The 142,418-nt window shown below is 53.2% G+C and overlaps 1 protein-coding gene across 1 annotated transcript; it reads right to left on the bottom strand.

Annotated features, from left to right (window-relative positions):
* Positions 1–30,651: 30,651 nt before the first annotated feature.
* On the bottom strand, positions 30,652–99,246 carry CDH22 (cadherin 22). The gene is made up of 11 exons (XM_036245158.1): positions 98,645–99,246; positions 89,292–89,586; positions 76,109–76,228; positions 67,153–67,320; positions 63,525–63,718; positions 60,249–60,502; positions 51,447–51,583; positions 40,763–40,884; positions 40,528–40,645; positions 34,255–34,506; positions 30,652–31,589 (listed from the first exon to the last, which is right to left on the bottom strand). The coding sequence occupies exons 1-11, from the start codon at positions 98,885–98,887 to the stop codon at positions 31,039–31,041; spliced, it is 2,454 nt and encodes an 817-aa protein (XP_036101051.1). The 5' UTR covers positions 98,888–99,246; the 3' UTR covers positions 30,652–31,038.
* Positions 99,247–142,418: the final 43,172 nt, after the last annotated feature.

The raw sequence follows: 142,418 nt of genomic DNA, 5'->3' as shown, positions 1-142,418 counted from the left end.
GTCAGAGAGACCTTGAAGAGGTGGAACTTGGGATGAACAGAAAGCAAGAGGGAAATGCAGGGGCTGGCTCTCAGGCTTGAAGGGTTCAGCAAGGGTTCAGGTGACCTCCTGACAATCACATCGCTCACCAGGACCGGTCCTCCTCCCTTCCCCCTGCTGCTCCTGCCCAGTCTCTCCTCCACCAGCTCATTACATGGACCAAGGGAGATCAGGCTCAGACCCAGCCATCAGCACGCAACTGGATCAGGTTAGAACTCAGTAACACGGAGGTGTTTTAAAACACGATTTCTCCAACCTCTTTCTTCTTCTCCAACACCGTTTCCTCTCGGCTCAAAGCCACACTTTCTAGTTGGCATCCTCATCACCGGCTGCTTCTCTCCAGTCTCCTGTCTGGGTTTTCCTCTGCATCTGGTCCTCCAAAGCTCATGCGCCATCGGGTTCTGCTGGGGGCCCCTTCTTGGCTGGGACTCTATCCAGTCCCGTGGCCTTAAACACTACTAGAGATTCCACGGCGTCTCTGCAGACTCAGAGAAATTCCCAGTTGCCTTCTTGACAGCCAGCAGCGCCCCTTACCTAAAAGTCCAAAGTGGAGCCCGAGTCACCCTAGACCTCCACCTTCCCTCTTGCCTGCCATTTCAATAGATGGTGACACATGTAAAAATTACCCCTGATTCCTCTCTCTTCCTTGCCTGCCCCATCCAGTCTATCAGTCGTACCTGTCAATCTGCCTGCAGAACATTCTGCAACAGCCACTTCTCTCCATGGCTTCTTACCTGGCCGAGCAGCATCCCGTCAGGTGTGTGTTGCAGTAACCTCGGCACTGGCCTTGCTGCTCTCACCTGCACCCTCACAGAGCAGCTGGAGGCTTGAAAAACATTAATCAGATTATGTCACTCCACTGCTTAAAAGTCTCAAAGGGTGTTACGCTGCGCTTACGACAAATCCGAGCCCTTTGCTCTGGCTTACAAGGTCCTGTGTGACTGGGTCTCTTTTTGTCTGTTCCTCCACGTCACCCTATACTACTGTTCCCCTTGCCCACTCTGTTCTGGTCACACGCGGCTCAGTTCTACCCTATTCTCTCTGTTCAGAATCCTCTCCCTCTTGATCTTTGCGTGCTCAGTACTTTCTCTTTCTTTAGCTGTTCACTTGAGGGTCACCTCCCTGACCATCCTATAGAAAAGTCACCCCCAGACATGACCGCACCTGCCTCTTCTAGTTCTTAGAGTATTTATTAACTTGATAAATTGTATTTATTTTTACGATCACCTTTGATTTATGACAGGTGTCACTGTTTTTTCCATTTTAGATAGTGATATAAAGTTTTCTTTTAAGAATAAAGCAAGGACTCTAGTACACTGCTGGTGGAAATGCAGACTGGTGCAGCCACTATGGAAATCAATATGGTGTTTCCTCAAAAAATTAATAATTGAACTGCCATTTGATCCAGTGATTCCACTTCTAGGAATATACCCTAAGAAGCCCGAAACACCAATCAAAAAGAATATATGTACCCCTATGTTTATAGCAGCACTATTTAAAATTGCCAACATCTGGAAACAGCCCAAGTGTCCATAAACAGATGAGTGGATAAAAAAGCTGTGGTACATGTACACAATGGAGTACTATGCTGCTGTAAGAAAGAAAGATCTCTTATCCTTTGAGACGACCTGGAGGGACCTGGACAGTATTATGCTAAGCGAAATAAACCAGTCAGAGAAAGACAAGTATCACATGCTCTCACTTATTTGTGGAATATAATGAACAGAATAAGGTGATGAACAAAATAGACCCAGAGACATAGAAGTAGGGTACAGACTGACAAACCTCAGAAGAGGGGGTGGGGGAGGAGGGAAGAGATAAACCAAAGAACTTACGCATATATGCATAACCAATGCACATAGACAACAATGCTGGAGGTGGTGGTGGGGGGTTGGGAATAGGAGGAGGGTGTCAATGGGGGAAAAAGGAGAAACATCTGTAACAAAAGTAAGTTAATTAAAAAAAAAAGAATAAAGCAAAAAAGATCTGATTAGAGACTTGTATCCAGAATATATAAAGAACTCTTACAACTCAACAATAAAAAGATGACACAAAAAATGGGTGAATGATTTGAATATACATTTCTCCAAAGAAGATATACAAATGGCCAATAAGCACATGAAAAGATGCTCACCATTGTTAGTCATTAGGGAAATGCAAATCAAAACCACAGTGAGATACCACTGAAATGACAAAGACAGACACTAACAAGTATTAGCAAGGATGTGGAGGGAATACTAAGACTACTGGTGGGATTGTAAAATGGTGCAGCCCCTTTGGAAATAGTTTGGCCATTCCCTAAAAAGTTAAACGTGAGGTTACCAGATGAACCAGCAATGCTACCAGATGAACCAGCAATTCTCGTGTATACCCACGAGAAAAAAATACATCTATACAAAAACTTGTACATGAATGTTGATGGCAGCATTATTCAAAATAATGAAGAATGTGGAAACTCCATCAACTGATGAATAGATGAACAAACTGTGGAATAGTTATACAATGGAATATTATTCAGCAATATAAAAGAATGAAGTACTGATACATGCTGCAACACGGATGAATATTAAAACCAGTATGCTAACTGAAAAAAAAAAAAAAAACAGTTACAAAAGGCCACATATTGTGATTCCATTTATATAAAATGTCTAGAACTGAGAAATCCACAGAAACAGAAAATAGGCTAGTGGTTGCCAGGGAATGGGGGGAGGGGGCATGAGAAGTGATTGGTAATGGGTACAGGATTTCTTTTGGGGTGATGAAAATGTCCTAAAATTAGAACATTAGTTATGCTAATTACACAACTCTGAATATGCTAAAAACCACTGAATTGTACACTGTAAAAGGGTGAATTTTACACTACATGAATTACATATCTCAACAAAGCTATTATTAAAAAATAAAGTGAAAAAGTGATCATTTAAAGAAAAAAAACTAAAGTAGTAGAGAGCTATATGGATCTCTGGCAAAATGATGGAAGAAGAAAGTGAATGATTGAAGTTGGCCAATAGGCTTCTAAGTGTCACGTCTAAATGTCCTAGTTTAACATCCAAGGCTAACCCCAGCTTCGTGCCTGCTCTTCTCCTTAACTCAGCCACACTGGGCTGCTCCCCATATCTGAAACACTCAGGAATCTTTCAAGCTCCCTTGTCTTTACAAATCTTGACCCTTGACTGGGATGCCCTTTCTCCTCTTCTCTATCCTCTTGAATTCCGTTCAGTCAATATTGGTGGGATTGAGAGGTGACGAGGCATGTTCCAGGCACTGTGCCTGGTGCTGGTGATACAGTGCAGACCTGGTCCGGGCCCTGGGCTGGCTCCCAGACAGGCTGAGGGAGACAGATGAATACCTGGCAACCACCAAGCTGGAGGAAGATTCTAGAATGCAGGGAGTGCTGGGGCTATAGGAATGCAGCAGAAAAACGTAACACAGCTTGTGAGATCCAGAGGGGACCTAAGGCGATGTTTCAGCTGAGGAGTTAACCAGATGAAGAATAGGGGACGAGTGTGGCCGGCAGAGGGAAGTCTGGGTGAGAGCCTCAGACAGTGCACGGCAGGATGGAGGAGTCATCAGAAGGTGGATGCGGCTGGAAGGTGGCCTGGGAGGTGGGGAGTGGTGAGAAATGATCTGACAGAGGGAGTCAGGTTTGATGATCAGGGCCCTTGTAGCCCATGCCAAAGGACTCCGGACTTTTCCAGAGCTCAATTAGACCCCACACTACACAATGTTATGGTCATTTTTCCTCAAACCGCTGATCACCCCTGTCATTATACATCCATCTATTTATTGTCTCTCCTCTACTTAGAAAGGACGTGGAATTTGTGCTGTTCACTGCTGTGTCCCCACAGCCAGAGCAGTGCCCGGCTCACTAGACACTCAATAAATACTTATCGAATGCGTGAATTTACGTGCCTGTCTCCTCTGCTTAACTGAGTCATTTGAAGTCAGGACACATTTATCATTGTGTCATCGGGGCCTAGCACAGAGCTTGGCATACACATGCTGCTTAATAAATATTTAAAGAATAAGCAAATGAATGAATGAATATCGCCCCCAATGGGCTACAAATTCTTGAAGGGCAGGCACTGCCCGATTTATGTCCCCAGTGCCCAGCACATTGCCCAGCAGAGAGCAGACAGTCAATAAAGGTTTTTTGTATTAAACAAGAGTCTCCTCTGGATGGAGGCTCCTGGCAGGCCTATGGTGGAAGCTGAAGCAAGCACATCTTCCATGATACTGGCTCCCAGGCAGGCAGGAAGGGGCAATGCCCTGCTGGCAAAGGGTCTCAGGACCTGGACTACCTACAGGATCTGTCTGGGCGGCTGGCAAGCTAGAAGCACCAAGGAGGGCTTTCTAGGTGTTAGAAACCCTGCTCGTGTTCATTGTTTCCCCAGCCCCACCCCCTCTGGCGAATGGCAGGCAGCTCCACCAATAAGAAATGGATACAGCTGGAGGTGGTGGTAGGGTAGGACAGATGGTGGGAGACAAGGAAACCCCCATGTTCTCCTCCATCTGTTACATTTAATTGACTTCCCGCAGAAAGAAAAAAAAAATAAACCAGTTGCATGGATGAAATTGCTAATTAAAAGGCCCTCTGATTAGATAGACAAATATTTACCAATTATGCATAACCCTGTCTGTCCCTCTTCTGTCTGCACACTCCCCCATCAGCTCCATGACACCCAGCTGGTGGCTCTTCCACCAATCGCTCCCCTGGGACTCAAACTGGCTCCGGGTGGAAGGTGGTAGGAGACAGGCAAACACTGGCAAATAGTCGTTCAACAAACATTCACAACGCCTCTTGCAAGTTCAGGCCCAGTGCCAGGCCCCAGGGAGCCGGAGCAGGATTTCCATGGACAGTTCTTCAGGGTGTGTGCTGCATAAAGGCACATCCCGGGGGGGGGGGGGGCTCCAGTTGCCAAGCTGGGACCCCTGGTGCCAGAGAAGGAGGATTTCTCTTTTCTTCGCACAATGGCCCAGTAGCTTGCCAAGCCATGTTCCTGGGATTGTGCCCACACAGAATGGGCTCGTGACGGCTCCACGGAGATGAATGTAATTTGGTTCCTCATCCAAAGGCTCTTGGCATAGTGGCGGAGAAAAATATGCCTACAAGGAGTAAATAGTTACTTAGCAAACATTTATTGAGCACCTCGTGTTTGCCAAGCACTGTGCTGGGGAGAGAAAGAGGAGTAAAATACATGTCCTGCCCTCCAGCAGCGTAGACTACTTGGAAGAGATAGATATACCTGTCTGGGTCTGCCCTTCCTATTTTCCTTTCCTTCCTTCATTCCAAATAATCTTTTATAATATCTGGGAGGAAAGAGTAATAGCTCTGGACTCACAGTGTCTGCTTTCAAGTGATTCTATCACTTCTTGGCTGTGTGTCCTTGGACAAGTATTGTTACCTCTCTGTAGATTGGAGATAATAATGGCAATAGCCTCTCAGGGTTATTATAATGCTTACACGACTTGGTGTATGTAACCCATGTCTGACTCACAGTACATGCTCAATAAAGGTTAGCTATGGTTATTGTTTTTAGTACCTATTGTATGCCACGCCCTGTCTTTTGGGAACACAGAGCAGTACCAGTCCAGGTTTCTCTTCCTGTAGTACACACAGGATGGAACACAGAGAAACCCATTCACACCCATAGGCTCACATATACCCAGGCTGTGCTGAAAGAAAGTTGTGGTGGCAGGTGTGGTTTTAGAATGAATGATTCTTGTCTTAGAAGTCAGATAAGTTAGGTTGCCTTCAGCCCAGGAGGGGGAAATGAAACAATTGCCTGGTAAGGTAGTGAGCTCTCCATTACTAGAGGTATGCCAGAGTGTGAGGTTGCCATAGATGGGATCCTAGCAATGGGACGAAGCAGGTCAATGCCACTGGGCAGGCATTGGTTTGGGGTGTGACAGCCAGCCCCCCTCCTGGGACAGTGGGACCAGTTTCCCAGGATCAGCTGGGCAGACCTGTATAAAACTGGCAAAGGGACAGCCAGGCTTCCTGCCATGTCTGACCATTCCCTGCGGCAAGGCACCGAATGGAAGGACTGTAGGTGGAGGCAAAAAAGTGGCAGCCTCCAGCCTCCAGCCTCCAGCCTCTTCAGTTCTGAAAGGATGACTTGGGTACCCACTCTACTTGTGTGACCACTAACCATTTACTCTCCCTCTCAGTTTCCCCACCTGTAAAATGGAAGAGACTGGACCAGATACTGTCAGTGCCCAGCCCTTGTTCCCTTTTTCCTTTTCCCAAATTACAGACAATGCACTGAGCACTCACCACACGCCAAGCACTGGGCTAAGCTGTTGTATGTAGCATCTCATTTAAATCTCACACCAGCCCAGGAGGCAGGCACTGTTATTGTCGTGTCCACTTTACAGATGAGGAAACTGAGGCCCCCAGAAGCAAAGTAAGTTGTCCGAGTTCACCCTGCATGGAAATGACAGAGCTAGGTCTCAAATCCAGGCCCGGTCGACACTGGAACCTAGGATGCCAATCACCCTTCCCTCCTGCAGACCAGTCCAGCCAGGCTCTCCAGGGTGGCCCGCAGCCTGTGCCGCATCCCTAGGACCCCCCCTCCCCGTCCCCCTTCTGGGCTCATACCACGGAAGCCCTATGCACAGCCTTCTTCTCTAGAGGGATATATATTATCAAAATTTGATAAGACAACTTAATTTCACTCTGTGTCTGTTACAGGCGATAAAACCAGGAGACTTTTATGACCCAGTGTTCTCGGCAAGATTGTCAGGGACTTATTATACAAGGTCTAACTGGATTTCTCTCTGCAGATGGCTGCAAGCCACGGGCTGGAACGCAATTCGGCAACACATTTGGGGGAGTAAATGCAAAATGCTTGTTCCAGAGACTTAGATAAGGCAGCAGGCGCCCCCAGGAATCCCATCTGCCTTTCCTGGGCCCTGAAGGGTGATTCAGGGGATTTGCTCTGTTGGAGGAGAAGGTGATGATGGATTCTCTCTCCCTCACCCCTTGATCCTCCTCACCCCAGGGAAGGACTGTGGAGGTGGCTGAGACTTGGCTTCAAAGAGCAGTTCCTGGAGAGTCAACAATTCAGGGCGGGGTGGGGGGCTGATGGGAGGTGAAGGGGGATACCACAGATATGAGGATTGTGCGCACGGAAAGAGGTGAAGAATGAACAAAAGGATGGAGCACGGGTGGGTCTTTGCTTGCTGCCCAGGGATGCCCTCCAAGACTCCTTCCTCCCTGCTCTGAGATGCCCGGCTCCATCTTAAACATACCTCCTGGGCTGGTGCAGACCCTCACACACAGGTCTAAACAGACCGCACCCCTCAGATGCAGTGTTCACATACTTGGGCTCACAGATACCCTAAGGCCTTGGGGTTTGCTATTACCATACCCCAAATCCAGAGCTTACCTTGAATTCTGATCTCCCAGGCTTGGGCTCAGAGCCTTAGGGTTCAGCCTAGTCTTGATAATATCAAATGTGAATCCGCAGACCCCCAAACCTAGAGCTTTACCACCAGGGTCAGCCCCAAGTTGAATTTACCCTCTAGTACCGACAGGCCCCAAACGTGGGCTTCTGCACAAATTTGGCACAAACCCAGATTCAGTAATCTCCCCAAATGAGACTCCAATCCCTAGCTTGGGGACCCCTAGCCTTGGGCTACCACCCTCTGATGCAGGCATCCCACCAAACGCGCTCATACGGAGCCTTGGAGGTCCCTGCGGGCTCTGGCTCTCCCGGGCCCAGCCAGGTGCAGGGATGCTGCCTCGCTGGCAGCGCCTGGGAAGTCTCAGGTTGGCCCTTTTCACCAGGCCGGGGAGGCAGCCGAGATGTTCTCATCTGTCATTGGCCCCTCTGATGCCTCATGTATCTCCCTGTCAGTGGACTCAGGACTCCACCAAGGGACGTCTTGTCTCATCTTTTCAGCCTCCCTGCCTCTTGCTCCCCTCCCTGGGTCCTCATCCTACCTGGGTCCTTCACCTCCCAGTGTTTGGAGGGAGAAGCGTAACACTCACTGAGCATCCTCTGTGTGCCAGGGCCTGGCGTGACTGTGGTCTCATCGAAACCTCACCACAATCTTTCAAGCTAGGTTTTTATTATTACCTATTCGGCAGGAAGGGAAATAGAGGCCCAGAGAGGTGAAGTCACTTGTCCAAAGGCACACAGCCCTGAAGGGTAGGAGCTTTGTCTCTTGGAGGATCTTGCCCTAGGACTTGGAGGAGAACTTGGGAGTGTTCTCAGGCTTTGGGGCTGGGCAAGGGGCCATTGCCTGTGTGGGAGACTTGGGGGTGGTGGCGGCTGTTGTCATGGGGCCTCAGGTTGGACTGTTTCCACACTGGCGAAACAGTATTTGCAGTAGACAGGAGAGTGAGGGCGAGGCACGGGAGTAGAGGACACTGCAGTGAGATCAGGGGTACCAGTTACCAGGGTCAGTCACTGTTGGGGGGTGGGGGCAGGAGCTGGCTTTTGCCAGGAGACAGTGATAAATGGGCTGGGTTCCAGCGGCGGGGTATGGAATGGCAAACTGAGTCCCAGTTCCTGTGTGGGGGTCAGAAATGACGGCCACCCTGGAAAAGCCAGGAGGGTGGACTACCCCATCCTGAGTGAAGGACAGGAAATCCGTAGGGTCTCTGGGATACCAACAGCTTCAGGCTGGCCCTGCGGGATGCGGCAGGCAGGCTGGAGCTCGAATGTGTCCCCATCCTTAACTCCGCAGGTTCCTGTGGGGGTCTCGGCCGAACAAGAGCCTGGCTGCTGGGGAGCCCGTGCTTGCTCGAACCAGGCTCTACCAGCTGTTGGACCTCAGGCACATCATTTCACCTCTTGGAGCCTCGGTTACAGGTGAACAGATACAATCATGCTGACCTTCGGCGTGAGGGTTGAGGGTACACAGGAGGCAAACGGAGCTTTTATTATAAAGGGGTTACCATGCACACACTCTGACAAGCAGGCCCTGAAAATTGCCTCCAAGGGGCTTAGAGTTGGAACCCAGATCCCTCAGCTGAGAGTAATTTTATTTATTTTTTGAAAAAAGAGAAACAAATAATATCATCCTCAAAGGATTTTTCCTCTTGGCTGTAAAAAAAAAAAATCTAATATTTTCATTTCCATTTTCCCTTTTAAGCTAATTTGTGGAAAATTAAAAAGGGGGAACTCACAGAGGCTGGCATGTTAATTGGATCTTGTCTGGCATCCTCCCTAGGATTCCCTGATTAGCATCCTCCATTAAATCTTTCGTGTTTCCTTCAGCCAGGTTTCTGCCCTTGGCCTTAGGGCCCGGGTGGCTTCCCGGGCAGAAGAGGGGGCTTCAGGCTGGTGCCTCAGCTGCCCCGGAGGCTTTGGGGTCAGAGTGGGCCAGGTGGGGGTTTCAGCTCTGCTCCGGGTGGGTGATCTGTGCACAGCACCCTGCTGGCTCCACCCAGGTTCGCATCTGGTAATGGGGTTCACCTGCATGGCATCACTGGGCACATACGAATGACAAATACATGCTGTTTCCTTCTTCAGGCTGCCTCCAGAATGAAAGGACTTGCACAGAGTGGGAAGAAGGCCACCGCAGGCTGCCTGCGTGCCCTGAGGGCGGAGCTTTCTGCTGCCTCCATCAACCCTCCGGCCTCTGGTTAAAAAGACAGTTCACTGTTTTTCCACTTTCAGGCATTTGGGGAATAATGATGACAATGATTCTTCTTGAGTGCCTACTTCCTGTCAGACCTATTACCTGCAGAATCTTATTTTGTCCTCTGGACCACCCAGGGAGGAAGGGACTGTTATTACCTTCCCATTTTATGGAGGAAGAAACGGAGGCCGGGCAAGGTTAAGTTGTCACACAGCTGATTTAAGTGGCAGAGCCAGAATTAGAATTCAGGAGGTCTGGACCTCAAGTCCCCTCAGCTCAGCCTCAGTTTCCCAGTTTTGGACTAAAGTGTGTTTCATCCAGCCCTGGGTACACGGTGTGTCCCTCTGGGGCTCAGATCCCGGCCCCCTGGCAGCCAGCCTCCTCCAGTCGATGAGAGAGACCCCCAGGGCACTGCACTGTCCCATCCCGCAGGCTCAGACCTGAGATGGGGCTCCCTTCTCTGGCCCATAGGGGGCTGCAATCAGTGCTAATCAGCACTGGCTAATTACTAAGCCCCTGGGAGGTGAGCGTGGCTGAGCTAGGAGGGTTCCACCCTGCTTGTTTGGTGAGGCATAATCCTTCCTTTCTGAGTCTGGGTTTCCCTGGCTACACACAGGCGTGGGTGAAGGCAGAAGGTCAACTCTGAAATGCAAGAGAGAAAGCCTCGCAGCCAGCCCGCCTCAAAGAAAGCTAGGGCGATCTCGGAGCTCCTGAGCAGGGGCGTGGGCTCAGCCCAGCTGTCTGGTTTAAAACCTGGCCCTGCTCGGAGCTGCTGGGGTCAGTTCTCACTTTTCCCATCCATTAAATGGGGATAAGGTTGAAGTCCTGACATCCCTTAAAAATGACGGTTTCAAGGATTCGCTATGGTACTTGGAATAGCCCCTGACATATTGTAAGTGCTCAATAAATGGCCTCAGCAGTTAGGGAGCATTTTGTTTGCATTATCTCTGAATTCTCAGGACAATTTGGTGCGGGAGGGGTTGCAGATGAGGACACAGGCCCAGAGAGGAGGCATCCCTTGCTCTGCAAAGCCGGCATGCATTCATCCTGGGCATTTACTGAGCACTGACCATGCTCCGAGCCCACTGCTGAGACAGATAGCTCCTACCCTTCTGGGGCTCATGCTCCAGCAACAGGAATTCCTGCCCCTCTGGCTCTCCCCGGGAGGGGCCCCTCCCCACACCCTTGTAGTCACCGGGAGAAAAGAAGGGGGCTCCCAACTAATGGATATCCTTGGGGTTTGGGTGCCTAATGATCCCTCTTTTGCTCATAAACATCTCATGTAAATTTCTTTTATAATTACACTAAAAGCTATTTAACTATCTAATTTCATTTCTTTGCGAAAATAAATCGCGAACGTGGCCCTAGGTACCGGCATAAATACTTCAGGCAGAACCGTCGGGATTGCTGCCGGCGCGGGCCAGACTGGCCACAATATACACTTCATAGGTGCACAGCGATTGGGCCTGTGTCCCCCTCGGAAGAGGCGAGGATTCTGCTGACTCAGCTGGAGGAGAGGCGATGGGGCCACAGTGGTAATGTGGGGAGGGCGGGGCTGAGGGAAAATATGCTGGGTGGTTAATTATCCTTTTCTGTACATCCATAACTTTTTATTAAACAAGTATGCAAATATTGCCTAACCTGCTGCCTTTGCCTGGGTCTACCCTGGGGATGTTAATCTTCAGATGGGCCTGTGGGCAGGAGACCTGCTGGCAAGATGGGCCAGGGCTGGGCCAGCCTCTCCTCTCTCCCCCCTTTATTTACTGTGGCTCCCCTGGTCCCCTGGGCCTAGTGTCATGAGTCTGATTCGCTTAACTCAAGGTCAGTGGATTGTGTCCTCTTCATCAGCGTCCTATCTCTCTTCCCCACTGCCAGGGCTCAGCATCAGGCACCACCCTTTCTTGTTCTGGCTTCTGTCTACTTCTTCAGCCTCATTTCCTATCCTTCTCCCTCTTGGCTTCTATGCCTCAGCTCTACTGGCCTCCAACCAAGCCTGCTCCACCTCAGGACCTTTGCACTGGCTGTTTCGTGGCTTGGAATGCCGTGTTCCCTTGGCCAGTTCTTTCTCGTCATTCAGGTTTCAGGTCAATGTGGCTAATGTGGTCACTTGTGCTCTAATGCAACTCTGCTTAATTATATTTTTTCATAGCACCGATCACTTTGATAATTTTCTTTTGCATTTATTACTTTTATAAGTTTATTTCTTTTTCCCACTAGAATGTGACTTCCAAGAGAGAACAGCTTTGTGTTATTTCTTGCTGTATCTCCAGTGCCTAGAACAGCACACGTAGTTGACCCTTGCTACATATACACAACCTGAATGAATTAAAAAAAAAGGAAGGGCCTCCTTACTCCTCCCCTTGTCCCTGGTCACCCTCTTCTATTTTCCACACTGTTCAGGACAGTCTTTTAGAAACCCAGATCTTACTGTGGGCAACCTTCCATGGCTCCATAGTCCTCTGGAATAATATGTACGTTTCTTTACCTGTCCTTTGAAGACCTGGCCTCTGTTTACCTCTCTATCCACCCAGCGCTCTTCCTCCCAGGCACACTGGCCTTCACACAGAGCACCAGTCTTCCATGTGAGTCTTGGCACAGATCGTTCTAGCTACCAAATTCTCTTCCATACCCCTCTTTGCTTGGCCAACTCCACTTTGTCGTTTGCTTCTCAGATCAGGCATCACCTCCTCCAGGAAGGCCTCCTGCTTCATCTGCTTTACCTTGCTCTGTCGCTGCACCTTTCACCTCACTCTTTTACCTTTTTGCCCTCTCTGAATGGAGAGATTCAAAAGGGCAGAGATGGTGGTTAATGTCTCATCACTCAGGCAACAATCATGGAGCTGGGATATCAACCAGATTCTGGATTAAGAACATGGACTCTGGAGCCAACCTTTCTGCCTTTATACTCCAGCTCCACTATCTACTGGCTGAGCCAGAGACCCACAAAGATGGCCCACTGAGATGATGGCATCTGGTACTCCTGCCTTGGTGTAGTACCTTCCTCTGAGTGTGGGCCGGACCCAGTGACTGGCTTCTAATAAGTACAATACAGCAGAAGAGTGGGTTGTAACAGGACGAAGGCTTCCGTCACGGGCACCCCCTCTCACCTGCTCTCTATGAGGGAAGCTGGCTGTCGTTGTGACCTGCTCACCTGGAAGGAATGAGCCCTCCAGCTAGAGCAGTGAGGAGCTGAGGCACCCAGCTGAGCTGAGCCTGGATTCCTGACCTACAGAAACCTGAGATAATGTTCATTGTTTTAAGCTGCTAGATTTGGGGCTAATTTGCTACACAGCAGTAGAAAATGAAATACTGGGTGATCACGGGCAAGTGATCTGACCTTTCTGTGCCTCAGTTTCTCTATCTGTAAAATGGGGATACCAATTGCACCCATCTCGTAGGGTTGTTGCGGGGATAAATTAGTTAGTACTTAGAACAGTGCCTGGCATATAGTAAGTGCCGGGGAAGCGTAGCTATTACCATATTCTCAGCACTTTGGGGGTGCTTAACAAGCGTCGAACAGCAGTAAACATGGTAGGGATAATAGTTACTGCTTATTGCTCTCTGGGTATGAAGTTTCAGCTTCTCAGGATGGCACTCAAGGCCCTTGTGATCACTCCGACTCCTCCCGGCGTCAGGGCTGCGGAGCTGGCCACTGTGTCCAGCCCACCACGTCTCATTCCATTCTTATAACATCCCTGTGAGGTAAGGACTGTTTTTAAAAATGTAGAGACCTGGGTTCAGAGAGGTTAAGTAACTTGCCCAAGAGCACACAGCCAGAACTAAATTAACATCTAGGATTTGAATCCAGGAGTGTCTGGCACCTGGTTGAGTTTATTTGCATGTCCTCAGGGCCTCTATAGACCTGGCATGAAGTGGGAAGTGGGTACGTGGTCACTGCCTGCCCGCCTGGATGAACACCCTTCCATTTGTCAGGTGAAAAACAACAACAAAAAAACTCACCTCTGCCAAGAGACTTCAGAGAGCAATGCTTAACACAGAGGACTAAGTCACAAATGGGGGTCCGGGGCGTCGGCCAGTGACCCTGCTGCGTGGCTCGCTTTGGGAGAGGAGGCGGCTGCGGGGGCCGGCAGGGAGAGCTGCCCATTAGCCCTAATGAGCAACCCGTCTGGAAAAGAGCTTGGGCTGAAATTCAGATGCTGTCAGTGGGTCCCAGCTGGGTCGTAGAAGAGTGGCAGCTGCAACATTTCCAGAGCCTGAGCTTGAAACACACATCTGGGAGGCCTCTGTCTCATTCCAGCTGGAGCCAGGGGCGCCGGGAGGCAACCAGACCACCTCCCAGCGAGGCAGTGATCCCCGAGACCCCCTCATACATCAGGGCACTCAGAAGGCTCTCATTCTTTAGTGAACTCATGGGTCCTCCCACAATCCTGGGAGATGACCTCTCTCTCCACTTTGCAGAGGAAGAAACAGGCTCCTTGAGAGTTTTAATGGCGTACCCAAGGACCTGGGTTCAAGTCTGGAGGGTGGGTAGGAGCAGGAGGTCCAGAAAGATCCTGATTAGAGCTTGGGTTGGGGGAGACACTAGGAGGACAGGGGACAATACCTGGGCTCCAAGTCGCCATCTCCATCCTCTCCTCCCACCCCCTGGGTGAACAGAGGTCCCAGGGGCCCCACTCTGGGGGAAGAGACAAGTTATGTAAACTAGTAGCGATGGGCTGGGTTGGGGCAGAAGAGCAGGAAAACCAAGAGTCAGGAAGGATCCAACCTGCCTCCAAACCTCCACTTCTTTTAGGTTGGTAAGAAGACATAGGGATTTAAAATCAAACTAAAAAGAAAATCACAAAAACCCTAAAGCTGCCTTCCGAGAAATCAGTGGTGGTGATTTGCGCAGCAGGTGTGCTGTGGGGCAAGTCCTGGCAGACAGCGGGCAGGGCTGCCTGGCAGGAGGCAGGCCAGGAGGTGCCCTGGACCAGGGGTGCCCTGCCCTGGGTTGTCAGTGTTGTTCTTCATAATAATAACGGGTCCCGTGTCGAGGGCTTATTCTGTAATATATACTTGCTGAGTGCTTTTAGAGATTAACTTTCTAATCTTTGCCATTAACCTTAGAGGGATGGACATAGATCAGTCCTTGTTTTATAGCTGAAGAAACAGGTGCAGAGGGTGAGGACCCTCGACCCGGATGCGGAGTGAGATGGCAAAGTCCGGGTCTGTTCGCCTCCTGAAACTTGTGTGTCTGGTTCCACCAGACTGAAATTGGGGTGGGGGGAGCTCAGGGGCCCTTCCAGCTTGGAGGGAGTCCACGATTTCCACCTCAAAGACCGACTTAGATTTTTTTCTATGAGTATATTTGAAAGAGGCGGGGAGAACTGTATGGGAGAGCATAATTGCCAATGATATATCAGATAAGGGGTTAATTTCTAATACTTATAGAGTGCTCATACAACTCCACAAAAGGAAGACAAAGAATCCAATTAAAAAATAGGCAGAGGAACTAAATAGACACCTCTCCAAACAGGACATACAAATGGCTAAGAAACATATGAAGAAATGCTCAACATCACTAATCATCAGAGAGATGCAAATTAAAACAACAATGAGGTATCACCCCACACCTGTCAGAATGGCCACCATCAACAAATCATCAAACAACAAGTGCTGGCGAGGGTGTGGAGAAAAGGGGACTCTAGTACACTGCTGGTGGGAATGCAGACTGGTGCAGCCACTATGGAAAACAATATGGTGTTACCTCAAAAAATTAAAAATTGAACTTCCATTTGACCCAGTGATTCCACTTCTAGGAATATACCCTAAGAAGCCTGAAACACCAATCAGAAAGAATATATGTACCCCCATGTTCATAGCAGCACTATTTACAATAGCTAAGATCTGGAAACAGCCCAAGTGTCCATCAGTAGACGAATGGATAAAAAAGCAGTGGTACATATACACAATGGAGTACTATGCAGCTGTAAGAAAGAAAGATCTCTTATCCTTTGAGACTACATGGAGGGACCTGGAAAGTATCATCCTAAGTGAAACAAGCCAAACAGAGAAAGACAAGTTTCATATGATCTCACTTATTTGTGGAATATAATGAACATAACAGTCTGAGGAATGGGGTAGTCCCAGAGACATGGAAGTGGGGTACAGACTGACAATCCCCAGAAGAGGGGGTGGTGGGGGAGAGGGGGAGAGGTAAACCACAGAACTTATATGCATGTATGCATGAACAATGGACATGGACAACAATCTGGGGAAAGGGTGGGGAGGGGGAGGGAGGGAGGAATCAGTGGGGGGAAAAGGGGAAACATCTGTAACAAAAATTAATTAATGAAAAAAAGCATCTGTGAAAAACTTCTGCTATTATTATGGAAGCAGTGGGCAATATTCAAATGGAGGCAACTCAACCATTTAAATAAATGGGTTTTTAATCATTAAAAAAAAAAAAAGAAAGAGGCGGGGAGAGAGCAGGTGGATTATGGCCGCCTGGGAGGCACTGGGTGTGGGTCACATTCTGGAGGGGAGGCTGGGGCCTCACAGAGGACCAACACCTGACCCATCTCAGACTCACTGGAAATTTCCCTTGATCCTTGAGGCCTCTTTTATTCTTTTTGACCTAGACCAGGAGCGGGGAAGCTCACATCTCTGGGCCAGCCCTGCCTGTTTTTGTCAATTAACTTCTATTGGAACACAGCCATGCCCACTCACTTACAAAGCCAAAAACACTTCACAGAAAAAGTTTGCTGACCCTTATTCTAGATAATAGAATCATCCCCTTTTAGATCTCAGAATTCTGTATTATCAGAGCTGAGAGCATCCGTAGAGGATATTCTGTCTGACAGAGGCACAGAGAGGGGAAGAGACTTGCCCAAAGACACACAGCAAAGGTGAAAGAATCAAAGCGAGAGTCATCAGCTCTTGCATTGGACGGATGCAGTGGCCAGGCAGGGCAACTCTAGGAAACTGAGAGTTAGCATCAAGCCTGGTACTTCCAAACTTGAGGTTTGCTTGGCCCGGAGGACCCATAAACAGCACTAAATAACACCGAACTGTCACTTGGTTAGAAAGGTGTCTCCTACTCAGTTCTCTTTCATTCTTCAGAGTATGTGAAAGAGAAAGGATGGATTTGGTGCCAGTGAGTCTAACATCTCTCTCCTACTTAGCAATCTGCCTTTGAAATAAAGCGCGTGAGACGGGGCTGAAGCCTTCAGAGACAGCATTATCAGAACGCGCGTTAATACCATTGTTTTACTTGAGTGTGTTTCTTTTTACATCTCCATCTATGTCCTGCGTTGCTGTTTTTCCACTTAATGTGCTGATGTAAGTTTTGCTTTCAAAATAAAATTAAGTATAAAGGGGGGTTATTGGAAGAAAAACATTCGATAAAAAATAGTTCAGGTGGTACTTGGATATGGCAGAAATCATGACTATGGTATTTGAATGGCTGAAACTGGGGAAACACTGATTGATTCAAGAATATTCTTAGCACTGAAGCTCCAAGGTTCTGTAATTTAAGAGCTGAATCATCTCAAAACAAGGGTAGGGCTGCCATGTGTGGTGGTGCAGGCGGTCACTGCACAAGGTCTCCTGGTTCTCACCTGCATGAAGGTGTCTCTTTTTCTAACTCACGTGAAGGTGTGCTATGGGCTGGCAGGCTCCCCAACCAAGTCCCATCGCCTCTTCCTTCTGACTTGAGATATAAATCCCATGGGGATGGGACATCTTGGAGACAGCCAGGTGACTGGCAGAGGTCAGAGGTCAGATGCTGCCGAGATGGAGCTTACTCCCTGTTGCCATGTGGTCATCCCTGCCCCCAGTGAGGCTGTTTCCATCTTAAGCCGTAGCATAGCAATGCTGAACTTGATGTGTTTTTTTTACTATGTTGTTATTGATTTTTTTTAAGAGAGAGAGGAAGAGAGAGATGTGAGAGAGAAACATCAATCAGCTGCCTCCTGCCCGCCCCCTAATGGGGATCAAGCCCGCAACCCAGGCATGTGCCCTAACTGGGAATCGAACCAGGACCTCTCAGTCCATGAGACAGCGCTCAATCCACTGAGCCACATTGGCCAGGCTGAACTTGATGGTTTTGAGTGACCTGGGTTTGGAGGCTGCCAACTGCCACCCACAGGAGCCAGGCCCTGGAGTCAGATTGGCCTGGGTTCGGGTGCTGATTCTGCCACATTCTCGCAATGAGACTTTAGGCAACTTTCCTCACCTCTCTGAGCCTCGGTTTCCTCAACCATGGAACAGGGCTCTTTTGTGACTGGACCTGACTCCGAGGGTTGTCCTGAGGGTGAAGATCAGGGGCTCAGGGGAGTGAGTAGCACGCAGTGGGTGTGGAGTACATGGCAGGTAGACCGAGCATTCCCAATCCTGGGTGGCCCTCTGGGAGGTATTGGGTGGTCAGCTCTGCCAGAGGGCATGGCTGGGTCTACACAAAGCTGGTGTCTACAGAGGCGGGGCTGGCACCCACAGCCCGTGCACTCCTACCTTGGCCTAACTGTCCACCCCACTGCTAGGCTGAGTTGATGGCAACTGGCTGCCTAAACAGAAGGCAGCTACTGACATCTTTATGGGCAGATCACAGGTAATGAGCTTTCTGTCCAGGACCTGAGGACATTCTAGAAAATTGTATTTGGGTTGGAAAGTGAAAGGGAGAAAGTAGGGCCAGGATGAGAGGGCTCTCCCTACCTCTGCCCACCTTCATCCATGGCTCCATCCCTACAAAGGAGAGAATCAGGTGAAGCCATCAGGCCCACATAGGGGCCCAGAACTACTAGGGTGGGGGGGCAGACAAGCTTCTCTTCTTTCTCAGGATTACATTGCGGAGGTTGATTGCCTGGAATTACAGAAGGCATTAACTGTGCTCCCAAGATCATCCTTTCTTCCTTCCATATATTCATCATGCATTTATGCATCCACCATCCATTCATCCACTTATCCACCATCCACTTATCCACCATCCTTTTTTGTTCAGATAGAGTGGGAAGAAGAGAGAGAGAGAGAGAGAGACATCGACGTGAAAGGGACCCATCGATTGGCTGCCACCTGCACGACCAACCAGGGCTGGGGACAAACTGCAACCGAGGTACGGGCCCTTAGTGGGAACCGAACCCGGGTCTCTCTGGACCGCAGGCCAATGCTCTAACTGCTGAGCCAAACCAACCAGGGCTTATCCACCATCCTTTTATTACCATTCATTCATCCACCATCCATCCACCATCCAACCACCATTCATCTACTATCCATTTATCCACCATCCTTTTATCACCATTCATTCATCCACTATCCATCCACCCACTCACTCATCCATCCAACGATGGTTATAGAGCACTCTCCTTGGCCAGGCACTGAGTAAGCTCCTGAGGATAGGGTGGTAGGCTGGTGTGTCCTTCCCAAGAACATTCACTCACTTATTCATCTATTCAAAGGTGTTTACTGAGCTCCTAGTATGTACCAGGCACCGTGGCTAGAGGATATACAGTGATGACCAAAAAGGACAGTCCCTGTGCTCAAGGGGCACCTATCAGGATGCCAAGCCAGGGCTTTGGGCTGTCCTCCCCAGACACCGATGGTACTCCTGAGAATATAGGTGATGAACATTGGTGGTGCCCCCAAACTCATCATTGATGAGCATTGCTGGTGTCCTGAGGGTATTGGTGCTAAGCACTGATGTGCTTCCAAGGATATTGGTAATGACCGTTGATGGTGTTCCCAGGGCATAAAGGGTGGGCACTGGTGCTGAGTAGCAGTGCTGCTCTCAATGACACCAGTGATGGGCACTGGGAGGGACTATTATTTGCTTCTGCTGAAGCAGGTCACCCTCCCCATTCAGTCTCCCTTTCCCCAGTCAGTTAAAGCTCCTGCAGGCAGACAGACCTCAGGATGACCCTGCAGCCAGAACGTGATGTGATGATGGCTGGTTCACTGACCCCCCCTCTAGCAGGGCTGGCTCCCCAGCTGGAGGCCAATTGATTCCCTTGCCCAGGATTCTCTCTGTGGCTAGGCGTCATTTTCCACACAAAAAAACCCTCTTTCTTACAATTACTGAGAATTACTTATGAAGAGAGAGAGAGAGAGAGAGAGAGAGGGAGAGAGAGAGAAAGAATGTGTGTATTGATTGCCACTCCCGAGAAGCTCAGGAATCATTTAGAGTAGATTAACCTAACTTTCTTTTGCTTTTTGGGAAGTTGGACTCCAAGTTATTTAAGGAGATTAATCAGCTCATCAGAGAACCAGGCAGTCTTTCTACCTCTTTTCTTTTTGGACTAGCTGGGACCATATCATTTCCACCCCACCTTCAAAATATCGGTTTCCCTGTTATTTCCACCATTACTGCCCAGTCGTTAAGGAGGGTCCTTTTCGGGGCTCCTCTTTGGAGATTGGGTGGGCACATCTCTGGCTGCCATTAGTTTACCCGGATGGCCCTGGCCGGTTTGGCTCAGCGGTTAGAGTGTTGACCTGTGGTCCAGAGAGACCCGGGTTCGGTTCCTGCTAAGGGCATGTACCTCGGTTGCAGTTTGTCCACAGCCCTGGTTGGGTCATGCGGGTGGCAGCCACTCGATGTGTTCCGGTCACGTCGATGTTTCTCTCTCTCTCTCTCTTTCTCTCTCTCTCTCTTCCTCTCTCTCCCTCCTGCTCTATCTGAATGAAAAAATGTCCTCGGGTGAGGATTAAAAAAAAAAAAGTTTACCCAGATGGCTTTGTTGCCCAGATCCCAGTCTGGGCACAACCTCAGAGGGGGCCGGGCCACCCGGAGCGAGTCTCCCTCATCCAAGCCCTGGTGCTCTGCAGCTGTCACATAGAAGGGTCCAAGCACTCCAGCCACTGAAAGGAGGTGGCTTCCAGGGGCGTTTCTGCGAGGCTTGCACATTGATGCTGCAGATGTCTACCCATCCACTCTGAGTTCCCAGGTGCAGCTCAGGCCCCCCCCCCCTCCCTCCAGGAAGCTGTCCCGGACTGTGCCATCATTCTGGGAACACTGGTTCTGCTGAGAGAGGGGGCAGGGGGGAGGCAAGAGGAGACGGAGGAAGCCAGAGAGCAGAAGGGGAGGGGAAGGGAAAAGGCAACGAGAGGCTGGGGAGGATTCAGCACTGCCTGACTCCACGACACAGCTAACAAGTTCACCATGTGCAGGTGGGAAAAGGACAGGTTCTGGAGCCAGACAGACTTGGGTTCAAATCTCAGCTCCAGCCTTTCCTGGCTGTGTGGCCTTGGGCGAATCACTTCACCTCTCTGAGCTTCAGATCCCTCATCATTCAAATGGAGGCGATAACCATTCCTCCCTCACAAGGTGGCTTTGACTGCAGATAAGGTCACGTATGCAACGTGCTCAGAACAAGGCCTGGCGCTTAGGTGGTGTGAGAGCAGGTAGCTATGGCCAGGTCCCAGACTTGATGGAGGGACTTCCAGCAGACCCTCCGTGAAGAGTTGCTGTGTGGTCTGGATTCGTCTGTCCCTGTCTCCTGTCCCCAGGTAGATGCATACGGCAGCTAGTGCCCCGGGTTCTCTGGGAGGACAGGCCGAGAGGCCCAAGGGCTCAGCTCCAGGGGGCTGGGCTGGGCAGCAGCTCCTTTTCAGAACATTGCAGGCCCTCGCTGCCCTCTCTGCCATTTCTCTCCTCTTCCAGGAAAAAGTTTGAAGTTGAATGGGTCCCGAGGTGGAATATTTTCCAAATGTCAGTGCAGTCTGTGGTACATTACAGCTAAATGCGATCATCTTGGTGCCAGGCTCTGAATGTCAGCGCACCGGCTACAAACAGCAGGGTGACAGGTGGGGCCTCGCACCCCCCTTCCTGGCAAATCACCCTGGCGGGGCGGGAACCGGGCCATCTCTGGGTTCAGTGGGCCAGGACCATGGGCCTCTGTGGGGGCACACATGGGGCAGTGAGGGGTCCTGTGTGTTGTGTGTGTGCAGGGAGGTGCACACCTGCCCTCGTCTTTCTGTGCCCTTACACCTCTTCATTGTTACTGTGTGCTGGTGTGCATGTGCTCAGACACACTGGGAGTGTGTTCGCTGAGCACAGGTCGAGATCTGTGTGTGGCTGTGTGTATGTGCCCTCCATCTCCGGGTGTCGCCGTGCGTCTGTGTGTCCACACACATTAGAACTCCTGGAATGATGTACACGCATTCGCATTAACCGACCGTGAGATTGTGTGTACTGTGTAGACACGGACCCATCTATCTCACCGTGCCTTTTGTCTCTGTGTGTCCCCTGTCTTCCTGTGCCTCTGTGTGCAATTGCGTGGCCTTCTGTGTCTATGTGATTGTGTGTGTATATGCAACCCAGGACTTCAGTGTGTGTGTATGTCTAAGTTTGTAAATCCCAGCTCAACCACAGAAGTAGAAGGGGAAACCGGCGTGGGAAGGGGAATTCTGCTTCGCTGCCCTTCTGGTGGGGGGATTTTTGATGGCTGCCTGTTCTTTGGAGCCTGGGATTGGCTGGGCGGGATGGAGATTAAATTGCCTCCAATTACCAGGGAGTGAATGGAGAGCTGCGTGGCCAGAGGGATGGTGTGTGCCTGCCAGGATCTGCCAAGCACAGCGCGATCACAAAGTCCTGCATCTGCAGATGGCCCGTGTGCTGGTCTGTGTGTGTGCATGTGAACGTCTGTGCCTGTGTGTTACGTGGCTTTGCGTGTGGGTATGAGGGCCCGTGACAGTGCACATGAGCAGCTCTGTGTCTTGTGTGATTGTGGGATTCTAGATGTGTCTCTGTGTGTCCACTGATGTGGCTGTTGTTGTGCCTGTGTGGGTGTGCTAGCAGGCCTCTGTGTGTCTGGGGAGTGTGTGTGTGAGCTGTATATGCATGTCTATAATGCATGTTTCCATGGCTGTGAGCATGTGCACACATGTGTACGCATGTGTCTTTGTGTGTGAGGATTCTGCAGGGGTGTCCTTGTGTGTGTGCCTTCAGGTATATGGGTGGGTCGCTGGGGTTTTCTCTGAATAGAGAGTGTGCGTGTGTGTCTATGGTTAACTGTGAGGGTCTGATTGAATCAGTGGGTATGAAGGAGAAGGAAGGGAGGAAACTGCCTGTCCTCACCCCGTCCCAGCTGGTGACCAGGGTCCCCAGGCTTCCTCCCTCAGAATGTGTGGGCTTCCACTCCAGGGTGGAGGACTCACACAGCCCCAGTAAAGGAGGCCGGCGAGGGCTCCGAGGTGACAGCTGGTGCCGGGACTGAAACAGGATGCTACGGGCTGAACGGGTCCTCCTGAAACTCACGGTGAAGCCCTGACCCGCAGTACTTCCGGATGGGACCTCATCTGGAAATAGCGTCACTGCAGATGTAGTTAGTTAAGAGGAGGGCATGCTGGAGTTGGGTGGGCCCCTAATCCAATATGGCAGGTGTCCTTCTAGAAAGGGGAAGTTTGGACAGAGAGACAGACACACGGAGGGAAGACGATGTGAAGAGACACGGGGAGAAGATGGCCATCGACAAGCCAGGGAGAGAGGCCTGGAACGGATCCTTCCCTCATAGCCTCCGAGGGAACCAACCCTGCCGACACCTGGGTTTCAGACTTCTGGCCTCCAGGGCTGTGAGATAAGACATTTCTGTTGTTTAACCTGTGTTACGGCACCCAGCAAACCGGCGCAGGGGATGGGGAGCCTTCTATCCCCTTCTGCTCCCAGGAGACCCGCTTCAAGGACAGCTGGCGTGTATTCAGCAGGCTGCCCTCTGCCCGGTGCACCCACGTGGCTCCCTCCAACTCAGAGCCCTCTGCCCTCCACACCTCTGTCTGTCAGCCAATCCTCTGGGCTAGACAACCCCACCTTCGCCCCCTTTTGAATCCCTCTCCTGTCCCTGAATCGTAACTTCCTCCAAACTCTCCAGGCAAGGCTTTAGCATGAGAGAGACACATTGATTGGTTGCCTCCCGAGCGATCCTGACCAGGGCCAGGGACCGAACCGCACCTGGAGTACATGCCCTTGGTGGGAATCAAACCCGAGGCTCTTCGGTCTGTGGGCTGACGCTCTAACTGCTGAGCCCGACCGGCCAGGGCGAGCCTGACAGCCTTTGACATGCTCTATTTGCCATCCCCATATCCAGTCAATTGTTGACTCCTGCTGGGTCTTTCTCTTAAATATTTCTCAGATCCACTGTTGCTGACCCAGTTTAAGCCTGAACATCGCTCTCTCTCTCTTGAGATTCCTGCATCAGTTCCTTATATCAGCTTAGAATTAGGCTTGACTGCTTGAGTCAGAAAGCCAAAATAACAGTGATTTCAATAGCTGAAAGTTTATTTCTCTCTCATGTAAACCAAATGTGGATGTAGGTAGTTCAGGGCTGGTATGGTGGCTCCATGAGATTGAAAGGAACCAAATCTCTTTCTAGTTCACTGTTTGACCATCCATATGGTACAGCCTTTGTCCTCATGGTCTAAGGTGGCTGCCTGAGCTCCAGCCATCTCAGCTGTGTTCAACCCAGAGAAAGGAGCAGGAAAAGAGGCAAAAGGCATGGGTCAACAGACTTTTTTTTTTATTTTTTTTTTTATTTTTTTTGTTTTTTTTTAATCCTCACCCGAGGACATTTTTCCATTTTTTGCACAGATAGAGTGGGAGGGAGAGAGAGGAAGAGAGAGAGAGGGAAACATCGATGTGAAAGGGACACATCGAGTGGCTGCCAGCCACACGACCAACCAGGGCCGGGGACAAACTGCAACCGAGGTACATGCCCTTAGCGGGAACTGAACCCGGGTCTCTCCGGACCGCAGGCGGACGCTCTAACCGCTGAGCCAAACCGGCCAGGGCATGGGTCAACAGACTTTTAAGGAGGTGTCCTAGAAGCCGCCTCCTGACAATTCTGCTTAGATTGTATTGGCTGGAACTCAGTCCAGGTAATATGTAGTTGTGAGAGCAGTTGGAAAATGTGGTCCTCGTAACAGATGGCATGCACCCTGCTAAAACACGGGGGTTCTCTGATTAAAAAACACGGTGAAAATATGAACTCCTTATCTCTTTACTGGTCTCTCTCTCTCCTCTCACTCTCTCATCTACCTGGACACAGCAACCAGGGAGATCTTTCTAAAATGCAAGTCCATACATACAGTTGCCAGAGATGACAAATAAAACTCCAGGATTCCCAGTTAAATGTGACTTTCAGATAAATAATGGCTATGTGTTTTAGTGTAAGTATGTCTCAGTAATATTTAGGAGATACTAATGCTACAACAATTATTCGTTATTTATCTGAAATTCAGATTTAACTGGGTGCCCTGTATTTTATCTGTCAGCCTTACCCATACACCTTTCATAGTTCCTCATTTTCTTGGGAAAAGGTCCAAGTTCATTGGAAGGGCTTACTGGGCTGTTGACAACCTGTCTTCCAAGTGACCTGTCCAGGCTGTGTTTCCTGGACAAGCTCCGCACTGCTACTTCGTCCCTGAGCCTTGAAGCCTTTGCTTAACTTGTGTTAGCAGCCTGGACTGCCCTTGTCTATCTGGAAGTCCCCACGCATCCAGGAGGGACCATGGCCTCTGTATTCTTGAGACATGACAGAGGCGAGAGATTATTTAATGAATGAAATGACAAATTCAAGGCTGCATAGCCAACAAGGGGCCACCTAGACTCCCGACTCTCTCCCCTGTGCTCTCGGCACCCTGGCTGGCTCACGGGGACCCAGCCCTGGATCCCTCTCCCCGGCCTTCATTCTCCACAGCCCCCATCTGAGCATGGCGCCCCCAGCACACAGGGGGTTAAGCCGGCCTTGGAGTGGGGAGCTGGAGCCCATGGAGTCCTCCCTGACAATAAAGCTAATGAATCTTCCCTGCCGTTTTCTCTTGCACAATAACATTTAATCATCATTTGCACAGCAAATGAGAAGTTTGCAGCAGATGCAATTCTGCGTGAGTGGCGAATTCTGCGTGTGGGCACTGTTCCTGTTGTCCCCAGCACACCTGACAATCTGGGGCTTGGGCAGGCTGCACCCCGGGTGTGTGTGTCCCCACGTGCCAGCGCTCTGACCCCGCACACGTGTGGGAGACGAGCTTCAGGGCATGTGTCTGTTTGCGTGCATGCTTTGTGTGGCGGCGGGCGAAGGAGCGCGTGGACGGAAGTGCTTGGTGCCAAGGACCTGTGGTGTGGAAGTGGAGTACACAGACAGGCAGATGCACGGGGGTGTATGTCATTGCATGTGTGTGAGTGTGGTGTAGATCTGAGCGCTTGTTGGAGATGCCTGTTTGTTTAGATCCTTATATGTCATCATGTATGTTATGTACAGGCAGACTCACATGTGCTCACATGTGCAAACACATCTATGGGCACCACACACTTGAAACTAGAGTTTGTAACTGACTGTTCCTGAGGCTACACATGCTTTCCTGTGCATGCGTGAGTGCGCGTATACAGAGCTGAGTTCATGCATACAAGCACATCTGAGGGGATACACACATATGTACTGTGTGCCTGCAACTCACATATGTTCAAAAGTGCATGCCTGAATGGGATGTGGTGGCTCATGGAAATGTATCAGTGGAGGCACATGTACATACCTGTAAGAGAACACATCAACAAAACGCATGTATATGCTTTGTGTACAAATGTGAGTGTACACGTGAGAGCCTGCCTCCTTGGTGTGCAGGCGTGTGAGCACACTTGCAGACCTGCGGGGATAAGCTTGGGGTGCATGGCTGTGAGCATGCCTGTGTCTGTGCTGTGCACGAGGCCGGAACGTGTCTCAGGGGACACGTGTGCGTGCATCATGAGTACGTGGGCGTGCTGTGCACCCCTGTGCACGCACTGAAGCGTGAACCCTCTGCCTCACAGTAAGGGCTGACAGGGTTACATTTTCCAAAGGCTCAGCGACCAGGGACTGAGCTGGCCTGAGAGCGCTTGCTGGCAGGAGGTAAGTGGTGCTGCTGGCTCGTGACCCGGGGGGCGGGCAGCAGTGCTGGCTGATGTAGACAGGCAGGCGCGTGGCTGTCCCCTCGGATGGCAGCCGGCTCTCTCAGCTGCCTAAAGCCGGACGAGGGGGGTTAGTTCTTGACCTGTGTGCTTGGCGCTGACTTCCCACTTCCCTGGTGGGTGCCCACAGCCACGTGCACACACATGCACGTGGGTACACAGCAGACACGCAGACCTAGGCTTGGACTGTGCCTGGGTCCCACCTCCACCTTGCTCCTCAGCTCTGCCATCTGTCTGGAGTGCCCCCCTTCTCCCCGACTGCTTCTCTCCCCTCCCCACACTTGCCCAGCAACTCCGCTCAGAACCCAAGTCGTCCTGGTCCTGGGCGGACTCCTGTGGGGTGTGTGGACAATGGTCCTGGCCTTTGAGCAAGTCCTCATCTGTGAGCACTGGGTCCCTCGTGTGCAAAATAGGGCAAGTGATTTTCCTGCTTCAGAATAAACAAGGCAACTTATGTAAACCGCTAAACACGGGAAATATTAAGTCCCCCCTCCATGGTTTTGCCCGTAGGAGTGAGAATTATGTGCAGAACTCAGAGCAGCGCCTGGCATGCGGCAAGCCCTCTGTTGGATGTGTCCCCGTCATCACCATTATTACCATCATCTCATTGTCATTAATATTGCTGGTCCTAAACTTTTGGCCAATTATACACGGATTCTTGCTCATGACCCCCGATCTTTTATCCTGTGATGCTGACAGTGATGGAAAGTTTTTTCTTTTTGTCATCCCAGATGCCTTGTAAGCAGGGCAGACATGGTCACCGGGAGGCTCTGTGTTCTCTGAGCTCCTTGGCAGAGTTGGGTGTGCCCAGTCGGAGCCTGGAGCATGGGGCGGGGTGCCCTCTGCATAGCACAGGGAGAGGATTTGGAGCTTGGGGAATTTGATGGGTACCAACTAGACAGATGGCCAAGGCTGTGTCCTCCATACGACCCTTCTCTGTGATCCCAAACCATCAGAAAAGTGTACAAAGCTCACAAAATTCATGGCGTCCGTGGACACCGTGTGGAACCCAGAGAAGGGGCTGGACTCACCGGATTTCCCTGCGGGCTTGGTGAGGGTGCAGTGGAGACGGCAAATGCAGGCTGCACGCAGAGGGGGCTGAGGAAGCATTGCCTTTCCCCACACGCCCACCCTGGAGAAGCAGAAACCATGGAGAGCCTTGAGGAAGCCCACAGGCTGTGGGATGGCAGTGAGGGGAGGAACATGCTCTCCCAGGGCACAGACAGCGACAGGGACACACCAGGCCATGTGCTCACTGCCTGCTGTGTGCCAGACACTGTGTGTGCAGCTGGTGGCATAGGTTCTGGGGGCCAGAGCCCCCGGTTAAGTCTCGGCATCTCCACTTGTAAGCTGTTTGATGTTGCACAAGTTACTTAAGCTCTTTGTGCCTCGGTTTCCTCACCTTGGGTTGTTGAGGGGTTAAGTGAGTAATTACGTGAGGTGCTGAGAGCAGAGCCTGGCACGTGGGAAATGCCCAGTGTCAGTGGTTATCACCGCATTTTATCCTCACTGCAGCCCTTTGGAGGCGTCCTGAATGTGTGCACTTCGTGGGTAAGAAAATGAAGACACAGGAGGGTCCAGAGTCACTTGTCTAAAGTCACACAGCTGGCAAACGGTAGAGCCAGAGGCTCAGAAGATGAATCTGGATGAAACATGTTCTTTTTTTCTGGCCAGACCTTGAACTCAGTGTGGCCCTGAGAAAGTCACTCCCCACGAGTGGGATGTGGACAAGATGTTCAAGTGCCCTGTGACTCCATGTTTACATGTCCTTCTGGACACCTCACCGGGCTGTACCCTCCTACTTGGCAGGGTCAGATCTGTCAAGGAACCAGCACATGTGGAAGGAACAGACTTGGAATCAGGGGTCCTGTGTTGTCCCAGCCCTGTCTCGTGGGTGCCAGTCACTTTACTCCTCCAGGTCTCCATTTCCCCCTCCACAATGGGGATGTCATAACCAACCTCTGAGTTGTTGTTGGGGTTCTGTACGTGAGAGTGGCACACATGGGTGGGAGAGGGGATCGCATAGTGCCCTACCAGCCCCTAAGTTACCATACCCACTTGTAGCATGAGCTACAGGAACTATGGACTAAGGGTCCTACATGGGATGAGGGTCCCAATATCCCCTGACTTGAGCCTCCCACACACACCTCATGCCCCTACCATTAGCCACCCTCTGTGGACTTTAGGAGACATGTTCAACTTGAGCAAAGCATCAAGGTTTTCTTGGCCTGGCCTTCAAGTTCTTTTTCCAACCTCCCTCCAACGGGCCCTCCTGCCTCGCATCTCACCATCCCTCCACCCAGTGATCCAGCCCCTGGGATCGCACGCTGCTCCTGAAGCCACCACATGCTGCTGGCCTCTCACCTGTCCCCAGGCTATGTCAACACTCTTCTCTCTGCTCGGCTTGCTGAGCCACCTCATACTCATTCTTCAAGATCCAGTTGGAGTCACCTCCTCTGGGAAGCACTCCAGGAATTAATCTTTCTTCAGTATTTCCAGGACCTTGTTCTGTTAATTCTGCAACAACTCTTACCAAATGCATTATTACTGGTTACTTCTGTCCCCCTGCCTCCTCACTCTGCCCAACTGGGCTTTGAGTTACTGGAAGGCAGGAATGACTTATGACCTGTGCAACTTGGGTGGGTTGCTACTCTCTGAGCCAGTTTCCTCACCTGTGAACTGTGGCTGATAATATTGAACTTAGCTGAAATAATACAGGTAAGATACTCAGGACAGGATGACCATCTCTGGATCTATCACAGTAGACCCAGGTAAATGTGGAGGGAATGAATGAATGCTCCCTGGGAGGGTAAAAAAAATAAGGTTAACGAGCACTTATTGATCACATTCAATGTGTGAAGAAGGCATTGAGATTAAAGCTTAACATTCATGATCTCCATTAAGCCTTTTAACAATCCCTTAAGGGAGGGGCTGTCATCAGCCCTGTTTTACACATGAGGAAACTGAGGCTTCAGCTGTTGAGGACCTTGATGAAGGATGCCCAGGTAGCAGGTGCTGGAATTCACAGCAGAACAATGTGGAATGAATAAAGAACTCGGGAGTGCGGTGGGATAATTAATTGGATAATAACTCGGGAGTGCGGTGGGAAGACAAATAATCTATATCTTATAGTTAAATGGTTTTAGAGCTGTAGGCTTAGAGATGACTTAACCCCTGGGGAGCTTAACTTGGGGTCCATGAATGTGGAGACTGTTGGGTCCCAGGACCAGACAGGTAAGGTCTCCACTGCACTCATTCCGATCATTTTTCATCTTTCATCTTTCACCAATCCTCCCACCTCATCCAAGTCCTGGAGACACCCAGCTTGTCCTCTCTTGGCATCCCTTCCGGGTGTCCTATCCTAGCGTTGTCTGAGACTCCGGAAGGCTCCGAAGTCCCTGGGAACGTCCCTCTTCCCCGCCCAGCGCAGGAGCAGGACAGGCAGTTGAGACCATTTCCTCCTTCCTCGGAGATGTTGGGGAAAGGGGGAGGACAAAGGAGAGAGCTCATACCTGGGCGGCAGACATGCTGGGCTTCTAATAATGACAAAGACAGTAATAGTATCAAAGGCTAACATTTATTGAACACCTATTATGTGCCAGGTACTATCCAAACCCCTTATTTTTGAATCCTTTTTATCCTCACAACTTTTCCAGGTGGTTCTGTTATTAGCCTCATTTGACAGATGAGGAAACCCAAGTCCAGAGGAGTGAGATTACTTGCCCAAGGCCAGGCAGCTGGCAAGTACCAGAGGCTCCACCATTCTCTGACTGGGTGTCTTTGGACAGGTCACTGCCACTTCTCTGGGTGGCTTTCTCCATCTACCTTCAGGGTCCCACCTCGTGGTTTCTAAAATTGAGTGTACAGCAGCCGTTCTCAACCTGTGGATCGCGACCCCTTTGGGGGTCGAACGACCCTTTCACAGGGGTCGCCTAAGACCATTGGAAAACGCATATTTCCGATGGCGATTCATAACAGTAGCAAAATTACAGTTATGAAGTATCAACGAAAATAATTTTATGGTTGGGGGTCACCACCACATGAGGAACTGTATGAAGGGGTCGCGGCCTTAGGAAGGTTGAGAACCACTGCTCTACAGTATCCCAGCACACAGTAGGCGCTTAGTAAATGAACAGCCCTTCTTTCCTTTTAATTCAGACGGGGGAAACCTGTGGGGGGCGCTCGCAGCGTCCCTCCCCACCCCAGGGCTTTCCCCCAAGCCAGGAGTGAGCAACCTACCCTTTCTCCTCGCGGCAACAACATCCGATCTCCCTTTATAACCCAGATCCACGCAGCGCCTGGTCTCGCTGCAGTTTTAATGACGTTGGTCATAATTCCCGCACCTCTGGGCCCAACGCTGCACCACCCCCTCCTCCCCTGCTTGGGGGGTGCTCCGGGGGAGTGCACTCCCAACAAGTCCCCCTCCCATCCGGCTGCCCTGGGAGGTGGGGGGGTTGGGGAAGAGGGTGAGCAGGGGAAAGGCTTTGTCCTAGGGCCAGTGGGCCCGGGTGGGGCAAGCGGCGGCCCACGCAGGGCCCGGGCTAGGAGGCCTGGGCCTGGTCGTCCACGCGGTGGCTGGCGTAGAGCGCGGCCAGCGGCCGGAAGCGCGGGCCCCAGCTGCTGAGATAGGCGAAGTCCTGCTCGGACCCCGACGAGCCGCTGTGCAGCGAACTGAGCGAGCCGGCCGGCGAGTCCGCGCCCTCGAAGGCGTAGGTCTGGAAGGCGTCGTAGGGCGGCACCGACAGGTCCCCGTCCGCCAGCGCCACCTTGCGGCTGATGAAGTCCCTGAATACCGAGAAGTCCGGCTCGGGGCTCGGCGGCCCTTGCGGCAGCGAGTGGCGCTCGGAGGGCCGGCAGGACGGTGGGCTGCCCCCGCCCGGGCCTCCGCCGCCGCCGCCGCCACCGTCGCCGCCCTTGAGCTCGCCAAAGTCATAGAGGCTCCGTAGTGCCGACATGTCGTAGGCCTCGGTGTCCTGCTCGCCTCCACCCTCGTCATTGTACTTGATGACATTGTCCCGCATGTCTTCGTCCTCGTCGGAGCTCAGGTGGCTCTTGTGGTGGCGCCTGAGGGTGAGGATCAGCAGCACCAGCACTGCGTGGGAGACAGAACAGGGAGTGAGGTCTGCCCGGCACCCCACCCCCACCCAGGGGATCTGGAGAAGTAGTGAGCCATACCCATCTCGGGAGGGGGGCGAATTGGGGCCAGACCGCCACAGCCAGTGGGGGCACAGAGGGCAATGTTCAGAGATCTCATGGGTGCTGACGGCTGAACCCAACCTCTGAGGTCTTCATCCTCAACTCCAGGAAGAGGTACACCCCTGAGGTTTCTAGGTGTTGGCGGTTTTGACGGGAGCAGCTGAGGGAGTGAAGGTATCCTTGACCCTGACCTCTGTTTCACCCTCACCCTCCTCTGTCCACTCCAGAAGGGCCATCACCTCCAAGCTCTGTCCACGAGGGGTTCCTCCCTCTATCACACTGGATCTCAAACCCCAGTCCCTGGACCAGCAGCATCAAGCATCTCCTGGGAACTTGTTAGCGATGTGAATTCTCAGGTCCCACCCTAGATCTACAGGTTTGAGAGCCACTGCCCATCATACCACAGGCTCTGCTGTGGTGACATGTCGGTCTCCCCCACCCCAAAGTACACACTCTCCACTACCCTGGAGGACCTGGGGAATGTTCCCCTAGCTTGGTGCCTGGTGTGCAGTAGCGTGTGAAGCGTGCCTGTTGAATGAATGACTGAATGAAGAGTCGGATGGAAACCTGGGTGAGTGAAAAGATGAGCGAATGAATGAATCATCCCTCCTTGGCTCTCTTCACTTGATTTCCAGTACTCCATTCCCTCCGCCTCCTCCCTTGTCTCTGATCACTGAGCCATCTGAGCAGGCTGCTCCTGCCCGACTCGTCAGCCTCAGATGTCCCAGGACTCAGTCCCTGGATCTTCGCCCACGGCCCCTCTCTTGGTACTCTCCTTCTGTCTCGTGGCTGCGAGCTCTGTGGAGAGGCTGACAACTCCCAGATTGCAAACTCCAGACTGGACTGCTCCCCTGAAATCTAGACTGTACATGCAGTCTCCTATTTAACAAGTCCTCTGAGTTGACCAAGAGAATCTCAGGTTTAACTTGCCTGCCCAAATCTTTCCCTCATCCTCGCTCTCAGTCACCTCCATCTCACTGATGGCAACCCCAACTTTCCAGTGACTCCGGGCTTTTAGTCTCTTCTGTTCACGGATGAGTCCTAGCGTCTAGAACAGCTTAGCACAGAGGGGAGGCTCACAGGATGGATGAATAAGGAACTGATGAATGAAGGGGAGAATTAATTGGATAAGTGGGTGGATGGATGGACAGACAGGCTGGGTACTACGCCAGGCCCAGGATTCTTCTTGCTGCTCCAAACAGCTCCGGCAGGGCCAGTGGCCAGAGCCAGCTGTTAGGGCCATGGAGCAGGGTGCTGGCTCACAGCCTAACAAGGTGGCTCGTGACAGGGAAGGGGGTGGGGGCCAAGGAGAGGTCTGGAGGGAGGGAAGGTGGCAGGAGAGAAGTGGGGAAGATGGATGGATGGCTCTGGAGCTGAAGGCTGGGAGCTGCAGAGGGGGATGCCCGGGAGAGCAGATGGTGGGGAGCACAGGCGGCAGGCGACAGATGTGCCAGGCCCGATCAGCGATTCCGCCCGTCACCTTTAGAGCACTGATGTGCACTTTCTTCGTTTGTGGGCAATTAGGCAGAAATTTGTTTGCACTGCCTCGGAAAATGAAACCGCTGTAAAGTGCACCCTCTGGAAAAAGGGTTTCTGAGCCATGGGCTGGGGAGGGGAGGGAAGGGAAGCCGGGGGCTCCGAGAGAGGAGGAGCCTGGCCAGGGCCTCTGCAGGGACCTGAGGAGGCACAGCTTGGCCACAGGCAGGTGCTCAGGAGTGTGGGCAGTGCCATACCAGTGGTCGGTAAGGAGGAGGGGTGGAGGGCAGCTGACATCTCCCAGGGAACTGAGCAAAGCCGGTATCTGCAACAGGGACCTCTCTTGAGTTCCTCCACCTCTGGCTGTTCCGCGAAGTCCAACAATCAGGACTGAGATGAGGCCTTTTTGCTGCCAGGGTGACAAGTGGCATTATGGCCACTTGAATCCAGTTTAGCTCCTGGAACTTGACCTCTTCACTGGGAACACAGTGGGGGTTCAATGGACTGCTGGTAGAACTGACATCAGAGTAAATTTGGACCCCAAATTCATAAGATTTTGCCCCAGCTGCCCCGAGGTTTTGCCCGCAGTTTAGATTCACAGCAGGTGGGGTAAAGGAGCAGGGAACACAGGGTGCAAAGACGTGATTTCAGGTCACAGGACTAACTGCATCCTTATGCAAGCACCCAACCTCTCTGAGCCTCAGTTTCCTCATCTGAAAAATGGGGATGATACACCTGGCTGAATGGTTTTGAGGTTCACAAGAGCCCTTTACTAAAAGTCTTATATAGAGAATAAAAGAGGACAACATACAAGAAAGAATTTTTAAAAATATGCTTAGTTTTTAAAAATTAGAGAGACTTTGGGCTGTGTTGAGCGCCGGGCAACGTGAGTCTCAGGTGGGGTGGACACCATGTGGACCTGGTAGAGGGGCTGCTCCGTCCTGAGGAGACTTCTTACGGGAGCATGCAGGCCAGCCCTTCTGTGGATGGCGAGGGAAACTGAGGCCCACGGGGACGACCAGGGAAGGAAATCCAGGGCCCCGGGATGGGGCCAGTCGGATGCGGGTGGCTCTCGGTAGACTCACCAACTAGAATGAGGACACAGACCAAGAGGGCGATGAGGGCGCCGGGGCTGAGGGACGCGGCCATGACAAAGGCCGTGGTGTTGCAGGACTGGATGGCGCCAGAGCTGTCGCAGCCGCAGATGCGGATGGTGAGGGTGCCTGTGCTGCTCAGCGTGGGCGGCCCGCTGTCCACCACCAGAATGGGGAGGAAGAACACGTCCTGCTCCTGCCGGTTGAAGCCCAGGTGCTGCGTGTGCACTGCGGCGGTGTTGTCTGCGTCAGGGGAAGGAGGGACATGACCTGGGGTCCAGGGTCAGCTTCCCTGTCCCAGCCGCCGCTTGATTCCACCTTGGGGCTTGCCTCCCTATGCCCCAGGCTACAGCCTCCCAGCTGACCTATGGGTCTATTACCCCATCTCTCAAAATTCTGTTACCAACAGTCCCCAAATTCTGCCCCCAGCTGCCCGAAGACCCTGTCCCCAGCCACACAGCCTACAATTCTGACCTTAGCTGTCCCAAGATTCTCCCCAGCTGTCTCAAGATTCTTTTTCTTAGTCAAGCTATTCCAAGGTCGGTCCCTAGCTGGGCCAAGGTCCTGACCTTGGCTATGTCTCCCCTCCAACCCCCCATCTGTCTCAGCAGCCTGTTTTTTGTTTTTTTTATCCTCACCCGAGGACATTTTTCCATTTTTTGTTCAGATAGAGTGGGATGGAGAGAGAGGAAGAGAGAGAGAGAAACATTGACGTGAAGGGACACAGAGTGGCTGCCACCCGCACGACCAACCAGGGCCGGGGACAAATTGCAATCGAGGTACGTGTCCTTAGCGGGAACCGAACCGAGGGTCTCTCTGGACCGCAGGCTCTCACTCCAACCACTGAGCCAAACTGGCCAGGGCTCAGCAGCTTGTTTTTGTTCCAGATTCCACCCTAGCTGCCCAATACATCCTGACCCTGGGGACCTGTGGCCCTTGGGTTGTGGCTTGCTGGGCCCTGACAAGTCCTGGCCATCAGAAAAGACTGTGGACACTGGCGGCACCTGCCTCTGGCTGAAGAAACGTTCTGTCAAGAGTCTAAGAGACTGAGCCCAGGGGGCTGGGGCATGACCGCCAGGACCCGATGAGGGACCCGATCATGCCAACGCTTCCTCACCCACCTCCTTCCTATTTTTTAAACCACGTGGCCAGAGAGGATGGTGAACTAACAGGCACTCAGTGCCCTGCTGGAGGCTGTTGTTAGGAATGCCAGGCAGGCCTTGCGGGGTGGGTGTCTGGTCTTGGAACAAGGGCTTACGTCGTGTGGCGCCCACTTCCCCTGGCCTTTCTGTCTCCTCTACAGCTCTCTTGTATGGGTCGGGCCATCCTTGAGCCTCGATCATTTTGACGGCTGCCAGCGTGGTGGTATAGAAGTACTCAGAGCCCAACTGGCCACCGTCACCAGCCTTCACAGCCAGCTCCGCAGGAGGGGCCCTGCCTTCCTGAGTCCTCCTCCCTGCCCTTGAAGTCTTCAGCTGGTCGCACTACCTCTGACTTTGGTGGCCTAGGTCCCTTTCCCAGCCTCTGTGGCCCTGGTTAACCCAGTCTCCTCTCTGTAGCCCCCAGTTCAGGACCCCAGTCCTGGCTTCCCCCAGACCGGACACAGTGCGGGGTAAAGAGCCCTTGGAGGGCGTTGGGTGACCTTGAGCACATCTAGGAAGTGGACTAGAGGCCCAGCTGAAACAAGACTGGTCATGGGTTGAAGCCCATGTGATGGGCCCAGGAGGGTTCGTGATATGATTCTACCCACTTTTACACCCACTTGGAAATTTCCACAAAAATGTTAAAAATAAGGCCAAGTCAACAATTTACTAGCCTGGGAAAGTTAGCTTCTCTGGATATCAGTTTCCTAATCTGTAACTGAGGAAAATAGAAACACGTAGGTGTGAGGATTAAATGGTAAAATGCATGCATAACCCTGAGAACAGTTGGCAGCACACAGAAATTCACCATAAATGCTGCTTGTTCTTTTCCTCGTGCCCCGCCGATGTTCCGGGTGCTGCGCCGTGTGCCCTCTCTCTGTCTAGGCTGTGCTGTCCTTTGCTCACCAACTTCTTGCTCTACGGAACACCCTCTCCACCTCCTTGCCCGGGCAAATTCCTCATCCGTCATGCTCCAGCTAAATGTCACCTCCTTTCTGTGGCCTCCTTTCTCCGCTTCCCCGGGAAGGAAGGATTTATGACTCCCTCTCTCTGCTCTGACCACGCAGGCGCTGCGCACACTTCTGTGTTAGCCCTTGTCACATTGCGTTACATTAGTGTGTGCCTGTCTCGTTGCTGGCCCTGAGCCACACTTGAAGAGCGACGTTTGAATGAACCACGACTTTTTGGATAACTTCTGGGGTCCTTGGCTAGTTCCTTGAGCTCTGGCTTGAACTCTAGCCCTCCTGTCAAAGGGTGAGCCAACCCCAGCTGTGACATCTGCCTTCCCCTGGGGAAGAAAGGAGGCGCAGGAGGAAGACGGGGGAGGGGGGAGGGAATGGTGGGGGACGCCTCTGCAGGTACTGCATGCTCTCTACACATCAAGGACTGTGTGGATACTCTAAACGTATAGTAATGTTTAAGCCTTAAACCAGCGGTTCTCAACCTGTGGGTGGCGACCCCTTTGGGGGTCGAACGCCTCTTTCACGGGGGTCGCCTAAGACCATTGGAAAACACATATTTCCGATGGTGATTCATAACAGTAGCAAAATTGCAGTTATGAGGTAGCAACAAAAATGATTTTATGGTTGGGGGTCACCACAACATGAGGAACTGTATTAAAGGGTCGCGGCATTAGGAAGGTTGAGAACCACTGCCTTAAACCAAGAGTTGTGACATTATCGCCATTTTATGTATGTGGACGTTGGTGACTTACCTGAATTTATCCAGTGAATTATTGGCATAGCGACCTTTTCCATCCACCCCAAATCACCCATTCGTCATCCATCTGTCATCCATCCTCCATCCATCCTTCCTTCCTTCCATCATCCATCCATCGATCCATCCATCATCCATCTTCTACCCATCCATCCAATAAATCTTTATGGAGTAACTACTATGTGCTAGGCACCATGCTAGTCACTGGGGGGAAACCATGGAGAGCTAAACCAATAGTGCTGGATCTGAGTTTATATTCTAACGTGAGAGACAAATACGAATCAAATAGACCCACAATTTAGTCTGCAATTACAAACCATGGTGAGGGCTAATGAGGAAAAGTATAGGAAGAGCACCTGCAAGAGGACCTGACCCAGTCTGGACGTCAGGGAGATCTTAGAATAAGTGATGTTATTGCTGAACGCTGAGTGATGAGTGCAAGGAGAGGGACCAGCCCATGCAAAGGCCCTGGGGCTGGAAGCAGCATAATACACTCAAGGAACTGAAAGCAGAGAGGGGGTGACGGCTAAAGTGAACCAACATGAGGCTGGAGGGGGAGGCAGGGGCCCATCATGGAAAGTATTAGAGGCCGTGGTAAGGAATTTGGGTTATTTTCTTAAAAGCAATGGGGGGCTGTGGATTGGTGGGTTTTAAGCAAAGAAGCGACCTAGTGACATATCATTCGTTCATTCGACTGCAGATACTAATGGAGCACCCTCTACGTGTCAGACTATTCTCGCCCCTGAGGATACAGCAGTGAACAACACAGACACGGTCCCTGCCCCTGCTGAGCCTGTACTCTCGCCGAGGAGGTTTCTAATGTCACATACAAGGTGGCTGTCGAAGAGCAGTTCGGAAGCCATTGTGTGTGTCAAGTGTGAGATAATAGCCATAGTGGAGGCACAGAGAATTAGACAGGTTTGAAAAATGAGTGGCTGGCTCTGGCTCAGCCTCAAATTTCCAAGCAAGAACAGAGGACAGAAGAGGATTGTTTGTTTCCCAGGGTGGCTGTCTTTGGCCATGGAGCCATATGTTTTGAGAGCTCTGGTCCCTGCCACTCCTTCACCCCACAAGAGGGAATCCCCGGGCACTGTCCCTGAGGCCCTGAGCTGCCCTGCGGGGCAGCGGCTGGTTTCAGCTGGGAAAGCCCCGGCCAGCCCAGACCCCTACCCCAAACCTCTAGGTGGAATCCACGCCCACGCCGCATCCATCCATCTGGCCTGACATATATCAGTGTCAGTCCCTGGCTGCAAAAGCAATATTTATAAATCACGTTTCCAAACTGGCTACAAATTTGTACAAAGAAACAGATGGGTTGGGGTAGCCGTTTGTCACCTCGGATATTTATACGGTGAGGAGGAGGGGGCTTGGCACACGGTGGGAAGGGGCTGGGGCACAGGAGGAGGAGGCCTTGCCGTGCTCCCAGGGCTTGTACCAGGTGGTCCCACCAGATGGAAGCTCTGGTGGCCTCCAGTCAAACAGAGGCGTTCGGGGCAGAACCCCAGGCCCCTTGGGCTGGAAAGACTCATGAATTTGGAAAGGTCAAGCCGGGGCTATTTGTGTCTCCAGAGGCCAGCTGAGGATACCACTGGAATCATGAGAAGGCAGGGCTATTCTGGTTGTCACTTCCAAAGAAGGTTTAAAGAACCATGATTCGGAGCCCCCCAAGTCCTTTCCTGAGGCCTCAGCCTTTCCCCCAGGCACTCCCTGACTCTGACACAGTCAGGCCACTAAGGGGTTAAAGCCTGGCACAGCAGGGGCTCCAGGGCCCAGCTCCAGGGTCGTGCTCAGGTGACTTAAGCCCAGTGTCCTTTCTGAAGTGCACTAGGTGTGAACTCTTTTTAATGGCTCCTGGAAATACAGGGGGCTCTGGCTTCAGAGGCCACTGAGGTCTCTCCCTTTGGGGGGAAGGGGTGTAAAGGTCCTGGGGGGGATCCCAGACTTATTCCAGGGTCAGAAGGATCCAACATGTTCTGGCCCCTGGCCCCTCTCTGTCGACATCTGGTCCGGTCACTCACTCACTCCAACCACACAGGTCTCCTCTTCCAGGCCTGCTTCCACCGCAGGGACCTTGCCCTTGCTGTTCTATCCACCTGGATCATTCTTTGCCCAGTTGCCTGCACGGCCCAGGCCCTCATTTCCTTCGGAGCCCTACTCACTACTCATTCATTCAGGTGGCCTTCCCAGACCACCTTATTTAAATTAGCTTCTATTCCTACCCTGGTTTATTTTCCCCTGTTGTGTTTAATACATTTTATTGAACACCTATTAGGTGTGAGACACTGCTTGCTGTGGGCACCTAAGGGGCCAGCATTGAATAAAACAAAGTCCAGACTCTTGTGGCTATTACGTTATCCCCCCCCCCCCCCACACACACAGCCACTTACCATCCCCAACACATTATTCATTTGATTCATTTCCCCCTCACTAGAATGTTAACTCCAAAGGGCAGGGCTTTTATTTTGTTTGCCACTGTATTTTCAGGGCCTAGAACAGGGCCTGACACCAATGCTCAATAAATAATGGCCGAATGAAGGGAATACCATGTTCTAGGTACTAATCATATACCTCGGTAGCCCTCATCCCCTGGGAGCGACCTAGCCACGTGAGGTGCAGACATGTTCAGCCCCCACTGTACAGATGATGCAAACTGAGGCTTACAGACGTGCCGGCCTTGCCAGAGTTGCAAGAGAGCCACCAACTGAGCCTGGACAGGGACCCAAGTCCACTGACCGCCTCCTTCCCTCAGTCTATTCCTCAAAGGTTCAGACTTTAGGTTCTCGGGAACTTGCTGGGGCACGTTTCACAGTGGGATCAGCTCAGGCTGGGCGGGCAGTTTCCTTTCAAAGTAGTGAACTAAGGCAGGAAGTGTAAGGGATCTGAGACAGGGTTTGAACCTGTCTCACTGATTCCCTGTAGGCCCTGGGTGGGTCCTTTACCCTCTTAGGGTCTCAGTTTCATCCCTGAAAAATGGAGGGAGTGGTAAGGAAACCACCTCCCCGAGGGCTGCAAGGATGCAAAGAGCAAGGTGAGATAAAGCACTTTTTAAATGGAAGGGCAGGGATGTGTACATATAGGGTTATTTCAACCTTCACTTAGACCGAGGCTCTTTCCGCCGGTCCTCTGGCCCACCCACTCCTCTTGGATGGCTCATCTTTCCATCTACCACCTGTACCCTTGAGATGCTCCCCCTCCACTGGGCCACCTACCCCCTGCTTGTTCTGCAGGGTGTGGCCATTGGGCTGGGTAATAGCTCCAGCTTGGCCCCGACTTTCTGTGTGACCCTGGACCCAACACTGGCTCTCTGGGTGTCTCAGCCTCTCCACCAATAATGTGGAAAGAAGGCAGTCAAGCTAGGCTCCTCCCTCCATGCGCCCTAGGATTTGGGGGCTCAGAGGTAACTCACCCTGAATGTCGAGCAGAGAGAAGTGAGGGTTGCTGGGAGCTTCAGGCACCAGGCGGAAATAGAAGCGGTGCCCACCCTGGGGCTCGTCTCTGTCTACCACGCTGATGGTCTGGATGAGCTAAAGGGTGAGGAGGGCGCAGGGGGCTGATGTGAGGCCAAGCTCACTCTGGGCCTGGGTACAGGAGCCCCTGGCCAGTCCTGGCAGCAACCCTCAGCCCCAGCCCCTGGGTGGTACCTGGCCTGGCTTGGCATCCTCACACACGGCTGCCTCGTAGGGTGTGGCCAGTTCTGGGGGATTGTCGTTCACATCCAGGATTCGGATCCTTAGGGATGCCCGGGAGAGCTGGGCATGATTGTCTGTAACAAGAGCACAGGAGGAGGGTGAGAGGCATCGAGTGGGGGACCTGACAACCCCCACCTGCTGCCGGACAAGATCGGGCAGTGGGGTCACACTGAGAGACTTGTGGGTTGCTCAGGCTGGTACGAGGACCAGGACTGAGGACACCTGGCATAAGTGGGTTAACAACACCATCACTGTCACCACCACCACTGCCATTAGCATCAGCACCACTGGCATCATCATCGCAACCTTCACCACCATAATCACCGATACCACCCATCGCCATCACCAACACCATCACCACTGTCAATATCGCATTACTATTACCACTACCACCATTAAATCATCACCTCTACCACTGTTAGTATTCTCAATGCCACCTCTACCGACATAACTATCAGTACCACCATCACATCCTCATCACTATACCCTCACCAGTGCCATCCCCACACCTGTTACCATCACTATTAGACCATCACCATCAGAAGCATCGCCACCACCATCACCTTGATCACCTCTACCACATCACACACAGTAAGGCCATGACTACCACCACCCTCACTCCACCACCCTCACCAGCCCCAACATGACCCCGCCATTGTCACCCACACCACTGTCACATCACCACCCGTCCCGCCTCCAGCCACACCACCATGGCTGTCCAGCTCCACGTCATCACCATCGTGCGCAGAGACGGCAGCTGGAGCGTTCATGCCCATTATTTCAGGTACCCTTGGAGAAAACCTGTGGTTTGGTACAATTTATATGCCCATGTTTCAGAAGAGAAACTCAAACATGGAGGAGCTTAAAGACTTGGTCAGCTGGCAGCTGAACCCCAAATCTCTGCTCTTTTAAGACCCAATCCTGAGAAGTAGGTCTTGGTCTCAGCCTCATGGTGTTACTCCCCCGGCCCTGAGTGTTGTGGGATACGACATAGTAGGTTCTAATACGTTTGTTGAACAAATGAATGAAACCTGGAAGGATTTAAATGGACAGAGGTTCGAATGCCAGTGTTGGGTCTTGGGTAAGACTGTCCCTTCTCTGACACCAGTTTCCACAGCTGGAAAATGAACGGAGCATAGTGGTTAAGGTCCAGAACTCTGGAGCCAAGCGGTTCTGACCCCAACTCCGTCACTTGGTAGCTGTGTGACCCATGCCAAGTCACTTGTCTTCTCTGTGCCTCAATTTGTTCACCAGCAAAAGGGGGTGTAGTAAACATGGGTAGGTTAAGAGGACAGACTGAGTTAGTTTCTGTAAAGCCCTTGAAACTGTGTCTACAACACACAGCAAGTTGCTACATAAGGATTTGTGGAATAAACAAACACCCTGGAAGGGGCTGTTCAGCAGTGGCATCAAGTCACTAGGATGTTGGGACACCTCATCCCAGACTGTCCTCTCTGAGCAATACCCAGAATGTTGGCCCTTTCTGGCTGCCCCCCCAGACCTCTGAGTGCTCAGTGGTGCCCGGTCCTCAGAGACCTCAGCCGTGCGTCCATCCCTGACATGCTCTTCAGGGCCAAGCTCTGGGAGGGAAACTCCCCCTTCCAGGCAGTGATTCGATCCTGGGTCTCTGGGGGCTGGCAGGGACCTAATCTGGAGGCAGCCTGGAAGCTTCCAGGCAGCCAGGAGCCCCGTGAGTTTTGGGGGGAGTGGGACTGGTCGGATGCCTCTTCCTCTGAACTCAGGGCCCGCTGCATGCGGACTGCAGCTGCTGTGTGTTGATAGAGAGAAATGGAGACGGGGAGGCAGGTGCAGCCACCTCCTGGGCGTCGGGGAAAGGAGGGGGGATGAGTCTTTAATTAACTCAGACCCCGACCCCTCTCTGGAGCTCCCCTTAGGCAGGGGCACCTTATCTTCTCAGCTCACCCAGATCTGCCGCTTCAGCGATTAGAGGGGTCTTTCCAGGGGCGAGAGATGGGAGTCGTGACAGAGGATGCTGGGTGAGCCGTTATTTTTAAGAGCGTGGTGCTGGAAAGCTTAAACAGACAGATGGAGGGTGCTTTCTGGAGTCGGGGAGGGTGAGGCCCAGTGCCAGGAAGAGGCACCTCTCTCCCTGCTGAGGCAGAGGGAGGGTAGGGGGGTGGCCAGGGCCTGAATGCCCTTCCTGGGCACCCTCCCCTGCAGTGGGGGCGGTGCAGGGACTAGACGGAGAGACGGAGTCCCGTGGACAGGCAGGAAGGAGACCTCAGGACAAGTTCCTCCCTCACTGGGCTGCCACCCTGGGTCCACAGCTGGAGAGGCTCCCGTATGGCACCATTTCTTTGAGTTCTGCTGGCATCTCCTACCTCTTCTTTAAAAAAAAACAAAACTCCAGCTTTATTGAGATATAATTGTCACATAACATGGTGTAAGTTCAAGGTGTACAGTGTGCGATGATTTGATACATGATTGTGAAATGTTTACACAGTAAGGTTAGTTAACACATTCTTCATCCCGCATAATTACCATTTTGTGGTTTTTCTGCCCTCTTTCAAAGTGCCCCAGGTCACCTCTTGGGAAAGCCCTGAACCCCTTGGCACCAGCCAGGGTCTCAGATCTAAGAGGTGGGGCAGCTGAATAAGCCCTCAGGGGGGGGAGCCTCTATATTGCCAAGGTTACCACCTGCAAAGCTTATCCCAGGGACCCCAGAATTGGGGGCTGGCCTGGAACCCCGGAGCTTGTGGGCCAGCCCAAAGTCAGGGTCCAGTGCCCTTGATATCGCAGTGGTCCCCAGCCTGGCTGTGCATTAGTCTCCTGGGAAGTCTTTAAAACACACAGATGCCCAAGGCTTGGTCACTGATGGGTGGCCAACCGCTGCCCTGGGGTGAATTGCATGTGGGGGAGCCCAGCCTGTGTCTCACCTCTGACTGACTTCCTCTGGAGTGGTCCTAATCAAGGTTAGAATCATTTATAAGAATTGATAATCATAATAATTCATACTTTTACCTCCTTAAATGTTTCTGGTATAAAACAAAGAATCCATCCATTCAGTAGTCTTCACCTTTGTGTAGAACTTTCCAATTTATAATAAACTTAATCTCTGAAATCATTTCATCCTAGAAACAACCTGTTAAGGAGGTCTTGTTAAACCCATTTTGTAGATGAGAAAACTGAGACCCTGAGAGGGGCAGGACTTTGCCCAAAGCCACAGGCAAGTCAGCGGTAGAGCTGGTTTGGGTGCTAAATCTCCGGACTCCAGGTCCAGTGCTCGGTCTCGATACAGTGTCTGTGGGCCCTGTAGCTGCCTGGATATTTGTCCAAATTGCTCAGACCCAGGCCCACACTGACCTCACCCAATGGCCAGCAGCGGGTGCCCTCACCAGGGGACAGATCCTCCATGTCCCCCCCCAACTTGGCATCTCAGTTCAGCTGACTGACATGCAAATTAGTTTAATTATTTCTTCTTCTAAAATAAATTATATTTTGCAGTAGCTGCAATATGTTGTGTCAGGCAAAATTACATTCAATATTTTTAAACTAATTGATGCAGCCTTGAGGAAGCCTGATTGACAGCCCAGAGCGGAGCAGGCCTACAGCCTTAGCGATTCCTAAATTAAAATTAAACGTGCTTCGGCCTGGTGCCTCCTCCCTGTGCTGGCTCCCCATTCGTCTGGGAGGTGGGGGTGACGCCCTGGGGGGCTGAGGGGCTGAGCAGCTCAGACTCGGGGCAGAGAATGGCTGTGCAGTGCGGGTGGGTCTCTTACACTTTGGCCCCAGAGTCCCTTGTGTTTAACAGACAGAGGGTTGACTGAGCAATTTGGAGCCGAGACTTCTGGTTTTTGCTGACAATTATGGATTGAGCACCTTCTTTGTCCCAAGGACACAACAGTGAACAAGACCAGCTTGGTCTCTCAGTCTAGTGGCAGGGGCAGACATTTCTCCAGACTATGAAAAAGATGAGAGGTAAAAAAAAGTTCAGGAGCTGTGAGAGTGTGGAGCAGGAAGTCCCGCCCTGGTGGGGCGCAGGGGTGTTTCTCCGGAGTCAGTGACCTTTAGGTTGAGATCCAACCAGGAAGTAACGTGAACCCATTGTTAAACCAATCAGGTGAAGGGGATGGGAGAGTGTCCCAGGGGGTGGGAACAGCATGTGCAAAGGCACTGTGGTGGGAGCTGGCTCTAGATAATGGGTCTGGATTTCCTCCAAGGAGGACCCCAACCCTTGGCAGCTACTCACCTAGTATCTGAACCAAACTGAGCTTGAAGGGCTGGGGGCCTCTGGGGAAGGAAGAAGAGATGGGGCCTGGCCTGGAGACTGCGGGGGCACTACGAGGAATGTGCCCCTTCCCAGAAGAACCCCAGCAAACATACACTGAGCACCTGCTGTGTCCAGGGCCTGTGCTGCCTCATTGCATCCTATCAACCACTGTGGCCAGTAGAGACTAGTATTATAGCTGTTTTACTGATGAGAAAAACAGCTTAGAGAGGAAAAGAACCTGCCCAAGGTCTCATAAGGAACAATCAATGGAGCCGGGATTCGAACCCGGGTCTGGTTCCGACGAGAGAGTTTACCATCTTTAGCTGTCTGAGCCCTGCTTGTTTTCCAGGTCCCAAACAAATGTCCCTGCCTCCTCCTGGGAGCTTTCCTTGACTGCCTCAGTCCTGGGCAATCAGAGTCTAAGTCCAAGTCCCACATGTCCACAAGGCCCCATGGGCTCTTCCTGTCACCTCCCTGGCCTTGTCCCTCAGCCCTGTCTCCCTTTGGCTCTTCTTCAAGCGTTCTCCTTTCCCTCCTTCAGGTCTTTGCCCAGATGTCTTCTCGGAGAGCCTTGCCCTGATGACCTTATTTAAATGTGTCCCTTGCCATCCCACCGGACACTCCCTCCCCTGCTTTATTTCTCTCCAAGCACATGTCCAACACCCCCTGTGCTTTTCTTGCTGAACTGGCTCCTCATCCACCTCCCCCACTAGACAGTCAGCAGAATTTGGCTGTAACCCCAGCACCCGTGTGCCACACGACTCTGTCTCTGGACCGAGGTTTTCTCATCAGTAAAACAAATGGAGTAGGACTTGGAAGTTCTCCTTGGCTGTCAGAGAAAGGGAGAAGCCCAGAGACAGAGGCCGGCTGCGGGAGTGGGGGAGAGGTGGGGAGTGAGAGTGGGGAGGGGGGCTGGGAGAGGAGGGAGCGGGGCAGCTCAAAGGTACCTCCTTCCTGCTCACTTATTGGGGGGGGGGCAGGAGCAGAGCCCAAAGCCTCTTCTCCATCATCTCCCAGCCCCTCCTCTTCCCAAAGGAATTAAATTGCATCGAAAACACCAGGCTCTGATTAGAGCTGGCCAGCTGGGCAGGAAGATTTATCATCCCAATTACCAGTCGGCCAAGACAAGCAGGCAGGACGGTGAGGGGGCTGGGTGAGCAGGTGGGGTGCTCCAGGGGAGGGGGTGTCAGGACTGTCAACGAGTGGACTCCGTGCTCTTCCTGCCCTGTCCACACTCATCTCCGGGAGAAGTGGGAGGTTCGGGTGCCCCTCTGTCTCTCAGGGACTTGGATGAGCTATCTGTTTGGCTTCCCCAGGGAGATTGGAGGCTTTGACCTTGTTGGGGTGCAGTTTAGTCCTCCAAACGGCAGGGGAGGGCTTCTGGGTGAAGTGGGGGCCCCAGAATCGGGGCTGTGGGGAAAGGTTTCCTCCCTGGGGCTGAGCTGGCCCTGAAGTTCTGGGCTGTCCTACTGAGACTCTATGGATGTCACACAATCTTTGTTCCCGTCGGCATCTGTAGGCAGTGAGGTGGCAGAGGATGCCGGAAGTTACCTAGTCCAAGGGGAGCCCGGGCCGGATTTACATGCCTCTGGTGACGGGGAGTTCGCTGCCTCCCAAAGAGGCCCCTTCCATGCCGGGCTGTGCCAGCCTCTTGCCCGCTCCCAGCCTCTCTGCGCTGCTTCTTCCTGTCCTGGCCCTGCCCGCGTGCCCAGCGCACAGCCAGGCCTGGGTCTTTCTGACAGCCTCCCATCTGTCCTGCTCCAGGCCGGTCCCCTCCTGGCTGCCCTCCCGTCTGAACCTGAGTGGATGTTGGGGACCGAATATCTGACTATGTCATTCTTCTGTCTCCAGGAACTGTCCGCTCCTCACAGGACACCCAGCGCGCGTGCTCGCCTGGCCTGGCCCTCTGGGCCGTCTTCCGGCCCCGCCCCGGGCACACCCAGCGTGGCCCTTCAGAGTGGGCCGTGGACTTCCTGGGCCCCCGGGCTGTGACCTTCCTGTCGGGAGCGGCCAACACCCCTTCTGCGCAGAAAGGCTTCCTCAGCCTTGGAGACCCAACTCGGATGTCCCCTCCTCTGGGAAGCCTTCCTGCCCCTTTCCCTCTGGCTGGGCAAGTCCCTTCTTGTTCCTCCCTAGTGCCCACTGCCCCTCACCTCCACTCCCTGTTGCCATGTCTATCTCCTGTCCACCTGGGAACTCCCTGTTTACCACCGGATCTCAGTGCCCAACCCTGCTCGGTGAGTACCGGGACCTCGGAAACACGGGTTGAGGGTAGACATGGTGCGTTGTGTGTGTGGGGTTGTCCCTGGAGGAAAAAGTACTCTCTGCTACTCAAACCCACCGCAGTGCGTCACCCCATCCCTGCTCCTTCCGTCAGCCCCTGAGGTCCACCTCTGTTGTCCTCCCAAGGGGCAATGGATTGGGAGTAAGAAAGCCACCTCGTCAGTGGATTTGGGCAAGTTGCTTCCTGTCCTTGGGCTCAGGCTCCCCAGTTATGAAACCGGGTGGGGGTAGGGGTGGGGAGGCCGGAGTCCATCATCTGCAACATCCCCTCTCCCCTCAGAGTCTTTCTCTGGCTGTGACTAGCATCTACCGTGTGTCAGGAACTGTGCCGGGCACCTTACGTGCGTGATTTCTAATGTTCACGACACCAGATGTCTTATAGAAAGCACTCGGCGTGATAGAAAGCATTCAGCGTGCCGTCTGGCAGATCGTAAGCTTCAAGTAGACAGAGAGGGCTAGCATTAACAGTTATTACCCCAACCAGCACCCGGTACAGAACCATTTTATAGATGGGAAAACCAAGGCAACGAGAAGGGGGGACCTGCTCAGATTCACACAGCTGGAGCCAGGCAGCTGGAACCAGTTCCTCTCCCTCCTGCTACCCTCCGTCCTAACTGGTGGGCAAGCCCATTCAGCGGCTCAGTCACTACGTATTTATGCACATCTAGGCGCCTGGCCGCTGTGGATGCTGCAGACGCAGACGAGACCCTGCCCTCCCGGAAGGTACTGTTTCCGGGGGAAGAGAGATTAAATGCTCCCACGAATACATGTAGAAGTCATGAAACATGCTCTGTGGTCTGAAGGAAAATCAGGGTGCTGTAAGGTGTGCCTTGGCCTGGGGGGTGACTTGGATGGGGAGGCTTCTGGCTAAGCTGGTGAAGGCTTGGCTCTCCTGGGCATGGATGCCAACCCCTCCAGACCAGCTTAGGGCCTGCTGAGCCTGGAGGAGAGAGCTGGAAGCAGCCCCTCGTACCCCCAACCCCAGCGCTGTCCCCACCCCAGTCTCTTTGAAGTCTGTCCCTTTACAACTGCCCTTTCCACCGAAGGATCCAGACACAAATTGTACTTTAAATTCAATATCGGTCATTAATATTTCATGATTACAAAACGTTAAAGATAATGTCAGGGAAGGAGCGTCGGCATGGGCAGAATGGAGAGGGGAGACAGCATACTAAGTGGTTTGGGAGTCTAGAGGTAATCCGGTATGACAGGCGGCGGCTCCCGCCCGAGCGCCGCTCTCTCCGAGGGGCCAGCAAAGCTCCGCCGCTGTGTATAAATATTTCCCCTCTGATTCTTGTCACCTTATGTTGTTACACCCGGAGCAGGCAGGGCCGTGGTTACCCCTTGAGCATCCCTTGCTTCTGTGGAAGTCAAATGGATACTTCTGCAGAGGGTGCAGGAGGGTCGGCCCACTGGCATTGCCCTTGGGGCCCCAGCAGGCTGCAGGAGGCAGGGGTGGAGCCCTGGGCCCGGGGACTTGCCCTGTGACCTTGCTCAGGGGGCCTTCGCTGTTCCCCCCGAACCTGTTTCCTCATCTGCAACGTGGGGATAATTTTGTTCTTGTCTCCGAGATGGCAGGAAGCTGGAGTGGGTGAATTTTTTTGCGACACACCTGGCTTCATGCCCAGTACTGAGGACTTAGACTTGAGGGGCATCTGGGTGGGAGCTGGGCTCTGGAGTCAGACAGGCTGGGGCTGGAAATTTGGACAGATGCCTTCACCTCTGTGAGCCTCCGTTTCCTCCTCCACACACTGGGGGTAACAGCAGAACGGACCCCTCTTAGGTGGGAGGATTCAACGCCCACTCACTGTGCAGGGCCTGGCTCGGAGTTGGTGCTGGGGTCACGTGCAGTCAGGATCCACAGGTGCCACTAACCGAGCGCTTGTTAAGTACTGGGCTGTTCTTTCCATGCATTTTCCGATTTAATCCTCCCCCCAGCACTGCGAAGTGGAAACCATTCCTCTCCCCATTGATTCATATCCTGGTGAGGGTCAGCAGGGTGTGGAATGCAGCTCAGAGGTGGGGGGGGTATCCCTAGCCCAGTGGCCAGTCTTCCTCTTCCCCATGGTCATTTTTTGGGGACTGGTGGGTAAGACAGGGGTGGGGTTCAGAGAGCAGCGAGTACCAGGAAAGGGGTGTCCACACAGCAATGCTATGGTAGAAACTGGGAAGCAAACTTGGTCCAAATTCCAGCTCTGCCCTGCACATACTTGGGCAAGTCTCCTAACTCTCTGAGCCTCGATTTCCCTAATAGTAAAATGGGGACTGATCTGTTAGAGATTATGATTCAATAAAAGTACACCCTAGAAAGCAACTAGCCCCGAACATATATTCGGTAAACATTGTAAACTGTCCCGGGGGAGAGTCCCCCGCATTCTTGCAGACTTTGTATGTTACTCTATCTGCTTTCTGCAAGGGACCCCCTGGGCAGAAGCACAGTGCTTAGCCCCGGAGGGGATGTGCTTGTGGGGAGACATCAAGCAGTGCGACAGGCGGCTGGAGGAGATGTAACTGTGGGAAGGGACAGGAGGCATGTCTGCAGCAGCCAGGCCAGTGCCCCTGGCTGCCCAGGGAGCAAGGTCAGGGAGGCAAGGAGGGGGAGCTGTCTCCCCCCAGTCCAGCGGCCACTTCCTCTCCAGCCACCTTTGTTCTCTCCCTTTCATGCGGTGGCGGCGAAGTGGATTCAAAGGCTTGGGAGCAGCAGGCACTGAGGTTTGAGCCAGCTTTGTATTTTCTTTTAAACTGAAGTTGAAAGAGACGAAGGGAACTTCAGCCTGGGGACTTCCTGGGCCCCAGCCCTGAGAGGGGCTGGTGGGCCTGCACAGCGGGAGAGCGCCGCAGGAAGGGAAGGCGGCAGAGGCTGGGGATCTAGGAGGTGCAGCGGGGACCTGGAACTTCGCCCGCCTGAGGCTCGGACACCAGGTATCCCTGTTGTCATGATGCTGACTGGCGGCTGTGCTGGTTTCGGAGGCTTGAGGGCTGCCGGGGTGTGGGAGTCGGGGGAGCAGGTCCAGGTAGCCTGGCTGTGGCTGCCCAGGAGGCCGGAGCTGCCCCTTCTCCTGGGGCTCGGGGAATCCCAGTGCTCTGAGCTCATCTCTGTGGCCTTCCTTATCTGGACCCCATGTCTCAGGCCACCCCCTTCTCTCCCAGTTCATACTCCTTCCCAGCTGCATCAAAGTGTGCATGTGACACACACACACACACACACACACACACACACACTTCACTCTTCCAGAAACTCGAGCCGAGCACCTTGGAGTCCTCCGTGACCTCTCCCCATCTCTTCGTTCCCCATCATCCCATCCGCACGTCCTGTTGGCTCTCTCTTCACCCGTCTCTCAAAACTGATCACTTATCGCCTCCTCCATAGCTATTGCCCTGGGCCAGGCCACCAGCTCATCCCCTGGCACCATCCCGCTGGCTCTGGCCGAGCCCCTGCTGTCCAGCCTCAACGCAGCGGTCAGAGATACCTGTCAGGCATCAGCCCTGCCCTGCTCAACCTCCACCACTCCCACCTCCTCTGGAGTAAAGGCCAAAGACCCTACAAAGGCTGGCCACTCTGTCCCTCACTACACACCGGCCTCCCTGCTGCTCCTCCAACAGACTGGGAAAACCGCTGCCTCAGGGCCTTTGCACTGGCTGTTCCCTCTGCCTGGGACACTCTTCCCTCCGACGTGGGCACGCCTCCCTATTTACTGAGGTCTCTGCTGAAATGTCTCCTTCTCAGAGAGGCCTTCTCCTAAGAGAAACAATGCTCCCTTCCTCCCACCCCTGTCCCCTGCTTTCTCCGTTCCCTGGACAAGATGTATGCCCTTTCTGTTTGTTGATGGGCTAGCTTTTGCCAATGCACACAGAAGCTTGTCTGTCTTGCTCAGGCTGTGTCCCAGCCTCTCAAACGGCTTGGTATGCACTGGGTGCTCAGTAAATGCCGAGGGAGAACAGCAACTTCCAAACTGGCCCTGCTCTTTAGGCCTGGGGTCCTTCCCACGTCTCTCTGCTCCTGCCCGTTGGCATCTGCATCCCTCCCACCCTCCATCTTTGCCCCGTTCCTTCCTCTTTGCCTGCCTCCGCCCTGCTCCTCAGTCTCCACCCCCTCCACAGCTGCCCCGTCCCCCAGCTCACCTGCCTCCATGGCCAGCACCGTGATGTTATGCCAGCCGGCGGTCTCACGGTCCAGTCCCTTGCCCGTCACGATGGCACCCGTGTCCGCATCGATATCAAAGATCTGGTCCAGATCTGAGTCTCGGTCAATGGCGTACCTGATGGAGGTAGGGCAGGGCTGATTGAAGGTGCCCAAGCACCAGCTGGAACCTGTGCCCATGACCCCCCAACTCCACCCCACCCTACCCCCCCAAAGGGACCAGCTGCCTGGGAGACACAAGGAGCAGAGAAACTCTTTCCCACAGAGGAAGAGTGGAAAGGGATCTGGGTTTGCGTCTCAGCCTCACTGGGTACGTGCTGTGTGGCCACTGGCAGCCCTCAGTCTTTCTGGGCCTCAGTTTCCCCAGCTGGGTAATTGGGCAAACAGGTGTCGCGAGCGCTGGAAGTGGGCAAGTCACTGTGCTGACAGAGAGTTAGCACTTGCTGGATATTCACTTCTTAGCTTTCCGCCAGCAGTGACCCTGGAATTGGGCTTGAGGGGGACTGTATCGGGCAGGGACAGGAAACAGCCCGCGGGGAGAGCTATTCAGGACCCGGAAAATGGCGCAACATGGCTAGGACTGGGGAGTGGGCGAGAGCCGGGCGGAACACACAGGGCACGGGATTCAGGGATTTGGTGTGTTCTGGGGGCCAAGAGGAATTTTGAGCAGGGCCAAAGGGGTGGGCTCTCTGGCTGCCTGGGAGCAGAGACTTGGGCTGTGCTGCTGTATCTTGGGGTTCGGGGAACAGCCGGCTCCCCCCGCTCCTGCCCTGCCTGCACAGCACGCAGGAACTAATCTGCGGCTTTTCAGCTGCCCAGTGAAAAAGCCCTTTGTTCCGCCTTCTTCCCCAGCCTTTGTGTGGCAGCTCCAGGCCTGAAAGGCCCGTGTCCAACACATGTCTCGGGCGGCAGCCCAGAGAGGCCCCGCCAGCGCTGGCCGCCGCTTCCTGCGCTGATAACGCAGGCGGGGGTGCCGCCGGGCTGCGCGGCGCACAAAGGCCTCGAATGCCAAGCAAGGGCTCTTTGTGCTGCAGGACAAAGCCGCTTGGTGGGCGGGGCTCAGCCCCAGGCCCTGGCCCCTCCCCCAGGCTGGAGAAACGGGCGCTCACCCCACCACCCAGAGTGGGCAACTGAGGCCCAGGGAGGTGAGGACACCAGAAACACCCCTGCTGGGGGCCCCAAACCCTGACATGACCCCTGAGTGGGGCCTTGGCTGCATCACCAAACTTCTATGCACCTCAGTTTCCTCATCTGTGGAATGGGGATAATGATACCCAGTGGGACTACACAGGTCTGAAAGTAGTCCACTGCTACTTATTCCACCTGTGTGACCTTGGATAAGTCACTGGACCTCTTTGGCCTCTGTGTGCTTGTCTGGAAAAGGGAGTTATTCATACTCGCCTCCCACTGGTGTGGGTTGGAGGAGGTGACGCACAGATCTGGGCAAAGGTGACAGCCCTTATTCTTTTTTTAAAAATTAATTTTAATCCTCACCGGAGGATATGCTTATTAATTTTTAGAGAGGGGAGGAGAGAGAGAGAGAGAGAGAGAGAGGGAGATAGACATTGATGTGAGAGAGAAACATTGATTGGTTGTCTTATGTACATGCCCTGACCGGGGATCGAACCCACAACCTTTCAGTATATGGGACGACGCTCCAACCAACAGAGCCACAAGTGGTAGAGGAAGTGCAGGCTCGTGGCTCACTGCAAAGGGCTGTGTATCTGGCTGTAGTGGGCACTACAGCCAGTCTCCCGAGTCCCCACTTCATGCTTTTTCCTGTCCCTAAAGTGCTAAGCCGACAACCTCCTCGCCCCTGACCGGCCCAGGTCCTCCTGGTCCTCCTACAGTGCGCGGGAAGGTTCAGACCAAGGTGATCCTTCCTGTCACAGGTACAGCACTTAACAGTTTGCAGCTTGCTTTTCCCAAGACATCTCTCCACTCCTTTCTTTATGCCTAACAACTGAGTGCCTTCTCTGTGCTGCTTTGCACTGGGCCCCGGGGACAAAGGGGCAAACGCGAGGAATGAGGTCCCTGCCTGGCATCCCGTGGGCTGATAGGATCTCCTCGTTTTGCAGATGAAGACACTGAGGCCCAGAGAGGAAACCTGCCGAGCTTAAGGCTGCCAAGAATGGATCTGAAGGTTGTGTCCTGCACAAAGGTAGGAGGCTGAAGGGGGAAAAGGGGGGGTGCAGTCCAGCTAGTGTCCTGCTTGCCAAGTCATGTCCTCACCCAGAGTGTCTTCTCAAAAGTGCCATATGGGCTTACAATGACCCTGTCCAAGGTTGCACAGGGACTGTCACAGAATTGGAATTTGTACCCAAGTCTGGGACTCTATACCCAGAGTTCTTTCTGGCTTGTTGACCCATCCAAAGCTGCAGAGCGTGGAGGTCCCTTGGCCCCCAGCCTGGCCCTGTCAGATGTCTGCGTCCCAAGAAGGTAGAACCAGACTCTGGGTGCTGGCTCAGCTGGAAGGATGGATGGAGACCTCCTCCTGCATTTTCAGGAGAGGGCCAGGGGATGACAGCCTGGGGCTCCCGAGGGCGGGGCAGGGCTCGTGGGAGGATGCCCACGCCTCATGGCTTCTCCTCGCCTCTCTGCTCACTCTCCTCTCTTCTCCCTCCTCCTCTCCCTCCTCCCCCACCCAGCTTTTCTCTTTTGTTCCCTCCCAGAGGGAAAGGGGGAGCTGGAATCTAAGTGGAGGCAGCTGTTCCCAAGGCCAGGGAGAAGGGCTGCTATTAACTAGCTGAGGACTTGAGGCTGCAGGTCAGCGTGGCTGGCTGAGCCCAGGTGGTTTTGTTCCAGCTCAGGGAGCCAGGGAGTGAGTGGGAGGGGGGCTGGGCACGGCATGTGGCCAGGAGTATGGCCTGGCAAACACGGGGGTGGGGAGAGGCTTGCGTGCCACACGTGTAGGTGCATGAGTTGTGAGTCTGGTCTGCGTTGTGGGAGGAAAGTGTGAGTGTGTCTGTGAGATACTGCGTTGCAGCTGGAAGAGCAAAGGCTTCAGAGGCCTGAGTCTGGATCCAGGTCCAGGATGACCCAGGTGAGTCACAACCATCTTTGAGCCCAATTCTCAGCACAATGGAGACGATAATCCCACCTGGCCAGTTGTTGGCAGGATTCAATGCCCAGCTGGGGGATAAGGTACCTAGCTGAGTTCCAGGAAAATTACTTCGTGAGAACTATTGTTGTTCTAATTATTATTCAGAAATGTCTGGCGAGGGGTACACAGAAGTCCCTCCGACCAGTGTGTGGTCTGCGTGCCTGGGGGTGGGAGGCACCATGTATGGGTGTTGGAGAATTGCCAAGAGGCCTGAGAAGGATAGGAGGCACCCGTGGGTCTAGAAGATTCTGCTCGAATCTCACCATCCTGCTTCTCATTCCAGGACCTGGAGAGCAGGAAGGGGAGCCAGAGCAGGCGTGGGGGGAAGAGCGCAGTGAGGGGGGTAGTGCCAGCTAGTGTGTGTGTGTGTGTGTGTGTGTGTGTGTGTGCAAGGGAGGCCTGGGAGTGGGAGTCAGGCGTGCAGGTCTGCTGCCCATCTGCCTAGGTTTGAAACCTAGCTGTGTGACCTTGGGCAAGTCATTTAATCTCTCTTTCCTTCAGGTTCCTCCTCTTAAAAATGGAGATGATGATGATGATGATACCAACTTCACAGGCTGGTTGTGAAATGAGACAAGTGACTACCAAGAAAACACATAACAGCACTGGGCACCTGCCGCATGATGTCCAAACTAGCCCTTATTTTTATTTGCCAAGCAAGACTTTGTGCCAGGCCTGGGTAAGGGCTTTACTTGCTTAAGCTCCTCAAATCCTCTCAGGTACTGTCATCAACCCTCCCATTTTACAGATGAAGAAACTGAGGCGCAGAGAAGCCAGGTGCCTAGCCCTGGGGCAAAAGGGCTGGTTGGTGGCAGAACCAAGTTCCCAGACCACGTCTGCCCAGAGCCCCAGGTCCCAGAGCACCCTCCTAAGGGCCAGCCAGGTATACCCACCAGCTCCCATATGCTAAAAACATCACGGAACGTCCCTGTGGCCCAGGTCAGGGTGGGGGAGTGGGGAGGGTACTGCTTCCTGGCTTGGGTGTGCATGTGGTCTCGGACACCGCATATACAGGTGACTAGCTAGTACACACAGGCGTGATGATCATGAAGTCTGCAGGCTCTGGCGTGCTCCTGTGTGCGCGCTTATGTACATATACACCCGGCAGGCTGAACCCTGCAGATCCTACTCCAGCTACTAGTGTGGGGGACTCTTTAGATATGAAAGGGCTGCCCCTCAAATCAAGTAACTTCTCTCTGCTCACTCTACCCTGTTTGTGGCTCTTTCCCTCTTACCCCCACCCCTCTTAAGGCACACACTCAAAGGGCACACAGAGCCCACACACGATGCCTAGAAATTTGTATGTGGTTAGTACTGGTTGCAGACCACTGAGAAAAATGGTACTATCCAAACACACAATCCTCCCTCCAGCCCCGGAGCACGGAGCAAGAACCTGATCTACAGTAGACATTTGATACCCACATTTGAAAGAAATGAATGAGGCAGGTACTGCCATGATGCCCATTTTAGAGATGGGAACACTGAGGCCTGGAGCAGGTGCAGTGATTTCCCCACAATTCTACAACGGAGCTGGGACCCCCACGTACACTGAGCCGCAGCCACTGTGGAGGGCTGGGAGCACATTCAGCGTGCTCTCCCTCTGGGCCAGTGTGCGCTTTCCTGTTTTTGATGTTCGGAGGAGACTCACGTGGCTGGGCTGGTAAATGGACAGTCTATTTGCAAGGCTGCCCATTCCAGAGATGGGCCCCTCTGAGCACTCTCCTCCCCCTGCTTCCAAGGCTTCCCACTGCCTAAGGCTAAACGTCAAGGTCCTTCAGAGCCTGTCCCCTCTGTCCTCATCTCCCAACCCTCTCACGGGAGCTCATCCAGCGGATTTCCCTGCTCCTGAACTTAACTTCCTGGCCCTGTGATTCTGTCCCTGCCACCTGGCCCTCACCATCACTCCACCCCGGAGTGCCCTCTTCCTATTCCAACCCCATCCTTTTTGGCCCTGCGGGGCCACCTGGGGGAAGCCTGTGTTCACATCTCTTCTCCTGCAAGAGCACTCGTCCCTCCTGCAGCTCCTTCGTTCTCAAGCCCCTGCCTCAGCCCAAGCCCACCCAGACCGAGATCTGTCACCAGAGTCATTCACATGGCGTCCAGTCTTCCCATTGGCCCATCTCTGTGCCTCTGCACAGGGGAAGGCGTGGCACACGTTTGGGCACTGCATTAACCACAAAGAGAGTAACAAGCAAGGTGAAATGGCAGGAGGCAAGAAGCCGACAATCATGTGTTAAAGCCCCATTTCTTTCCCTTTCAAGGTGAGTCACATCAGACCAGTCACTTCTCCTCTCTGACCCTCAGTTTCTTCATCTGTACAACAAGTAAAAGAGCTTCTGAGGCACAAATGCAACACTCTGTGGCATCTTCCACTCTCCCCAGTGCAAGGACTCAGAAAAATCACTCTATATCTGCATTTCTGAATTTCCCAGGCACCCACTGTGCTAGGCCAAACGGCCCAGGATATCACTTTATGTCTTCATTTTCAGGAACACACCAAGCTTTTTCCTGCCTCAGGACCTTTGCACCTGTGCTTCCCCACATCTTTGCATGCTTAGCTCTCTCTTTATCATTATGACCTCTGCTTATTTGTCAACTCCTTGACCACTCAATCCCAAGTAGCTCCCAGTGGCCCCCATCCTCCCTATCCCACTACCCTGTTTATTTTCGTCATATCTCTTATAAGCAATGATCCCTTTTAACCACTTGTTGACTGTCTCAGGAGAAGGCAAAGTCCATGTGGGCAGGGACAGGGTCTTGTCAACACTGTTTCCGCACCTCCTGGAGCGGTGCTGGACATGACTCAATGCATAGGTATTGGCTGAGTCCATGACCCTCAGAACTAGGGAGCTGGGATACAAGCCAGGCTCTGGGCACGTGGCCTGTGAGGTCCCCTCTGTCTCCCACAGCCTCTCACTGGCCCCCTTTTCCATGTTTGTCTCTACAGACTGGGGTCTCCTCTCCAGCTCTGCCCTTGGCTGAGTCGTCTGGTGGCATCCCCAGGCCTGGCTCAGGGCCTGGCACGGAGGAGGAGTTGGGTAAATGTTGATGGTGTTAAATTGGACCTCTCTCAAGCTCCTCACCACCCACATCTGAGGAGCCCTGGGAAGGGGCCAGCAAGGAGATGAAAGGTTTCAAAGTTGGTCCTTTCCGTGCAGATGGAGCGGGGGCGGGAAGAGGTGAGTGAGGGGTACGAAGGGCGCTACTGGAGAGGAGGGGAGCAGGTGGATGGAGCACTGACCTCGGAGGCAAGGAGTCGGCTTCTACTCCTGCTTCTGAACTCACTGTGGGAGCCCGGGAAGCCTCCTCCCTCCTCCCTCTCTGGGCCTGTTTCCTGGCAAATATGGGTGATAACGCACCCCCACCCCCAGAGGTCTGGGGCCCAGACAGGGGCTGACAGACTGTCCAGCAGCCTGGGTGGAAGGGCAGCGACGAGTTCAAAGGCGGGCTGGTTCTGGCAGAGCCGGTACAGCTCCCGGAGAATGAGCTCCTCAGCCCGCTGGGGGTGGGGGGTGGGGAGGGGGGGCACTGTCCTTGCTGCCTGGGCTCCTGTCACTGCAGGGACCCCAGCCGCCCTCTTCCAGGCTCGTCTACCACTCCTCTGCCTCTATATGTCCCACGAGCTGCTCCTCGCCTGGACCGCTGTCCCCTCCTGCTGACACCTGGCCAGACCCAGGTACTCAGCCCAGTTCCATTCCTACCTCCTCCAGGACGTCCTTCCAGACCCCTGAGGGACCCCCCAGTCTGGGACCCCAGGGCAGTTAAGTAGGGCGGCACCTTCGTGACCTCACCGGGGGCTGCCTGCCACATAAGATTGCACAGTGCCCTGTACAACTCCAAGAGAGCCACTCCCACGGATGACGACGGGACCTGTGTCAGACTAACTTCCCTGCACGCTCTCCAATGCTCAGCACGGCCGGGCACACAGCGGGCTCAGATGTCATTCGCTGACCACATACAGGGGCTCCAGGGAGGAGGCAGGGCTCCAGAAACATGCCCATCCGCCCAGTAGTAGCCATTCCCTCCACCCCTGACCTCCTCTGGGTCAGCTTCTCCTGCAACCTTTCCCTTTCTGTTCTGTCTGACCTTCTTAAGCAGAAGCCACAGTCAGGGGCTCCCCAACCCCTGCAGCCCCCAAGCCCTTCCAGGGACACCAACCATGCTGCAGCACCCCCTCCCCCATCCTCCGGTCTCCATCCCTGCTCTGCCTCTCTCTACTGGTGTGTTTCCACACTGCCAGGCAGGTCCCTCTGTTTCTCTCAGCTACTCTTGTCCTCTCTACCCACTCGCCCCTCTCGGATCTCTTCCTCATCGTTGGCCTATCCGCATCTCTGTGTCTTTCTCAGTCTTTCTGCTTTTACATTTCATTCACTCACCGCGCATTCAGTGAGTGTCCACTGAGTGCCGGGCGTCGGGCAAGACCCTGAGGATACAGTGGTGAATACAGAGACATGAATCCTTACCCGCATGGAGCTTGTTGTGTCCGGGAGAGAGACGAAATAATTAGAAATCAGGCAAGGTGTTATCAGATCGTGAAGAAGGCTAATGAGGACAAAGAAATGAGGAAAGGGGATATGGAGGGTTGGGGCCAGGGGTTGGGAGTTGGGGAGGGGTTGACATTTTTTAAAGGGTGGTTAGGGGAGGACTCACTGAGAAGGCCTCACTCTTGAGCAGAGACTTGGAGGAAGTGAGAGGACACACTATGGGCACATTAAGGGGAGAACATTCTGGGCGGAGGGATCAGCAGTTGCAAAGGCCCTGAGGCAGAGGTGAGCCTGGTGAAGTGTGGAGCTGTGAGGAGGTCAGTGTGGCCGAGCAGAGTGAACCAGGGGAAGGCGGGGAGTGGGGGTGAGGTCTGAGGAGTTTGCAGTGAGGTCTCATCACTGGGTTGGGGTCACTTGCTCTTTATTCTGAGCCCGAGAGGTGCCTTTGGAGGGCTTTGGGCAGAGGAGGGCTGGGCTCTGGTTTACACTTGCGCAGTTTCAATCTGGCTCCTGTGCAGAATCTAGATTACAGAGGGGTGAGGGCAGAGGCAGGGAGACCAGCAGACAACTGATAATCCAGGCGAGAGAAAGAGGTGGCCTGGCCGCAAGGTAGCTGAGGTAGCCATGGGGGGTGGGGGTGGGGAGGTCAGATTCTGGATCTGTTTTTAAAGTGGAGATGACAGTCTGCTGCGCTTGGGGGGAGGTGTGAAGGACTGCAGGGGAGACGTCACCAACATTTTGGATGGAACAACTGAAAGAAAGGAGTGGGATTTTGTTTTTCTTTTTATGGAGCGACCAGGAGCTCCGTCCCGAACACGAGTTTGCGGTGTCCAGTGGTGATCCGGAAGTTGTGGAGAGGAAGAGGTGGGCAGGACAGTGGACCTGGGGAGTCGGGCCTAGATGGACCGGCTGAGAGCAGGAGGGGGCGCATGCGGGCAGCGGAGGACCCAGCCTGACCCGCTCACCCTGCTGTGTCTGTCTCACTTGGTTCTCCCTCCTTGTCCTGAGTCCCTTGTCTCTGTCCGTCCTCACATCTGCTTCCTTTATCCCAGAACTCCAGCTGTGTCCATCTCTCTCCCCTCCCCCACACCAACTTCTCCCTTCCCTCCCACCCGGGTCCCCTCCCCCGCGCCCGCAGTACGGGCGTGGCGGTGGCTGGACAGCAGGCAGCAGGCGTCGGCCCCGGGCGGGGGTCTCACCGGACGGGCCGGTTGGCGGCGTCGGGGTCCCGCGCAGTCACCACGCCGACCAGGGAGCCCACCTGCGCGTCCTCCTGCACCTCCAGGAGGCCGGAGGGCGGCCGGAACTCGGGGGGCTCGTCCACGTCAGTCACCGCCACGCGCACGATCGCCTGGTCCCGGAACGTGCCCAGGTCAGCGAAGCGGGGGTCCACGAACTTGTTGAGGGCCTCCAGGACCACGGTGTGGACGGGCTGGGACTCGAAGTCCAGGCGCTGGAGGAGGAAGCAGAGGGCTGGTGGGTGGGCTGGGGCGCTGACGGGTCCCAGGCGGGAGGCAGGCCCAGAGCGGGAGGGGCTGGCCCAAGGTCACTGCAGACTCCGACCAACCCCCTGGGTGAAGACAGTGGGGCCTGTAGGACCCGCTCTCCTGGGGACGCACAGCCACTGGGGCTAACAGTATTGACATCCTGACTTTTGCTACTCAGCACAGTATGTGGGGGCATGTCATTAATTTATTAATTTATAGAGCGCTTGCAAGGTGCCAGAGCTTTAAACATATTAACTTATCTAACCTTACAACACCCCTCAGAGGCTTGTATTGTTATCTCAGTCTACACATGAAACCGAGGTCCAGAAATCTGTAACTTGCCGCAGATCACTTAGCAGGGGTTACTGGCAGAGGCGGGATTCGACCCCGGGCGGTGCGGCTCCCATGCCCTGGCCCTTACCCCGCAAGGGGAAGGGCAGTGGGCCTGCTGCTGGCCAGCTGTGTGCTGGGGGCAGTCTGTTTAACCTCTCTCTGGGCCTCAGTTGGGAGGATTAAATGCAATATTCCCTGGTACACAGGCGGCAGCAACTAATGCGCCTTGAGCCCGATAAGCCAGGCTGCCTTAGAGCTTTCGTGGAGATCTGGGTAAACCCACGCTGAGCCTTGCTTCTCATCGGGATGCTAACTGGTGACCCTCTGATGAATGAGCTCCATGGCCGTGTGTTGGCTCTGGCCTCCTAAAGACAATGCCTTACAGCAGGGATTTCCAACCGGTGCCCCGCAAGAATTTTTAAAACATGCAACGCCTGACTATTGAGTCAGGGGCACTGACCTCTTTTCCCTTAGACTGTCACCTAAAAAAGAAATGACAACGGCCAAAACACAACGATGGCCGTCCGGTGTGAAGGAATCAAAATGATGCCTGTTTATTTTTATCGGATCGGCAAAAAATATCACGTTGTTTGGCGTGCGGCTGAATTTCAGTAATTAGTTTATGTGCCACGAGGTGAGAAGGCAGAGGGTACTGCGGTGGGGGGGGCTGCAGGCACCTCAGTTGCACGGGGTCGGGGAGCTATCTGAGTACAAGGGTGACCTTCCTAGAGATCTGTCCTGTGTGTAGGGACCCGCCCTTCCTCTCAGAACTTCCCACCCTCACTTTTTCCAGCAGCAAAAATTGCCACCTCCTTCCTGTTGCCTGAGAAATCAGGATGCAGGGAGGCAGGCAGTGGCCTGGCCAGAGAATGAGCGATGAGTTCTGGAGCCAGGTCATCAATCAGGCAGGGCCCTGCGCCCTGAGCCAGCACCGAGCCAGAGAGGCACCTTAGGTCCAGGGCTGCAGCTGGGGGGGGGGGGGGGGGGGCTGGGCGGGAGGAGAGGAGCAGCACTGGGGCTCAGAGCAAGCAGGTGCTATGCTGAAGTCCCGGGCTGGGGATGGAGCCTGATTCTACTGCTCTGTGATGCTGTGCCTCTCTGGGTCTCCGGTTCCCCATCTGTGAAATGGGCTCATCTGACAGTGAGGATACTCACTGTACAGTGAGATCAGAAGACGGAAAACCACATTTTGCTGAAAAGTGTGGATTCTGGAGACAGACTCAGACTGCCTGGGCCCACATCCCTACTCTGCTCTGCAAGATTCATAACCTTGGCTGCAAATGACTGAACTTCTCAGGGCCTATGAAGAGAGCTGCTGTAGGGATGGAATGAGTTAATACGTGGCAAGCAGGTGAAGGGTGCCTGGCACATTGTAAATACTTTATTATAAGTATCAGCTATCACATTATTATCCTCTGGGAAGTAGATGAGGAAACTGGCGGTTTTCTCTGTGCTCACACCCCCAAGGCCAGCTAGGGAGTGGGTCCTAATGTACCTACTGAGTGAATGAAGGATCATTAGGGGATCATTAGGAGCAGATGTTTCTGTGGGTCTCAGAAGGCAGAGCTCAGGCTGATAGGAACAGATTTAGGGAGACAGATTCTGGCTAAATGGGAGGAGGAAGAGCTGGACAATGACAGGGAGTGAGCATCCTGTCCCTGAAGGTGTATAAAGGTCTACAACCCTCTGAGAGCCAGTGCAGGGGATTCAGACCTCTGCAGGGTTGGAGCGAACAGTCTCAGAGGCCTGCAAACCCTGAGTTGCCGAGCCCATGACCATGTCCTGGAAAATGGATTTTGCTTATTTATTTGACCTCCACCGTCATCCTCTAGGGATCACTGTTTTCACTTTGGGTTTCTGGTTTCTGGGCAAGCCAGGGGGAGAGAAAGGTGGTTCGGCTCAGGAAAGAGAGAACTTTGAGTCACAAGACCTGGGTTCAAATCCCAACTCTACCCCTTCTAGGCGTGACCTTGGGCAAGTCCCTTTACCTCTCTAAGCCCATTTTCTCATGTGGAAAATGCACACAATGGTGTCTTCTTCAGAGGGAAAGGTGAGGATTAAAGGAAATGAAGCAGGTAAAGGTCCGGGTATGTAGTTGAAGTAGCACTTTGCAGTGATTAAAAGCATGGATTCGCCCTGGCCGGTTTGACTCAGCGGTTAGAGCGTTGGCCTGTGGTCCGGAGAGACCCGGGTTCGGTTCCCGCTAAGGGCACGTACCTCGGTTGCAGTTTGTCCCCGGCCCCGGTTGGGGTTGTGCAGGAGGCAGCCATTCGATATGTCCCTTTCACGTCGTTGTTTCTCTCTCTCTCTCTCCCTCCCACTCTATCTGAACAAAAATGGAAAGGTGTCCTCAGGTGAGGATAAAAAAAAAAAAAAAAGCACGGATTCAAATCTGGATTGAATCCTGGCTCTGACAACTAGCTGTGCAACCTTGGACAAATCGCTTAACCTCCCTGTGCCTCATTTTCTCATTTGTAAAATGGATCTTCTGATTTGTAAAACGGGAGTGAAACCATCTGTGTTTTCCCAGGTTGGTCCCAGGTCTCTGTAGACTATCCCTGGGGTGGAGCGGGGTGGGTGTATTTGGCTGTCAGAGGCCTCCTTGGCTCCACCCCCTAGGGCCTGCCCCCCCCATCCCTCCTGGGGCAGCTGTACCTTCTGTACTACAATGATGGCCTCCTGGGTGTCGCTGTCTGTGGTGACCTTGAACACATGGCCGCCGGTGCCACTCTCCTCTTTGAGGTGGTAAGTCATGTCCGTGTTCTCGCCCACGTCTGAGTCCTCGGCCTTCACGCGTCCCACGGCTGTGCCTATGGGGGCCGACTCCTTAATGCTGAACTGGTACATCTCTGTAGGGGATACGGCTGTGAGCAGGGAGGGGGGCAGCTTCCTCCAGCTCTAGGGGAGAAAATGGGGACTCGGATGGGCTCCAGGGAGGGCAATGTCTGCAAGGGGCTCCCGGCCTGTCCAAGACGGTGCTGAGAGAGGTGTATCCTCTGCAGAAATGTGGGAGATAGTACGAAGAGGAGGGTCCTAAACCCGACCCTGGCTTTGTTTACTGATTAATTTGGGAACGTGCCTCCAGTTCTTTGGGCCTCAGTTTCCCCATCTGCCCAGTAAGGGTGAGAGAAGAGAACCATGGTCAAGGCTGAAGTTCTGGAGTCAGTGCTGGCTGTGTAATCCTGAGCCTTGAATCCCTCATCTGTAGAAAGGGAATAACAACAGTGTCTTCCTAACAGCGTTGTTATCATGATTAACTTAGATGACGATGCCCGTAAAACGCTTAGTACACGGCCTAGCGCATGGAAGCTACTCAGTAAATGGAACAAATTGTATTAAAATGGCGGGGCTTTATGCTGCTTCTTCTGTTGACATTGATCCCTTCATTTCTGCTTATTTATTGAGCAGCTATGATGTTCCAAATGCAGTTTGAGGCATTAGGGTTACAGCAAAAAGCAAAACAGACCAACATCCCAGTTCTCACAGTGCTTTCCTCCTAATGGGAAGAGAAAGACACTAAACAATCCCATCAGTGAGACATGCAGATGTCAGACGATGATGGGCACTTTGGAGAAGAACGAAGAAGGGGTTTTAAATAGGGTGATCAAGAAAGGCCTCGCTGAGAAGATGGCATTTTTGCAAAAGGCTGAGCCAAGCAGATATTTGGGAAAGAGCATTCCAGACAGCGGAAGCAGCAGGTGCAAAGGCCCTGAGGTGGGTGCAATGCCTGGCGTGTTTGAAGAATGGCAAGATGACTGTTGTGGCTACAGGGGCGAAGCAGATGGAAGACCAGAAGAAATGCGGTCAGATGGAACGCAACAGCACCCTCCCCTCCTCTCAGAGCTGAGAGTGATTTGCTACATGACGGGCCAGTGTGGATAAAGCAGGGGCTGTGGAGGTGGGCGTTATCTCTTGGGGTCCCCACACAGGTCTGGATTCCCCCTGAGTGGACTGGGTCCCTCTGGTTCATTCTCACACAGTAGCTGGGAGGCTCTGTCTCTGAAACACCGCTGATCACGTCACGTCTCTGCTTTAACCCTCACGTAGCTCCCCACTGCACTTGGGATGGAGTTGTGTGAGCCCCTCGGCTCGCCCTACGAGAAGCTTGCTGCCTGGCTCCCGCTGACATCTGCAGCCTCACCCCTCTACTCTCCACCCCCACTCTAGCCTCAGCCAGGCTGAAGTTCTTGTAATTCCTTAAATATGACTTGCTCTGTCTCACCTCTAGGCATTCCCACTCTGTATTCTCCTCCCTGCCTTTGCCTCGCAATTCCCACTCTCCCTTTAGTCTCACAGAATGTTACCTCCTCCAGGGAACCTCCCAGACCCCCAGGTTCTGCTCCTGTGTGCCTAGGGTCCCCAGGCACATCCCAGTGTAAGGATCACTGCATTTCCCTGTTACTCATTACTCTGTTTATTCTCATTCTCTCTCTCTTGAAAGGTAGGGACCGCATCTCTTATTCATCACGCATTCTCAATGCCTGGCAGAACACCAGGCTGTCACATAAAAGAAATGTGTGAGTGACTAGTGAGTGAATGAATGAAAAGCAGCATGAGTTACCGGTATACACTCACCAGATTAACGCAAATGAAAGAATCTGACAAGGCCAAGCGCTAGTGAGGATGTACTACAATGGACACGTGCATTTCTTCATGGGGGACGGCAGTTTGGCTTTATTTAGTGACGTTGAAGATGAGCCTATCTCGTGAGCCAGCTGTCCCGCTCCTCTGTGCTTGCACTGAGAACTGTGTGCACAGTGGCACTAGAAGACATGCCACAGTGTTCCAGGCAGTCGCCTCCATAACAGCCTCACACAGGCAACATCCCAACTGTCCATCAACAGTCGAATAGCGAAACCATGGACTACTATACAGCAATAAAAATGAAGGGATCACAGCCACAAGGAACAACACAGGATTTCACAAGCATCATTTTGAGAGGCAGAGTAGCAGGACAAACACTCTGTGTGGTACGATTCCATTTAGATGTACAGATGAACTGAAACTGTGTTAGGGGTTGCACACACAGGTGTGCGTTGACCCGGAGGAAAAGCGAGGAGGTGAAGATCACAAGAGCAGACAGATTCTGGCTAATTCTGGAGGAAGAGTGGGAGAGAAGTTACGATCAGGAGAGGACGTGGGGGGGGGGGCTTCTGGGGTCCTGACTGGTGGTTCCAGGAGTGTTTGCTTTACACCGATGGCCTTCGGTTTGTGTGCTGTAGTTCACAATAAAGAAATGCTAGAAATAAATAAAGAACGCAAAAACGAATGGATGAACGAGTTTTCCTGGGGCCCAGTGCCTTTTCTGTCTCACCCCTTCCAGCTCAGATCTGGCAGAGTCTGGCACAACTGGGCAGAAGACTGGGTGACTCCCACCCTCCTCCTTGGTGCTTGGGTTGGGGCAGCGGGCGGTGGGCTGACTTCTGTGCCAGGCTCCCTGGTGACTGCCCACCCTGCTCGTGTCTGGGCTGAGGCGCTAGGCCGAGATGACGCTGCGCTCTGAGCTAAGGGATTGGATTCCCTTATCTCCTGGGGGTCAGTCCCCTGTGGCGGGGCCTAATGTGAGAGCAGCAGACCTTGAGTAATGACTCGACAGATAGGAATCAGCCCAGCTCCCTGCGGCATTTAGTCTCTGCCAGCCTCCGCAGCTTCCCCCCAGCATGGCATAGTAGCATGGCATAGCTCTCGGCCTGAGCCTGGGACAGAGGGGCTAGCTGGGCTGATAGAGAGGTGGGGGACTAGGCCAGATAACCCCCACCATCTGCTGTGCCAGGAGAAAGGCCCCGTAATTCAGAAGTACAGAGTCCTGTCCTCCAGGCTCAGAGGAGGAGGGAGACACCTGTCACTCCAGACCTCAGCTTCTCTGGGCACAATTATGGTGTCCCTTGGCCTGAGTATGGCTGCAGCCTCTTTCTATATCCCGATGTTCGCCCCCCACTCCTTTGCAAGCTTGGGTCAGTGGCAGATCACGTGTGACAATCAGGACAGGGGTGTGTGCACGGGCCATGAGGGGTGGGCTGGGTGGACAGATGGGAATTCACCGTGGGCAGGTGAGGGGTGGGAAGGTAACCGTGTTACTTGGATGCATGGAAAATCAGACAACTTTGGGGCCCTCCTCTGGGGGTAAGTGGCTGGCTTGGATGGGCAGACAGACAGACAGACAGACAGACGGGAGTCCTTTTGGCGGGAAGCCATAGGGAACTTGGGGTCAGGGGATGGCTTGGATGGACTAACAGACAGACAAACGGATGTTGCCCCCTCCTTCTGGGAAGGCCTTACTCACTCTGTGGGAAACGGGGTGGGTTGTCATTAACATCGGTGACCACGATGGTGACAGTTGTGGAGCCCGAGAGGCCGCCCAGCTGGCCCGCCATGTCTGTGGCCTGGATCACCACCTCATAGCGCTCCTGGCTCTCACGGTCCAGGTCGGGCACCGCTGTCCGGATCACGCCTGTGGGCGAGGGAGGGTGAGGCCCGGGATGCCCACATCGGCTGCTAGCTGACATGGAGACCCTCCACAGGCAGAGGCTGGCTCATTCAGGTTCAGGAGGGGAGTGCGGAAGACGCAGTCATGGCCATGGTGCAGGGCTCAGCAGCCCCCCCATGTGCTCATACAGATAGACTCATAAGCTTGCGCAGAACTCACACTCAGTACTCCACACACTCACACACAGTGCTCTATCACACCTACACATGCACACAGCTATCAGACTCATACACACTTTCAAACACAAACACACACACTTATATACAGACACACGAACACGCACCTACTCTCAAACACACATATGCACTCACACACATACTTCCAAAAATACACACATACAAGCATTCTCAAACATACACACTCACACACCACCCAGAAGCAACAGAACGGACTATCTGGTTTACTAAAAAGAGCCATAGGGACTAGAACCGGCCACGTGTGTGACCCTCTCTGGGCAACCCGTCCCACTTTTGGGGCCTCAGTTTCCCCATGTTAGGATGAGCCCTGGTCTTCCCTGAGGGAGCCTGGCCTGTGCCCGATCGCCTCTCTGTCGGTGGCACTTGGCCCAGAGCCAGGCGCGGAGCAGCAGTTTGGCGAGTGCTGAACAGAGTGACCTGGGCTCGCCCCACGCGCGGGTACACTCACTCTGAGTCACCTGGCCTGTACACACACTAGGTATGTCTCACACGCTTCCGTGCTGCACACATAAGCACACTTGTGTGGTCACAGACACTCCTGCACACTAACACACACTCATTCTCACGCACACCCCTCCACGAGTACGTCACCCCCTGGCCCCCAGCCTGGCGGCCGATTCTCTGTCCGGGCACCAGCTAATGGCCGAACAGACGATTCTTCAAGCTGTTAATGGATGCGGGGGTGGAGGGGCACGGGAATGGGGTGACTGCAAGATGAATTCTGCTGAGGGAAGGCTCGTCTCTCTGCCAGTGGGAGATGAGGGTGGAGCGGGGAGTCGATGAGGCATTCAGAGCTGCCCCCCATGACTCGCTCCAACCTGCCGAGCCAGGTGGTGACAGGTGGTACCCAGGGCCTGAGCACCAGGTGGAGTCATGCACCAGCAGCCCCATGATGCGCCCCATAAAACCCAATCTCTGAGTCCTGATGTCCCCAAGTAGCCTCCAGACTCCAATAAAGGCAGTGGAACGGGAGAAGAGGCTGCAGCGTGTGTGTATTTGCATGTGTAGCTGGGGAGCTGGGTGGGGGTGCTCAGGGGGTGGCCCTGCTGTTGTGGAACCACATGGAGAAATGGCATGTGTACTCTATCTAACAAGGGTCACACAGACCCTCTCTTAGTGGCCTTCGAGGCTTCTCTTATAGGCCCCCTCCTGTCCCTTTCTTTGTCGGAACAGGTCTCCCCAAGGACAGGGGAGTCTTGGAAGCAGATTAACTTGGGATCAATCCCGGATCTGCCCATTTTGGGCCATGTGACTTGAGCGAATCCCTTCACCTCTCTGAAACTCAGCATCCTCATCTGTAAAATGGGACCATAATACCTCCCTAAGGAACAAGATTGCTCAAACTCGGCATTATGGACATTTTGGCAGGACAATTCTACCTCCTAAACGCCAGGACCAGCCCCCTCCCCACCAACCCCAACAAAAATGTCTTCAAACATTGTCAAAGAGCCCTGGGGGCAAAATCAGTTGAGAATCACTGGTGCGGAGTTTCATCTCATGAGAATCCCATGTGACAGTGACAGTCACTGACACTGAGGTGCACGTACTCTGTACCTGGCACTGTGCTAAGCACCTAAAGTGAATGGTCTCATTTAATCTTCTCACTACCCTATGAGGAAGGTGCTGTGATTACCCTCATTTTACAGCTGGGGAGATGGAGGCACAGAGAGGCGAAGGACTTGTCCAAGGTCTCCCATGTGGGAGGCGCACAGCCAGGATTCAGGCAGGTGCTCTGCTGGCATGGTGTAAGGAAGGAGGATCCCTGCCTCGCCTGCCTCTATCCCCTGCCCCATCCACCGCCCAGGATAAGGGCAGAGCCAGGCCCCTGACAGAGGGATGCTACTTATGTGGTCCTGTCAGCCCCCGGAATATTCTTGCTCTTCTCCATCTTAATCAGGCAAGCCATTTGTTCCAATCATGCAGCAGGCCCTTCTTGACCTACCCCCCACATTCTGCACCTCGACACTGTGGTTGTGAGGGGCGCCCTTCTAGGGACGGGGCAGGGCCCAGGGTCTGTCAGCCCTGACAGCGGGGGCTGTCCTGGGAAGGTGGGCCTGTTGGGTCCTCTGCCTCTGGCGGGGGGTGGGTAGCAGAGAGGACGAGAGAGACACATGGAGACACAGGTAGAGAAGGGGGAGGAGAGGGACACAGGGAGGGAAGGAGACCTGTAGAGACAGAAAAAGAGAAAGGGGAAGAGGGGAATGGTAAAGCCAGAGAGAAATCACACCCAGGAGGAGACAGTGAGAGGGACAGATCGACAGAGAGACAGAGACCTCGAGAGAAACAAAAAGAAACAGTGGAACAGACGTTCCCACAGACAACAGAGAGGCAGAGGGACAGGAAGGGGAGAAGAAAGGTGGCGGCAGGGAGGAAAGGAGAGGGCAGATGGGCAGATTGGTAGTGGGGGACCCTGAGGGAACCGCGTGGAAAGGCAGGCAGGGGAGCTGACTGGCTGAGCAGTTACTTTGTGCCAAGCTTCGGACGGTCGCTCATCATCTGGGATCTCACCGAAGGCAGAGCGGCTGCTAAGGGGACTTGGGGGTGCTGTGCCTCTATGAGCTTGTTTACAAAAGCTCAGCAACCCCAGCTCCGAGTGGGGGTCGGGGCAGGGGTCTGGCTGAGGGCCACACTGTGGGTGAGGAGCCATGCTCCTGAGGCTGGCCTCCCCGCTGGCCCGGAACTGGGGACCCTGAACTCGTCTGTTTTGGAAACTGGTGACGAAGCCTTGAGTGTATCAGGCGCCATCTCTGGGTGACTGGGAGGTGGGTACGCAGGGGACAGAGTACCTCTGGGCCCTGCCTCAGGGTTTCCCTCGGTTGCGATGGTAACAGCTCCCAGTGAACCACACCTCCCGCAATCCATGCCCCGGGCCATCCCTTCCCACACTGACTCTGGCCTGGGCCATGCCGCTTGCTTTGGCCAATGGGACATCAGCAAGTGTGACAAAAGCAGAGGCTTGATCAGCCCTTGAGCCCTGGGGCCTGACCTCTTGGAACCCCGAGACCACCATGGAAGAGGCCCGGGAAGAAAGGGGCCCAGGAAGGGAGCCCTGGAGGGCCAGGCCCAGCCCTGCCAGCTGACTGTCACCTGTGAGTGACCAACAAACCCACAGAATTATGACAAATAATCAATCAGTGCTGCATTAAGCCACCGCCTTCGGGCCAGTTTGTTCCTTGGCAGTAGATCCGCTGAGAGAGATTGAGTCCGGCCGCTCCTCTCCTGGGCACACTCATGCCGCTGCATCTAACTGGGGGTCAGCGGCGCAAGGCCCCAGACGGCCTCCCGCACGGCTCTGGCTGTCGACCCTGGCTGTCGGCAGGACCTTCTCCACTCCTCCAGCAGGCTGGCTGGCTCCCTTACAGGCCGGCCCAGGACCAGGTTCCTGGACCACTTTCCAGGAGAGAGTGAAAGCTTCGTGACTCTTAAACCCTAATCTGGGAATGCATAGAACATCACCTCTGCTACATCCTATTGGCCAAAGCAGCCACGAGACCCGCCCAGTTTTAAGGGGCGGGAGGTGGGCAAAGTCTCTTAACTCTGAGGCCAGTTGAGGGATGGGAGGAATTAACAAGAAATCTACTCGAATCTACTCCCCACTCCCCATGCTGGGAGAAGCATCCTGGAGGCTAGTGCACTTCCGGGGCGGGGGGGGGGGGGTGGCTAGAGTAAAACTTCCACATCAGCCTGTGAAGGTGTCCTTGCAATCTGGCTCTGCAAATTCATTCACTCATTTAGTGAACCCTTTCTGAGGGCCTACTATGTGCAGGGGCTACAGAGTCAGATACGAGGCAGTACAAAAAGGAGGGACTTTGGAGTCAGACAGACAGGGTTCAAGGCTTCTTTCCACCTTTTGTATGCTGTCTGACCTTGGGCAAATTCTTGAGTCTCTCTGAACCTCAGTTTCCTATTCTGTAAAATGGGGACACCCAGTTGACAGGGCAGTTGGGAGGATGAAATGAGACAAAGCTTCCAGCAGCAGGTCTCACATTTTGGAGATGCCTCGCTGGTCCCCCTCCTCAAGTCTTGGGCTGGGTACCCCATAAATAAGTTCCATGAGGGCAGAGATCCACGCTGGCCTTGCTCATCATCTTATCGATAGGGTCTGGCACATAGTAAATGTTCAATAAACATTTTGACTGCCTGACTTACTCCCACAGACTCTGTCCCACCTCACACAGCCTGGGTGTAGTTGTCTATTTGTTGCTGGCTTCTCTGTTGGAACAGAAGCCCCATGAGGGCAGAAACCAGCCCCAGGATCTGCCACTTAGCAGGTGCTCAGCAAAGGTCAGTTTCATCCCTCCCCAGGAAAACAGGTACCTCTGGCCCACCTGATAATTTTCAGCGACTATCTTGAAGTCTGGGAGCCAGTCTCTCTCTTCTTACTGGGGTTGCGGTGGGTGGGGCTGGGAATTAGAACCTGGCCATGGCTCCCTGCAGCCTCCTCTCCTATCTTCCCCGGTTCCAGCTGTTGTCCTCGCCACCCCTGCTGTCCCCTCCAAATGCCGCAGAAGGGGCCCTGGAGCCCGAGCGATGCCTCATTAGACAGAAAATGCCATCCCTGTTGCCCCGGTGGGGGGCTTGCTGGCAGGCCTGGCCTTTAAAACACACGCGTTAATTTCTCCTCTGGCACTGGGCCTCGTGGCACACCCCCCCCTCCCGTCCCTCACACCTTCCTCTCAGGCCCATTCAGGCTCTGCTCCCTGCTCTCTGCACAGTGAGAACAGACTGTACCTCGCAGCAGCTGCTAAATATAGACCGGCACCGGGAATATTCCTGGCTGGGGAAATGGAGCCGGGCTGGGAAAGGCACCAGGCAGCTCCTGCAGTGGGGCTAACGGCAAGGGGAGGAGAACCATGGTTCTTTCTAGGAGATGTCAACAAAGATCCTTTCTGGCTGAGAAAGTTGAGGGACCCTAAAACTAGGACCCCATTGACACCTTGCCTGGTGCCCACTCCATGGCTTCTTGGGAACTAACTCTTCCTGCCCTTGTAGGCTCCCTGGCTCCCCACTCGCCCCCTTCCTCCAGGCCCTCTGCAGTAGGAGATGCTCTTCCTTGGAACCTGGACGTCCTCCTTACTCTCCTGGAGTCTGACTCTTCATCTGCACCCCCCCCCCCGCCCCCCGCGCCTCCCAGACTCAGTCCCGGCTCTTCCCTTATTTCAAAGTCTTTTCCCTCCCCCTGCTCACCCCCTGAAACCTCCTCAGTCTTCTCCTCCATTTTCTTCTCCTTCCCCTCCCCCTCCTCCTTCTCTTCCTCCTTCCCCTTCTCCCCCCCCCCCCCTTCCCCTTTGTTTCCATTTAGTACCAAGTACTGTACTGAGCTCTTCACACACTCGCTGGCCCCGGGCCTACAAGCTCTCTCCTAGATATGAGTGGCTCCCACCCTCACTTCATGCAGGTCTCTGTGCCCCAAAGTCATCTCCCACAAAGGCCTGTCCTGATTGCTTCATCTTACCCTGTTTTATATTTCTTTCTAGTACTCACTGCTACTCGACATTATGTTGTATGTTTATATGCTTGTGTTCTGTATTCCCAACTTGAATAAAAGCCCCTTGAGGGCAGGCTCTTGGACTTGCCTACTGCAGCATTCCTAAAGATTAGAACAGAGCCGGGCACATAGTAGGCACTCAATAACGAGTTGTTGAACGAGCCCGGCTGGTGTGGCTCTGTGGATTGAGCATTGTCCCATGGACTGAGAGGTCCCGGTTCGATTCCCTGTCAGGGCACATGCCTGGGTTGTGGGCTCAATTCCCAGTAGGGGGTGTGCAGGAGGCAGCCAATCGATGTTTCTCTCTCCCTTCCTCTCTCTCTAAAAATAAAGACATTAAAAAAAAAAAGAGGAGTTGATGAATGAATGAATGAACTCTCCCATTGAATCCTCACAACAGTCATGAGAAACTGGTATTCTTATCCCTCTGTGGACATGGGGAAACCAGAGTTTATAGAGCCCCAGCCATTCTTGGAGGTTCAAGTCCATGTTTCAGACAACCTGTTAGATGTTCTAGATGGTTCTTTCCTCCTCTTCTCTCATCTTAAAGCCAATATGGTTAAAATTGAGGTAATTAGCTCTGCACCAGATCACAGGACAGCTCCTAGTTTTCTTACTCCACATTCCTCCTGTTTCTGTAGAGAAAGTCCCTACCCATCCCTGGCCCCAAAGTTAGGAACTCCCGGGTTCCTCCCTCCCTCCAGTCTCTTATATTTCCTAGACCTCCAAGGGTTGCCCTTCTCAGGGTCTCACTTAGCCCTCAGACCCCTCCTCAGCAACTCAGCTAGCCCTCACAACCAATTCTACATCATCTCTGGACCCCTAACCAGAAGAAGCAGGTTAAAGAGTCTGAGTGGATGCCAAGAAGGGGCACAGGCTTTGGGTTTTGTCCTTTGGGACTCTCTGCTGGGCACCCCAGGCTCCTGGGTCTCCCTGAATTCAATCGCTGTCTCTGAGCCATGCTATGCAGCAGTAGCCCGAGGGATCTCGTTAGAATGAAAACCTGAGCATGTCGCTTCCCTGCTTCAAAGTCATCAATGAACCCACAGTGTTGGTGAGGAGGAAGGGAACCGAGCTCCCTTGTATGTGGCTCTCAGGAGTGCAGTTTGGTACATGTTAACATCATCTATCCAGAGCCCAAATAAATGCACATGCTCTTTGACCCAGCTTCTCCACTTCCTGAAAATTATCCTGTGGATATAACCACACATGCACAAAAATGATGTATGTATGGGGTTATTCACTGTAGCATTGTTCGTTGTAGCAAAAGATTGGAAAGAGCGTAAGTCCATCAATAGGGGACTGGTGAAACAAATCTTTGTGTATACACAACAGCTGTTAAATAAAAGAATGAGAAAGCTCTTTATATACTGATATGGAATAATCCTCAAGATGTATTGGTAAGCAAAAAAGGCAAGCAGTGTGTACAGTATGTTATAGCTACCATTTGTGTAAAAAAAAAAATAAAACAAATCCATGTACTTATTTTCTTGTACATGTATAGAATAGCTCCGGAAAGATACACAAGAAAATTACATTGGTTGCCTTGGAGACGCAGACTGGATGGCTGGGGGACTGGAAGGGGTAAAGAATTTCCACTAAATACCCATTCGGACTTTTTGAATTTTGAACCTTGATATATATTTTCTACTTAAAAAATAACTTAGTTTTCAAATGAATGAGTCCAAGATCTTGTAGGATATACACCCCCAGTGGCTTCCTTTGGGGCTGCAATTACTGGGGCTGGTGGTAGGATGCTCACTCTTTCTTTCTTCTTTCCTTTCTTTCTTTCTTTTAAACCTTTCTTTAATGTTTGAATGTTCTCTAAAATGGATTAGTTTTGCAAGAAGAAAAATAAAGATATTTTGTGTAAGAAAATGCAATTATAACAGTGCTTATGGACTGGACTCCTCAATCCCTCTCCAAACAAAACAAAACAAACACAAACAAAAACCCAAAATGCAAATCCATCAAACACTCCTCCCTTCTCCGTATCCCTGAGAATAAAGTCCTAGCTCTCCAACCTGGCTTACACTGGGCACCTCAGGCCCCTACCAGTCTCTCCACATCACTTCTCCACATGCCCCCTTCTCCAGTCCTGAGTTGCTTACAATTCCCCTCGTGCCTCAGGCTGTTCTCTTCCTCTGAGTTTTGCCTGCACCGTGCCCTCTGCCTGGAATGCCCTTCTCTGAATCTCCGGCTGGCCAAGATCTTCTTATCCTTTGGAGATGCTGCTACTGCCTCCGAGAACCTCGCATCTTAAATCTCAATTGCCCATGCCTGTGCCCTGCCCCCACCTGACTATGAGCCCCAGGACAGCATTTGTCCCCTCCTATCCCAGGGGCGGTGACAGCGCCAACTCTGGAACTGGCAGCCACTCCTAGCTGTGTGACCTCCAGTGAGCCACTTCGCTTCTCTGAGCCTTGGTCTCCTCCTGTCCTCCCTGCCACTCTCGCCAGGCCCCTCAGAGACTTACCCGGGCTCTGGCCTCAGAGTGAAGTGGGGCACGGTGAGTGGGGGTGCTGCACCCCCACTTTGGTGGTGTTGGGGAAGGGTAAATAAGCAAAGACTCCTCTCTTCCCTAACAGTCTGTTTCTGTCTTTCCGTCAGATCCTCAACGACTGCCCTTTGAACAGAGCTTTCCTGACTGCGGGAGAGGTGCCCTTCACCAGGCGACCCCCCCAAGCGACACTTACGACGCGTCTGCCTCAGTTTAGCTCCAAGGACAAGGGGCTGCTTCGTTCAGACCTCTGACGTCCTTTGGGGCGCCCATGGTGGCCGCCTCCTGCCTTTGTTTCTCTGCGAGTCTTGCAGGTGCCCCCACCCCATTCTTTGTTTCTCAGTCCTTCCCTCTTCCTTTCTCGCTGCCCCACCCTCTCCTCGACCCTTGGTCTCCTGGAGCTGGCAAAACGCTTCCGTGTCCTCTGCCTACTCCCAGTGCCCCGTGGTTAGAAAGCTGGGAGGAGATGTCTCTGCTGTGGTCCTCCGCCCCCTTGCGTCACTCCTGTGGCTCCGCCAGGCCCCGCCCCGTGCGGCCCCGCCCCTTTAGCCCGGCCCCGCCCCTCACCGGTCTTGGGGTCCACCGTGAAGTGGTGCTCTCCATCCAGTAAGCTGTACACCAGCCGAGCGCTGCTGCCATACGTCGGGTCATCTGCATCCGAGGCCATCACCTGCATCACCGATGTGCCTGGGCCCGGGGGACCAAGCAACACAGGGGTCACCTGGGGCTGCTGAGCCTGTCCTCCCCACCCCCCTACCCCTAAGGAAGCTGTGAGAGGAGACGCAGGCTGGAGGTCATTGAAGGCAGTTCCTTCGCAGTCCCCATGCTGGCACTGAGTCCCCACCTGCCTCCTGCCCGGGGGCCTTCGTAGTGCCCGACACAGGCATGAACGTGGAGTCAAGTCTCCGTCCCCTGGCTCCCAGCTGTAGGACTCTGGCAATGGAAGGCAGCCTCAGTCTCCTCTTCAGCAAAATGGGGAAAATCCTAGTCCTTGGTTCATGAGGAAATGCCTTCTAAACTCCCAGTGCAGAAGGGGCTCAGAGCCGCCTCTCAGTGGGTGGCGCTCATGGTCATTGTCACCAGGTAAGGTCATGACTGTCAGAGTTAGAGCTAAGACTGGAAACCAGGCACCTTATTCCCAAAGCAGAGGTCTTTCTATCCACGCCGGCCCCTCCGGATTTCTCAAGGAAATTCTGCCTGCTTCCTCTGCACACCCCTCACCCCCTCACTTCCCTCAGCCCCGTCCTGCTTTAGGATGGGGGAGTCGGGAATGAGGGGGCAGCCCAGAAGGACCACCAAATTCACTGGGGCTCAGCCAGTGTCCCTTGTCCCTGGGGAAGGAGAATGGCAGTGCCCAGCTTCCCCTTTGGGAAGGTAGTTGGCTGTCGCCCTGGTGCCCTCCTTGCCTCTCCCCACCCCTGCCCAGATGGTCCCCGCCCCCAGACACACACACTTCTCATGCTCTGCACGTAGGCTGCAGGGGAGAGTATAAATTGGATAAAAGTCCATCAAACAGTGGCAATTAAGTTATTGATTTTCGACGCTGCCTCATTAAACTGGGAGCTTCTCTCGGCCTGTCCCAGAGATGGCTCTAATTTGACATCATGTTCAATTTGACAAAAGCAGGGCTTGGGACGTGAGGCTGGAAAGGATAGGGGTGAGGGTTATGGTGGGGGAGGGGCGGAATGGGGGGAAGACAGAAAAGCCATCTGGTCTATCTGAACATTTTCAGAAAGGAGGGGGTGAAGTGAAAGACCCAAGAGGGAGTCCTAGGGGCTCAGGATATGACCCAAGGGGGTAAGACTTAGACCTCACTTCAAGGAGGTGCCCTCTTCTGAGTGACCTGCTGGTGAAGGGAGGGGGCCCAGGCCTGCTGAGGTGAGGTTTTGAGTGGGGCCCTCCTGGAGTTGGGCTGGGCTCTCCGGGCCAGCAGGGCAGTGTGCTGGGAGGGGAGGCCAGCTCACTGCCTGGCTAATGAGCGAGGCTTTGGAAATGCTACTGCAGCAAATCTGCTAAGCCCGGCCTCCCCCGCCTCCAGCCTGGGGCCCTCCATCATTCCAGACAGACACATGTATTTATTTTTCACTCTTTTGCATTTCTCATTTCCCTCTCGTGTCCTCCCTCCCATCAAGAGCCTCCTAAACCTGCCCTGCAATGCGCTTCTTTCTTTGGTGAATCCAGCTCCATGTCAACCATGTCAGAGTTTCCAGGGAAGCTGGGGAAGAGGTTTGGGCAAGGCCCCTCCCTCTTGCTGCCCAGAGGTCTCCTGCTCAGGGCCAAGAGCATGGGCCCAAGTGCCTCCACCCCATTATTCAGAGAGAGGAGAGAGAAATTAACTATTGAGTACCTATTACATGCCTGGCTTCACCAGCCACTTAAATCCATCATCTCTAATTCTCATAGCATCTCTGAGCGGCAGAATGGGCCCCTCCTAATTACAGGTGAGGAAACAGGTAAAAGCAGAAAAGACTTGACTGAGGGCACAGACTGAGGAAATAGTGGGATTTGAACTCAGGACTCTCTCTGAGGCCAAAGTCCTTCTGGGTGCCAGAGTCAGCACAGGCACAGTGACTCTGGGGATGGCAGCCTGATGCACTGAATCGAAATCAGTATGACTCTGCTATTTATTACCAACTTGACCTTGGGCACAGCACAAACCCATTTGTCCCTCAATTTTCTTATTTGTGAAATTAGGGTGATAGTACTACCAAACTCTTGGGATTGGTTTGAGAATTCAAATAGATTTCCATTTTTCAGCACCGAGGACAGTATCTGGCCCATGCTAAGGACTCCATAAAGGCAGGTTGTTGTTGAGTCAGGAGATGCTGAATATGATGGCACAATTACACCCCCCCCCACACACACACACAGACATACTGAAATGGAAGAAGATACATAAAGCATCAGGCTCATGTGGGTGTGCTCAATCAACAGTGGCTGTTGTAACTGTTATGAGAGAGAGTCTCCCTGTCACTTCCCTTTGCATATTTTTCTCCATCCTCTGGGCAAGGCACATACCAGGCTGAATGAATCCCCAGGGATATGGCTGAGACCCCCCCGGCCCCCCGCTGCATCCCAGGGACTCCCCTGGGGATGATGGAATCATTTCCCCAATCTGGGATTCTTTATTGCAGCCATTACAGTTAATGCCAACATGTGGGGATGGTGAAGGGTCAGTGATTCACAACTGGTTACCCAGGACCCACAGCCCTCCCACCTTCTTCACAAGTCAACTGTTCCCCAGAATTGACAGACAGAAGGTTGCCAGGCTTGTGGTTGCTGGGGGATGACCCTGAGGTCATGCTTCCTAGGTTCAGCAGTTTGCATTTTACAATGCACCATCACATCCAACCTCTCCTTCAGTCCTCTGTGATGTGATAGAGTGGTGTGCTGGGGCACGTTTAACCATCAGCTCCAGGGGCTGGAGGGGCAGGGAGGAATGCCTGCTTTGTAGTGTTTGCTGATTTCCATGGGGCAAATACTCCCAGCATGGCCAATTTCAAGCTGCCAATATGATATCAAGAGGCTCCAAAACTCCTAAAGCTTGTCTCCTGTGAGCTGATACGAGATGATTCTAGTACAATCTTACATCATTCCCATATTACAGACAAGGAAACTGCTATGCACAGTGACGAGTGAAAATGTGAATTAATAATGAGTAAAAATAAAACCCATCATTATATATCATATTTCAATGATAATGATATATTGTGTTTATTGAATGACTACTGTGTGTTGGATATTGATAAGCCCTTTATGTATATTATCTTACAGAATTCTAACATAAAGCCTGAACTAAGCTCTATTAAAATTTCCACTTTATATCTGGAAAAATGGAGGCCAAGTAAAATAATGAAATAATCTGTGCCTTAATTTCCTCATTTGTGAAATGAGGGTGATAGTACTACCAAACTCTCAGGATTGTTGTGAGAACTCCAGTAGATTTCTATGTTCAGAACCAAGAACAGTGCCTGGCTAAATTCACCTGGCAAGGAAATCGAAAGGGTAGGATTCAAACCCAGCTCGATCTGTTGTCAAAATCCACGGACACAGACAATAGGGTAGTTAAGGCCTGGGGGAAGTAGGGGCTGGGTGGAGGGATGTAAAGAGTGGGAGATGAAGGACATCTGTAATAGTGTCAACAACAACTATATGTGTGTGTGTATATATATATATATATTTAAAAGTCATGTGCATCCTACCTTATAAGGTAGGAAACGGGGGCCAATAGGAGGAGAAGTATACAGAACGAGAGGGAAGAATCAGAGAAAGGGGAGGGAGGGGAGAGGGGGGGGGAATGGCAAGGAGCACTCTCCCTCCCCAACAGCTAGTTCAAGCCCAGACTTCCAGAAGCCAGAGATGAGCTGTTCGCTGTCCGTGGTGCTGCCGGCCAGCCCCTTCTGCTACTTGAGGTTGAGAGCTTAGGTCCAGGCTGGCATAGGAAGGGTTGCCCAAGTGATTCTTGGACAAGCAGGATCTCAGAGCCCAGGGCTTCATGTGGAATGTTAGATATGGGAAGGCTGGTCCTGGGAGAGCACAGAAACCAGTGGTTCTCAGCCTGGCTGCACATTAGACTCTCTTAGGAGCTGTAAAATAAAACTGATGCTGAGCCCCATCCCAGACCAATTCAATAAGACTCTCCTGGGGTGGAGCATAGGCAAGGGCATTTGGAAAAGCTCCCGCGGTGATTCTAAAGTGCATCCCAGCCTAAGAACAGATGCCTTGGACACAACTCCTGATTGAACTGGTGAGGAAACTGAGTCACAGAGAGGCTGAATGCCTTTCCCAAGGTTACATCATTAGTATGTGGTAGGGAAAGATTCAGCCCAGATCTGTGTAGCCAGCATGTCACCCTCCAGGACTCACTGCATCTGTGCTGAGGCTGACACCCGGAAGGAAGCAGTGCTCCTCCCAAGCGACATCGACAGGAGCAGTCGGACATGCTGGAGGAGATGACCCTCCACCTCCATGGAGATTGCATGGGCTTGGGCATCAGAGAGGCCTGGGTTCAAATCCCACCACTTCTTCACTCTATGCTTTGGTCAAGTCGTTTCTCCTGTTTGACCTGTTTCTTCACCTGAAATTTGAAGGGGTTCACTCCACACCTCAGAGATGCTATGAGGATTAGAGATGGTGGATTTCAGTGCCTGGGGAAGCCGGGCATGTAGTAGGTGCTCAGAATTATTCCTTTCTTTTCTCTCTGTATGATCAGAAGGCCTTTGAGGCCATGTCCTTGGCCATGAATAGGAGATCCCTGGGCACCAGTATCAGGAGGGAGGGGGCTTGCCCACCCCTCATTTCTGGTTTAGCTGGCATGGCTCATCATGGAGCCAGACTGCAACCCATGTCTTGGCTGTCAGGCCAGAATGATTTCATCTCTTGTCCCTTGACCCTTGCTATCTGTGGGGTCCAACTGAGACCCAACTTGGGCTCCAGGACCCCCAGGAGAAGCCCCCGTTGGCTCAGGAAGGAGGTGGCGCTCTGGGGAATGGAGCGCAGGGATTGAAGACGTAAATTCTCATCCCAGCCCTGTGCTTGGTTATGGGAAAACCCTCTGACCTGACTGGACCTCAGTTCCCCTTCTGTGAAATGGAGATAAGGCTCTATCCTTCCTGCCTCACCGGGTGAGGGAGACGCCTTAATGAGATGAAAGAGATGAAACACTTTGGAAAAGAACAGAGTCCTCAACCGAGATGACCAAGTGTCATTATTATGAAGATGTTTGTAATTATGATTACCCTGCCTCTTCTCTCCCTCCCCGTGCTGCCCTGCTGGGCCTGGGAAACCCTCAGCTCACATTTAGCTTCTCAAACATTTATAAAAAATGAGTCCCACCCCCTGCTGCTGCCAGAACTGCGTGGAATGCTTTCTATTAAAAATTAAAAACCACTTGTCGAGTCCCCGGGAATGCTCAGATTACACAGGAAACAAGGCCCTTCTCAAAGTCCCCCTTACTGCCCCCCCAACTCCCTCTTTGATCATCACTTATAGTGCTGGGCTGGCCTCAACCCCACTTCCACTGCCCAGCCGGGGCACCTAATGTAGATGAATGACGCACTGGAGATGCAGGGAGGGGGAAGTCACAGGAGGGGGAGGTCGCAGGGTAGAGAGGGAGGAGGCGGGCCCAGTGACGAGTGACAGAGAAGATGGCACAGAGAGACGGGCAAGAAAGTGGGTCAGAGACAGAGAGACAAGGGACAGAGGTTCAGAGAGACAGACAGAGAGAAAGTGGGAAGACAGAGCTACCCAGACACGCGGGCAGGAGTGAGGACAGAGACAGAGAGGTGAGGGTCGGACAGGCAGAGATACAGAGACAGAAGAAAAGTGGACAGAAACAGTGTGACGGAAAGAGATGGAAATACAGCGATAAAGTTGGAAAGCAGAGTCAGAGAGGAGCGGAGAGCCGGAGAAGGCAGCAGGCAGGAGGAGAGTGGGGCAGGCCCGAGAAGAAAGGCGGTTTGGGCTTGATGGGTCAGGACCCCCATGTCACCACCATTTCTCCAGAATCTCTAGGGAACTCTGAAACACCGGCCCCCCACTCTTCCTCTGCTCATGGGTCCCAGCCACAGACTCACCCATGCAGGCAACTGTTGGGTGGGTGTGTGTAGACTCAATCTGTCCCCCTGAGACAGAGGTCTCTCCTGCCACCCACAATTGAGACCCATGTGCTCTTCAGTTCTCTCCACAGTTAAGCGACGCTCTCTGTTAAGTTGTCTGGTCACCTTGTTTGTTTGGGCCGGTGACATTCTAAGTGTCTGCCGGAGCACCCCCCTGCCAGTTGCAGAAAGCAAACTTTTTTTTTTTGCTTATAATTCAGTTCCATTCAGTCACCCAACATCTACAGAACACTGTCTATGTGCTAGACCCTTGAGGGCAGAATGATGGCACTGTCACTTTTGTATCCCCTGCCACAGTGGGCACAAGGCCTGGCCCAGAGAATGTGCTCATGTTTGTTGAATGATCTGTTGATGGAAAAGGCCAAGAAAGACACTGGGACACTCCTTCCTGTCCAGATCAGCTGGGCCGTGGGTGCTCCTGAGGGCCAGGGCCTCTGCTTCTCTCTGCTACCTCTTCCCACCAGAAAGCTCCTGTCCTGTCCCCCATCCCCATCCTCATCTGAGTGCTGAGAGCCAGTGCCGTTGCTAAGCAAGGAGATATTACACATATAGATCTTCCTGGACTTTAATTAAAAACATCTTTAGAAGTTGTCCCTGCAGAGGCCAGGGATTGATTCCTGGCTTGGGCCTGAGGGCTGCTGAGCTGCACTCTCTCTGGCTGCAGATGGGACAGTCCGAGGCTCCCAGCCTGCTGCTGCCCTCCCCGTATGGGGCCCTGGGGAACACGCTGCCTCCTGCCTTCCTCCTTTCCTCTCTGCCCCCCAGTACCCCCAGCACTGGATTTAGCAATCAGATAGTAGGATATCCTAATTTTATTTCTCTTCCCCTCTTGAACCTCAGTTTCCTCAGCTGAAAAATGGGGGTGTCAATGCTTAACCCAAGAGAGTTCCTGGGAGGATGAAGTGGGCTTAGAGACGTGAAGTGCTTTGCCGTGAAGTCTTGCACAAGCTACAGAAGTGACTGTGACTGTTCGCCACCCGTGCTGAGGCGAGTAGCTCCGATTCCGGTTTCGGGTCTGGGTCTGGGTCTGGCTCTAGCTCGTCCTCTGGGCCCTTGGGCAAGTTACTTTATCTCTCTCTGAAATCATTTCCTCATTGGTAAACTGAGGACAGTGATATCTGCCTTGTTTATTCTCCGGGATCGCGAGAATAAAGGAAAATAGCTCCGTAGAAGCAGTGTTGGCTGATAGCTATTAGTTAGTGAATATCCCGGTGCAAACTGTACTACAAAACAGTCTTTTTGCATCTATTAAAGATGCTGCTCACAGAGGAATTGGGATGTGTGGCGAAGTGGCTGTGGCAGAGCCCCTGTCCATGTCTAGTCTGAGCAGCCCCAGTTTCATGGTCCAGCAACGTCAGTCCTGTGGTGTGTACGACACCACATTCTCCTGCCTTTGCTCACAGCAGACATCACTAATCAACTGCAGCTTCCTTTTCTGCTGAGCCTGAATGAAGCCTCAGACTCCTTCTTAACACAGCTCTAAAGTCACTCCCAACTGATCAGAGTTAACACCAGAAATAAAACGGATCTACCGCCACTTTGAGGTTAGGAGCCACTTCTTGCTTATCTTTGCATCCCCACATAGTAGGCATGGATCTTTGTTTATCAAATTGGAAGCATTGCTTATTTTAAAAATTCCCTTGGGGCTGTATATATATAAAGTAGGTGCTAATAAGTGTTTGCTAAGTTGGGTGACTCATCTTTGCAACCCCTACAGGGCCAAGTACACAGGAGTTCTTGTATGTAATGGGTGCTAATAAACATTTGTGGATTCAATTCAATTACTTATCTTTATATCCCTTGCAGTGCCAGAATAAAGTAGTGGCTAATAGATGTGTGTTGGATTGAACTTCTCATTTCTGTATCCTCAACAGTGCCAAGTATATTGCCTTACACATAGTTGGCATTAATAAGTAGGTAAAGTTGAACTGGGCATAGGAGCCCTGTGAAATCCTCTTGCTGTCTACTGGTCAGGTTTGACACCCTAGGAGAGGGGTCTGGTCCCCCTACACGAAAAGCGTATCTAGTCCAACTCTTCTCTATCCAAACTTACTCCCTTGTTGATTTCATCCAGCCTCAAGCCCTACATTTCCTGTCTGCGGATGACTTCCCAAGTTGTATCTCTAGCCCTGATCTCGCTCCTGACCTTCAGACTCAGAGATCCAACTGTCCCCTTGACAACTCCACTCGGATTTCTAGCAGACATCTCAATCTTAACCTGTCCAATAATGAATTCTTAACTTTGCGCTGCAAGCTTGCTCTTCTCGGAGCATTCCCAACCTCAGCAGAGCAGCTGCATCCGTACAGTGGCTCAGACCAAAAGCTTCAGCATCCTCCTCACTCCCCATAGCTAATCCCTCACAAGCCCTGTTGGCTGTACCCTCAACATGCATCCGTAATTCCATGTCTTCTCACCACCGACACTCATCCAAGTCCCATCGCCTCTTACCCACACAATTGCAGTTGCCCCCTCACTAATCTCCCCACTTCCAACCTGGCCCCTTACAGTCTATTTTCAACATGGTGGCCAACAGTCATCCTTTAAAAATATAAACTGGATTATGTCGCTTCTCTGCTCCCTGTCTCACTCAGAGTGCAACGGAAAATCTTTCAATATTTACAAAACCCTAAGGGAGCCCTGGCCAGTTTGGCTCAGCGGTTGAACGTCAGCCTGCAGACCAGAGAGTTCCAGGTTCGGTTCCCGCTAGGGGCACGTACAAAAACAACAACAACAACAACAATCCTAAGTGATCCTGCCTCTGGTACCTCTTATGATCTCATTGGACATTCTCCTCCTCACTTACTCCTCCTCACTCACGCTGACCTTCTTTCTATTCCTCAAACACACTATGCCTCAGGACTTTTGCATTTACTGTTCTCTCTGCCTGGAACATTCTTCCTCCAGTGTAGTGGTTCTCCAGGTGTGGTCCCTAAACCAGCAGCATCAGCATCACCTTGAAATTCCTTAGAAGTGCAAACCCATTTCTAGTAGCTCAGACCCACTGAGTCAGGAGCCCTGGGGGAGGAGGCGGCCATCTGTGCTGTAACAAGACTTCCAGGTCATGTGGTGCACACTACGTATGAAAACCGGTTTCCCAGGGCTCCCGGGCTCACTCCCTCGGTTCCTTCAGATTTTGATTCAAATGTCATCTTGTAAGAAGAAAAGCCTTCCCTGACTCCTCTATCTAAAATAGCACTCCCCCAATACAGGGTGGGGCCAAAGTAGGTTTGCAGTTGTGAGTACGCAGACTTTTTTCTTGTTTCATAATGTATTAATTATTGTTATTTTCCATCCGAGCCATTGGAAACCTACTTCTGCCCCACCCTGTATAATTCCCAATCCCCTATTCTTCACAGCACGTACACCGCTGCACGTAGAATATACTGGCTTGTTTCTTTCTTTCCTGTCCCTCTCCCTGCCCTGTACATAGGCTTCCTAAGAACCCCCAGTGCCTGGGACTGTGCCTGGCACATAGCAGGCACTCAACAAATACCTGTTGCATCAACGAAGCCCCTCAATGCTCAGAAGGGAACTTGGGGCCCAGAGAGGGGCAGGAACTTGGCCAGGTCTCCTGACTGTGCGCTGCAGGACCGGTTTCCTGCGTTAGGCTCGGCTTGGCTGGTGTGCCCCTCCTCAGAAGCATGGCTCGTTGGAGGCCCCTGGCACACTTCCCTTCCTTTTTAAGCTGTGAGTGGTTTAATTTGCGAGCTCTGCTGCCTTTCATGTCCCAAGCTGAGCCCCTGCTCCTTCTGATCTGCGAAGCCGCCCAGACCCGGTGCTGCTCGCCGCCCCGCCCCCATCAGCCCAGATCAGGAGGCTCAGTAATTGTGACTGATTTTCAAAGCCGCCTGGAGTCCCTGCAAGCACCCCGATGTCGGATTTGCTTCCCCTTCAAAAAGTTGCTCAAATGAAATAAACTAATTTAATTTCTGCTTCTTCCCTCCCCCTCCTGGGTTTCCTGGCTTGTCTAAGTTGAGTCCTCCTGCCTGGCTTTTCCCTGAGTGGAAGGTTAGAGTGAGTGGGTGGGAAGAGGGAAGTGGGGCTGGGCTGGGGCTCCTTCGGCGGGTGCTCATGGAGCTGGCGGCTGGCTCTGCCTCCTACAGGGTGACCTTGACCTTCTCTTGCTCTCAGTTTCCCCGTGTGTGACACAAGGACCCTTGCCACTCCAACAGTCCGGGAGCCAAGCTCGGCAACTTGCTCAGTCACTGACCTGCTATGTGACTGCGAGCACGTTTCTCCTCTCTGCCTCGGTGTTCCCGTCTGTTCAATGGGGATGCTAGCATCAGTCCTGCCGCCTCTCTGAACTGAAGCAAGAGCCAAGTAGTGATGGACGAGCCACCCTGGTGGACATGGGGCTGGGCCTCCCTCTGGAGCCCCCACCCCCACCATCCCCATTCATTCTCCAAACAGCAGCGGGCGAGCTGTCTAAAACGTGTCTGCCCACGTCACTTCCTTGCTGAAGACCCCCCAGGCACTGTGCTGCCCTCCGGTCCTTGGAATATGGCTCCAGCTTCCCTCTCCAGCCTCCTTCATGGCCTTCTCCACGTGGAAGCAAGCAGGTCAGTTTTGGGTGAAGAGACACAGGGTCGCATCTTCTTAGGCCAGAGTTTGAGTCCAGGAGTAGGGGCTGCTAGACCTGGGGAGTCAGGAGCTTGAGCTCCCTCTGACTTGCTGTGTGACCTTGGACACATCACTGCTCCTCTGAGCCTCAGTTTTCCCCATTTGCAAAATTGATTTCTAAGTACTCAATGGGCTCCGAAAGTTCAGGGGGTCTTTGCTACTGACAGCTTCCAAATTTACCTCTCCAGCCCAGACCGCTCCGCTGAACCTGTATATCAAACTGCCATTTTCAAGTTCTCCACTTGGCTGGCTAATAAGTACTTCCGACTTTGCACGTCTGAAATAAACTCCCGATTTCCCTCCATCCCCCAAATCTGCTCCTCCCAGCTCAGTAAATGGAAATTCCATCTATTTAATTGCCCAGGTCAAAATCTCAGGAGTCATCCTTGAATTTTCTTTCTCTCACACCCCACATCCAATCCATTAGCAAGTGCTTTCAGCTCTACTTTCCAAATCCATCCATAAGTCGCCCTCTTTGCAATACCCTCACTGGTACCACCTGTTCCACACCACCACCATTTGCTGCCCAGGTAATTGCAGTAGTCTCCCCAATGGGCAATCTGCCTCTGCCCTAGCCTCCCCCCAACCCCGCCACCTAATCGTCACAGATCCTCTTAAAACTGAGTCAGACCATGTCGCTCTTCCGAACAAGCCCATCCGCTGACTTCCCAGCTTGTTCAGCATAAAAGGCAAAGCTTTGACTACGTTCTACATGGCTGCGAGACCTGGTTGCCTCTCCACTCCGCCTCAGGGACTCTGCACGTACTGTTCCACCTGCCTGGAACACTCTTCCCCCGGGCCCCTGCCTTCACGTCCTTCAGGTCTCTGCATCAGTGTCATCTCGAAGAAGCCTTCCCAGATCAAAGATCTGTTTGTTTACTTGCTTACCGAAAGCAGGGAGGCTCGTCTCTCTTTTCATTGCTGTGTCCCCAGTGCCTGGCACATAGTAGGTCCACATACATATTTGTTAAATGAATGAATGAATAGATATAGTTACAGACACGAAGCATGTCACACGGATGCACGGGCCTTAAAGTGCCATTTGACCGGTCATGGATGTGCACACCAGGCATACACGGGGCCTACCTGTGTGCTCATCCCAGCCCACACCTGGTACCACATTCACACCCTCACTGCTCCCTGTTCTCCCGCCATCCCTTGTGCCCATGGTTTTGTCTGGTCCACCTCCTCCTCTCCACCAGACTACCAGTTTAGTTCGACCTGGGGAAGCTGGGGCTTACTAACTTTCCCCCGAGAACCCCATAGGGTTCTGACGTGCAGCCACAGGGCTGGAAGGGCCAGAGAGAAGCAGCGTCGAGCCCACAGGGCGTCAGTGATGGAACGTGGCTGGGACCTAGGGTCACAGCTTCCTGTCCAGCCTGGCTTGCAGGGGCTTAGGTCATGGGGGAAGGAGATGGCAGCTGCTGGCTTTCCCAGGAGCCCTAGGCCAGGTGGGGCCTTGAGAGTCAGTCAACAGTATGTGGACCCCACGGAGGGAGAGGGCGATTCATCCAGCCTTTAGCTTTGGTGTTCCCGGCTGGGCAAATGTGAGTCCGGTGTGGCCATGTCTGAGGCTTTCTTGCAGATGGGACTTTGATGTGTGTACTCCCTTTTCCACATGTACCCAGTGACCCTGGGTGTTTGCAGCCGGCCCGGGTTCATGCACTCGAATCTGTGTCTGGAGACTCAGCCATCTCTCTGAACCCGTGTCCCCAGGTGGCAGGACCTTGGTGTGCTGGGGCTCCCTGGGGGCAGTGAATGGAGCTGTCTGGATGTCATTGCACCTGGCTTGTGCCTAGGCCTGTCTTCAGCCACACTCAGGTGTGGCTGTTTCTCGTGTTGGTGTAAGTAACCGTGTCTGTGCATAAGCTCCTCTGTGTACGGGGCTGTTTCCTGCGTGGGGTTGTATGTGGCTATGGAGGGTGTGAGGCTGTGTCTGGTTGTGTGGTTGGGCCTTGCTTCAGCCGTGTCTCATGCTGGTGGCAGGTACACCTGTGTCCTGTTGTGCCTGCGTCTGTGTGGGGATTGTGGCCAAGGGCTGTGTGGAGTTGAACTCTGCTGAAGGCTGTGTCAAGGTGGACAGCTGTGCCCGTGTGTGACGGTCTGGACGTTGCCTGTGCGTGGAGCCCTGCCTGAGTGGGGCTGTGTACAGGTGGACAGCTGAGCTGATACGTGAGGCTGGGCCTGTGTGTGACTGCGTGTGGGTGTAAGACCATGTCCGGGTGTGTCTCTGTGTCCACATGTAGACCCATGTTCATGTGGGGCCTGTGTCCATGTATGTGCTGAGGTCACGTGTAAGCCTCTGTCCAGGTGTGCGGCTGTGACTATGTCCAGGACTGTGCTTGAGCCTGTGGGCATCTGGGCTCCCGCCTGTACCCTCTGCCCTGGGGTAGCAGTTCCTGTCTCTCTTGCCCCTCCCCAGGGCATCAGCTACAAGCTCCCCCTCAGAACCCGGCAGCTCCCCTACCCTTTACCCTGGCCCACTCCGTCCCCCCAGGACCCCTCAGCCCACCTGTGGGTGACAGCTCAGCCACACTGCCAATGTAGGGACCATGCAGGAAGCGGGGCTCGCTGTCATTGATGTCCTGCACCTTGATGATGAACTCCGACTCAGGCTCCAGCAGGCGGTTGGTGGCGCGGTCCCGAGCCTGGGCCCGTAGCGTATAGAAGGTTTTCTGCTCACGGTCCAAGCGCTCCATGGCATGGATGTCGCCTGTCAGTTCATCGATCAGGAAGATGGTGCCTGCGCCCTCGCCCGAGATGGTGTACTTGATGGCCCCGTCACCCTCGTCTGAGTCCGAGTGGATCTGGAGAGGCAGGGAGGAAGAGAGGGTGGAGGTGGGGGAGCCAGCTCCTTTTGGCTTCCCCTCTGGAGTCCTACTGGGGGCCTGATCCTAAGCATGTCTTTTCTTTGACATACCCATTCTTCAGTAAAAACACTGAGGCCTGGGAAGCCATGCCTCACCCCAGCCTGGGCCTCACTGTCTGGCCGGAGAGGTCTCCCTGCGGCAGCCCTGGCCCTGTAATCCACCTTTGCCTCTGCAGCCAGAACTCCCAGCCTTGGAGGCAGACCCGAACGCCTCCTCCCCTGCTTGCAACTCCTCGTGGCTCCCCACTGCCTTTACATGGAAGTCCGGGGCCACCTCCACCAGTCGGCTCCTGCTTTGAGCACCTCGTCCTTACTTCCCTGCCTGCTGAAACTACCCGTCCCGCAGGCTCCGTTCAAATACCACCTCTTCCCACAGCTGTTCTGGATCTCTGTCCGCGTTCCCCTCCGAGATCTCTGCAGTACATCAGGCCATCATTATCATGTTCAGCTTGTCGGACGGAGGGCAGCAGCCACTGCTTCTCCAACCTTATGTGCATGCAAACCACCCAAGGGTCTTGTTAAAATGCAGATTCGGACTCAGTAGGTCTGGCAATGGGGCCTCAGTTTGCATTTGTAATATGATTCCAAGCTCCCTGGCTCTGAGCCCCCAGAGGTCAGGGCTGGTATCTTACTCGTCCTACTGGTGTCTGGAGAGCCAGCCTCGGGGAAGGCACATGGTGGGGACCGGGCAGGCAGGTAGAGAGGAGAAAAGGGATGCAAATGGAAGAAGCCCTCACTGTATGCCAGGCACCGTGCTAAGCAATTTACATATTTATCTAGTTCAGGGTTCTTTATTTAAAAAGAGTACTTGAGTAGGTTTTGCTACTGATTTTATAGATTATTTTTTTCAGTTTCCCACTGAGGATTAGAGAAGTGGGGTGACTTGCTCCTTGGAGGAACGGGGCTGGTCCACAGCCTGGCCTTCCCATGCCATCCTCAAGCGTCCCGGGAGGAGCCCAGGGAGAGGACGTGGCATTACAGCCGGGCCCTGGCCGCAGCGGCCTCTCCCTGTGTGTCCACTGCACCTCTCTGGGCCTCCGTCGCCTCCTCTGTAACATGTGGCTCATCATAGCACCTCTCTCCCCGAGGTGCTGGGGATAACTGAGTTAAGTCGCACAAGGCCCCTAGCACCTGCCTGGCAGCACGACACAGTGTTTAACAGCCAGCACGGCAGGGGCACTGTCCATGGAGTGGGGCCACAGGAGCGCCCTGCTGGGCCAGGCAGCTGGATCACAGAGGGGCCCAGGGGCGGAGGGAGTTGGGGTGAGGGAGAGGAGAGAGACTATTTACCGCAGGTAGGAAGCTCCTTCACTATCTCAACAACCGGCACAACCACACCAGTAGGTGCGAGTTGAAAATCAGCCCTGCTTAAGACATAATAAGTGTCCAATAAATGGTAGGCATCATATTATTATATTATTACTAAATGTTGGCTATATATAACTGGGACCTAGTCCAGGCTCCAAATCCCAGGCTGCTTTCCGTGCACGGAGATCTCCCGGGCAGGGAACCAGCCAGCGGGCTGTTCTCTTGAACAGAAACACCTGAGTCCTTACCCTCCAATGCTCTAAGCTCCGAGGCGGCGCGGAGCAGAGCAAAACGCACCGATGAAGCTGGTGACCTTGGGCAGGTCCCCGCTCCTCTCTAAACCTCCACAGAGATGGGGTGTGAATGCGAGAATCCCAAGTCCCCATTCCGGCCCGGACGCTGTGTCCCCCAGCCCACGCAGCACGATAACAGGTGCCAAATAAAGTCGTCACAAAGAGGGACGAAAGTCCACCCCCTGCCACGCAGGAGGAGCAGGAGAATAAATTCTGCTGGTGGAACTTTGTGTCTGAAAGGTGGATTATAGAAGTGCCATTTGGAAGATTGAATGGCCCATAAACATTTTCATATTTCATTAGCCGATTAATGGGCATCTCTCTCTTTTTGGCGAGTCTGCTGATTCTCAGCAGAAATTGCGGGGAGTAAATGGAGGCGGCTGGTGGAACCTTCCTGGGTCCCCGTCCTGTTATAGATTGCCCCAATTAATGCCTGTCCTGGGCTCCACCAAGAAGCCTTCTTCCTGTCCAGTTACTGTTAATAGATTTCTCATAAGTGGCTGGATTGTAAAAACCTCATAACTCAGTTTAATGCCCCCAATAAAATTATCTCAGAACAGCGGCCCTGAATCACAGGCTGTGCCGGGGATGAGGGGACCTGCCTCTCCTGTTGGCTGTTTATGCTTCTCTTCCCCCTCTGCCCAGGGGACATGGTGACAGGAGAGGGTGGACCTGTTCCCTCCTAGAGCGCCTGCACCCACTTTGCAATCAGACCTGGCATCTGCTTACTTCATCAGCAAACATTTCTGAGCAGTGTGCGGAACAAGGCAGACCTCGGAGACACTGTGGGTTTGGTTCCAGACACCACAACAAAGTGAGTATCGCAATGAAGCGAGTCATCACCTTTCTGTTGGTGGAGGGTCTTGCCTTCAATTTGTAAAAAACACAACATCTGTGAAGGGCAAGAGAGTCAAGTGCAACCAAACAGGATGTGCCTGTACTTACCATTATGCTGAACAGCTATAATCTTACTAGTCTCCATCACTGCCCCATGGAACACTATTATTCTTCCATTTCTCACATGGGAAAACTGAGGCACAGAGAGGGGAAGCCATCTGCTTTGTCACACAGCTAAGTGCGGGAAGCCAGCTCCTGATTTCATAACTCATAGAAGTCACAACCACGGCTCGTTAATTTCACCTCTCTGAGCCCGCTTCCCCCCAAGAAACCAGATCCAGCCCTTCCTGGTGCGGGTGTGGGGAGGATTAAATGAGAACATGTAATTTATGAGAACACTCCTAAGTGGCTGTTTCCTTCTCTCTCTTTCTCCTGGTCTTTCTCCCTCATGTCTCTGCAGCCCTTGGCCTTTTAACTCAGACCCCGGACAGGGATCGGTGGAACCCGGAGGTGATGTCATCAATGTTTTTCCATGGAGAATGACACAGTTCACGCTGAGACCCAGGGGCTACCCTCTGGGGACCTCAGAGTCAGACAGGGCTGGTGGGCCTGCGCAGGAGCTCGGAGCTCGGAGCTCGGAGCTGAGTATTCCGGCTGGGCTGGGGCTGCCTGTCCTGCCTGTCTTGGCCCTGGCTCTGGGGTGGAGAGGGGGTGCGTGTGGCCCTATCTTAGGAGGACTTTTCTCAAACCGTTCAGCTGTGAGTGGGGGCTGGAGGATGGTGCTTTCATTGATTGATCACCTACTACACGTCAGACGTGCTACAGGCCTCCGCAGAAACCTGATTTCACTTTATGGCATGCATAAACGTATCCCCATTTTCCAGGTGGAGAGACAGAGATGGGCCGTGACCCCTTTGACTCCTATGCACAGGTTGGTCCCTCTGCAGCCTCTGAGGATCTGGTTAGTCACTTACAATGTTTCTAGCTCAGGAAGAGGGACAAAGAGGAGGGAGTAGGCTGCAGGGCAGTCACCGGGCTGCGCGGCTTGTGGTGAGGCCCATACACCAGCCCGTTGCCCTGCACTAAGTCATCAGCTGCCTCCCATTCTGAGCCTCTATTTCATCATTTGGAGAAGGACTTCTAATCACAAGTCGAGTTTTGGCTTCAGGAATGGCTGGGTGGCAGCTTCAGCTTTGTCACTGACCTGTTGCATAGCCCTGGGTAAAAGGCAATCCTTCTCGGAGCCTCAGTTTTCCCATCTGTAGATTGGGCTGATATTATTTTCCCACAGATTTCGAAGATTCACAGGCTCATATGTGGAAGCTCCCAGCACAAAGTAGGTGCTCAGTGCAGGTTCACTTCCTCTCCCTTTCCCACCCTAGTCTCAGGAGGGTTTGAGGGTCACTCAGATCCTGACCCAACCCACTGGAGATATAGAGGCCATCATCTAATATCTGCTTGGAGTTTTTTAAACTCAGCTTGCTTCCTCCTCCAGGCAGTCCTCTCAGATGCCCTATTTGGTTGGAAAACCCTCCCCCTCCCCCTGCCCTGTCCCCGGCCCAGGCACAGTCCCCTGTAACACCTCAGTCCTGCAGTCTGCCTCCCTAGCTGTCATGGGCCTCAGGGCCTTGGACTAACTTCAGTTAGTTACTCCCTGTCCGAACTCTCCATCCTGGCACATACCAGTGCCCTGACAACCTCTGCAGAGAAAACACAGCGGGGTGGAAAAGTGGAAAGTGTGTGTGTGAGAGTGTGAGATTTCAAGCTCCTTCAGGGCCAAGCATATGGGCACAAACACACTGAATAAATGAATAATGAAATATCCAACTGCCATTAGAATTCCCCAGTATCTTCTGGGACTTCCAGAGGATCCAGTCACTCTGTTCTATTAAATCCCAGGTACGCACAAGCTGGACTGGGGGGGGGGGGGAGTCACTGGGCACACGTCCAGACCCTTCACCTTGACCTCAGTGATAGCTCACAGTGATCTGCTGAAGCAGAGACTATTCTTTCCCTGCCATTCAGATTGGCCAACTGAAGCTCAGAGAGGGCCCCTACCCTACCTAAAGCCACACAGCTACCAAGAGGCAGACCCATGGCCTGTCCGACTCGCATCCTGGGTTCCTTCCGCTGCATCACGTGTGGACAGCCCGGCAGAGATGGCTCCTCCCCAAGCCCAGCCTGAGATCATAAACAACATGAAACACACAAGAGTGAGGGCTTCTCACCCAGGGGGGCTGAAAAACAGGATTTATGAGGCCATTAATTACTTCCTCCTAATTAAATCAAAATTAAATGCGAGCAGAGGTACGTTTTCCTTATTAAAGACAATTAAATGGACAGTGCCGCTACGCAAATAAAACGAGTCCAGGATTTAAACGGAAAGCAAATCAAATGAAAAGCCTCTCCCAGAATAAGGGGTCTGCTCGTGCCTGAGCTGCTCGTAAACCAGGAGTTCATCAATTTTCTTTAAATATTAGCAACTTAATTAAATCTGCTCTCCTTCCCACTTTAATCCTGCCGTACATCTAAAATAGATCTCACCGCCCACAGGAGTTGGTCATAAGGGCTGACCCCATAATTCTAGCTTTTTAAAAAAAGAATTAAAAATCCTACCAAATCCACATCTAGCTGACAGAAGCCTCCGGGGAAATTACAGTTCAGAAAAGGGATTAGTCAACGTACCCAGATTGTATGGAAATGTTGGGGGGTTGCTTTAAAGGCGGGTCTTGTGAGAAGGTGAGGGGAAGAGGCAGGCTTGGCTGCGGAGGGGGCGGGGCAGCCCAGGGAGCCGCTGGTGTGGGGCCTTGGTGACAACCTCGGGCCAGCGGTTCCTGCGGGTGCTGACAGGAGCCTGGCGGTGAGTGATGGAGGAGGCGGTTGTAAAACCGGTTACCGTTGGGGCCGGGGTTCACTGGAGATGGTGCTGTTGCTAAGTTACCTTTGGAATCCGACAAGGACAGATGCTCCCAGTGGCTCCCTGGGGCAGGGGACCTGGAAGCAGTGAATTAACCGAAACCGTGAAGTCCTTTCTCCCTGAAGAGTGAGGGAGCATAGTGAGTGAGCGAGTGCGAGTGTGTGTGCGTGTGTGTGGGCACACAACCACTTGTACAAACGTGGAATTCGACTAGAAAGGGGACAGGTGGTTTTTTAGCACAGCCCAAGCTCATATTCCTAGAGGGAGGGGTGGGCTAGAGACCACCTCCCCCCACGCTGCAGTGAGAGCCCAGGACGTCAGGTTGCTAAGAGGTTTTCAGGGTTCAGAGCGGGTCTGTAGTGTCTGTGCAGATGGTGTTCCCGAGGTGGTGAGCTATCGGGTGAGCCCTACGGTAATAAAAGCGCACACTGAGCAATGCCGGGTGCGCTTCTAGGTTCTTGACATACCCTGACGCATTGAATCCTCATCGCAGCCCTTCGAGGGGCTAGGAACAGCGTCACTCAACAGATAAGGAAACTGAGGCAGAGACATTCACTAACTCGCCCAAGTCAGAGCTGGGAATTGAGTCCCGGCAGTTTGGCGGCAGCCGGCCCCTCTGAACCACACACTGTACCACCTGCCATGAGAAAGTGTGCTTTGGGCAAATGTTTGCCAAGAGGTGGAAACTTCTGTCCTCCCTGCACACTGCCGCTCGGGAGGAGCCCTTGAGCGAGAGAGGGGCTCTGGGTACAGAGGGCGAAGGGGAGGGTGCCACAGTCACGACAGCAGTGGGACGCTGGGAGAGGTTACTGTGAGAAGCCCCTCGGGCCAGGCACCAGGCTTGTGTCCTAGTAAACATTCATACGGAATTGCACTGGGCTGGGAGCTGGTGACAGATCTGGCCAATGGGTTGATTCTGTCACTGTGTTGCCATGGCCTTGGCGTGATGTCCTCTGTCCCTGGCCTCAGTTTCCCCATCTGATAATGAAGGAACTTACTAGGGCCCTCCCATCACTGTCAGACTGCGCGTCATGCTGCTGAGATGATGATAATGGCTGGCTGGATGCGGACAGTAGTGGTGAGTCAGCGGTTTCTCTGATCTTTTCAGGACCTGGGTGCCGGGGTGGGGGGCGGGGGGCTTCTCAGAGCCCCAGCCACTGTGCAGACGAGAGGGCTGGGGTGCCTGAGACCACCACAGCTGATGTTTAGGCAGATGTGTCAGTCCTTCCCTGTCTCTCTGGGGTTTTCCAAAGTCCTTCTTCCAGGCCTAGGTTTGGAGAATCGGGCTGGGACTGGCCTCCAACACACACAGGTTCAAATCCTGCCCAAGCCACCTGGCCCTTCTATGACATTGCCCTCTCTGAGCCTCAGTTTCCTTGCCTACAAAAGGGAACAGTGATCTCGGTTTTGCAATTTCGGAGTTAAATGCTTCATATAGGAATGATGAGAAAACAATAATCAACAAGCAACCCGGCCACAGGCAGAACACTTTCTGTGCTGTTTTCTTCTTTCATCCTTTCAACAGCCCTAGGAACTGAGCTCTCTGAGCCCCACGTTTACAGATGGAGAGATGACGGTCCACAGAGGTGAAGTGACTTGTTTAAGGTAATATGGTTCATGGGTGCACAGAATAGGCCTTGGAGTCAGATGTACCTGGGTCCAAAGCCTGCATTCTTTTTTTTTTTTTTATCCTCACCCGAGGACATTTTTGCACTTATCTTCAGATAGAGCGGGAGGGAGAGAGGGAGGAAGAGAGAGAGAGAAATATCGATGTGACAGAGACACATCGACTGGTTGCCACCCACATGACCCCAACTGGGGCTGGGGACAAACTGCAACCGAGGAATGTGCCCTTAGTGGGAACAGAACCCAGGTCTCTCTGGTCTGCGGGCCGACGCTCTAACCGCTGAGCCAAACCGGCCAGGGCCAAAGCCTGCATTCTGAGCTGCCTTACCAAGAGCTATTACCTACCTGGCCCTGGTTGCTCCTTCGCTCGCCCCTCACCCCCTTCTACCAGACCCTCCATCTCATGGCCCTGGCTGGGAGGCCAGAGTTTGGGTTCTGCCATTAGTTTGCTTGAGCAAGGACATGACCCTCTCTGAATTCTATCTGTCAAATCCTCATTTGCTCAGTTGCGGGGATCAACTGCAGCCACATGTGTGGAGAGGGAAAGTAGCCAAGGTCCAGGGATGACTGTGTCAAGACAAGAGAGAAGCTGGGTTTCCTGCCAGGCGAGTGGAAAGGTTAGCATCAAGGCTTCCCTCCCATCCTCGTCTAGGGTCCTGTTCCCCGAACCTGAACGGAGCAGCTTGGTCAGTCTCCCAATTCTCAGGCCTAAATCTCAGCACACAGGAAGTTCTAGAGTGCGTCTCGCCCCATCTCTGTTGACCAGAACTTCCTGGGAAGTTGATTGGCTTTAGCAGAAGCAAGAGAACTCCCCCTGGGCATCACCTTGCAGGCCCTACAAGCACCCCTCTACCTTAACACTTCACACACTGACAGGTCTCCAAATAAGCTGGGCTCCTTCAGGACGCCAAGTCTTTGCATGGTGATGCCCTCTTTCACATCAGGCTGATGAACTCCTACTCGTACATCAAAACCCAGCTCGGGTGTTTTCTCCGCTATGAAGCCAGACAACAGATACCATTTGTTGAATGCCTATGCAGTGCCAGGTGCTGACCTGTGAAGTTTTTTTATGCACCAGGGTGTTGCTGCCACTCTGGGGAGCCCCCAAATGGCAGAGGCGGGATCTTACTTGCCTCTGCCTCTCCAGCATCACCCCCATGAGAGGCTCAGGGATTAAGTGGACGAACAAAGACCTCAGCTCCCTCTACTCCCAGGGCACAGATCTTCAGCCACATTAACCATCAGAGTTTGAGAAAGCAGCTTCATTCATTCACTCACTTAATGAACAGTTGTGAGCAATGTCTGCATTAAACACTGGGGATTTAATGGTGAGCAAAACAAACAGTCTGAGAGGAAAGACGGGCATTAAATGCATAACCAAACAAACACATGCATAATTAAGTGTTATGAAGGAAAGATATGTCACGTCCAGGGCACATACCAGGGAGGGACAGCCACAAAGAGGGACCTCTCCTAGCCCGCGTGGTGGGGACAGCTTCTCTGAGGAAGTGGCAATTGAGCGGAGACCCGAGTGTGAGTATAAAGTAATCAGTGGGAGCAGGACGGGCAGTCCGGGGGAGCGAACAACCCAGGAAAAGGGGCAGCGCTTGGGCTGAGGCTGAAACTCCGAGTGGGGTGCGGGGTCTTTGGGGGCAGTGCGCTGGAATTTGGGCTGTCCCCTCGTGCATGGGAAGCTATTGAATTTTAAGCAGGGTGGGGAGAGTTTGTGTGGGACACGTTCAGATTTGCAAATGTGTTTCTACATTCTAGATGCATCTAGCTACAAGGTGGACTGGGGTACCTACCAGCACTCTGGCTCTGGGGCGCAAAGGGGAGGAACTAGAGCCAGGGCTGGGGCGGGGTAAGAAAGTGAAGTGCACGACCCTGCAGTCTGCCGCGTCGTTGGGACCAGGCACTGGCACTTAGCGGGTAGGGGAACTGGGGTCCCTTGTGTCCCCCAGTGGGTGTCCCCAGGGTCCCGGGCACGGGACAGTGGGCGCAGGGTCCCACTTTACCTTGCCCACGTACAGGGGCTCGGTGCCCGTGTACTCCTCCACCACGAAGAACTGGTTCCAAACCCAGCCTCGCTTCACGCGGCCCACGCCCAGCGCGCCTTCCTGCTGAGCCCCAGGCGCTGGCGTGCCCGCCGCCAACAGGCGTCCCAGCAGCGGTGGCGGTGGCAGCAGTAGCAGCAACAGCAGCAGCGCGGGCGACAGCACAGCTCCCGCCAGCCCCGGACCGTGGGACGGCGGCCTCATGCTTGGCCTGCGCGGGGGCCCAGGAGCATGGACAACAGGAGGCACCGGGCAGTTGTAGCGCGGGTGGCACCACCAAGCAGCGCCCTGTCACATGGTGGCCTCAGCGTGGCTGCCGGGGCGCCGCACCCCGATGGGGCACCCAGACAGGCCCGTACCCCTGAACACCACCCAGCCACGGGGGTGCCCGGCTGGAGGGGGAGGGGGCGCGGCCACACCCCGGGCATGGACGGCCCGGGGTCCTGCCCGCGCCCCCCTGGGGCCTCTGAGGCCTGGTCACCAGGTAGTGCGTCCACAGCCCCGGAGTCTGGTGTGCCCCATAGTCCTTGCTCAGAGGGGTGCTGGTTGGGGCCCGCAGATCCGAGGATCCTTAGAGGGCTGGGGGGCGTCCACAGCAAGAGCCTGCAAGAGAGACAAGAGGACATCAGAGGAGGCTGTATGCGAGGCGGGGCTGGCTGAGTGCTAACTGAACACCCACTCTGTGCCTGGCACTGTGCAGGGTGAGACAACAAGACAGTACCCATAATGGTCCTGCCTTCTCGGGGCCAGAACGAAGTCGTCCTGCCTCCTCACACACACTTCCTGCCCCAAATCCTTCCTTTCAACTCCCATCACACACCTCTCCTCTCCCAGCCTCTCCCAGGCCCACAAACCCCTTCTCACAGCCCCTCCGCCCAGCTCCTTGGGGTCCTCCACCAGCCCGGCGCCCCCATAAGCAGCAGGAACCGTATGAGCTGCCTCCCCTGCCCCTGGCCGGCTGTCTCTCCCAGCCCACCCCCTAGAAATCCCTCACCCCAGAGAAGGAGCAGGCCCTCTGCAAGGGGTCTTCACAGAGCTCAGCACCCAGCCTGCCCCGCCCCCGCAGTGCCCCCCACAGCAGCACAGAGAGGTCATTCGATCCAAAACCGGAGCCCAGGGAAGGCCCTTGGGTCTCATGCCAGTCCCTCCGCACTCCCTTTCAGGGGTGGGCACCCGAGCCCAAGGGCCTTGCTTGGAGGTACCCGTGTGACTTCGGGCAGGGTCGCAGCCCCTCTGAACTCGCCTTTGATGTCTCCACGTTCCCCCAGAAAACCTTCCTTCCCCAGAGTCTCAGAGACCCTCCCCCCCACCAGCACGCAGTTCCCAGATCAATCCATCTCTCTCCTTCCCTCCCTCCATCAGATCCTGCTTTCGGCAAGAAAGGATCTGAGGGACTAACTCCTACTCAAGCAATAATGATGAATAATGGCTTAATGTGGGTGTTTACAGGGGACAGCAATGCCGCTTTAATGGAGGAGTTTCGGCACTGCGGAGTGAGCAGAGGTGAGGGGCTCACTCCCCACCCCCTGTCCCCAAGCCAGTTCAGCTCAGTTCAACTACTCAGAGCCTTTGACTCTCAACTCTGTGCCCTGTTGGGGCAGGAGCTCGGTTTAATGTGGTGGGAGACAAGACCCCCAATAACAACCTAAATGCCAGGTGCTGAGTGGTCAGGGCTACCAAAGCGGGTGCAACCTGAGACCCACAGGACTCAGGGAAACGAGCGGGCACAGGTGTCTGGAAGGGGCAGGTGGGTGGGAGGGAATGAGGGCTGCTTCTTGGAGTGGGGGGCATCTAACCAGGTGGGAAGAAAGGGATGGGCATCCCAGCAGAGGAGTGTGTAAGCAGGCTGCCTGGTTCGAGGTGTTAAGTTGGGAATATGAGGTGTGTATAGCTGGGCAGAGGATGCCCCGGCCAGGTCCTCCTGTGGACAGAGGAAGTGGCTGGAATTTGGGGGCAGAAGAAATGCAATCACCTCCTATGACCGGACGCCACAGTGGGCGATTGATTCTCTTGCCTTTATATTAACTCACTAACTCCCGTGAGTCACAACTGAAAGCGGTCTCTTCTACCCATTGTGCGGATGCTTGACTACCCAGTGTTCTTTCCCAGGAGTGGCTCCAGAATTTCTTTATGGAAGGGGTAGTGAGGCAGGGTCATCTGTTGGAAGGTGAGGGGTTAAGCCTGTGTTTCAGGGCAATGACAATGAGAAAACACCAGTGGTGCGCAGGGGAGAATGAAGGGAGGCGCCACCGAACACCCTGCTCCCTCCTTCCCTCCAGGCCCCCGCGCGCGAGTGGAAGTCAGGCTCCCAGCACCCCTGTCCTGCCCCCTTGCCCACTGCATGGGGCCTGGGCGTGATGGCAGAACCAAGGGGTGTTGCAGACCCTCCCCCACCTTGGTGGCCCCTATGGCAGTCCCGGAGCTGTGCTACTGCCTCTGGGGACCCAGCTTTGATTCTCCACATTATGGCCTGGGCTGGTCATAACGAGGCTGGAGTTATGGGTGAGGAGGAGGCACCGCTCCGGAGCCTTCATTTCCTGGAGCTTATGACTTCCCTGCGCACAGCGGGGACTGTTCCCCCGGCTCTGCTGGCAGTCCCGGGGCTCATCACGGCCCTGCAGGGATGCAGAGGGGAGAGGCTGGAGGAAGGGGAGGCTGGGCGGGTGCAGGCGGTGGAAACGAGGGGACCACCCAGTGTGTGCAGGCCTCCACTGCTGCTCTCTCTTCTTCCCTCTCTTCCTCTGTTTTGTTCTCTTTAGGACCCCTTTACAAGGGGGTGGCACACCGCACCACGATCCAACCATTCATCCATTCATCAGACATTATCATCTTCTACAACTGGGGAGACAGAAATGCATTTCATTCATTTATTCAACATACTCTTAGAAATAATTTCTCTGTGTAAGACAGCAAGATGCAATCAGCTTTCTATCAGGAGAGAGATGCATTTCTTCTGGTATTCACTTCCTCTTTCTACAAATATTTACCAGCTTCTCCCTGATGCCGGCCCCTGTGCTGGGCACTGAGGACAAAGCCATAAACAAAATAAAGTCCTGGCCCTCATGGAACTGATTTTCTGGTAATAAAGGAATGGAATCTAATTTCAGGGAGTAAAAAGTGTTAAGCAGGAACATAAAGCGGACGAAAGCGAGGAGGAGGAGGGTGAAAATGCTGTGGTGGGTGTTATAGACAGGATATCAGGGAGGGCCTCTCAGAGGAGGTGACATTTGGCAGATCTGGGAAGATGAGAAGGACCTGGGCACAGATGGTTCCCCACACAGAGGGCACAGCACCAGCCAAGGTCCAGAGGCTGGAACAAGCTGAGGAATAGCAAGGTGCCACCGCGGCTGGAACAGAGCGACAGGGTGGCTGAGGATGAAGCAGGAGAGAGGGGCCCGGGCCAGCTCAGGCAGGACCCGGAGGAGGAGAGCAGTCTCCATTTTATTCCGAGTGTTCAGAGAAGCCTTGGAGGGATTCTATACAATAAAAGCCACGGGAGACTGAAATGGCCCATGGCCATAAGGGGATTTCCTGATGCGAGTCCTTACCTCCTGAGGGCCAAGCACAGAGGGTTGCGGAGTGGGGACGGCACCACAGAGAAGGTGGCACTTGAAGCTGCAGTGCAGGAAGGATTCGGACAAGTGGAAATGGGGGTGCTGGGGGGGAGGGTGCTCTCTGTTGAAGGGCTGCCTGGGGCAAAGGCTTGAGATCAAATCCCACCTTAGAAAGAGGCAAAGTCCAAGAGTGTTGTCTAACGTTGCATAGCACACTTGGTGATGGAGCAAAACCTCGAACCCAGGGCTCGGATTCCCTATGGCATAGGGAAACTCTGGGAAATGGGAAAAGATGCCCCTCCGAGTGGATGCAGCCCATGCCAGGGGGACACGCTAGGCGGGAGAAGGCGGCTGCGTCTCAGCCCCGACCTGCCCCTTGGCCAGGCGCCCTGGTACGGGTACCTCCTGCGCTACCGTCTGCGGGGCAGGGCCCTCCCTCACAGCCCCTCTCTCTTTCCCACTCAGCTTTCGTACCTCAGCCCACCAGGTCCTCCCTCGGGCGTGTTGGCCAGGTTTCCTGGCCCTTTGCCAACTCCTCACCACTCTGCACAGCTCTGCCGCAGACACGTCGGCCTCCTGTCCCCCTCCCGTCCTCCCTTCCCTGTTCCAGCTGCTATTCCTGAGCGGGTGCAGTGACAGGACCCTGTCCTGCCATTTTGAGTCACTCGGGGGGGCTGTGGTGCCCTGGGCTGCTTCTGGCTCTGCTGGGCCTCGCCATGCGATCTGGGCATGTGGGTGGCTTTCTCTGGGCCCCAGGTCTCAACCTACAGCACAGTTGTTTAATCCCAAATGGGATTAAAAACCGAATCCCGGCCAAAGCCAGTAAATGTTGGTTTTGCCCTGCCCACTCTACAGCCTCACCTCCTATAATCCGTGTGCCCTCGGGTTCGTGTACCTGCATGTGGTCTCTATGTGTGTGCTGGTGTGTGCCGGCCATCACAGATGTCAGTGTGTGCGTGCGCGTGTGCCCGTGTGCATGCCATTCACTTGTGAGTTTCCACTCTGCTGTTCTAGGCACAGTGAGCAACAGGTAGAGTCCTTGACCTTGCAAGTCTAGAGGGGGACACAGGAAATAAACATAAATAAATAACCTGTCAGTAGATGCTAAGAGCTATGGAGAAAAACAAAGCAGGGTAAGGGGCATAGGAAATGCTGGGGTGGGGGGATTTGCTCTCTCTCTCTCTCTCTCTCAATCACCTATTATAAGTGATGATTTATATAAGGTGGTCAGGGAAGGCATCACGGTTAAGTAGACATTTGAACAGAGATCTGAAATGAGGGAAGGAGGGAACTGTGCACATAGCTGGGAGAAGACCGGTCCAGCTGAGTGCAAAGGCCCTGAGGTCAGCGCATGTTTGGTGTGCAGGAGACACAGCAAGGAGCAGTGTTGTGAAGTGGAGTGAATGCAGGGGGGCAGCAGATGAGGTCAGAGAGATAGAGGTGGGTGTCAGAGCCTGAGGGGTCTCCTTTGGGTTTTTTCTGTGAGTGACATAGGACCCCTAAGAGGGTTGGAGCAGAGGAATGACATGATCCGATTTCTGTTTTAAAAAATCACTCTGGCTGGCTATCGTGTTCAAAACAGAGGGAAGCTGGAGCTGGATGGGGGCCAGGGGTTATTGCAACAATTCAGGCAGGAAGTAACCATGTGGGATCAGCAGAGGTGCTGAGAAGTGAGGCTGAACCAAAGGGTGTGTTAATGGACCAGAATGACCATGCCTGCAGCCCGAGCAAGGGAATGACAGGGCTTCCTTTTACCCAGCGGAAGGCGGCTGTGGGCAGAGTAGATCTGAGAAGATCGGGGACTCGTCTGGTCGTGTTACATCAAGTTTTGGACATGTTACATTCAAACGCCTGTTAGACATCCACTGGAGATGTCGAGCCGGCAGTGGTACCTGCAGTCAGGAGCTGAAGGCTGAGATCCTAGCTGCAGATACAAATTTGGGGATTTGGATGGTCTTCAGAGCTGAGACTGGATGAGCTCACCGAGGAGCAAGCACGGATGGAGAAGAGGTAACGCACCCCAACTGTAGAGATCAGGGAGGGGAGGAGGAAACAGACAGGAGACGGACAAAGATAGGGCAAAGGGAGGGGCAGGGGGGAGGAGGCATCCTGGAAGCCAGCAGCAGACAGGGCTGTAAGGACAGGTCACCAGCTGCGCTGAGAGCTGTTAGATGGGTGACCGGGTGTCCAGCTTTGCCTGTGACAGTTCCACTCTGCATCTGTAGTCCTGGCATAACTATGCATAGTGTCCCACCCCCTTTGCTCCCAGTATGGGTGATAAATTATACGGTCATCCTCCTGAGACATCAAGCCAGATTGGGACTTTGGACACGGAGGTCAGTAGTGGCCTTGATAAAAGCCATTTTGGTGGAGTGGTGGGTGTGCCACTTTGACCGGGTGTGACCCAGAGAGGCTGGAGGACAGTGGGTGGAGCCCTACATGTGGGTGGGTGATGCCCCTCTAGGGAATTGTGAAGGTGTGTTTTGCCTGCGGCCCTGGCTCCCACCTCTACCCTGCTGGGAGGGCTCAGGACAGAGGCTCAGGACCTGCACTAGTGTCCAAAGAATGCCACCAGGGCAGCTTCCGCTGCATTCGATGAGCCAGCAAGACCCCACCTCTAAACCCTTTCCTCCACCCTCCTCCTTGCTCCTGCCTCGGGGCTTGGCCAGACTCACCCACACATGCCTAGGCTGACAGAGCTGCCACCGTTACCCAAGGACCACTGGGCCCTGAGGCCCCAAGCAGAACCAGTGCGGCTCTGCCCCACCCCGGCTCCGGGACCACTCAGCCGAGCCTCTGTGCTGCTTGCTGCCTGGAGATCTGAGTTTCTCTAGTGGGTCCGGGAAGAAGGAATCAGCCCCCAGGCCCCACCCAGGGTGTGCTCACCTGCCTCCCAGCTCCCACAGGGCCCCAGGGGAGAATTCCCTACAGCATCAGACCACCTCCGTGCTCTGGGTGCCAATGAAGCTCTGTTGCTCTGGCGGGGACAGAGTGGGCAGGACAATATGGGAAACGTCAAACAACTCGGTAGGGTGAGGACACTAACTGGATGCAGAAACGGGGGGTGCGAGGCCCCCGCCGAGCCAGGCATTAGCCTTTGGGTGCTGGAACTGGGGAGGACCAGAGGTCCCTGAGGCAGAGGCTAGGGTGACCAGGGTTGGGTGTACTACACGGGGTTGGGGCAGCAGCTACTTAACAGCTGTAATGATGCATTTCCATATGCATGGCAGCTGGAAGCGGGCCAGGTGTGATCCCTGCTCTCCAGGTGCTCACAGTCCAGGGTAGAGACATTCGATCATGCACGCGGTCATTCCACAAACACTTCCAGGGCGTCCGCTCTGGCCAGATAAGGTGTTAGATACTCGGGGGGTGATGGAGACGTGAAGACATAATCTCTCTCTCCAGGAGCTCACCGTCTAGAGAGCGGCAACATTCTTTTAGGATTGACAACACACCTGATGTATACCATTTGCTCATTTATCTATTCCATTAACATTTAGTGAGCTCCTACTGTGTGCCAAGCCCTATGCTGGGCCCTTGGCAGTTTCAATGTGTGGATAAGCCAAGGTCCCCGCCCTGTTCTTAAGAGGCTTGTGGCCCAGTCACCAGATTCTAATGAGAAATCTCTGCAGTCACTCAGTTATCCAGTGAACCAACATCTAGTGAAGGGCTACTGTGTGCTAGGCCCTGTGAATGAAATGCACATACCCACAGATGAATGGGAGAAACCAACTAACTATAATAAAGCATGTTAAGTATAGGAAAACCATGCACAGACATAAAGGCTCAGAGGAGCTCACGTCTAGCTGGGTAACCACGGTGGGCTGCCTGAAAGAGGGGCATTGGAGCTGATCCTTGAAAGGTGAGGAGGATTTGGACATGGGGAGATGAAATAGGGAATTATATAAAGAAAGCAGAGCATGAGCAGAGGAAACCTCAGGGCATGAACAGGGAACGCAGAACAGTGTCGAAAATACCACGTGACACTGTTCTGGCCAATGAAGTATAAAGGGATAATTGTTAGGGAACCACTAGGCACTTTTTTCACTTTTGAAAAAGAGGTGCCTTCAGAAGAAACTTTGTGTTCTTTTGCATGGGTGAGGAGGTAATGGCTGGAGCTACAGCAGCCATTTGGGGACAATGAGATGAGCCACTCCCAAGAGGCCACAGGAACCTACTAAGAAAAGATGGAACAATCTGTGGCCCTGATGCTGTTGTTGAACAAATGAAATGACCCACTCTGGGCCTCGAAGGTTCAGCTCCAGCCCCCACTTCCTACAGACTCCTATTCTCTTTCCTCTGAAAAATCTCTGACCTGGCTGGTCTTCCCCTGGGGTCCGGTGGCATCTGGGACGGCAAGTTTGTACAGGATAGAGACCATGCCTATTCCTTCTTCCACCCCCCACACCCCCCCACATACTTGGCAGAGCCAAGCACAGAGCTGGGGCCTGCGAAGGGCTCAGGACAGTCTTGCCGCAGACAGTTTGGGGAGCTGCTTGGGCAACATGTCTTTCCCTCCTACTGAGAAGCTGCCAACCTGCTGATTTGCTGTGGCCCCGTCTATGCTCTGGGCATTGCTGCCACCGCCCACACTGTGTCCTTCCAGAGTCTGGGCTGGATGGCCAGCGTGTCCTTTCTTGATTTCTCGGTGCCCTGGTACTACTGCTGCCAAGGCTGTGTGACTGCCAGCCCGGTGGCTCCAGGCCCTCCTTTTTCATTTGGCTGTCTCCTTGGGGACAGAGGAAGGACTTCTTACCCTATCCATCCCACATCGGTTTCCCAGCCTCTCTCTCTGCCAAGACTGAGAACAGGGGCTGGGCACAGGAGCCCCAAGGCAGGGCACACTTTACAGTGCAGCCTGGTGCTTTGCATCCCTGCCTCCTGCAAAATTCCTGACAATCATCCTAGCCCTTATCTCTGGGGCAGAATTTAACATTCAGGGGACCCAAGACCATGGGAGGGGGTCCAAAGTCAGACCAGGGTTTGAGCCCAAGTTCCATTGTTTGACTGTATGTGTGATCTTGGTCATTGGTTCCATTTCTCTGAGCCTCAGTTTCCTCATCCGAAAAGCGGGGATAAGCATGCTTACGTCCTAGGGGCAGTGTGAGAACTGAACCGGCTGGTGCGTGTGAAGGGATCGTCAGTGTTTGGCAATAAATGTTAGCTACTGGAAAGACAATGACTATTGTTATTATTACTATTCTGCTCACAAACACTGTTGGATCCTATGTGCAAAGTATTTGACCAGGTAAAAGGGGTTCAGAGATATTTGTCTACTCAGTCATTGATTTATTCCGTCTTGCATTTATTTAACAACTGCTATGAGGCCCAGGAGTGCATCTCATCCCAGTGAGGGAAGACTTGTATGGGGCTTACCCTGGGTTGCCTCCTGCTCGGGTGCTAAGCTGGCGCCCGGGGGAAGGGTGATGCAGGGAGAGGCAGTTCATTCATTTGCTCATTCACTCCCCCCACCCTGCACACGGGCTTGGCATGTACATGTCGTGTCTCCATGTTCACCTGGCTCCCGGGGCTGCCAGGGGAGCTGTGCCTGGCAGTCTGGCTCCTGCCTGCCCTGTCTGAGTCCCAAGGGCACTGTGCCCGCTGGATCCTGAGCTCAGAGCTCGCTGCGCTTGGCTGCTGCCTTCTCCCTGGGGGAAAATTATTTCTACCAGCTGAGTGCTCTCCCTCCAGGCCAGAATGGACCCCAGGGTAAAGCAGGAGCTGTTGAGGTATGGAGGATGCTGGGCAGACAACCTGTCTGCTCACTTCGCACTGCCCTGCCCCCGTGGAAGGCACAAGAGAGCAGGCCAGTGACGACCTCAGTGTGCATGAACCTGTGCAAACACGTGTGCGCCTGAGCACGTGTGCATTTGCATCATGAATGGTGTGTGTGGGCACACACGTGTAGACTGTATCCCAGCACCTAGAACGACTCTCTGCACGCTGTAGGCGCTCAGTAAGGGTAGTGAGTATCTGCTTAGGGCCTGCTCCATACGGGCAGATGGGGTTTGCAGCTCTGAGTGCGTCTGTGTGTGGGGTCAGGATATATCTGCCAGAGCCTGTGGGCTGGTCGCTGAACCACTACCCAGGGAGGCAAAGGTGGGAGGGAGGTCAGAGGAGAGAGGATGGGCAGAGCTGGGGCCACACACACCCCACACGCATGGTCACCCCATCCGCAAGGGCTGGTCCGAGGCTCCCAGTCTCGCCCCGTCTAGGCTGAGCATGCGGCCAGGGGTGCTTTCAAGAGGCCCAGCTCAGTCTGGAATGTTCTGTTTGAAATCTTCCCCGGCTCCTTTCACCTTCAAGATCAAGTCCAGATCTGGGCCTGGCTCCATTAGTTACCATTCGGAGAAACACGGGGTTTTCATGCTCGATGACTCCACACACAATCCTTTGAGGTGGGTGCTGTTATTTGCCCTCATTTTTCAGATGAGGAAACTGAGGCACAAAGAGTTCATGTGATTTGTCCAAGGTCGCACAAGTAGTGTGTTGTGGAGCTGGGATTTGAACCCTGGGCCGTGGGTTCCAAAGCCTGTACTTTAGCCACTATCCACATGGCCGCTCAAGGCCCTACGAGATGCGGACCTGCTGACTACACGTCACTGTCACCGCATCTCTTCATGTACCCCTCTCTCTGGGCAGATGAGACCACTAAGTGTGTATTACTTTCATGCCTCTGGGCCTTTGCTCCTGCTGTTCCCTCTGCCATGAATGCCCTTCTCCCATGTTGCCCCACCTCCAACCCTGAGCCTCCTTTCAGGGCCCAGAACAGTAACTGCCCGCTCCTCCATGCAGACTCTGCCTGCTCCCCTCACCCCAGTGAGCTCACTCACCTGAGCCATGGCTCAGAACCAGGCTCCCCTGGCTGGGTCTCAGTGCCCTGCCTGCCGGGCGTGAGCACCTCCGGGCTGCTCTCTGCCCCTCGGCTCATCTCTCCGTGCCGTGCCCAGAGTGGGCACTACTGAATGCGAGAGCAATGGACGAAAGAATGGAGGAACAGATGCATGGATGAACGGAGGACGGGTGATGGAGTTGCCTGGTTACTGCCACCCTACCTTACCCTGGAATGCCTTTCTGTGGTACTGTTTCCTGCTGCTTGTTCCGTTTATTGATTCATCAAATATTTATTGAGCACCTACTATACGCCAGCACTGTGCTGGAGGCGGAGGATGTAGCAGTGAGCACATCAAAGTCTTTGCCCCCAAGGCCTTCCATTCTGTGTGTGCATGCATGTGTGTGTGTGTGTGAGGGGGAATACACTTATTAATCCAATAATATCACAAGTAAATGTACTGACTGGGTCAAGTTCCAAAAAAGTGGAAGTACAGGGGACCCCAGACTTAGCAGGAGACACAACCGCGCTAGGGAAGGGTGGATGTGGTCAGTGAGGGGCAATTTCCTGAGAAGAGGGTTGTTGAGCCCAAACCCAAAGGATGAGAGACGTCCTCGGGCAAAGGTGATAGAAGGTGCAAAGCCACACTCAAGGGGCCAAAAGTTCAGGGGCCGGAGCTCAGGGTGCGAGGGGGAGCGGCTGCTTACAAAGAGGCTTAAAGATTTGGATTTCTGCTCCATGGCAGTGGGAAGGCACTGAAGGGTTTTTACCACAGGAGAGGCGATCAGATTCGCATTTTTAAGGCGACCACTGGGCTTGCCACTTAAAGAACAAATGCCACGTGCAGGACTGGAAGCAGGGGACCAGCGAGGAGGGGGCGGCTGTGTCTGGGCGACAGATAGTGGCGGTGGCTCAGATCGGGGAGGCCACCGTGGGAAGGAGAAAAGGTGACAGATTTAATGTATTTAGGGAGCCAAACAGACAGGACTTGGTGATGAATCAGACGCAGGAAATGAAGGGGAGCGACATCAAGGGTGACTCCCCGGTTTCGGTTTTGGGTTTGGCTGACGGGTATTGATCATCTACTAAGAGCGGGGCACGGCTCTCGCATTTTATGCACATGGCCTTGTTTATGCCTCACAATTATAACCTATACGGTACGTTATCACCCCCTCCCCTGGTCACAATTTCATCTCACTCAGATAAGAATGCTGGGGCAAGGGGACCCACAGGGGTTTGTCCCAAGCTTTGTTCCTTTTGGGAACAGCCTTGGCACATCAAAGGAACAGAGAAGGAGGAAAGGGAGGCAGGTTGCGTATCCCGAGCTGATTCTGGGTCAGTGAGATAGATAACATTTATAGAGCTTTTACCGTGTGCCAGGCATGGTGCCATCCAATTAGCTAATAATAAGTGCGAACACAGTTCCATGGAGGGTACTTTATATCAAAGATCTGGTTGAATTCTCATGACAGCTCTTTTTCAAATTTCTAGGACAGAAGAAAAGACAGTGGCTCAGAGAGGTTGCGGGACTTTCCCAAGGTCACACAGCTAGTTAGTGGTGGATCTGAAATCCAAACAGGCTGTGGCAGGAAGTGGGGAATGAGGATAAGCGAAGAGGTGCTGAGTGGCTGCTGAGAAGGAAGGGGCCTGCACTTGGCTCTGAGCACGAGCCACGTCCCTCCCTCAACACCTCTTGACACTGCTCACTCCAGGCCTGAGTCCCTACTAACGGCCTGAACTCCCACCAAGTTAGAACATGCACATGCATGCATACTCACACACATGCACACACACACACGCACACACATGCACATCCCTTGGCTGCTGCTTCTCACCGGCCCAGGGGTGGCTCACCTGAAACCCTCCACCCCAGGTGCCCCCAGCCCATACCTGTCTCCCTGCCCCGCCCCCCCTGCCCGTCCGCTGGTGCTGCAGGCAGAGGCCGCTGTACATCATGTTGACAGTGGAAATTACATCCCGAGCTGCTGTTTTACACAGCGCCCTGTCAGAACTCACCGCAGCCCAGTGATCAGGACAAATTGAATACCATCCTGGCCGTGTCAATATTTATTCCATTTTACAAACGTGGCCGAATGGGGGGCAGGGCCCGCTGTGTTGCCAGCCAAGCAGAGCCCCAGGAGGCCCTTCTCCCTCTCACGACCCCCTCCCCTCACCCTCCTCCTCTTTCTCGACTTTTTTGTAATCAGTTAAATTGTGAAATTCAACATTCGTAATGAAAAGTGCATACATTATAAATGCAGTTTAACAAATAATTATAGAATGAACTCCATGGATCCACCCTTTGATCAAAACACTGAAAATCACTCCCTCTTCAGAAGTGCCCCACTATGCCCCTTCTTGACCGTAACCCACTGCTTCCCTCTACCCTGGCCTTGATGATAACCAGTGCCTTGCCTTTCTTTATGGTTTACCCCTAGTTATGCATTCCTCTAGTCTTAATTTAGTTTTGCTTCTTTTAGAGCCTAATACAGCTGGAGTCATACTGCATACAGTTGGTTGCATCTTGTTTGCATTATGCCTTTGAGATTTGGCTCCGTTCTCACATGCATTCCTTTTCAGTGCTGTATTGTACTCCCTCATAGGACTATACCACAGTTTATATATCCATAGTATCCATTTTCCTCTTCTTTCTCCTTTTCTCTTGCTTTTCTTCTTGTCAATCTCTTCCTTTCCTCCCATCATTTTCTCCCCCATTCTGCCTCCCTTGTTGTCTGTACACACACATAGACACACACAGCTTCAATTCCAGCTCCTCCATCCTATCAGGGTCCTGGGTGCCCCCTCTGGGTCTCTTCCTTCCCCACCCAGCTCCTGGAATGCATAGCTCCAACCAGAGAGAGGATTCCCCCTGAGCCTGTTGAAGCTTATCTGTGCAGAGGATCCCTGGAGACAGAGACTGGGGTCAGCAGTAGAGTCCTGGGCCTCTGTGTATCCAGCTGTTACCCTACCAACCTTGGAGAGAAGGCTTCACCTCTCACCCTTACCCAGATGATAAAACACAACCTTCTGGCCTGGGGTGAGAACTGAGCTGGCCCCCAGTGGCCCTGCAGCCGTCTGTAGGATGCATGAATGAGTGCGGAGGGGGAACAGGAGCCTAGGCTGGACAAGGGCCAAGCCCGGCTCTCAGTCAGTCTCATGAAGCACCTATCCTGTGCCCCCATCAGGCCTCACCCAGACCACAGCAGAGAACACCAGCAGGCCAATGGGAGTCCTAATAGGGTGGGAGCCCTCCAAAGAGTCATTAAGAGCACAAGTGACACATTTCATCTGTCTCCCTTAGTCCCTTCTCTTGGAGCGGCGTTGATGATGCTCATATTCAGGGTAGTTAATTTTTATTGCAACCTGAGCAGATGACATTAAGGAATCTGTCCCTTTACAGTACAGGATAAAGCTCTCTAGGCTGGAGGGCAAAGAGACTTGGTTGAAGCTCAGCTTTGATCCAGCCATGCTGGGTGACCTTGGGCAAGACCCCTCCCTCTCTGGGCTTCTTTACTATAGGAGGTCAAACCGGCTCCTGGGCCTGTGAGGGAACCAGACTCATGCTGGCAGCACAACAAGGGGGAATTATTCAAAACACATGTCTCCAGGTCCCCAGAGCATCGGACTCAGCAGCAATGATAATACGAATAGGCAACATTTATAGGGTGCTTCTATGTGTCAGGACTCATGCATTTGATGAGCTCAAAATAAGAGGCTGTGCTTATTAACCACAGCACTGAGCACTTTACATGAGTTATCTTGTTGCATCTGTGCCAGTCTGTTTGCTTATCCTTATTCTGGTTTTACAGATGAAGAAACTGGAGCACAGAGAGGTGAGGTGACTTGTCCAAGGTCACAGCCAGGAAGTGAGAATCCAGGACTTGAACTAGGAGAGTCTGGCTCTGCAGCCTGTCCCAAGTCTGGAAGAGTTCCCTAGCAGGTTCTCGGGCTGGCCGGGAAGCCCCAGCCCCTTCCAGGTGGTCAGGAAGCTGTGCACAGAGATCGAGCACTGGGCACCTGCTCTGAGCGATATGTTTTCACAGTGATTCATCAAGATGTATGCGAAGCTCCTTCCACACACAGCCAGTGACAGGTCTTCTTGTCATTGTTTAAGGCCACCCTCATGCCAGTTACTGATGAAAAACAGAGGCTCAAGGCCACGTGCTGGGATCCAACACCAAAGCTGTGAGCGTTCACCCCAGCACGCTGCCTCCGTCACCCTGCTCCGCCCGGCACCTTTAATAGGTGCTGAATCACACCCCCCTACTCTCTGGGCCTCAGTCTTCCCACCTGTCAAATGGAGGAGTTGAACGTGTGGGCTGGAGTCTGGCATCCCTGCTTCTGCCCCTAACACCATGGGCTCCTGGATAAGTTCTTCCCTCTCTGGGCCTCTGTCTCCCCATCTCGAAAGAAGGCTTAGCGACCCCATCCCAAGAGGACACACGCATGCTTCAGAACAAGCCTCCTGGTGTGGCAAGGCCTCCGGTCTGGCTTCCAGGAAACAGGTTCCAGGACAGAGATTTGCCTGCAGGAGGTTTACTGGGAAGAGTTCTGGGGAGCACCACGAAAGGGGCGAGGGAGGCGGGGGCGAGGGAGGCCGGGCCGAGCAGAGGGAGAAGTTGAACTGCGATGCTGCCTCAGCAGAGACCTCAGCCGGCCCCACGGGGCACTCTGGCCTGCGATCTTCCAGGCTGAGGCAAGGGGCCCAGCCTTTGAATTCTGCAGCTACCAGACCCAACCAGGGTGCCCACCCATCCAAGGGGCATGACTTTGAGGGAGACAGCTCCCTTTGGCTGCAGGCAGTCCCGGAGAGGGGCTCGGCTGTCAGCAGCCGCTCACGCCGTCTGGGGTGCTATGTTCCACTCCATAAAGTCGACTGAAAAAACCAGGGCCTGACCTTGGCTCTGCAGACAGCAGCAGACAAGACAAGGCCTGAGCCCTGGGCTTAGCCAGCCAGGCCCTGGCCCTGCTCAGAGCCCTGTGCCCCCATCTGCCACCTGCTGTGAGCACAGCGGGATCAGCCCCGGGATCTCACTTAAGGCCTGGCTGCCACCGCCTGCCTCGCAGCTCATCTCCCACGGTTCCCCGAGGTCCAAGCGATTATGCCACTGAAAATTCCGCTTTCATGTTGTCAACCTCGCAGTAAATTACAGGCCCCGGGAAGGCGTGGGCCTCCTCCTTAAACAAGATTCAATTCCACTTAGCTGCCCCACTTCCCGCCCCACAGACGGGTTCCCTCCCTCCCACCACCCCGGCTCAGGATTTATGGCCTCTCCTTGCAGGCAGCTGGTAACCATGGCAAGCTCCTTAGGGAGGCTTCCGGCTGGAGCCTCGTCAGCCCCAGACTCCGGTGTGGCCATTTCTTCCGAGGATGGGAGAGAGGAGAGGCCACGACAGTGGGAGGGGTTTCCAGAGGCCCAGGCGGAGAGGTGATAGTAACCCCAGCAATAAGGAGCACGTCGATGCCGCCACACCTATTCCTCACACTCACCATGCTGCAGACACGGTCGTCAGCCCCATGCTACAGATGGGCAAACTGAGGCAAGGTCAACCAGCAAGGTCACACATGGAGGAAGCAGCTGACTTCAGTGCTGGAGTGCTAAGTCCCACTTAAGCCGTGGCTTCTTCCTCCAGCTGCTGCTTATGGAGGGTTTTAGAGTCTCTCAGAGGGTTTCGGCCCCGAAAGCCTTGGCCCACCCATCTGATGTCTGAATTCTCTCTTAGACCTCAGCTTCTGCTTGCACTCCTCCAGTGATGGGGAGATCACTGCGTCTGCAGAGGGCCGTTCTCTCTCTAACGACTGGACCCAGTCTGTAAATATTTGATCAAGCCCTGTCATCCCCTAGAAGCACTGCTTTGTCATTTAAGGTCCTCCATGATGCAGTACTAACTCCCTTCTGCAAACTGACCTTTTGTGGCTCACCTACACTGTAGGCTGCCCGAGATCTTCTGCCTGCTCAGTGCCAGCTGTGCCCCTGGGTCTTTTCGTATCTCATTTCCCACGCCCTTGCATTCCCTACCCCGTTCATCCCTGTCCCAGAATATCAGAGCTGGAAATCTACTTTCCTCATTCCCCGATGGAGACAGGCTTGGAGAAGGGACGCGTTTGCCTAGTGAACAGGGGGCGCTGATAATGGACCCAAATCTTCTGCCAATTAAAATAATAACAATAAGATAGCTAACATCTATTGAGGGTTTGATACGACCATTCTGAGCATTTCACATGGGTAGTCCACTTCATTTGCCAGCAACCCAAATGAGGCAGGTCTTGTTTCTGTTAACATTTCGTGGAGGAGATAAGGCACAGAGAGGTCAGGTGACTTGCTCAGTGTCACAGAGGCAGTCCAAGGTCAAAGCGATGCTCCTAACTCGGTGCTCCCCCTGATTCATGCTGCCTCGCTCCAGGTCATGTGCTTGCTTAGCTGTGCAGACAGAAGACACTCAAGTCAAGTCAACAGACCAGGGAGAAGTGAGGGCGGCGGATCTGCCAGGGAAACTGCCTGTCACTTGCGTTCTTGAGTCCCAGAATATTCTGTCCCAGAATATCAGAGCTGGAAATCTACTTTCCTCATTCCCCGATGGAGACAGGCTTGGAGAAGGGACGTGTTTTCCTAGTGAACAGGGGGCGCTGATAATGGACCCAAATCTGCCTCAAGCCTGCCCATCAGGAGTTGTCACTTCCCACTTCCTCTGCAGCTTCCCATCCACAGCCCCAGGGACCTCCAGCTTCGTCACTTCTTCCTACTGGATTGCAACCCTGGACCTCTGAAGGCAGGACCAGGATCCGATGCATCTCTATACCCCAGAGCATAACCCAGGAACCAGCACATAGTAGGTGCTCAATAAAGGCTCGATTTTATCTAAGGGGGTCTGTAGGGCTTTCTGCAGCAGGTGACATTGGACTGCTCCTTGAAGAGTAAGGAGCCCCTTACTCTTCACCACACAGAGCAAAGGGGAAAGGGAATGCCAGGAAGAGGGGACCACTTGAGCAACGTTTTGGAGGAAGAAATATTCAGAGTGCAGGGGGGATGGGGTGAGGGAGATGGGGAAGAGCGTAGGAAGTAAGGTGGGCCAGGCCGAGCACCTTGGTCAGGGGCTAGGTCTTAGCTTGGAGGTGGGAACACTCATTATGACGTAGCTTTGCCTGGAACAGACCGGAGAACGGAGGGAGAGAATACTTTTCACAGGTCTTACATCAGAACTGTCGGGGCTGCAAACCCATTTGACCACATTGCGCCCGGACTCTGAGCAGGGCCCATCTGGGGTGGCAGCCAGGCAGCACCGCTGGCGGGCCCTTGTTCTCTCCCCCGACACGCAGCGAGCGGGCAGATAATCTCCCGACTCAGGCGGGAACGAGAAGGCAACGCCTTGTTCAAACCTTAATCCCTCCTTCCTGGACTTAAAGCCATAGCTTCGTCTTGGATCCCCCCATCCCTTTATGCAGGGGACACTGCAAATATTGAGGACAGTGGAGTTCACATACAGGGCTGTCCTGCAGGGCTGGGTGTGCGGTGGGGAGGCCGTGATCTGCACCCATCTTTATGGAGGTGGCGGGAGTTGGCATGGAGGGGCGTGGACTTGGAAGTAGGACCTGGACTGGACTCCCAACTCTCCTTCTACCAGCTGTGTGACCTTGGGGAAGTAGCTTCGCCCCTCTGAGTCTGTGTTCTCATCCATAAAACGAGGAAAATAAACCTCCCCAGGTTTACGGCGAGGCTCGGGTAGATGACGGATATAAAAGTAATCCTCTGGAAAGAATCAAGTGCTGTCACCAGGTGAGGCTTGGTGATTATCATCCGTGAGTGCGAGTGGACTGGCATCCAAGAATGAAAGATAATAACAGCAGCTGCCGTTTGTACGGCATTTACCACCTGAGCCCATTGTAAGCATTCCATCAACTCCCTACCCAACCCCCGAAGCATGCACCGTTATCCCCATTTTACAGATGAGGAAACACATCTGCGTTTGTCCTCTATTCTCGCCCTTTGCAACAGAGAAAATGTCCCTCCTCTTGTCCGAGGACAGTCCACTCATCTGGGCTCAGGAGCCCACTCACACGTTCCTGGCATCTGAGATAACTTACACGAGACTGTTCCTTCTCCGGGGTGAACTTCACCTCTCTAACAGACTCCAGGTCATTAGCATTGCATGTGCTCAAGTAGATCCGTCTTAAAAAACAAATCAGGAAAGACAAGAAGCACACCCCTCCTGAGGCCTCCCAGCCTCTTCCCTTAACAGCAGAACTTTTCTGAAGACTGGTTGTGCTCACTATACGATCTCCTTCACTCACAAGCACCCCCAGCTCCCCTGGCTCCTTTCTCAACCCACCACCATGTAGCTTTCATCCCCAGCACTGCCTCAGGGTGGCTCACAGAGGTCACCCGTGACTGCCACCTTGCTATGCCCAATGGATGTTTTCCACTCTTCCTTTGCCTCAACCTCTCATTTGAAACACAAAACTAGACAACTTTTTTTTTTTCTACCTCTCTACTAGTACCTTCTGTAGCTCTTTTGCAGGCTCATCCTCCTCTATCCCACCTACAAATGCCTCAGTTTTTTCCTGGGAAATCTCAGCCATGCCAATGGCCCCAATGACCATCAATACTACGATAACTCCCAAACTCAGTCTCCCTCTCCCTTCTGAAGTTCAGGTGTCGTCCTCTCAATGTGTCCACTTAGATGCCGCTGGGAAACCTCAAACCCAACATGTGCAAAGCCAAACATATGCTCTTCTTTCTCAGAACCTGCCTGTCTCCAGGGGGCCCTGTCTCAGTGAATGGCACCCATATCTGTCAGCTGATCCAACTAGAAGGCTGCAAGTTATGCTCGGCAACTCTCAACCTTGCATCCCCATGGACAACCTATTATTAAATCTGGTTCACTTTAATTCTCAAACAACTTTACATTGACCACTCTGCCTCATGCCCATCACCATCCTAATTCAAATCAGGGATTCTTAGATTTTTGGCTTGACGCTGGATGGTGTAACACTCCCCGTGATGGAGTGAGTTAGGGGAGGAAAGGCTGGGGGAGGAAACAAGAGTATCTTTTCAGGTACGTTACGTTTAAGACATTCACGAGACGTGAAAGTGGAGATGCGGAGCCGGCAGTTGGATGGTATAGTCTGGAATTCCAAGGCGAGGGGATGTAAATCTGCGGTTCATCAGCATGTAGGTGATATTTAATGCCAAGGAAATGAATGAGATCACTTGGGGAGAGATAGAGGGCAGGCCCAGAAGTGATCCTTGGGGAACTCCAACGTCAGAGATGAAATAGAGGAGGAGAAGGAAGCAGAAAGGCTGAAAGGAAACAGCCAGAGAGGCTGGAGGCCATCCAAGAGACTGTGGTGTCATAGAAACCAAGAGCAGAACTAGAGGTCAGCATGTTGTAAGCTGCTGAGAGGCAAAGTGAACGGAAGACAGAGAAGTGACTCCCCTGGGCAATGCAGGGGTTTTTAGTGGCCTTGATGCAAGTTTGGATGTCTGTCTTCCCTGCTGGACTCCACGAAGCAAGGGATGTCATTTGTTTGCTTACAATGTACCTCTAGTGCTCAGCTCATTAGCATTGTTTTCTGGAATGTCTGGTTATTTTTGACTGCGTGTTGGTCATTGTTATTGCGTGTGGGTTTGTTTTTAGGAAGAATTTCAAGCCAGGATGAAGGTATTTTCTCCTAAGGATTTGCATTTAGGGCTACTGTCTGAGACTTCTTTAAACAAAATTCAAGATTGAAGATGAAAAAAGAAATTCAAGGATTGAGGTTTCCTGGCATATTCAAGAACTGTGGATGAGGCTGCCAATCCATGATTCAAGGCGGAGTTACCTTTGGTTCACCCTTACCCCAAGGGTGAAGCTCTCTGGAGTCCCAGCTTATTTCATTGAGGGCCTCCTATTTGATTGCACACCTTTTCAGGCCATGGACTCTGGTTTCAATTCCCTTTATGCTGTGAGATCATAAAACAAACAAACAAACAAACAAAAAAAACCCAAACAACAAAAAAACAAATTCAAAATTTCCGAGATCTGCAAACACCCTCAGGACAAAAAACAGACTCTATGTTCTCTAACTTCTCTGGGAGTCTGTTTTCCCTTCAGTTTTGACCTAATAATTCCTGGTAATTCCTTACAAAGAGCTTACTTGTCAGCTCTTTGATGCTTTAATAAGATGCTTTTTCTATTTTATCCAGCAGTCTTAGCTCTTTTTAGCTGAAGGGTTTGTCCAAAAAAACCTAGCCTCCTATTTCTAAACAGAGAAATTGCTAATCCCTAGGGCTTACCAAATGCATGGCTCAATGAATATTTGTTGATTGAATGAATGAAGTGAACCCAGGTCTCCAACACCCCTGCTCTTTATAATGCATTGGACATCATATTCCCAGGCCAAGATACTAATAGAGCAGTGTGGTCAGAGTTCAGTGAGCTGTGCAGAGAGGTAAGGCTGTGAGCCAGAGGAAGGAAAGGTCCCTGTGAGATGAGGAGGGACAATTGCAGGAGACAGTGCAGAGGACCCGAGAGAGCACAAAGATGGACTTGCCTCTCAGCAGAAGAGCCACTGGGTTGGGGAAAGAGGACTCCCAGGAAGTCACATTGTAAGTAAAAGCCTGAAGTGAAGGCTGGAGTGTATGAGGGATCCAAGAAGTAAGAGTGGGCAGAGAAGCAGGGGAAAGTTTTAAAGGCCAAGGGAGGCCCCTGGGCCCTCTGTGAATGCAGACGCAGAGCTCAGGCAGGGGCAGTTCCCAAGGAGGAGGGAGGAGAAACTGCTTTTGTTGAAATGCACACATGGTAATTGCTAAGAAGAAGATTTCCCCTGGTTTAAAGGGCTTTCTCCTCTGCATTTTCCTGGGTCCCAGTTTCAAAGGAATTTTAATTGCAAAGAAAATTTTGTCATCTCCCTGAGGGGTGAGGGCTCAGTAGCTTCGAACAGTCATGCTTGATGCTGATTCTTCTCCAAACTGAGGATTTTCATGCTTGGGCTGCGTGGAAGCTGTCTGGAGATTGGGTGGTGCAGAGGGCGGGACTGGGGGGGAGGGGGAGAGACAGACCTCCCGAGCCTTTCTGGAACTGGGAAGGCTGGGTTTGCAGGTGGAGGGCTCCTTGGCCTGGGTTCTCCAGGAGGGTCTTTGGTGCCAACCTGGTGACAGCCCTAACTCCTTTCTCCTAGAACCCAATGGGTATATTTAATTAAATGCTAATTAAACAACTGGTCTCTCGGCTTCCAATCCTGCCCCACTGTAGATGGTTCTCCACATGGCAGCCCATTTGGAAAACAGTTTGGTGGTTTCTTTAAAAGTGAAACACAGATTGACCTTATGATCCAGCAATTCCACTCCCAGATATCTACCCAAGAGAAATGAAAGCGTATGCCCACACAACGGAATACTATTAAGCAATAAAAAGGAACACACTGATGATATGCACTACAGTATGAACACATCTCCAGAACCATATGCTCAATGAAAGGAGCCAGATGAAAAAAAGCACGTCATATGACTTTGTTTATGTAAAATGTCCAGAAAAGGCAAAACTACATATAGAGAAAACAGATTAGTGGTTGGCGGGGCTGGCAGTGGGGATGGAGACGGACTGCGGATGAGCAGAAAGGATCTTTCTGGGGTAAAATAAACATTAAAACTGGATAGTGATGGCAGCTGCACCACTCGGTAATTTACCAGAAATCACTGAATTGCATGCTTACAACAAGTGAATTTTATAGTATGTAAATTATCTCTCAGTAACGCTGTCAAAAAAAAAAAAAAAAAAAATGGCTCTCATTTCTCTGAGAATAAAAGCCAGAGTTTCTACCAGGCCCTACATGATCTGTGCCCCCAGCCTCTTTGCCCTCATCCCCTCCCCGGTCCTAGGCTCCCCCTCCCTCCCTCTGCTCCAGCCCACTGGCCGTCTGGGTTTCCCTGACCACAGCAGACGTGCTCCTGACAATCTTTGCATTGGCTGTTCCCTCTGCCTGGGATGTCCTTCCCCCAGACATCCGCGGAGCTCCCTCCCTGACCATTTTCATAGCTTTGTTCAAATATCACTCCATCTAAAATTTCAGCCCCTCTCCAAGGCCCTGCCAACCCCCCTTTCTCATCTCCCGATTTTTCATAGCGGTTATCACTTGCGAACACATGATTTTCTTATTTCCTATGCTTATTGTTGGCCTCTCTCTCTTCACTAGCACATGTACTTCACAGGGATAGGAATTCACGTTGGTTTGATTCACTGGTGTACCTGGCGCAGAAAGGTGCTCGACAAATATTTGTTGAGTGGATGAATTAATAAGTGATTCAATAAATGTTTTCTGAATGCCCTCCTCTGTGCCAGGAGCTGAGCACACAGCAGTCGACCGGGTGAACAGGCCTCTCACCCCCTCGTTGGCTTGCATTTTCGTGGTAGAGAAACCGCGGGCGAGAATGAATTTTAAACCAGAAATGGAGAGAAACCCCTCCCCAAGAAATCGCGAGTGTGATAAACTTTACAAAAGGCTGTTGTGGGAGCAGGATGAGGAAGGGTCTCTTCGGAGCATGACCTGATGGATCAGTAGGAATTAGCCAGGTGGGAAGGACAGAAATAAGTGCTTCAGGCCCAGGGAACAGCATGTGAGAAGGCCCAGAGGTCAGAGAGAAAGTGTGTCCTGTTTGCAGAGAAGGAAGATGTTGTCTCCGGTTGAAACATAAGGGGACCAAAGAGAGATGGGGTTGGTGAGGTGGCTGGTGGGAGACTGCAGAGAACCTCGGGCTCATCAGACGTATGCACGGGTCAGCTCAGCAGGGTACCAACCAATCAGAAAAGACACCTGTCTTAAACAGCTGGGATGTTCCTGCTGGATCTCCACTGTGCCCTGAGCCACAGAAGTGACCCTGGAGTTGACGCTCTGGGATCACGGAAGGGAGTGAGAGTGTAAATTTAAGGATCATGCTGGATAGCAAGAGCAAAACAAGTTGGAAGGGCCAGCAATGATTGGGGGAGGCTGGGCAGGAGGCCGAGAGAATGGCCAGTTGTGGGTGACTGACTGGCGTAGGTGGTCGGGAAAGGGATGGGTTCTAGGTAATAGTAATAATAGTAGTAGTAGTAATAATAATAATAATAAACACAGCCAGCATTTCCTAGGCAGATACTGTGTGCCAGGAAGGTCTCTGACCACTTGACAGGTTCTATCACTTAATCCAACAAGGACACACCAAGAATCTGAACCACAGGGAAGCTCCACGACCTGAGGGGTACTTCCTGGGGTCAGAGACAGGTTACAGGTGATGTTGGGCTTTCAGGGGTGACTCTCAGGTTGCTGGCCTGGGTGAGTGGTAGAGCCTTTTGGGGAGATGGGAGTGGAGGACTGGGGGAAGTTGGATGGGGGGACAGTTTGTGAGAGAAGATGCGAGACCCACAGAAAGCGTGAGGCTCTGGGGGCCACCCAAGTAGAGATGCCAACTGGGCAGTAGAATATGTAGGTCTTGAGTCCAGAGGAGAAATTCAAGCTGGCAATGAGTGATTTGGGCATTATGCCCACAAAGCCACCACCATGGCTTGAGACAAGAATGGAAATTACAACAAGGGTGTTAGTATGATCCCTTCAGGGTAAATAACAAGAACATAAACACCTATGTGCTTGAGTAGGAACAAGACATTTTTCTAGAAGGAATTATGAGAAATCAGGGTTTGTCTCTGGAGAGCAGCTGGCAGGGTGGGGGTCCCAGGAGTCTCAGCACCCAGAGCCCATGGGGGCCATGTGCCACATCTGTTTCTTTAAAAATATTGGTGGGGGAATAACTGGTGAGCTGGAAAGTCATTTGTGTTCCTTTTCCTTTCAACACTTTGTCTTTTTTTAAAAACTGAATAATGTGTTTTTAAACAAATTAAGGGGCAGGTGGAGGAGGAGGTGGCAACTGTGATGGAGAAGGAGGATCGGAGAGGCAGGAAGAGGAGCAGGAGAGAGTGGGGGTCACGGAGATCAGAGACGGGGCTCCTGGGAGGATGGCGTGGCCCGGGAGTTTCTGACGTTGTAAGAGATCAAGTGCGGACCTGAGAGCGCAGGGATCAGAGGTGGGGAACAGAAGCATCGCCGTGTGGTGCAGTGCCGGGAGGCTGTGGGGGGCCCTGTGAGCGTTGTACTGGGGAGGGGCCGGCACCAGATTGGAGCAGGCTGAGGAGTGAGTGGGAGGGAGTGAAAGGAGGCTTGATAAGTTGGGCTGAGAAGGGAAGGAGAGAGGGGGCGTAGCTCGAGAGGAATGTGGGGGCGAGGGAGGGACTTTTTAAAGGAGAGAGGAGTGTGTTCAGTGCTGATGGGAAGGAGCCAGCCCTGCGGGAGAGGCTGCTGAGCAGGAGGAAGACTGAGCGCAGAAGAGGAGAGCAAGGGCCCGGAGCCCAGGCAGAGGGGGCCAGGATGGCTCCTGTCATAACAGGTGGTGAGGACAGGGGTGAAGCTCCCTGGAGACACTCCTCCTGCCCTTTCCATTTGCGTGGGGCCTTCTGGGACAGTGCCTGGCTTTGCTTCTCGAGTTGGCCACTAAGCCTTCACTCAACTGCTCAGGACCCAGGACAGGGGCAGGCAGTCTCCTGACCCTGCTCATCCCCTGGCTGACCGAAGGGCCTCCGGGTGGTCCTACCAGCTAAGAAGATGAGTTTCCGGGCCCAGAGATGACCTGGCTACCTTTCCTATTCACAGAGGACACATACCACTTGGAACTCTATGGGTTCTGGGCTCTGGGTCCAGAATGGTCCAGTTAGATTTTCCAGATATTCGAAACCCCATTCTAAACCTCCATGAGCAGAGGGAAAGACCACTGTCGGGGTGCGGGGGGTGCTGACAAGCCAGATCCTGGTCCAGTCTCTGTTCCACCCTGCTGTATGGCTCAACGTGAATCCCGCACGTCTCTGGCCTTAGCCTTCTCACCTGAAAACCGGACACGATCATCGTTCCCACATGGTGTTACTTCGAGGGTCAGATGAGATAATGCACGGGCTACTCCTAGAACATGTAACTATCATCACTGTTAATACCCTGATCTATTACATGACTTCCCAGGACCCGGAAATGTCTTCCAGAGAAACATCGGCCGGTGTTCCAGGGGATGTGTCCACAGACGGCCACCCCAGCGCTGCTGGTAATGTCTGCGAGGAGGGGGGTGGACACATGAAAATGGAGTCTGTTCACACGATGGAACACAGCACTTGCATGGGATGAACCAGAGCTATATATATCAACATGATAGCTTTCAAAAACATTGTTGGAGAGAAAAAAGCAAGTTGCAGAATGATGATACATCTAGTATGAATCCATTTACATTTAAAAAAACACAATGTTGCTTATTTTCGGTGGGTACATGTAATGTATGCTTGAGTATAAAAATGGAACCCAATTAGGAGTGACTTCTGGGGAAGGGGGAAGACACCAGATCGGCGAGGGTGGTCAAGGGGACTCCAGCTTCATTGACAAGTGTCCTGATTCATGTATTTCTTATACGATTGTGATTAATTTCTTAAAAGAAATCGGCTTTAAAAAAATTCCTGCCTTGCCTCTTTCCCTGGTTTGGAGGACTGAATTATATGTGCATGGAGAATATGTAATTCATTTTCTAGTTGACAGAGCACTTTTTACCCATGTGACCTTACTCCATCCTCTCAATGAGACTTTGAGGGATGGATTATAATTTCTGTTCTTTCGAGGAGGACACCGGAACGCAGTGATGTGAAGCGATTTTTCCCAGGTCTCACACGTGGTGTGTGGGCACAGAACTGGGATTCAAACCGGGGCCTGTCTGGTTCTACTGCTTCAGGCTCTTTTAAACTGCCCTAGCCAGGGCTCTGTCCTGCCTCTGAGCTCCCACTCAGGAGGCCCTTCCGTCTCCAGGCAGATGCCCCACAGCCCACTTGAGCTGAAGACCTCAGCCCCAAGGTCTGGAGGCTGTGCTCTCTCTTGAGACCCTCACTCACTCATTTCTGGGAGGTGGTATGTTGCTCAGGATGGACCCTGGATACCAGTTGGTGACCTCGGGCAAGCCGCCTCCTTGCTCTGCAAAGTGATACCTAGTTTGCAGGTTGCTGTGGGCAAAGCGTACCCGGTAAGCAGCCCATGGACGTTGGTTCCTGCTCTTTCCTCATCCCACAGCCTTTGACTTGAAGCAGGGGCCAGACTCGGCCCAGAACCCTGTGCCAGGCACGTGACCAACATACAGTAGGTGCCCAGGGAAGTCTGTGGCTTGGCTTAAATGATCAGTGGGGTTAAATGATCAACAACAAAAAAAGTCACCACAATCTAACGGGAGTGGCAGACCCCCCTCACAATCCAGGGTCCTCCTGATCCCAACTGATTTCTGGGGTTAGTTCACTGCGGCCTTCTTGAACTTGACCTTCAGGGCAGTGGGGAGACATTGAAGTTTTAATCAAGAGAGTGGCATGGTCAGATAGGTCCCATAAAGAACTTGCTGTGTGAAGTGTGGCTTTGAAAGGGAGGCAGGGACCTGTGATGAGGCTGGGGTGAACAGCAGGTGACAGGTGGGGTCCCCTCTAATCTAGTGAGATACCTGGGAGACTGGAGGGAACCAGGAAAGAGTGGGGAGATTTTGAGAGACGCTAGAATTTTATAGGAGACTGACATAAAACACAGGAGACACAGAAGAATGTGTTTCATAAACAAAAATAAGAAAAGGAATCACACACACCCAGCGGGATGCTCTCGTCACTGACACAGCCTTTCTCGGGCATACAACATCCCAGCCCCTTTGTATGCAGACGGCACTGACGCAGGTCTCAAGCCAGTTCCCAGCTCACCTGGAACACTTGGCAGAAACAAGTTTCATGTCAACTCGCAGCCCGACCCGGGTAAGCCCTCTGACAAACACAGAGCATCGCTGTGAAAGCAGGTACAGCAAGCGTGGGGGCCAGCGCTGCCTTCTCTCGTCTGTCACAGACACACCTGTTGACCTACATTCGGCACTCAAGATCACATCCCAGGTGCCCCGAACTTCAGATTCAAGAAGAAGCAGCGAAGGCAGGTGGGAGTATGGACAGAGTGAGAGAGAGGGATTTTTCTCCTAAAAATCCCAGCTGCCATTTCTTGAATACGTACTGCGTGCCGGGCATGTGCACTCCTTGAATTAATCTCTGACGTGGGTGCTGTTTTTACAGATGCCTTTTACAGATGAGGGAAGGCAGACCTAGGGAACTGAAGCAGTTGATCCAAATGCACACAGCTGCCGAGTGGCAGAGCCGGGGCTGAGGGCTTGTCTAGTTCTGAGGTCCACTGTGATAACCCATTCTCATTGCCAGACTTGATGAGTGCCAATACTTCCCTTTTTGTCCCCAAAGACACTGACGCTGATGATTTTAATGATGCATCTTCATTTATTCATTCATAAAATAATTATTGAGTGCACTCTCCACGCCTGGCAATGAGAAAGAAGGATGGAGGGGAAGGACACGTGCAGAGGGCGGGAGGCAGAGATGTGTGTGCCCAGGAGACCCTGGATCTGGCAGGTTAGGTCCAGAGTAGATTAGCCTGGCGGGGTGGGGAGCAGCTCGGGGGAGTGAGGGGTCTATAAACAGTGGGCGGAGGTGGGGGCGGGGCAGAAGTGCACACAGAGAGCCCAGAAGGAGTCTTGCTTCCTTATTTATTACCTCTGGGCTCTCAAATGCAAGACGACCAGGCAGAAGTGACAAAATAAAAAGGGAAAGGAAAAAATGCCAGCTACAGCCAGAATAAAATCAGGGCAAATAGAATAAAACCTGACAGCCAAGTATAAATAAATATTCGTAAAAGAGTTAAAGGACAGATTAAAATAAAAACACCAAATGCAATTCTTACCCCTTGACAAATGCAGTGCGAATTGGGTTCTTTTAATCAAATGTTTGGCAGGTGTATGAATTATTTATAATTCAATACTGGGTGGTTAAATGGAAAATGGAAGATGTTCTCAGAGCTTATCCGCCTCCCCCAATGAGTTCTCCCCCGAGACGGGTGGGTGATGCCTGCCCCCCTACCAGGTTTACAGGCGTGGACTCTGGAACCAGTAATCCTTGCCTCGCTCTGGGTGTCGCCATTTGTCAAGTTGATCCCTCGTCACAAGCCTTCATGTCTCCCAAGGCCTTGTTCAGGAAGGAAGCCTGTCAGTGCTGAGGACAGGAGTAGGGACAGCTGGCCAGGTGCAGGGGAGCTGGGGGTCCAGACACCTGGGCTCTTGTCCCTGGCTTCCACAGACTCCGAGCATGCTCTGTGCAAGGCCTGCCCCTCCCTGGGTCCTCCTCCGTCACGTGAGCTTTAACGCTGCCACCCTGTCTTTGCCACCACACTTCAGGTCACATTTAGAACGAGATCCAATGTATGGGCCTCACCACACCCACCTATGGCAGGAAGCATGATAACTGTCCCCAATTTACAGAGGAGAAAACTGAGGCTCAGACACATGCAGGGATGTGCCTCTGCTCACACCACCGGCATGAGTTGAGTTGGGGGTGGAGCCCAGGTCTTCAGACTCCATGTTCACTGGCAGGGCCCTTCTGGGGGCACTCACTGTCTGCGTGACGGAAGCATGTCACCTACCCTCTCTGATCCCCCACATGCTGCCATGTGCCCTGCGCTAACGATGACAGTAGCTACCCTCGGGGCCACCGTGCAGATTAAGAGCAGGTAGTGCCAGCTGGGCAGTGCCCGGCCTCGATGGGAACGGGGCATCACTGTTACGCAGTAACAAGAACTTACTAGAAGAAATCCCCCTTATCTTATCAACCAGAAAACTGAGGTCCAAAGAGACAAAGTGACTTCCCCAAAGTCATTCTGTGAGTTGGAACAGGGGATCTAGGGCCCTGGGAGCTTGTGAGGACGCGTGGCTGGCTCATGCCAACCCCACCCTGGGACCCACCCACTCTGACTCTGAATTGGATCCCTGTCCATGGGACACTCTGCTCGGGTCGTCCCCCACTCCCCGTCTGCCATCTGTCTCTCGCTCACGCGTGCCCTGTGAGTGGAGCGGAGCGGGAATCCACCGCAGCCCGGTGCCAGCCGACTTCCCTGAGCCGCAGATGAAGGAGTCCTCTCAGCTAACAAACGGTTGTCGGAAAGGGGGGGATGAAGGTAATTAGTCCCCTTAATGCCGATTTCAGACTAATCTCTCACACTTAAGAAAACTGTTCCAATGATTTTCTTATTTTCAGGGGAACTCGTTAAGTAAGAATTAGAAAAATAGATATGGTAGGAGATAAGAGAATAGATTTTGTAATGACAAGCTGCCTAAACACACGGAGAGGGGGCCTGGCTGAGCCAGGATGGAGAGACAGACCCGGGGCCTCCTGGGATGGGGACAGCCGGGTGTTTCAGGGCCCTGGGCAGGACCGAGACCCCTGGGGGCAAGGGCCCCAGCTCGGGGCCTCTGCACACAGGTTCTCAGTGACTGCTCAGTGCAGTGGCTTTGTGTCCCGGGCACCTGTCAGCCTCTGTGCTCCTCAGAGCCAGGCCAGAGGGGGCCTCGAAACCTTCCTCGACATCTGGAAAGAGAGCAGTCTCTTCCGAGACCCAGGGCCCAGGCAGGGAACGCAGACCTCAGCGCCTTCTGAATACTCTGGGGAAGCTGGGAACATTCGTGATTGCCTGCAGTATGCATGTTGCTGTGGCGAGTCCCTCACGGCCCTTCCGCCCCGGCCCCACGGGGCAGACGTGAGTTGCCATGTTCAGAGGCAGGGCCGCCCCGGGCTCAGCCAGCCTTTCTGGTTGTTCCAGGTGCCGTCTCTTCTGACCCGTCGGTGCCTGTGCGGTTCCAGGTGTTAACGATTTTGAACACTGGCCAAGGCCACGGGGCTGTGAGTTCCAGCGGGCTGTTGGAGGCCCTGGCGTCTCACCCCAGCGCGTGTGCCACTCTGCTGTCCCGGCTGCCTCTGTGGCGAGTCCCCATGGGAAGGGAACGACCTGGAGCCAGAAGAAACTGTCCCCTGCGGAAACGGGGTGGCTTCCGCAGGCGGGAGCGTGGGCAGGGGGCCTGTTGGAGAAGGCAGACTGCCCTGGTGCTATCCTGGAGCAGGCACAGGCCATTCTTCCCTCCTTCCTGCCTCCCCGTCTCCGCTTTGGTGGCACCTGCCTATTGCTTCCTCTTTTCTCTCCAAATCCTTCAAGCGTCCCTGGAGGCCAGCCCTGATTACTTCCGGCCTTCATCCCAAACAGCCTCAGCTCTCTCTCACCTCTGAACCCAGGAAGGACCCAGTGGCCCCTGCTTTTAACTGCAGTGCATTCTGGGAAGCTTCACCTTGCGTGTCTGGTGCCCTTCTGTGGGCGGACTAGGGCAGTGTCATCAGCAGAAGCTGCCAGGTGACCGGCTCTGGCAAGGAGAATGGCTCCCTCCCAGGCCAAATGGGAAAATGTGACTTTGTAAAATGTCAACATGACATTTCCCCTGGGTCACAGGCCAGGTCACGCATTCGTTTGGCCGGCCCCTCCCTCCGGCCACCGTGGAGAGCTCTGCTGTGCAGAGTGTGAGGCGTGTGGACAGATCCCCTGAGCGGCTCTCGACCAGGTCGATGCGCCCCCACAGCATGTCTGCCAGCGTCTGACATTCTTCTCCTGTCGCAACTAGGGAGGCCCTCCTGGCAGCCAGTGGGTGGAGGCCAGGGACACTACTAAATACCTGCTGTGCCCTGGCCGGTTTGGCTCAGCGGTTAGAGCATCGGCCTGCAGCCCAGTGAGTCACGGGTTCGATTCGGGTCAAGGGCACGTACCTCCATGGCAGTTCATCCCTGGACCTGGTCACGGTCACGCGGGAAGCAATCAGTCGATGTGTCTCTCACATCGATGTTCCTCTCCGTCTCCCTCTCTTTCCCTCCCTCCCACTCTCTCTGAAGAAACATGGAAAAATAGCCTCAAGTAAGAATTAAAAAAAAAACAAACCTATTGTGCACAGGAAGGCCCCCCAACAGAGAATTACTCAACCCAAGATGTCAGCAGTGCCACAGTTGAGAAACCCTCCCTGGAGTCATTTGATCTAATGTCACCACTGAACTTGAGCTGGGGTAGGATACAGCTCTTCTGACCGTGTCTACCCTCGGGATTAAACAGGAAAGGGCATTAGGTCTCCAGCTCAAGATTCTAGGTGCTGACACTTTTTGTTTTTAATCCAACAAACGTGTACTGTGCTCTTATTATGTGCCAGGTATTGTGAAGTGCTGGGTATTCAGTGGTCGACAAAACAGATACAATCTCTGCCCATCAGGAACTCACAGTGTAGTGGACTTTGAGCTGGGTCACCTGAGACTTGTCTGTTTCTCTCTCCAAGTCTTAGTTTTCTCATCTTTAAAATGGGCCCAATACTATGTCTGTCCCTGTGGTGTTTCGAGGCCTTCAAAAATTTAAATGTGAAATACAACTGCAGATTTTCAATAACGGTTGAGTGAATTGGACACTTCTCTTTGGAGATGGCTGCACAGGTGGTGAGGACCATTCTCCGTTGAGAAAAGAGAAGGCGAGAAAACTAAGACGTTATTGAGCGTTTACTGTATGCTTCTCATGGATCCTCCCGTCAACCCTGCAATATAGGCGTTCTTCCACTCACAGTGCAGATGAGGAAACTGAGGCTCGGAGAGGGAAGAGACATGCTTGAGCTGATCAAGTGGAACTGCTGGGATTTGGACCCAGCTCCCCCGGCTCCTTCTGCTTTTTCCTTTTGTCTATCTCCAGGGCCTTTTAAGGAAGTTGAGGTCTGAGCCCAACCAGGTCTGGCTTTCATGCCTTATTCCCCAGCATCCCCTGGGGTCTCGGTCTCACCCCATTAGCGCTACTTTAAAAAGTGCGGACCGACTAGGGCGCATTATTGCGCACATAAATCAGGCAACTCCGAGTACGGAACACCTTTAAACAAACAGCTGATGGGAGTGAAGTTCCAGCATCATTATTAATAGCTTTTCATTTCGGTGGCCGCTGTGCTGTGACATGCCTTCCCAGCAGAAGCCCCGAGAAGCCAGCCCCAATCGGCTGATCCCCCGAGTCCACCAGTCAGAATGAATGACTGTACCTTTGTGTTAATTGTGGAGTCCGAGTCACATGCAGAATGCTAATAGGGCCGAATGGGAGGGGGCTGGTGCCAGCCTTGCCTGGCTGCTGGGCCGGGAAGGAGCCCACCTCTGGCCCTCCTCCACAGCAGCCAGGCAGCAGGATCCTCTAACGCACTTATCTGAGCTCCACCCTCCCCCCGCTCAAGAAAGCCCCATGGTGCCCGTGGCCCAGGGCCAAGTCTGGACTCATCTGGCTGCCATTCAGGGCCCTTCATGTCTCATCCTGTGCTCCAGCCTCCTTGCTTGCATCCCTACACCGCCAACCCTGTCCTGCTCAAACTCTCATTCACTCATTCATTCTTTACTGAGCCCTCCGATGGGTGCAGGGGATGAAGCTGTGAACAAGACAGACATGCTCCCTGGTTCCATGGGGTTTCACACCAAGTAGAAGAGACATGGGTGTTGGCTCTGAGCCAGGCTGCCAGGGCACCTGTTTGGCTCTTTGTCTGTGTGACCTTGTGAGCAAGGTCTACACCTCTTCTGAGCCCCCGTTTCCTCCTCTGCAGAATGGGAATAATAATAGTAGCTATCTCATAGGATTGTGTGAGGAATTAGATGGCTAAAAACATACAAAAACACATAATGTACTTACTTCACTTACTATTGAGCACGAAGTACTCAATAGCTATTAGCTATTATTATCATTAACTTATGACTTCATTAAAATGTACGATAATGGCCCTGGCCGGTTTGGCTCAGCAGTTAGAGCATCGGCCCATGGACCAAAGGGCTGTGGCTTTGATTCCTGGTCAAGGGCATGTACCTTGGTTGCAGGTTCAATCCCTGGCCCTGGTCAGGGTCGTGCGGGAGACAACCAATCAATGTGTCTCTCTCACATTGATGTTTCTCTCTCTCTCTCCTTCCCTCCCTGCCTTCCACTCAAAAGAAAAATATCCTCAGGTGAGGATTAAAAATACAAACAACAACAACAACAAAACAACAAAATGATAATGACCACAAAAGAAAGGTCGGGGAGCAAGGGGAGTATTAAACAGGGGGGCTGGCCCAGTCTGGGGCTCTGGGAAGGGTTCCGAGGAAGTCTGATATCCTCAGACAGGTGGGATGAATGGCTGTTAACTGAACTGGAGGGGTGGGGGAGGGAAGAGCGTGTTAAGCGAGGGAACCGCATGGGTAAAGGCCCTGAGGCCAGACGGGTGGCAGAGCTGAGAATCCTGAAAGGTAGCAGGAGGCTGGTGGTCAGAGCGATGGGGAAAGGGGACTGAGACTGGAGGGGCAGGCAAGAGGTCACAGCACGCAGGGCCCTGTGGACCTTGTTAAATTTCGAGTTTCGTCGAGAGGAATGGGAAGCTGTGGCAAGCTTCTAAGCACAGGAGTGGCAGGAACCTTGTTTTATTTTTAACCTCACCCAGGCCGCTGGGTGTGAAGCTGATGGCTCCCCTCACTGTGCCAGGGCCCTCCCAGGGAGGCTCGGAAAGAAGCAGCGGACGGAGAAGAGGCTGCTGTCCAGGTGAGTGGGAACTGGGGCCATGGACCAGGGAGGGTCTGGGGGTGGGGAGGAGAGGGCTGTCCCTAGAGATACGCAGGAGGTCGAGTCCTCGGGGCACAGCAGGAGAGCCGGAGAGGTGATAAAAGGGACCTCCTGGGAAGGACGCCCAGGTGGCCCCGCTGGTGTTGTGGAGAACAGAGGGGGAGCAGCAGGGTAGGAGGGTAGGAGACCATGAGCTCCGTTTGCATGCTCTGGTGGTCACAGGCCTCTGAGTCTTTGCATGTGCTGTTCCTCTCCCTAGGACGCCCTTCCCAACCCCGTATGAGGGGGATTTTTTATGCATCACTCTAAGCCCGGCTCCCAGTCACCTCCAGTGTATGACACCTGCCTTGGCTATCCCAGATGTGGTCTCTCTCCCTTCTCTTTATCAGCTTCTCGTGTTAATTCATGACTTATGAAAAGGGAGGACGAGAACTGCAAGGAAAAGGCCAGGGTGCGAGGGGAGCACCCCACGCCCCTCCGGGCACCCCGTGCCGCACTGCCCCCGTGGCCCCTTCGGTCTCCTCCGCTGTTTCCACCTCATCTCCTTCCAGATGTGGGCGGGTCCCAGAGCTCAGTCCTCCGTCACCCCTCTCTTCTGTCGACACTCTCTCCCTAGGTGACCACATGCAATGCTGCCCGTCTGCTGACGACGCCCAGTGCGTAGGTCCCCTCGGCTCTCTCCCTGCAACCCGACTCCTACCTCATGGGCCCGTTCAGTGTCTCCACTGGGAGGTCCGAAATGTACTTCAAACCCATCCTGTCCAGAACCGAACTCCTGATGTCTACATCCCTCCCAACACTCACAAATAATAATGAAATAAATACATTTTTAAAAAATCCTCACCCAAGGATATTTTTCCATTTATCTCCAGACAGAGTGGAAGGGAGGGAGAGAGAGAGAAACATCGATGTGACAGGGACACACCGACTGGTTGCCTCCCACCTGACCCGACCAGGGCTGGGGACGAACCACAACCGAGGTACGTGCCCTTCACCGGAATCGAACCCGCGACTCATTGGTCTAAGGGCCAATGCTCTGATTGCTGAGCCAAACCGGCCAGGGCTGAAATAAATACATTTAGAATCGCTCCTCTTCCCACTTTCCCCGTTGGCAGCTCTACTATCCCAACTGCTTCTGCCAAAAGCCTTGGAGTCATTCTTGACTTCGCTCTATCTCACACCCCACATCAGGTCCCTCAGCAAATGCCGTCAGCTCCGACTTAAAATAGACCCAGAAGCTGACCATTCTCGCCACCTTCACTGCTAACAGCCTGGTCCAAGCCAACACTGTCTCTCACCTGGGTTATTGCAGCAGCCTCCTCACTGGTCTCCCTGCTTCTGCCTTTGCCCCTACAGAACGTTCTCCGTTATGGTGTTAAATCATAAATCAGATCATAACACGCTTCCTATCAAAACTCCTTCAGCGTCTCGTCTTACTCAGAGTAAAATGGCTCATAAGACCCAACATGATCTGGCCTCTCATTACTTCTCTGACCTCTTCCTACCATCCCTCCCGCCTCCCTCGTCCCAGCCACACTGGCTTCTGGCTGTTCTCTAAGTATAACAAGCATGTTCCCACCTCAGGGCCTTTGCATTTGCGCGTCCTCTTACCCCTGACTCTGCCTGGCTCTCTCTCCCTTCCCTTGGAGGGCTGAGCCCAGTGAAGCTTTTCTCTGACACCCTGAGATAGAGCAGCTCCTCCACCCACCAGGTCTCCCCTCCCCCTCCCCCATGGACCCCACCCCTGTCCGATATACCTTAAAAGTACTTATTATTGCTCCTTGCCCTTCAAGGGAAGCTCTGTGCATAGGGGCTTGGCTTCTGTCCTCAGCGTATGATAGGTGCTCAGTGGCTATTCTCGAAGGACTCTGAAACCATTGTTTTTAAGTATCTGCCTACCTGTCTAGTTCCCTGTCTCCCTCAGTAGACTGTAGGTGGCCACTGGGTCCAATTCTCAACTGCTTTCCTGGTGTCCAACATAGCCCACACAGAGTGGTTGCTCACTAAATGTTTGAATAAACAAATGAATAAATGATAGAATTTCCAGATGGGTTGCCTGGGGTGGTGTGAGGGAGGGGTGGAGCGACAGACAGAGTAGCCTCCTGGAGGCCCTTCCTGCCTCTCCCCGGAGACCTGGGGCTGCCTTGGAGGAGGAGAGGCAGGAAACCTGAGCCTAGGAATCTCCAGAGACCAGAGGGACCTGGATGGAGATTAGAAGCTGGTGCTGGAAAGATCTGGAAGAGTAGACTTCCTTTGGGGCTAGCCTTTGGATTTAGAATTCTGTTTGAGGTGAAGGAATCCAAAGTTTTGAAACAAGTCAGGGGGTTAGGATTAGGATCTGAATGAAGGCTTGGGGTTTGGAAGAGCTTAGTTTGGGATTTAAGGTTCAGATTCTGGGTTTCTGGTTAGGGCTGGGAGTTTCGGTGTTGAGCCTGATGCTTGGGGCCAGCTGGTTTCAAGGATGGGTCACAGGACTGGCACTTTGGTAAGAAAATGGGATAAAGTGGAGGGTAGCACCAGGGAAGCCCAACTCGAGGGCATTCGTTAGGTCTTAAAAGCTTCTCTGCCATGGCACCACAGGAGAGAAACTCCCACTGGATAGCAGAGTTCTAGAACAGTGCTGCCACCAGGAGAAACGTTGCCCCCAGGGGACATTGTGGCAGTATCTGGACACATTTTTTGGTCGGTGCAGCTGGAGGAGTGGGGCTCTTGGTCCCTGGTGGGAAGAGGCCAGAGAGGCCGGCAAACCTCCTGCAATGCACAGAAAAGCACCCCCAGCAGGGAGTGATCGGGACCCCAGTGTCGATAGTGCTGAGGTCGAGCAACCCTCAGAATCGTGTGCTCGAGAGCTGATCTGTTCTCTGAAGGGCTCAGGACATGAGTGTTCTGGGCTGGGAGCTGGTGTGACGGGGCCCGAGTTCCCGAGGGAGGTGCTGGGTGCCCATGCGCCCTCCCCATGAGTTCAGCTTCTCGGGGCTCTCAGTGGGGGAGGAGGAGGAGGAGGGTGGGCAGGGAGTACCTGAATGCTGAGGCAGAGGGCTACAGAGAGATGGGCCAGTGTCTGAGGCACCTCTGCAACCTGTGTGAATGCCTTGCTCAAGACAGATCAATAATAATAACAACAACAACAACAACAATGATGGCAGTGGCTAACACTGCATAGCACTTACTCTGTGCTTTACACCTGTTAACTCTACATCTTCCCACCAAGCCTACCCGATAGGTACCATTTGTAACACAGATGAGAAAGTGAGGCACAGAGAGGCTACTTAAGCACCTCATCTAAGACCCAGTTGCTCGGAGTGGCTCTGGAGTTTGTGCTTAAAGGCTCACAGCTGGCGTCTGCAGCAGAGGGGCTCCCGGTGGGGGTCCCCAGATTCCCAGCCTTGCTGTCTCCTCCTCCATCTGCATGTGCGGAATCTCATCACATCCTGTTCCAATGATGAGGCAGCCAAGGCTCAGAGAGGTTAAGTACCTCTCTGCACAGCCGGGTCTGCCTGACATCAAAGCCAGTGCTTCTCTGTGTCCCAGCTTGGGGGGCACGGCCCTCATTTGATCTTCACAAACAGGGCTCAGACTGCCAGGCTTGTCCTCCTCGCACTGTTGACACTGGGGACTGGATGACTCTCTGTGCGGGCCTGTCCTGCACACTGTACGATGTTCAGCAGCAGCCCTGGCCTCTACTCTCTAAATGCCAGCCGCACACCTGTCCCCCAGAGGTGACAACCCAAACTGTGTCTAGACACTGCCAAGTGTCCCCCAGGGGCCCAAATCACCCCGCCACCACCACCAATAAGAACAACTGCCCCAGAGGGCAGGAAAGAAGATCCTTCTACGATACAGATGATTGTGGAAACTGAGGCCCGGAGAGGGCGTGTCTTGCCCAAGGTCACTCAGAGAATCAGGAGCGCGACAGCAAGCGGGACTCAGGGCCACTCCAGCCAAGAGCTTTCCTGCCGGAGCCCTGCTCGGCCGGTGCAAGTGTTGAGTGCCAACAATGTGACAGGGAGCTGGCCCCGCTGCCTGTCCCTCCTCGCGGACAGGTCCCACTGGGGCAGCCTGTCCTTGCCCGAGCTCTCTGCTCTCCAGCTCACCCTGCTCCCAGCTTTGGTGCCGTGAAGTAGTTCAGGCTTTGATATCAGATAGACCGGACTTCAAATCCCGCTCTGTCACATCCTTCCTGTGGGACCCCAGGCACAGCCCTGAACGTCTCTGACCCTCTGACTTCCCATCTGAAAAATGGGCAGTTTGGACTAGAAAGAAATCTCTGATTTCTCAAAAGTCTTTTGATGAAACAAAATCTTTCTGAAATTCTGACAAAGTAAGGTGTCTTGTGTTTTAGTCCTGACTGTGCCACAACTCACGGTGGTACCTTGAGCAAGCGATTGCCCCTCCAGAACCTATTCTCCTCAAAGGCAGCCAACGTCAACCACACAGAACTTCTCACTGTTCTCTAACCATGACTACTTCCCTGTCTGTGCTTACACTGTCCTCTCTAAAGTATTATTTTCCCTCATTATCCACCTGGAGAACTCCTATTCATCCTTCAAGACTGGGCCCAAGCCATTTGTTCCAGGACATCTTTCTTATTCCTGCAGGCAGAGTCAATCACTCCCTCTCTGTGTTCCCTTTGTACCTGACACCCTCTATCCCCCTGGAAGACTACTGACCACGGGTGCGTGTGTGTGTGCGTGTGTGTGTATGTGCGCATGCGCGTGTGCGTGTGTGTGTCTTCCCCTCTAGACTGAAAGAGTCCTTGAAGATAGAGACTGGGTCTCCCTAATCCTCCCTCATATCCTCATGGACCACACAGTCCCTGGCACTGAGCAGGTGCTTAATAAACACTGACTAAATAAGAAGGCATGAATGGGGCAGGGGAGTCGATGGCTGCCAAGAACCTTAGACCCTCAGTGGTTCCAGCGCTCTAGAATCCGGGGAAGAAAGCCAACCTTTTGCCATCACCAGTCTCACATTCAAAGGACTGGCCCCCCCCCCCCAATCCCAGCAAATGCCTGCGGCCCCAGCCACCCACACAATATGCGGCCCCAGCAAGTACCTTGGACAGCGACCAGACACTTTTTAAAGAATGCTTTTATCATCTGGGAGCTGCCACTCCAGGGAGCTGTCTCTGCAGACCTGCATTTCCACGTGTGCACGGAGACATGCACACGTAGGAGGCCTCGCTTCTTTCATTTTCAATCCACCCCAGGACCAGGACTGGGCAGGGATCTGCACCGTTCACATCTATGCTTCTGAAGATGCAGCCTCCGACCCAAGCTGGGGGTGAATGAGATCAGTACTTTGGAATTCATTCTCGCTATCATCTCCTCCAGGAATTCCTCTTCTTCTTCCTCTAAGCCACATGTCCCCAAACTGCCCTCCACCCCCTCTTCCAGCAAGTCCTCTGAAGGAACCAGGTCTCAGTTCCTGGTAGGAGAAAAGGTGGCGTGAAGAGAGAAAGGGGTGGTTTCTGCTCTTTGAGATCCGTCCATTCAACAGGTATTTTCAGAGCAGTTATAAAAACACTTGCATTGGACTTAACTTCTCAGGGCCTCAGTTTATTCACCTGTAAAATGGGGGTGGGTATGGATGCATACAAGATCAAGTCCTTAGAAGGGAGAGACTCTGTGGTTTTCCATCAACCCTTCAAGGTGACACATCACGTCCAACTTCCACAAAGAAACAGAACTGCATGTTCTGGTCCAGCTGCCTCCTTCCTGTGTGACCCTGGCTAAGTCCCTTCCTTCTCTGCACCTCTGGTTGCAAAAGGAGGGGGTTTCTGGTTTCTCAGTTCTGGTTCAACTCAGGGGGCCTGCATTTCTCGGATTCTATAATTCAGCCACCTCCTCTTTCTCCCTCCAACTAAAGAAAGGGGCTGGGGCTGAGCTCAGAGAGGAATTGGGGAGGGTCTAGACCTTCCTGGGGTGGCTGTTTGGAGAGGAGGATCTGTCCTAGACTGGATGTGAGAGACTGAGTTAACAGCTCAATTGTTGTTTCAATTACACGGATTATTTGAAAACAATGTTATGAGTTTCATCACTGACAACTCCAGGAAATGGCTGCTATGGCAACCAGGGAAAAGAATGGGCCTGACCAGCCAATCAGAAGTTCCAGCCATGCCCTCAGTTTGTACAAACTCTCTCTCCTCTATGGGGGCCCCTCCCATCCTCTGCTTGGGGAGAAACCTTGGGAGGAGAAGAGAAAGAGAAGGGCAGGTGGGAGGACCACTTGGCAGAAAGGAAGAGGACAAGTGAGGAAACTGAGGCCCAAGGAGATGTGGTTCTCCAGGAATTGACTGTTTCTCCCAAATTCCTCAATGGCAAGGGCTATGTCTAATCCACTGTGCCCTCCTGGCCCCTTGCACACGCCAGACACAGAGAAGACCAGAAACAAGGCTGTTCCAGATTCCGCTGCAGGTTGAGGAAGGGGTTCTAGAACACACCTCTCCACTCCCTGCTCTGCCAGGCTGTGGGAGGGATACTCTGAGACCCTCTGACAAAGTGTCTTGCCTTCACTTGACAATCGGTCTCGCCTTCTATTGACAGGGAGAGGATAGTCAATGCAGGAGCCTCTGCCGGGGCAGAGAAAGGGCAGGGAAGAACTTCGGGGCTCAGAGGAGCCTCTGGGACCCTGGATCCTTGTCCCCGCGGCTCTCTGCAGAGCCTGCCTCTGTGGGCAATGTCCCTGGGCCCCGCCCTCTCCAAACGAGGCACTCTAGTGGCCTCCAGAAAAAAGCATTTTTTTCTTTGACAACACTCCATGCTCTCCTTATTCAGAATGAAGCCAATTTGACGAGCAGCTGGCTGGACTCGAGCTCTGTAAAATCCCAAATCTGAAAGCCCATTTTCTATCTTGCTTGAGCTCCCCTGCCGTCCACTGCTATGCCCCAGAATCGCTCATCAATTTTATTTGACAAACCATTTCACTGGGTGTACTAGTTGCCAGGCACTGTTCTGAAGCATCCCCCAAATATTGGTCTGTGTGACTGTCACCACAACCCTGCAGAGCAGGTACGGTGACGATTATCCCCACTTTACAGATGGGGAAACTGAGGTGGTTAAGCAACTTGTGTGAGGTCAGGCAACGAGGGAGGGGTGGCACAGAGACTCGAACCCAGGCAGTCTGGCTTGAAAATCCAAGCCCTTGGCTATGACCCTAACTGCTGACAGGAGGTGGTCCGGCCTGATAGCCAGCAGACTCATAAAAATCCAGCTTTCATTGCTGGGTCTGCTCCCATCAGGAACCCCTCGAGTGCTGGTCCTGACGCTCACGCGCCTGTCTTTGTACCTCTTAGTCGGGAATGGTGGGCAGACAGGTACAGAGCAGGCTGGTGAGGGCTATTCATAGATAAATGCTGGCCCTCCCCGCCAACACTCTCATCTGTCTGTAAAGTGGGGCGGGCACCTTCATGAATTTCATACCTACTCTGAGCAGGACACTGTGTGCCCGTGACCTCGTACGTTCCCAGTAACAACTCAGCAAGGGAGGTCTTATTCTTCCATTATCACAGATGAGGAAGCAGGCTCAGGAAGTCACAGGGATTTGCCCAAGGCCACCCAGCCCACATGTATCAGATGGAGATTGGTGCTGAGATGTCTGCCTCTGTCTGTCATTGGTGTAGGTGGTTCCTGACCCGAGAGACCGCGGAAGAAACAAGACAGGTAACAATGGCTCCTGAAGGGCTGGAAGTGGGGCTCTCGGGCTGAGTGGATGGAAGAACACAGCCAGGGGAGCAGGGTCCGCAGGGAGGAATGGACCTGGGAGCAATGGCTCAGCTGGAGCAGGAGTGCATCAGGGCTCGGTGGGCGAGCAGGTTGGATGATGGGCCTCGAAGGCCACGCAGATGGTTTAGAGTGGATGGGCGAGGCCACGGGAGCAATTGCGGGCTCAGGAGCCCCTTTGGTTCCCTCCAGAGATGGCCCCCCTCTCACGCAGCGGAGCAATTTCCCAAAGCATTTTCTCTAATTTGTGATTGTTTTCCTAACCCAGAAGCAGCGAGTCTCCAGCTTTTCCCAGCCCACAAGGGAGCTGAGCTGCCAAAGCTTCGGGTCTGGGTCTCCGCCCTGCCCCCATCCAGCCCACTTGGGGATCTATGCTGCCCACCCCCACAGCCCCCCAGGGTAGGGAGCAGGCTGCGGAGGGGGTGGGGGGGAGCGTCTTAGGGAATGACTGAGTTGATGTAGAGACCCAGGGACGGCTTAGAACTGGAGCCACTACTGGCTGGCTGACAGCCCCTGAGGGACACCAAGTCTGGTCCCTGGGATGGGGTGGCATGAGGCTCTGGGAGGGGCCATGTGCATTGGGGGGTGGGGGCTCCATGAGGGTATGGGGCTCAGAGAGGAGACAGAACCCTGTTAGGAACAGGGGCTGTGGGAGGGGAGCGCCTACCAGAAAGAGGTCGGGACAGGTGCCCTGAGAGGGGCCTGGGTCCCCGGGAGGGGGTGGTGCCCTGTGAGGGGCCTGGGTCCCCGGGAGGGGGTGGAGCCCTGGAAAGAATGTGGGGCTGCAGCGGCAGGGGCTCTGCAGGGCTGGGGCTGTTGTCAGTGGGAGCAGGAGCTCTGCTGGGGATTCTGGGGACAGAGGCTTTCTGCCATTAGGGGAGAGCACTTCCACCAGGAAGGCCTCAGAGAAGACGGAGGCTCAGAGAGTGGCCTGTGGCCCGGGCTCAGCTGGGGGCTGGGGGCTGTGAGGAGAATGGAGGGCTGGAGGGCGAAAAGGCTCAGCGAGAGCATGGGCTCAGGGAGATCAAGGCTAACCCGAGGGGCAGAGGCTGCAGGACGGGGCAGAGGCTGCAGGACGGGGCAGGGCTGTGTAGGAGGTTAGGGCTCAGAGCGAGAAGAATGGAGGGCCCTCTTTCTAAGGGTTGTTCTGAGAATTAAGTACCATCATGTCTTCCCAGTCCATCACCTGGGTGCCCAAACCTTCTAGCCACAGGTTTGTCTCCTTGGCCCACATGCTCCTGTTCCCCTAAAGGTCCCCTCGCTTTGGTCCTCTGCTCCTCCACTCACCCCTCCCCCACTTCAAAGCTAAGCCTGAGTCCTCCACTAACTACTTCATAAATGCCCCAGTCTGCACCCATTCCCTCTAAGTCACCCCTATATATTTTGTAACCCCCTACGGTCCAAACACATGATCAGGTAGGTCCTTCAGACATCACAGATGATCAATAAGGTAGTTCTCCCTCCAAGCTAACCTCAATCCCTCCATCTGCAAGTGTAGGCAATGTCCTGTTTTCTGTCCTGGGGATAGAATACAGAGGATCTGCAGGCCACTTCCATCAGGGCTTCTGTCATAGCTTCAGGGACATAAAGTCTCCTCTCAAATGTCTTTCTTCCAGGTAAAACAATTCTGGTCCCTTCCATTGGCTTTCCAAATGACTATATTTATTATCAAGTAACTCCAAATGCTTGCCGCAAGATTGCACTAGAACCCAGCACACTGTAGACTCACAAGAAATGTATCTTGGATGGATATTAAGTTGGTGGATTCATGCATGAATGAGAGTGGATAGATGGGCAGCAAGAAAAATGAAAAGAAAGGCGGTGTACATGGTGGTGGGTGACAGGTGAATGGATAGAGGGGTGGAGGTGGGTGAAGGAGGGGTGAACTGTGGGCAGATGTATGGGTAAATGGAGGTGGGTGACGAGGAGGATGGAGGAGATGATGGATGAAGGGATGGTCGGATGGATAATGGATGGATGGATGAATAGATAGATGGATAATGGGTGATGGCTTAGATACAATGCTGGATGGATGAATAATCTCAGCCAGCATCTCACCTTTCCCCCATCTCTCCCAAGGATAGACCCCTGGCTTGGTTAACGGCACCCCGGTTATCCC

The sequence above is a fragment of the Molossus molossus genome, unplaced genomic scaffold, assembly GCF_014108415.1.
Source record: "Molossus molossus isolate mMolMol1 unplaced genomic scaffold, mMolMol1.p scaffold_m16_p_6, whole genome shotgun sequence".
In the NCBI taxonomy this organism is placed as follows: domain Eukaryota; kingdom Metazoa; phylum Chordata; class Mammalia; order Chiroptera; family Molossidae; genus Molossus; species Molossus molossus.
The sequence above is the reverse complement of the archived record's forward strand: the minus strand, read 5'-3'. Positions and strand labels throughout refer to the sequence as shown.

Bases quoted from the DNA above. Each gene is read 5' to 3' on its own strand.
- CDH22 (XM_036245158.1), bottom strand. From the start codon at position 98,887: ATGAGGCCGCCGTCCCACGGTCCGGGGCTGGCGGGAGCTGTGCTGTCG. The intron at 60,503-63,524 runs GTACAGCTGCCC...TTCCTCCTCCAG, and splicing joins CCATCATTGTAGTACAGAAG to CGCCTGGACTTCGAGTCCCA. The intron at 34,507-40,527 runs GTGAGTTACCTC...CCCCTGACGCAG, and splicing joins CTCTCTGCTCGACATTCAGG to ACAACACCGCCGCAGTGCAC.